General features: G+C 40.4%; 3 protein-coding genes and 2 pseudogenes across 7 annotated transcripts; 4 read left to right on the forward strand and 1 right to left on the reverse strand.

The window, feature by feature from the left end:
- The first annotated feature begins 11,325 nt into the window (after positions 1-11,325).
- LOC110220212 (olfactory receptor 2L3-like) lies at positions 11,326-12,264 on the forward strand. Its single transcript, XM_021004180.1, has one exon. It carries the CDS (start codon positions 11,326-11,328, stop codon positions 12,262-12,264), a length of 939 nt encoding a protein of 312 aa, XP_020859839.1.
- Positions 12,265-39,841: 27,577 nt separating this feature from the next.
- LOC110220208 (immunoglobulin superfamily member 1-like) lies at positions 39,842-61,890 on the forward strand. 3 transcript variants are annotated; one of them, XM_078146024.1, is made up of 6 exons: positions 39,842-40,266; positions 48,216-48,251; positions 50,572-50,871; positions 51,234-51,533; positions 52,764-53,066; positions 60,529-61,890. In XM_078146024.1, exons 2-6 carry the CDS (start codon positions 48,236-48,238, stop codon positions 60,642-60,644), a joined length of 1,035 nt encoding a protein of 344 aa, XP_078002150.1. In that variant the 5' UTR covers positions 39,842-40,266; positions 48,216-48,235; the 3' UTR covers positions 60,645-61,890. The 3 variants fall into 3 exon arrangements, with proteins under 3 accessions (XP_078002150.1, XP_078002151.1, XP_078002149.1); XM_078146023.1 differs by lacking the exon at positions 39,842-40,266 and adding an exon at positions 47,428-48,008; XM_078146025.1 differs by lacking the exon at positions 48,216-48,251.
- A 5,048-nt stretch (positions 61,891-66,938) lies between these two features.
- On the reverse strand, positions 66,939-89,187 carry LOC144454287 (uncharacterized). Of its 3 annotated transcripts, XM_078146029.1 has the most exons (8): positions 89,040-89,165; positions 88,754-88,789; positions 85,790-85,844; positions 68,392-68,418; positions 68,115-68,207; positions 67,703-67,778; positions 67,581-67,614; positions 66,939-67,392 (listed from the first exon to the last, which is right to left on the reverse strand). In XM_078146029.1, the coding sequence occupies exons 3-8, from the start codon at positions 85,842-85,844 to the stop codon at positions 67,264-67,266; spliced, it is 414 nt and encodes a 137-aa protein (XP_078002155.1). In that variant the 5' UTR covers positions 88,754-88,789; positions 89,040-89,165; the 3' UTR covers positions 66,939-67,263. The 3 variants fall into 3 exon arrangements, 2 of the variants coding, with proteins under 2 accessions (XP_078002155.1, XP_078002154.1); XM_078146028.1 differs by lacking the exon at positions 85,790-85,844 and having other exon boundaries at positions 89,040-89,168; XR_013482659.1 differs by lacking the exon at positions 85,790-85,844 and adding an exon at positions 67,926-67,953 and having other exon boundaries at positions 67,270-67,614; positions 89,040-89,187.
- Positions 89,188-91,523: 2,336 nt separating this feature from the next.
- Positions 91,524-92,390, forward strand: LOC110220224 (actin, cytoplasmic 2 pseudogene; annotated as a pseudogene).
- Positions 92,391-95,165: 2,775 nt separating this feature from the next.
- LOC144454410 (glutathione S-transferase P pseudogene) lies at positions 95,166-95,858 on the forward strand (annotated as a pseudogene).
- The last annotated feature ends 28,905 nt before the right edge of the window (positions 95,859-124,763 follow it).

Raw genomic sequence — 124,763 nt, forward strand, 5'->3', positions numbered from 1 at the left:
TCCTTAGCTCTATTTAATTCCAGGCATAAGTAATATCTGATAGCCCATCATGTAGTCACTTGCTGTTAAAAGCAGGGCTCAGGATTAATCACGTGGGGAATTTTCCTTCTCAGAAAGGACATGGCACAATTGGGAAATAGAGTCAGGAAGATCCTACCTAGCCTGTGTCCAAGGTCATCCTCAAAACCCTTCCCAGGCACAGATGCCCACCTTTAGCGGTTCTCAGCCTGCAGCACATGCCATTCTACTATTGGCTTCATGGCAATTCAGACAATTATCCCTGTAATCAAAGCTCAAAACAATAGTAAGTTGCTGTTCTGTAAAATCACATATTCTGGAAAATAAGAATTTAATCTCACATTGGTAATAGTAAGAGACTGATCATAAAAAAATATTACTGCTTTCGTAATTTGTTTAAACAATGGAAACATCTTAAGGTGAGCCTTAAGCAGTTTGCATAAATTTCTGCACATATTCTAATTCCAGGTTAAAAATAATATTAGATTTTCCATTTAAGTAACACAAAAGAGCTCATAAATTACTGCTCTGGAATCTTATTCCTTAAAAAAAACAAAGAAGTTCTGGACTGACCTGACAAGTTGATGGATTTATGTCCTTGTTCACAAGCTTGTTTATTCTTCTCTAATTATACTTGCTCTGGAAGAATGAGACACTTCAGGATTTGAATCTTATACATATAAGTTCAAACACTAATTCAACTCTTGCTTAGGCCGTGGAAGGAATACAGATTCAGATCGAACAGCAAGATGTCTTCTACTTTACAGCTCATTACAATAATTTAGCAATAAATCATCTTGCAAATGAAAATTTAGTAGGGCTTCAAAAAAATCAAAATAAGAGATTTTTTTTTCAAAACATTTCTTCTAAAGGTATTTCACTTCTTTAAAAACAGTTTAAAATTTATCCCGATGTTAAAAAGAATAATCACTAAACTTATCTCTCTTTTCCACCTTTAAGCAAAGATAAACCTTTAAAATTGGAATCCATTAAAACTAAGTTGGCATAGAAGAGCCTTAAGTAACATGAATAAATTCCCAAAGTATTATAAAAAAATAAATTACTAGTTATTACAGAATTCCTAGATATCACAAAGTTCCTTAATCAACAAGTTGTTTATAATGTAGAAGAAATTCAGTTTTTATAAGCCATGAAAAACTTATACCCAATTAAATTAGCCTAATCACAATTACAAATATTAACAAGCCTTTAAAAATGTACTCAGTATTTTTCCTTTGTCTTTAAATATATCACTGGAAATTAGGAAAAACTATTACATTCTGGAATCTCACATAGATAGTGAATGTGGTAGTCCATAAATCTCCAAATTAACATATCCCCAGGATTCTCATTTACTCAGGAATTCTACAACACAGGAAACTTCTACACAGAGTTGATAAGAATTTTTGGTGAAACTTCCTCTTAAAGGTAAATAAAACTTGGAAGTTTATTCTAACTCATTCATTCTTCCTGATTTTTTTTGGGGGGGGGAACAATTCTTGGTCTAACATCTCTAGATTATAAGAGAAATTGCTTTTTCAACAACACAGCTGATACAATTTGTTTATCAGATTACACAATATTAAAAAATTCAGTAATATAACTGTACCATAGCAATTATTATGTATTTAAAACTTGAAATAGAACCCATTAATTACCTGCTTGTAACCAAATGTACCTCATTAAATATTAACAGTTTTCAAATTACCAAATTTTATCACATCCTTTTAAAAGACTAATCCACATACACCATTTCTACCTCACAATGATCTCTCAAATCTTACAATCTAAGAGAGTTTTAGGAATACAATAAAATTTAGAAACATAGTAACAACATAAACAATAAACTTCAGATGAAATCAGTTGCATTTCCAGATGATCATATATAGAGATTATTGATCTTATTACTCTTGGTATTTAAAAACCACTTCAAAGTTATCAGGTATGGAACAATTACATTAAATTAGAGAGATAATAATAATGTTGTCTAACATATGCCAGTCATTATTTTAAGCACTTTACAATCATTATATCATTTTGATCCCATAACAACAACCATTATTATTTTTCCCCTTATAAATCAGGAAACAGAGCAAACAGACATAAAATAACTTGCCATAAATTCCAAAACTGGAACAGAGAGGTATGGGGCTTACCAAGTGTAGAAGTTGGCTTCTCACCTCATAATGCTATTGCCAGGCCTTCCAGGGGTTTGGGTGGCTGATGCCAGGGCCTTCTCAGTGCTGATAATGCCTGGTGGCAAGGCTTAGGGAATCTCACTGTAGGTCTGACCTGTCCACTTCTCCCCTCCCCACAGCTGCAGAATTTACTGAGGCTGGTGCCATCTGCAGCTGCTGGGGCAGAGTGGGCAGAATGTATGGAATCTGGATGTTGCTCTCAGGCCTTGCCTAGAGGGGTAGGCTGCAAGCTCCCCAGGGGCACACAGCTGACAGCAGACTATCAGTGCTAGTCTGTGACAGCTGCCTCTCCCCTCCTTTTGCCACATGGGGAGGGCAGATCTAAGTTTTCCCTACATTTCTCCAGCTTTCTCTTTTCTTTTACAATCCCCATCCTGAGATACTTATCTCTGAGGACAGAGTAGAGAATGCTGAGGAATCAGGATTGGGAGGAGGCATTTTAGCAGAGGATGAGCTTCTGGAATCACCCTCAGAACTTTTCTCCGACAGTCTCAAAAAGATCAATTTCCCAACTTCTTAATGATTAATCTCCAAAACCTCCAGAATTTGCTAAGATGTTTTTTAGCTGTATCTAACTTTTCACTTTAGGCCAGGCCTGGACCCACAAGGAGAGTTTTATAGGTTTGTTGTTTTCCTAGCTGCAGCCTTTAAAAGTCCCTGGCTACCTGCATTTTATATCTTATACGGTATGGACACAGAGACACACACTGACAGACAAATTGACAGGACAAATACAAAACAAACGTAATGATACAGTGGGCACTTAATGACAGAGAGAGAGGGAATTAGATGCTTATTAGACAACCCCAAAACATGAATTGGCTATTTATTAGTATTCCAAGGAAGGGGGGATGGAGAATTTACAAGGATCCAAGGCCTGATAGTGTAACTGGATCTTTCAAGCCTTCCTCAAAGTACCCCTGAGATGGCAGATTTAAAGGGGCCAGTCCCAATGAAGTTAACTTCAGGGGTCTGAGTCCCTGTCAGGACCATAGCCTTTAAAGGAAAAGGGGCTGGGCGAAAGGGATTATTCAGAGGCTGGGAAAGAGTGCTGAAGTGGCTTTGCAAGCCTTAAGGGAAGAGGCTTCTGCCTTTCCTTCTCCCTCAGCCATCTCAGCAACCCAAAGATGAAAATATTCCCACTCCTGGCTAGATGTTTTGTTGTCCTTTAAACTTAATTTGGCTTTAAGATAAAATAACTTTGACTTGTCAAAAGAACCCCATTGTGGCCAGCATTTTTGGGGTTGTCTTTAGTTAACTGATATCAGTGCTAGCGGTACTTGTGATTACCAGATTGGCAATGGCTTAACCAATAAGAGGAGGTGGTCTTGTCAGCCAGATTTCTAGCTTTAGTTTTTGATTGACCCATAGCCAATTTCTCTAGATTGATCCTTACCAGAAGGGAACTAACTGATACAGTAGCCATAGTTTCTGAACTTTGATTTGATCTCCAACCCCAGAGCTAGCTTAAAGGGAATTTTCTTTCAACTTCAACCAAACTAGTGGAAGGTCCATGGAATCTGGGAATAGGGGAAACTTACCCGATCTCATCAAATTTAGGACTCCAGAAAAAAAAAAATGGATCCTGAGCTGCCTGAGCAACTAAAGTGTTTCTGGGGTGGGGTGTTTTCTCCCATTCCTTCAGTTCCATCCAAAGTCTCATGCCACCATTACTGTTGACCTGAAAGTTGGTTAAAGAGACAACAAGCTAGGTGATAAGTAAATCCATATTGCTTTATTCCCTTAAGGTAGCAGTATGTAACATGTTACATGGAGGCAGAGCTTGAACTCTGACTGAATCAAGCAATTTTAGCAGGACATTTAAACCCTGACTCAGGATGTCTGTGTTAATTGACAGGCAAATGTCAGATCCAGGATGTTTGTGTTTCCTTGATGACCAAGATGAGAAAAATCCCATGATTCAAGGTAGTGTCTGGGTTAAAGGCGCCTTAGTGGTCATAAACAGAAGAATGCTTTTGATCAGCTTTAGCTGTTGATACAGGAAGGGGCATTCTCAGTTCACTCAGGACTGAAGTGAAAAGATTAATTCAGGTTTTTTGCCCTTATTAGGGTTCAATTGATCCTAAATGATTATCACCTTGGAGTCAGCCAGTATGCTATCTTCTGAGCCATGCTACCTCTGACCCTGATGCCAGGCACTCCATTCCACACTGGACCTCTGATCCCCAACTTCAAACCTCAAAAGACAGACATTCTGTACCTGATTCCCCATCTCTGTTCCATGACTGTTGGGCAGCTAGGAGCAATTACTGTACCTCAAGATATAAAAACTCCAGAATTCAATCAATTGATTCCTTTATGTGAAAGCAAAGGACAGCCATGATGAAGAGCAAGGTGATATCAGGAAAGGCTTATCTCTTCAAAAGATGCTGAGTTGGAGAAAATATTGCCTTCTCTGTGTATGTATGTGTATGTATTTGTGTATGCATCCACATACCTATATGTGGTGGGGAAGTGGAGACAGAGGGTTTCCTGACTTAATTACTTAATTCAGTCAATCGATTCTATTTCCCAACATTATTTTCAGCAAATAGACCTTTTCTCAGCCCTCAGATATCACTTACTCTTCATTGGAAAGAATTAGTTGTATTTTAGCACCTCAACCTGAGTTTTCATGGGGGGGGGGCAGATTGGATAGATTAGACACCTCCATTCATCCATTTGTGGAATTTGCCAAAATGACCTGATTGGTATTCATCTACATGTAAAGTCTGAGTGACCAAGGTGACCAGGTGTCTTAGCATCACACCGAAGTCCATGTCAAATGAAAAAAAACAAAACCTAACATGTGTAGGGTAATAGGACCCCAGAGACCATCTGAACCAATTTCTTCATTTTACACTTAAGAAAACAGAATGGCAGACAGGTAAACAGTCTTCCTATGGCACACCCAGAGGAAATGAGGGCAGCAAGAGCCAAACCAAAGTCTTCCGATTCCAAAACCATAATCATGGCGGCATCCATACCCACTATTTCATACTTGTGGGGATCTTTCATGTGCAAATTCTCTCCACCAGTGCAAAGTAATGCCTTCTGACCAAATAACTAGGGGCTCTAATGTGCTGGGATATGCAGAATATAACAGATCTTGTCAGATGCAGGACCTAAATCAGGAAACCAAGGCTGTCACTCTCCAAACCTCTCCGTGGTTCAATGCTATGCTACTTAGCAGCAGCAGGAGCATTAGCTCGTGCTTACATAGCACTTTGAAGTTAGCAGAGAAGTTCCTACCCTTTTCTTCTCCCCATGGCTCTAGAACTATTTCCTCCCAATATACTGCTTCACCATGACAAGATTTCTTATGTTTTATTCTTCCTCATTTTTATGTAAGTTGCCTAAAGCCAAGTGCTTACAAGTCAACTAAAAGAATTGCTTTGATAGGGTGGTTTCTGGTTGTAATTGTTAATATTATTACTGGGCTGCTATAAATGAACTACTATATCAAGGGATTCTTTGGTGCAATGGCTAAAGAGATTCCAGAACCTTCTGCAGTCAAACTTTGAATATATTGCTTGGTTCTCTAGACAGATGGGGCCTGGCAAGTGATGCACATTAATAAATGCAGATGTGTTCAACTTATTTGCTTGAGGACCCAAGCAGAAAACAATCCAAACACTCTTCATATCCCTTGCCAAATGCAAAATGAAGATCTTCATACATCCATCCTCAATATGAGATGATGATGATAAAAACACTAACCAGCAATTACAAAATAATAACATGTAAATATGGTGCTTTAAGAATATGAAGTACTTTGAATACATATTATGCCATTTGAACCTGGAACAGCCCCATGAACCACCTTACATGAATGAGAAAACTGAGTATGAGTGAGATGAAAGAATTTGCCCCAGATTGGACAGGTACAGTCCTTCTGACTCTAGGATTACTGCTGTTTCTGAAATCTCCTTTGAGATCATTTTCATGACAGGAGAGCAAAACAGGAAGAAGTGACAGGCCTTGGCTTCCTTCTTCTTTTGCCTCCTTTCTCTTCACTAATGCTCCCTTCCTTCATCCAGATAAGCTTCATTGTAAAAGATGGATATACTTCATCTTTAAAAACTGAATACATTGAACACACCCAAGTATTCTGTCTCATAACCTAAGCCTACATGTCTTTAAACACTTTCCCTGGACAAAAATACTTGAGCTCAGAGTGGGAGTCCAGAAATCCATCCCTTTAGAAAGAAAGAAAGAAAGGTCTGCTCCACTGTGGAAACCTCAAGCAAGGGATGCAGAGGAAATAGCTTCCAGGGCTCAGAAGTACCTGAGGAAGCAAAGAGAGAAGGTATTTTTAATTGCAGGTGGGTGAGGGAAGACAGGGAGGAACAGACAGATAGACACAGACACAGACACAGACACAGACACAGACACAGACACAGACACAGACACAGAGCCAGAGAACAAAAATAAAAACAGGGATGGACAGAGAAGCAGATACAGGCAGAGCCACAGACACAGAAAGAGAAATACAGAGAGAAGAGAGACACAGAGAGACAGATACAGAAAGGTGTAGTGATAGAAAAAAAAATAGAAAGAGACAGACCAAGAGAGAGAACTCTCACCAGAAGGAATTTGCAAAAAAAAAAAAATGCCTTTCTAACTAGCTGTGGGCTTTGGACAATATTAGGTAAGCAAGGAAATTAAAGTAAATGTATTCATGGGTTCAACGATCCCTGAAGATCCACTAGGCAGGAAATCCTCTGATTCTTAGAGTTAATAAGAGTATGGATATAACTCAGCTTGTCACCCTCACAGAGAAAACTATTCATTCATTCAATCAGCAGTTCTTTATCAAGCAGGTAATATCACTGCACATTGAGAGTACTGGTAATGTACTTTCTATGAGTTGGTAGGATTAAAACTGAAGGTGCAAGCAGCCTACAAAGGAATGTGGACCTAATCTAGTTTGTCAAAGATTTGCATCACATCTTAGAGTCTAAGACTTAGACCCATTAACAACTCAATTTAATGGTGGGTTGATATGGTAGCAAGCAGTGACAACAGATGGACAATTTGACAAAGCAGTGGTTTCACCCAGACATTAAGAGAACTTGAAATGAAGGTCTCCAGAATGCTATTTAATTTCCAGTATCTGTGCCAATGAAATCCTGGATGGTTCCAATTAAAAATATCATCCTTAAAGCTCAGAACAGAGAGAGAGAGGGTTGTGGGGTCATGTCTCTTGTTTTTCTTTGCTTGTTATTTTTCTAAAAGATGTTTTCCTCTACTCACATTTTCAAGTTTGGACAGGTTTCAATGCAGAATATGATTTCATTTTCTCTATTTTAATACTTTATTGTTATTTTTGTCTTACCTACATTTTCCAATATAAAAAGATCCATTCATTATAAAAGAATTAAAATGAAGAATAAAAAGTACATTAAGCTTAAACAACATACAGGAAAAAGGCAGACACTATTTGCAGTGTCCTCCACTCAAAGTGCCCCATCTTTGGGACTAAGTTGGGTACTAGTTTCAATTGTTTTGTTGTTCATTTCATTTCTATTGTTGAAATCGTTGTGTGTATTGTTTTCTTCATTCTGCTTACTTCACTTTTCATCCATTTATGTAGCTCTTTCCATGTTTCTCTCTTTCATCACACTCATCATTTCTTACAGAACAATAATATCCCATTATGTTCATGTGTCGGAACTTGTTTATACAAATGTTTACACAGGGATATCATCTGTCCCACAAAAAAATTCTTTGCTATGATAAAACATGCTGCTCTTAATCATTTGGTGTATGTAGGAGCTCTGTTTGTCATTGACCTCCTTGAGGCATGTTCTTACCCATGAAGTCTCTGGTTCACAGAGTACAAACACGTAGTAACTTTCTTTGCATGCCTCCATCTGGCTTTCCAATGGCAGGGTCAATTCACAGCCCTACCAACAATGCATTCATGTGCCCACCTTTCCACAGCCACTGTAACATTGGTAATTCCCACCTTTTGTCATCTTTTCCAATTTTCTGACTATGAGATGAAGCATAGGGACTTTTTTTTGTTTTCTTTCTCTTAGTATTGGCGATTGACAGTATTCATTAATGTGGTTATTCCTAGGCTGAAATACAACTTTTCAAAACTATGTGTTTATATTCTTCGACTACCTATGTATTGGAGAATGGCTTTTGCTCTTGTATGTGCCTGTTAGTTGTCTATTATAGATATCGGTCCATCATAAGAGCTTTTGATACAAGATCTTTTTTCTGTTTGAGAAAAAATGACGTCCTGTCTTAGAATACTTTTCATGATGTTTGTTCAAAAGCTTTTCAATTTCATACAGCTGATGTTATCTTTGTCAATCTCTTCTGCTCTTATTTAGTTAAGAACCACCCCCCAGACACAGCTGTGAATGTAAACTGACCTCGTTCTCTTCAATTTGTTTTTATGGTATGTTGGGTTTTTTCCAATATTGAGAAAGAAATGCAGCCTGTAAACCCCAGATATCTTGCAAGATTTCAACCTAAATCAGTCTGGCTCTCATTGACTGGCCAACAATAAGTCCCAGGCCAAACTCCACTTGGTCAATGTTTGGGCCCAGATTGTGAATATAAATAGCAATTGTTTCTTTTTTTGTCCAGAAACCCTAAAGGCCTTCCTCTCCCAGATGAATTTTTTTTTTTACTAAAGAGGCCATTCTCTGTCTCATTTCTTATTAAGCCTGGATCACTGAATTGGAATTACCTCTGTCAAACTGAGACCTATCTTGTGTCAGTAAAACTCAACTCTTGGGGAAGAAGAAATTGGAAGGTGCAATATCAAATCTGGAATATGTTTTCAGGTCTCAAAACAAGATGCCACCTGACAACAGGAATATCATAATAATTGATATTCAGATAGAATTCTTTGAATTTTATGGGGTTAAAGTGAATTTGGAATTATACAGAAGTGGTTTGATTCCTTAATGGATCTAGAGATTAATCAGTGTTGGTTATAGTTGAGAATATATCTATGTATGTTTGTCAATCTATCTCTATCCTATATCTAGCAGGTACTCTGGTACTTACCAGATGTGTGACCCTGGGAAAGTCATTTAATTGTTTTGTGCCTCAGCTTCCCCATCGATAAAAAGGCCTAATAATACCACCTACCTCCCAGGGCTGTTGTGATGATAAAAATGAGATAATATTTCTACAGCATTTTTCAAACCAAAAAGCACTATGCAAATGCTATATATAAATATTATAAATGAATATAATATATAAATAAATTTCATAAATATATGTTATATATGTATGTACATATATGTGTGTGTATATAAATGTTATGGATATCTATACTTCATAAAATGGTATTATAGGGGCAGGTATGCTGGAGGAGGTTGGAGAAGTGAAAGGATGATTTTATGCCCTCAGGGAAGATACTGTTAACTTTGTATTTAAAGCAATTGGTATTGACTCTAGGTACAGTCTGACCTCAGAATGGCAGAAATCAATGGGAAGCAGGGTAGCTAGACAAACTGCCTAGAGGGACTCGAGCATTGCCTGGCCCCTAAAGGATGAGAAGACTATAAAGATGGCTCAAGGTGTGCTGGAGCCAGCTCCCATTGTGAAGTATTCAGTATGAACATTCATACCTCAGAAATCAGCAGAATCTACACATCAAAGCTCAGTGGATTGCTTTGTTCCATTGTTTGCTTACACTTAAGAAAGTGATAGAGAACATGTCAATAGTGCAGATTAAATGTAAACCAGCCTTATCCTAATTTTCAGAGAACTGGTTGTTACACATTTACAAATACATGGAAGAGCATATACAAAGCATGATTTGAATAGGGGGTGTTCAGCTAATACTCATTGTGCAGGTGCCATAGAATTCAATTCCCTCCTCATGGATGTACAAGATGGCCCCTGGAGTGCTAAAGGGATCTGCCCCATCACAGCTTGCTGGTTATAAAGCAGTAAAAGGATCTACAATCCTCTTCATGCACAGACCAGCGTGATTACTCTAAGTTATGGTGCCGCCTGATATTCTAGAAGTTGATCAAACTGTACTATCTCTTGCTTTTAAAGGGGCTACAAAATCCAAATCTCTCAGTCCAGTGCCCCTTTCACCAAGTCATGTATCTTGGAATCTCAGAGCTTGGTGAGGCCCACATTGGAGAAATCTGATGAGGCCAAATGACCAGGGACTTACAAACTCCGAGTTCTGTGACTCACAAGGGATCAATCACACTGTTCTTTTTCAGCTGGAGAAGCATCATGCTGTTAACAGAGTACCTCACAGCCCAGTCACTATGGTTTCCTATTTATATACCCTTGACCTCTGGGAATGAAAGTCTGCAAAAGAACAGCTTGTGCTATAGCTATAATCCACAGGAAACTGTTGAATCATCACGACAATTTTCTCTTGCCCATAACATCATACATATATAATGATGATGTCAAGTCCCATCTCTATTCTCTTACTGATGCTAATGACAATTATGTAGAATATAGAATAACCTGCGATTGATACGAATACTTAGCTGTTTTTAGTCATGGCCAATGCTGTGTGACCCCATTTCAGGTTTCCTTGGCAAAGATACTGCACTGGTTTGTCATTTGAAACTTAGGCCAACAAAATTAAGTGACTTTCCCAAGGTCGCAGAAATAGTCAGTACCTGAGGCCACATTTAAAGTCTGATCTTCCTAACCTCAGGCCCGAGATTTTCTCCACTGTGCCAACTAGATGCTATCATAATAACAGGAACAACAATGACAATATGCATTTACATAGCATTTTAAGGTTTTCAAAGCACTGCACGTATGTTATCTCAGAAATAATCTTATGGAATAGATGTTATGATTCCTTCCATTTTACAGGTGAGGAAACTGAGGCACAAAGAAGCTGACTGCCAGAGTCACACAGCTACCAAGTGTCTGAGGCCAAATTTGAAGTGAGATCTTCCTGGCTTCAAGTCCAGTGTTCTTGTACAATATACAACCTAGCTGCTGAAAATAAAAGCATCAGAATAGACAATCATTGCTGATGTACATGAATAGGGAGAGTCTAGGGGAAAACAAAGGGAGTTTGGCTCCACAGCAGTTTCTTTCCATTCCCTCCATTTTATCCTACAGGAAAATCATTCCAGAAATACCCTCGATGGAGGGATGGAATCAAACCACCTCTGGTTTCTTCTTACTGGGGCTGTTTCCCACAACAAAAATTGGCCTGCTCCTCTTCCTCCTGGTCATCCTCATCTTCCTAATTGGGTGCTTGGGTAACTCAACCATGATTCTCCTCATCTGGATGGATCACCACCTCCACACCCCCATGTACTTCCTGCTCAGTCAGCTCTCTCTCATGGACCTCATGTACATTTGCAGTACAGTTCCCAAGATGGCTGTCAACTTCCTGTCTGGGGACAATTCCATTTCTTTGGTGGCTTGTGGATTCCAAAGTTTCTGGTTTTTACTCATAGCTGGTGGCAAAGGGTTTCTCCTAGCATCTATGGCCTATGACCGTTATGTGGCCATTTGCCACCCCCTAAATTATCCCATTCTTCTGAACAAGAGAATGTGCTTGCTAATGATTTCTGGGTCCTGGCTCTCTTCATCCATCAATTCCATTTGCCATACAGTGTATATACTCTCTATGCCCTATTGCAAGTCGAGAATCATTAATCATTTCTTTTGTGATATCCCAGCCATGGTGCCTTTGGCCTGCATGGATACCTGGGCCTATGAGTACACCGTGTTCTTCAGCACCTACCTATTTCTTTTGGTCCCTTTCCTTGGCATCATGGCTTCCTATGGTCGGGTCCTCTATGCTATCCAACTCATGCACTCGACACAGGGAAGGAAGAAAGCTTTTACCACTTGTTCAACCCACCTGACAGTGGTGACATTCTATTGTGTCCCATTTATGTATACGTATCTAAGGCCTTCATCTCTGCGTTCCCCAGAAGAGGACAAGAACTTGGCTGTCTTCTATACCATCCTCACTCCTATGTTCAACCCCATCATCTATAGCCTCAGGAATAAGGAGGTGTTGGGGGCTCTCCAGAGAGTCTTTCGGAGATACTTATTCCAAAAAGAGTAGCTTGGGACACAAAGCCACATAAATAAACCAAAGAGAATCTTACCAATCGTGTAGCTGGACTATTTTATTTGACAGACTAGACACAGGCTGTCCATCAGTCCTGAGTAACCATTATTATTAAATTAAATTTTCTTTTCCTGAATTAACATGTGTTTACTCTCTCTCTCTCCCTCTCTCTCTCTGCCATGTTCCTCTGGAAACAAACAAATAAAGGTACAAACCCTTATAACAACTTGGAAAAGTCAATCAAAAGAAACCCCAACATTGACCATCTCTAAAACTGTGTGTCACATTCTGTATAATTGGTTCACACTATTCTGTTAGAAGATAGGTACAATTCTTTATCACCAGTACTGTCAAATGATGTTTATCTGTTAGATACTCAGAGTTCTTAATTGTTTTCAAATTGCTTGTATTAGCAGTGTTGTTGTTATTTTAGAAATTGTTTTGCTAGTTTTGCTTACTTTCCTCTTTATCAGTTTACACATCTTCCTCATTTTCTCTGAAGCTGTCTCCTGTGTTGTTGCAGCACAATCATATTCTATTACATTCACATACCATCATTTCTTCTCCATTTAATGGGAATCCAATTAGTTTACAGTTTTTTGGCCCTAAAAGATATCTGCCACAAGTAACGTTATACCATGTATGTTTCCTCTTTCTTTGTTCTCTTTGTCGGTATTGGACGTGTAATCAAAGAGTATGCACCACTTAATAACTTTGGCAAAAAATTTCTTTCCAAAGAGTTCCACAATTTCAGAGCCACTTTAACAACACGTCAATACACCTACTTTTCCATGCACCTTATAATATGTCATTTTCCTACTTTTCCATTATGGTAGATATTATATGGAATTTTAATTGCTCTAATTTTCATTTCACTAATTATTAGTGATTTAGAACATTTTTCTCATATAACTATCTATTCACAGCTTGGATTTTTTCCCTTGAGAAAAATTCTGTAATCATAAAAGTCTGTGATAAAGAAAAACTGAGACGTGAAATTTTTAGCGTAATCTATTTATTTGCAAGCCTAGAAACTGCCAGCAATAGAAGTCAATGGATCCTTGCAGCACAGACCCCTTACAGTGTAGAGAACAGTCTTTTACACAGTTGGTTACATAAGGTTCAGTGATGCTAAACTAGGATTGTGATTTGTCTATAGTAGAGGAGGAATCAAGATGTGGGGTGGGCTTATATTTGGCATAATCATGCTGACTTGCAAAAAAGGGCTTCCAAAGTCCAAGGCAATGAGAAAAACAAAGTTAGTCAACACCCTCTCAAAAGTCCTATTTTGGGCAACTCTTGCAACAGAATGATCTGGTGCTAGATCTGTGACCAAGCAGAACATTTTATGACCACAGTGACTCAATGAGTCTAGGCTACAGCCCAGAGAAATGGAGAAGTTAACTTCTTATAAAGAATACAAATTATCTTACAGACCCTAATGTCAATAATACATAATAAAGTAGAGTATCAATTTTCAATCTCACAATTCCCCTTTTCCCTTTAACTTCTTAGTTATGGCTTTCATCATTTATCAATTAAGAAATGGTTCTTATTTTTTAGAAATTTGAATTTCTTTATACTTTCTCCTAGAGGCTATCAATCAACCAACATTTATTAAGTGCCTACTATGTTTCTGACATTGCGCAATTTTCTGGGGATACAAATACAAAAGCGAAATAGTCCAAACCTTTGATCAATTTAAAGTCTCCTGGGCATTACAACATGTTCACATATTAGTAAATAAAGTGTTTAGGCAAACTTAATAGAAAAGACATAGAAACATGTATTTATGTAGATACATGCATGTATATACATACACTTAGATACCATGTGTATACATGCGTGTATCTACCAGACTTCCATTCCCAAATCCAACTGAAACAATGACCTTTTGGACATTTCAAATGGATGTCCCAAAGCTATTTCAAATTCAACCTGTGGTGGTACTCGTGAATTTTTCCTCCCATCCCGAATTTCTCCTAAACTTTCCTATTCCTGTTGAAGGTACCACCATTCATATGATCATCCTCAGAGTCATTCTTGAAAACTCATTTGCTTTCACCCACAATATCCAATAAGTTACTGAGTCTCTCAAATCATTGTCTCTCTTTCTTAAATTTTATTAATTTATTTGTTTGTTTTGATTTATCAACAATCACTTCCATGAGTTTTAAATTTTTCTCCCCCTCTCTCCCAGCCTCCCGCCCCAAGACAACATGCAATCTCATATAGGCTATACTTACACATTCCTATTAAACATATTTTCACATGAGTGACATTGTAAGGAAGAATTAGAACCAGTAGGAGGAACCACCAGAAAGAGGAAAGAAAACAAAACAGAAGAAAAAAATAGCAAAAGGTATGCTTTGATCTGCATTTATACTCCATAATTCTTTCTCTGAATGTGGATAGCATGTTCCATCATGAGACCTTTGGAGATGTCTTAGATCATTGCATTGCTGAGAAAGGCTAACTCTACCAATGTTAGTCAACTCACAACATCTCACAACAACAATGTTCTCCTGGTTCTGCCCACTTCATTCAGCATCAGTCCATACATATCTTTCCAGGTTTTTCTGAAGTCTACCTGCTCATAATTTCTTACAGGATAACAGTATTCCATTACATTCTTATACCACAACTTCTTCAGCCAATCCCCAATTGATGGGCATTCCCTCAATTTCGAATTCTTTGCCAACACAAAAAGAACTGCTATAAATATTTTGGTACATATGAGTCTTTCTTCCATTTGCATAATCTCTTTGGGATACAGCCCTAGAAGTGCTATTGCTGCATCAATTTTTATAGCTCTTTGGACATAAGTCCAAATTGCTCTCCAGAATGGTTGGATCATTTCACAACTCCACTAACAATGCATTAGTGTTCCAATTTTCCCATGTCTTCTCCAACATTTATCATTTTCCTGTTTCTTCATGTTGACCAATCTGATAGGTGTGATGTGGTACCTCAGAGTTGTTTTGATTTGCATTTCTCTAATCAATAGTGATTTAGAGCTTTTTTTCACATGACTATAGATGACTTTAATTTCTTCATTTAACAACTTCCTGTTCATATCCTTTGACCATTTATCCATTGGAGAATGACTTGTATTCTTATAAGTTTGACTTAATTTTCTATATATTTTAGAAATGAGGCCCTTATCAGAGACACTGGTTGTAAAAATTCTTTCCCCATTTTCTACTTTCCTTCTAATCTTGGTTGCATTGGCTTTGTTTGTGCTAAAACTTTTCAATTTAATGTAGGCAAAGTTATCGATTTTGCTTTTTGTAATGTTTTCTATCTACTGTTTGGTCATGAATTCCTCTGTTCTCCATAAATCTGATACATAAACTATTCCTTGCTCTCCCAGTTTGCTTATAGTATCAGCCTTTATATCTAAGTCATGAACCAATTTTGACTTTATTTTGTAAATGGTGTGAGATTTTGGCCTACGCTTAGTTTCTGCCACACTCTTTTCCACTTTTTCCCAACAGTTTTTGTCAAATAGTCAGTTCTTATCCCAGAAGCTGGGGTCTTTGGGTTTTTCAAATAGTAGGTTACTGTAGTCATTGACTACTATGTCTTGCACACCTACCCTATTCCACTGATCCACCACTCTATTTTTTAGCCAGTACCAAGCAGTTTTGATGACTGATGCTTTATAATACACTTTAAGATATGGAATGGCTAGGCCACCTTCCTCTGCATTTTTTTCATTAGTTCCCTTGATATTCTGGACCTTTTGTTATTCCAAATGAATCTCATTACTATTTTATCTAGCTCCATAAAATAATTTTGGTAGTTTGATTGTTATGGCACTGTATAAGTAAATTAATTTAGGTAGAATTTTCATTTTTATCATATTGTCTCGGCCTACCCATAAGCAATTGATATTTTTCCAATTATTTAGATCTGACTTTTTTTTGAGTGAAATGTGTTTTGTAATTGTGTTCATATAGTTTCTGGATTTGTTTCAGTAGGTAGACTCCTAAATATTTTATAATGTCTACAATAGCTTTAAATGGAATTTCTCTTTCTATCTCTTGCTTTTGGGCTTTATTGGTAATGTATAGAAATACCAGTGATTTATGGGGGTTTACTTTATACCCTGCAACTTGGCTAAAGTTGTTTATTATTTCAAGTAGCTTTTTATTTGATTCTCTAGGATTCTCTAAGTATGTCATGATACCATCTGCAAAGAATGATACTTTTGTTTCTTCTTTGCCAATTCTAATACCTTCAATTTCTTTTTCTTCTCTTATTGCTAAAGCTAACATTTCCAGTACAATATTGAATAACAGCGGTGATAATGGACATCCTTGTTTCATTCCCATTCTTATTGGAAATGCTTCCAGTTTGTCCCCATTACATAGAATGCTTGCTGAAGGTTTTAGGCAGATGCTATTTATTATTTTAAGGAAGACTCTATTTATTCCTATGCTTTCTAATGTTTTTAATAGGAATAGGTGTTGTATTTTGTCAAAAGGTTTTTCTGCGTCTACTGAGATGATAATGTGGTTTCTGTTAGTTTTGGTGTTGATATGATCAATTATGCTGATAGTTTTCCTAATATTGAACCAGCTCTGCATTCCTGGTATAAATCCTTCCTGGTCATAGTGTATTATTCTTGTGATAAGTTGCTGTAATCTATTTGCTAATATTTTATTTTAAAATTTTGGATCTACACTCATTAGGGAAATTGGTCAATAATTTTCTTTCTGTTTTGTCTCTTCCTAGTTCAGGTATCAGCATTACATTTGTATCATAAAAAGAATATGGTAAGACTCTTTCTTCACCTATTTTCCTAAATAGTCTACATAATATTGGAATTAGTTGTTTTTTTAAATGTTTTATAGAATTTGCTTGCAAATCCATCTGGCCCTGGAGATTTTTTCCTAGGGAGCTCATCAATGGCTTGTTCAATTTCTTTTTCTGAGATGGAGTTATTTAAGTATTTTACTTCCTCTTCTGTTAATCTGGGCAATTTATATTTTTATAAATATTCATCTATTTCAGTAAGATTATCAAATTTATTGACATACAGTTGGGCAAAATAGTTCTTAATTATTGTTTTAATTGCCTCTACCTTGGTGGTAGATTCACAATTTTCATTTTTGATACTGGTAATTTGGTTTTCTTCTGTTCTTAATTAAGTTAGCCAAAGGTTTATTGATTTTATTGTTTTTTTTTTCATAAAACCAGTTCTTGGTTTTATTTATTAGTTCAATAGTTTTCTTAGTTTCAATTTTATTGATTTCTCCTTTGGTTTTCAGTATTTCTAATCTGGTGTTTAATTGAGGATTTTCAATTTGTTCTTTTTCTAGTTCTTTTAGTTGTATGCCCAATTCATTGATCACCTCTTTCTCTATTTTATTAATGTAAGCATTTTGAGATATAAAACTTACCCTAAAAACTGCTTTTGCTGTATCCCATAAGTTTTGGTATGTTGTCTCATTTTTGTCATTCTCTTCAATAAGATTATTGATTGTTTCTATGATTTGTTGTTTGACCCATTCGTTTTTTAGGATTAGATTATTTAATTTCCAATTATTTTTAGTCTACCTTTTCATGGTCCTTTATTACATATAATTTCATTGCATCTGAAAAGATGCATTTAATATTTCTGCCTTTCCTCATTGGATTGTGAGGTTTTTATGCCCTAGTACATGGTCAATTTGTGTGTATGTGCCATGTACCACCAAGAAATAAGTATATTCCTTTCTAACCCCATTCAATTTTTTCCAGAGGTCTACCATACTTAACTTTTCTGATTTTTTTCACCTCCTTAACTTCTTTCTTGTTAATTTTGTGGTTAGATTTATCTAGTTCAGAGAAGGGGAGGTTGAGGTCCCCGACTAGCATAGTTTTGTGATGTCTCTTCCTTCCTGTAACTCCTTGAATTTTTCCTCTAAGAATTTGGATGCTATACCATTTGGTGCATATGTGTTTAGTAATGATATTACTTCATTGTCTATGGTGCCTTTTAGCATGATGTAATTTCCTTCCTTATCTCTTTGATAAGATCTATTTTCACTTTTCCTTTGTCTGAGATCAGGATTGCTACTTCTGCTTTTTTTTTTTTGCTTCAGTTGTAATATAATATATTCTACTCCAGCCTTTTGCCTTTACCCTGTGTGTGTCCCTCTGTTTCAAATGTGTTCCCTGTAAACAACATATTGTAGGATTATGGTTTTTAATCCATTCTGCTATCTGCTTCCATTTTATGGGAGAGTTCATCCCATTCACATTCACAGTTATGATTACTATCTATGTCTTTCTCTCCAACCTATTTCTGTCCTCTTTATGCTTTTCGTTCTCCTTTTCCCTCCTCACTAGGGTTTTGCTTTTGACCACCGCCTCCTTCAATCCTACCTCTCTTCTATTAGCCTAGTCCCTTTTCTTCTCCTTTACCCTTACTGCTTCTTACCTCCCTTCTATTTCCCCTCTCTTTTCTTTCCCCTTTTCCCTCCCACTGCCTATAGAGTACGTTAGATTTCTATATCTAACTAATTAAGTTATTCCCTCCTTGGGCCAAATTTGATAAGAATAAGGCTCAAACAATGCTCATCTCCCTCCCTTCTTTCCTTCTACTGTAATAGATTTTTGTGCCTTTTCCTGTAATATAATTTACCCTTCTCTTTCTCCTCCTTTCCTTTTCTCCCAATACATTCCCTTAGTTAGATCAGATTAATCCACTTATTTAGATCCATTTAACCCAATTGATCAGTTTTTTTTTATCATTACATCAAAGTCAACTTATACCTACCCTCCTGAGTATACCCCTTTAAAATGGTGTAATAACAATACAATTCTCAAGAGTTAAAAGTGTCATCTTCCCTTGTAGAGATGTAAACAGTTTGCCTTTATTCATAACATGTAGTGGCCGGTTTTTTCTGTCCCATTTATGTTTTTATGTCTCTCTTGAGTCTTTTATTTGAAGATCCAATTTTCTGTTGAGCTCTGGTCTTTTTATCAGGAAGTTTTGGAAGTCCTCTATTTCTTTGAATATCCATCTCCTCCCCTGAAAGATTATGCTCATTTTTTGCTGGGTAGTTGATCCTTGGTTGTAATCCAAGCTCCTTTGACTTATGGAATGTTGTATTCCAGGCCCTACGATCTTTTAATGTAGAAGCTGCAAGGTTCTGCATAATCCTGACTGCAGTTCCTTGATATTTAAATTGTTTGTTTCTGGCTGCTTGCAGTATTTTCTCTTTGACCTGGTAATTTTGGAATTTGGCTACTATATTCCTTAGCATTTTCAATTTGGGATCTCTTTCAGGAGGTGATAGGTGCATTCTTTCTATGACTATTTTACTCTCCAGGTCTAGGACCTCAGGGCAGTTTTCCTTAATGATTTCCTGAAAGATGCTGTCCAAGCTCTTTTTTTTATCATGTTTTTCAGGTAGACCAATAATTTTTAAATTGTCCCTCCTGGATCTATTTTCCAGGTCATTTGTTTTACCAGTGAGGTATTTTATATTTTCATCTATTTTTTTTTCATTCTTTTGCTTCTGTTTGACTGATTCTTGCTCTTTTATAGAGTCATTAGCTTTCATCTGCCCAATTCTAATTTTGAACAAATTGTTTTCTTCTATTAGATTTTGAACCTCCTTTTCCATTTGGCCCATTTTATTTTTTAAGGAATTCTTCTTCTCAGTGAGTTTTTGTGTCTCCATTTCTATTTGGCCAATTCTGATTTTTAAGGAGTTGTGTTCTTTAGTTAATTTTTGTCCTTTTTCAAAGATATTGACTCTCTCTTGCATACCTCTCATTTCTTTTCCCAATTTTTCTTCTACCTCTCTTATTTGACTTTTAAAGTCCTTCTTGAGCTCTTCCAACAATGCTTTTTGGGCTTCAGACCAGTTCATATTCTCTTTTGAGGTTCTAGGTGTGGGTTTGTTGACAATGTTGTCCTCTTCAGAATTTCTGCCTTGATCCTCACTGTTTCCATAATAAGAATCTATAGTATGTTTCTTTTTGCTTATGCTGTTTGCTTATTTCCTGGCCTTTAAAAAGATTGAGCTTTCCTGCTAGGGAACGGGGAGCACTAATCCAAGCTTCTTGTGTTGGGAGCCTGGGCCTGGTCACTGGCTTGGTGTGCTGGGGCCTCAGATACTAGCAGTTGGAGGCTGTAGGGTTCTGGCAGTTTATCTGGTTTTGGGCTGGAATCAGCACCACTGGAATTCTAGGAATAGGGTTCAGTAGTTTTGCCCCTGAAGGTTGCTTGCTCACCTGGGCCTTTCCTTTCACTTTCTTCAGCTCCTCTGAGATGGATTTTTCACTGTTTGGGTTATGTTTCTCCACCTATGGCTTTCTCCATAGGAGTGCTTCCCAGAGTTTTGCTGAGGCACTGGGAGACTTGGCTGCTGTAGAACGCCAAGGCACATGGTGGTTTTCTGAGCTAGTTTCCCCTGGTTCCCTATCCATACTGAGGCACTCAGAGGTCCTGGTGTTGGTGCTTGCCTACTCCACCACTTGGGGTTCAGGATCTCCTCCTGGTATGCTGAGGTGGGGTTTTCCACGAGCTTGCTGAGACCCATCCATTCTGTACTGTTCCCTCTCCCCCAGGGCAAGAGGGGCCTTTCCCATTAATCCCACAAGTTACCTGAGCTATGGGTCTTCTGCAACCTATCTTTATGGTAGTTCAGCTGTTTCAGGGTTTTTCCTTGGGCAATATTTTCTTGGGTTTCAGAGATTAATAAGGGACAATGAGAGTGACTTAATTCTTATTCCACCATCTTGGTTCCTGGAAGTGAAACCCAAATTCTCTTTTTTACTCACTAATATAGCCATGACCCAAGTTTAGGTTCTCATCACCTATTGCCTAGATTGTAGAAGTAGCTTCAAATATGGTCTCCTAACAGCTAGTGTATCTTCTCTCTGGTCTATTCTTTGTTCAGTTGTCAAAGTGATTTTCTTTAAACATAAATTCAGATCATGTCAGTCCCTTAGACAGTAAATTCCAATAGCTCCCTGATACCTCTTGGATGAAAACATTTCCATTTAGGATTGAAAACATATCATAAACTGACTCCAACCTATCTTTCCAGACTTATTCTGTTTTATTCCACTCCATATGAAGCCCATCCCACAGGCTTCTAGGGACTGAGATAACTCCCCAAGAAAAGGGAATCAAGATCATGGCTATTCAGAGTTTGAGAGGAGAGATAATAAGATATGAGAAATTAGAAAGTAGAGCAAAAGATTGATGTGACATGAAGGCAGCCCGTATCCATGGAGGTCAGGATGAAATCAATCCAGAAATATTTATTGAGCACTTCCTAGGTGCCAGGTAACAAACTAAGTGTTAGGCATGAAAATGCAAAGAATAAAATAACGTCTACTCATAATATGTTTATATTCTAATGTGCAATATGGACAATACATGTAAAATTACACACCGCAGATAGTTAATATTAGAAATATACACACATATGCATATATGCACATGACAAAACAGGACAATGATAAATGTTGGGAAAAAACCATCAGATTAGTGTCCTTATGACTGCTGGATGTGGCTTGTGGGAACCATCAACTCTACAATTCACACAACTTACACACTGTACCTCCCCTTTTGTGGAACAAGGACCATTGACCACTTTTTCTATGAAACCCTGGCCATGTTGAAACTCTCCTCTGTTGACACATCACACTATGAAGTTCTCTATTCTTCCTCCTAATTCCCTTTTCTATCATTCTTGCCTCTTGTGCTCAGATTGTCCATATTGTGCTTCACATTAAATCCATGGAGGCCCAGAAAAAAGCCTTCTCCACTTATTCCTCCCACCTAACTGTGGCTGTCATGTACTATGGGCCATTTATTTTTACATACATGAGGCCAAAGTGCTATCATATTCCTGGTCAGGACAAGGTCTTAGCCATCTTATGTACCATTCTTATTCCTATACTCAACCTTATTACCTACAGCCTCAGAAATAAAGATGTCTTACGTGCCCTGAACAAGTTTTTATGAAAAGCACTGATGCACAGAAATTAAGATTTATTTAAAATTAGACTCAGTGTTCATGGCTGTTGTCCTTCATTCTGGAAGAGGACCACAATGACATCATTGTGCTAGAGTCAAATTACAGTGTGTCCAACTGTGACTGATCAGACCAAAATGAGCTCCAAATGTTCTACCACAGGTCAGGCACAAATAGTCCAGGTGAACAATTGGGGTCAATTCTCTAAATTTATGCATCTCACATTTCTTTTGAGCTACTTCACTTTTGCTTTGCTCATAGAGCACAGCAACTTCTCTGAAGAGGATATACCATGCTGAGTGGTCTTGTGCCACTGTCTCCAAGGCCACAGAATCAAGCCACAAGTTGTTAACAGGGACATTGTGCATGTCCTCCTATCACTTCTTCTGACCAACATGTAAGCACTTGCCCTATGTGCGCTCTCCATAGGCAAGTAGAAGTTTGCATTAGAACAACATGACCAATCCACTGGAGCTGCACTCTCTGAAGCAGAGTTTGAAATCTTGGCAGTTTAGTTCAAGAAAGGAACTCAGTATCTGGTATCTTATGCTGACAAGTAATCTTCAGAATCTTCCTAAGACAATTCAAATGGAAGTAATTCACTTTCTTGGCATGATGCTGGTAGACTGTCCAGGTTTCAGAGGCATACAACAATGATTTCATCACAAAAGCTCTGTGTCCATGGATGACCTATCAGAACTCTGTAGAAAATATTCTGAATAGCATTCATGCATTTTTTGGGTTGACATCAAAAAATGATGCTTCTTACTATCTTTAAATATACAATGAAATGAACTGAACCAACTCACATATTTGCCTCTCCAAAGAAAATCTATTGGCACTCCTATTTATTTGTTGAATTTAGTTCATGAATTCTGGTTTAATTCATAGCAAGAATGATGTTATTGAACCATGTTTCAATTCCTTCATTAGACAACAATCTCGCATGTAGAGGATAGCAACCAAATGTTAAAATAATATTTATAGATGATTTAAAAGTTCTGTGATTCATAGCAAAAATCTTTAATTCTCATGGCTACCTGAAAGGTACTATCAAACTGCATTATTCTTGGTATGATAAGTTGACATCAGCCTTCAATTCCCTCAGGTTCACAAACTGTAAGTCATCTTAGACACCTCAGTATTTCTCATCCCCCATACCAATCTGTTGCCGAGGCCTATTGATTTTTCCTTTGCAAAAACTCTCAAATATGTTCTCACCTCATGCCTGGACTATTGTAACAATCTACTCATAGGTCTGCCTCCCTCACATCTCTCCCCACTCCAATCTATCATATTTTCAGTCACTAAAGTGATTTTCCTAAAGCACAGAAAACAATTGCTATTTCCATTCATTGCAAGTCATCAAAACCTATGCAATAGACAGAGGCCTGGTAAATTGGAACATCTTTTGTCTCAATTTTTACCTTGCCCTCAGTTATTGAATGGGTATTGCCTCAGACAAACTGAGACCTGGGAAAGTTCTTAATTTTAAAAGGCTAAGGTCAGCCACTGCTTCCTGGCCTCCTTCCACAAATAAAATACTCATTAAGCAAAAAGAATTAAATATTTGGAGAAATACTGATTACTCATGATTAAGTGAGTTAATAGCATAAAATGATATAGCTATCTAAACTAATATGCTTGTATAAATGGTCATTTATAATAACAAAGCACTATCTTAAAGAACTAGAGAAAGTGATAACAAAATTCATCTGCAAGTACAGAAGACAAAAAATACCTAGAAAAATAATGCAAAAAGGAGGGGAAATGAAGCCTACTGAATCTAATTTTAACATAATAATCATCAAAACACTTTGGTGTTAGCTAAGAAATAGAGGAATGAATTAGTGGAACTGATTTCTTACAAACTATATGGAAGTTTTGAGCACACTAGCCTAATGTTTCATAAACACAATGATCCTAGCTTAGTAGATAAGACTCATCATTTGAGAAAAAAAAAAGCCTCTGAGAAAACTGGAAAGCAGTCAAATAGAAACTAGTACAGACCGACATCTTACATCGTATACTAAGATAAGTCTCAAATGGTTTCAGTAGTTAGGTATAAAGGATGACATCACAAACAAATTATAAGAGCAATGATGAAAAAAAGAAGTCTTTCAAATCAGTGGATACATAAAGTGTTCTTAGTCAAAGAAATGACAGGGACAGTCAAAGAAGATTGAATGTATAATTTTTAATAAACTGAATTTTAAACATTCTTGCAGAAACAAAACCAATGTAGTTCAAATTAGAATGGAAGCAGGTAAATGGGGAAAGTATTTGCAAGATTCACTGATAAATGTCCCATTCCTAACATATGTATAAATGAATAAATGAATAAGAATGAGAGATATTCTCCAAGTGATAAATGATCAAGGAAATTTTAAGGAAGAAATTCGTGCTGTCAATAGCCATATAAAAAAATTCTTCAATACTAAAAACCAAAGGAGAGACTAATACAATTGAAATCACAAAAACTATTGAACTAATAAATAAAACTAAAAGCTGATTTTATGGAAAAAAAGCACAATAAAACAGATAAATTTTAGGTTAATTTGATTTAAAAAAAGAAAGAAGAAAACCAAATTACCAGCATCAAAAATGAAAATGGTGAAGTCATCACCAGTGAAGAGGAAATTAAAACAATAATTCAGAGCTATTTTGCTCAACTGTATGCCAATAAATTTGACAATTTTAGTGAAAAGGATAAATATTTACAAAAGTATAAATTGAACAGATAAACAGAAGGTAAATAAAATACTTAAATAGCCCCATTTCAGAAAAAGAAATTGAACAAGCCATCAATGACCTTGATAGGAAAAATCTCCAGAGCCAGATGGATTTACAAGTTAATTCTATCAAACATTTAAAAAGCAATTACTTAGAATACTATATAAACTGTTTGGGAAAAGAGGCAAAGAAGTAGTCCTACCAAATTCTTTCTAGGATACAAATATGGTGCTGAAACCTAAACAAGGAAGAGCCAAACAGAGAAATAAAATTCTAAACCAATTTCCCTAATAAACATATATGCAAAAATTTTAAATAAGATATTAGCAAAAGATTACAGCACTACGACCAGGGAGGATTTCTACCAGGAATGCAAGTCAATATTAGGAAAACTATCAGCATCATTGACCAGATCAACAACCCACGTAACAGAAACCATATAATTAACCTAATAGATACAGAAAAAGCTTTTGACAAAATACAAGACCTATTCCTACTAAAAACACTAGAGAGCATAGAAATAAATGGAGTCTTTCTTAAAATGATAAGTAGCATCTACCTGAAAACTCGGCAAGCATAATATGTAATGGGGATAAGCTAGAAGCATTTCCAGTAAGATCAATAATGGACATATGATGTCCGTTATGATCATTGTTATTCAATATGGCATTAGAAATATTACCTTTAGCAGTAAGTGAAGAAAAAGAAATTGAAGGAATTAGAATACATAAAGAAGAAACTAAGCTATCATTCTTTGCAGATAATATGATGATATCCTTAGAGAATTCTAGAGAATCAAGTAAAGAGCTTTAGCAAATTTTAAGGATATAAAATAAACCAACATAAATCATCAGCATTTCTATATATTACCAACAAAGCCCAACAGCAAGAGACAGAAAGAGAAATGCCAGTTGAAGTTACTGTAGATATTATAAAATATTTGGGAGTCTACCTGACAAAACAAATTCAGACATTATATGAACACAATTACAAAACACTTTTCACACAAATGTAGTCAGATCTAAATGATTGGAAAAACATCAGTTGCTCATGGGGAGGTGGAGCTAATATAATAAAAATGACAATTCTACCTAAATTAATTTAGTTATTCAGTGCCATACCAATCAAACTACCAAAAAATTATTTTCTAGAGCTAGAAAAAATAATAACAAAATTCATCTGGAAGAACAAAATAACAGAATAATAAGGTAATTAACAAAAAGAAATGCTAGGGAAAGTAGCCTAGCTGTTCCAGATCTTAAATTGTATTGTAAAGCAGCAATCATCAAAACTACTTGGTACTGGCCAAAAAATAGAGTGGAGGATCAGTGGAATGGGTTAGGTACACAAGACAAAGTAGTCAATGACTGTAGTAATGTACTGTTTGATAAACCCAAAGTCTCCGGATTCTGGGATAAGAACTCACTGTTTGACAAAAACTGCTGAGAAAACTGGAAGATAGTATGGCAGAAACTAGGCATAGACCAACATCTTATATTGTATACCAAAATAAAATCACAATGGGTAGACAATTTAGATATAAAAGCTGATACCATAAGTAAACTGGGAGAGGAAGAAATAGTTTACCTGTCATATTTATGGAGAAGGGAAGAATTTATGACCAAGAGATAGAGATAGAGAACATTAGGATATACAAAATGGATAATTCTGATTACATTAAATTGAAAAGCATTCATGAAGCTTTTCCTAGGAGCTAGGTACTATGCCAAGCAGTGATGATTCAATTAACAGTGAACAATATAGTCACTGAGCTAGGGAGATTTACAGTCTAATGGAGGAAAGCAAAGCATAAAAAGGAGACAGGAAGAGTAAAGGGGAGGCATGGGTCGAGCTGCACAGAGAGAGAGGAGAAGATGGTCTTTTTATATTCCCAGACTAAATATCTTAGATTGTAGCCCTCATGATGGAAGAATAATAATAACAAAAAAAAATAATTTGACTTCTGGGAACCAAAATGGTGGAGTAAGCAGTAAATTGCCATAACTCTCCCATATTCATCTCCAAACAACCATGAAAGAGTACCCCAAAATAAATCCTAGAACAAAAAAAAAAAAAGCGGAAAGATGGAGTGAAACAATATTTTAGCCCAAGAAACTTGGATGATCAGAAAGAAAGGTCTGTCTCACTCAGGTAAAAGTGGAGTGTAGTACAGGATAGGAAGTGTTCCAGCAAGCCAGTGGCAAGCCCCACCTCAGCAAACCAGCCAGAGATCCTGAGCCCCAGTGCAGTGGAGCAGGCAAATGCCAATACCAGGACCACCTATGTGCCTCAGCATAGCCAGTGAAATAGGCAGATTCCAGTTCTGAGAAGCACCACATGATTAAGCATAACCTGGGCAAATAAGCAGCCTCCAGTGGCCAGATGTCCACATTCTTCAGTGTAGCCCCCAGGAAATGCAAAAACACCCCAACAGCCTCAGCACACACAAGACACCAGCACTGGGATCTACCTAAGCACTAGGTAAGCTGTCAAACACCAACAGCCTCCAGTAGTGCCAGCAGCCCCCCCCCCCACCCTCTCAGTGCAACACCAGACACAAAGGTCCTCCATGGGCCTCAGGGAAACATCAGTGCAATGCCAAGTAAACAGCCAGGGCCTGCAGCCCCTGGCATAAGAAGCCTGAGACTATACTTCTTCCACTCTGGGAGGCAGAGCTCAAATTTAAAAGAAAGGGAAAAGGCCCAAAAAAAGATGAGCAAAAAACAACAAAAACGAATCTGACCATAGAAAGTTATTATGGCGACAGGGAAGATGAAGACACAAATTCAGAAGAGGGTAGCAGTGTCAAAACATCTACAGGCAAAACCCCAAAGTAAAATGGGAAGTGGTCTCAAGCCCAGAAAGAAATCATGGAAGAACTAAAAAAAGAGCTTTAAAATCATATAAGAGAGGTAGAAGAAAAATTAGGGGAAAAAATGAGACTGGTACAAAATAATTATGGAAAAAAGAGTCAACAGCTTGGAAAAAGAAAACAACTGCTTAAAAAGTAGAATTGGCCAAACGGAAAAGGAGGTACAAAATCTAACTGAGGAAAACAACTCCTTAAAAATTAGAATCAGCCAAGTAGAAGCTATGAGACATCAAAAATCCATCAAACAGATTCAAAAGAATGAAAAAATAGAAGAAAACATAAAATATCCCATTGGAAAAACAACTGATCTGGAAAATAGATCTAGGAGAGACAATGTCATAATCATTGGACCACATGAAAGACATAACCAAAAGGAGGACCTGGACAACATCTTTCAAGAAATTATAAAGGAAAACTGCCCTAATATCCTGGAACCAGAGGGCAAAATAGGCAATGAAAGAATCCACCAATCACCTCAGGAAAATCATCCCAAAATAAAAACTCCACGGAACATTGTAGCCAAATTACAGAACTATCAGGCCAAGAAAAAAAAGAAAACACCATGCAAGTGGCCAGAAAGAAACAATTCAAATATTAGGGAATCACAATCAGGATTACACAGGAATTAGCAGCTGCAACATTAAAGGATTGGAGGTCATGGAACATAATATTCTGGAAGACAAATGAGCTAGGACTACAACCAAGAGTCACCTACCCAACAAAATTAAGCATAACACTTCAAGGAAAAATGGTCATTCAATAAAATAGAAGGATTTCAAGCTTTCGTGAGAAGAGCAGAATTGAACAAAAACCTGATCTTTAATATCAAAAACCAAGAGAAGTCTAAAAAGAGGGCAAAGGGAAAATAAAATATAAGGGATTTAATGGATCTGAATTGTTTACATCCCTACATGGGAAGGTGATGCCTGCAATTCTTAAAAATTGTACCACTACTAGTATAGCTAGAAGGAATATACATAAAGGGTACGGATGAATTTGAGGGAATGTCATAAAAATAATTAAGGGTTGAGAAAGAGGAGTACATTGGTTGCAGAAAGAAGGGAAAGGTAGAATAGGGTAAATTATTTCACATGAAAGGGTATGAAAAACCTATTACAGAGGAGAGAAAGATGGGAGGGTGGGTGATGGGCATCATTTGAACCCTTCTCTCATCAATGTTGGCTCAAAGAAGGAATAATATACACAGTCTGAGGAATATAGAAATCTATCTTACCTGACGAGAAAGTATGAGGGGAAGAGATTAAGTAAAGGTGGGGAGGGGGGAACTGACAGAATAGAGGGCAGACCAGAGTAGGCAGTAGACAGAAGCAAAACATTGGTGAGGTGTAAAAGGGTGAAAGGAGAAAGACAAACAGGAGGAAAAATAGGATGGAAGGAAATACGCAGTTAGTAATCATAACTGTGAATGTGAATGGGATGAGCTCTCCCATTAAATGGAAGTAAATAGCAGAATGGATCAAAAACCAGAATCATACAATATGCTGTTTACAAGAAACACATTTGAAGCGGGGGGGGGGGGAGAGAGTAAAGGTAAGGAGCTAGAGCAGAATCTATTATGTTTCAGCTTAAGTAAAAAAGCAATCCGGATCTCAAAGTAAAAGCAAAAATAGATCTAATTCAGAGAGATAAGGAAGGAAACTGCGTCTTGCTAAAAGGTAACAGACAATGAAGAAATATCAATACTAAACATATAAGCACCAAGTAATATAGTATCTCACTTCTTAAAGGAGAAGTTAAGTGAGTTACAGGTTCATGACCAAACAAGAGATAGACAACATTACAAAATGCAAAATAGATCATTTTGATTGCATTAAATTGAAAAGCTTTTGCAAAAACAAAACCAATGCAATGAAGATTAGAAGAAAAGCAGAAAGCTGGGGAAAAATCTTCACATCAAGTGTCCCTGATAATAAGAAATGATGAACAAGCTGACTTCAGAAAAACCTGGAAAGACTTGGATGGTCTGATGCTGAGTGAAATTAGCCGAACCAAGAGAACGTTGTACACAATAACAGCCACATTGTGCGATGACTAATATTGATAAACTTAACCCTTACCAGCAATACTAGGATCTAAGACATCTCCAGAGGCCTTGTGATGGAAAATTCTATCCATATCCAAAGAAATAAGAAAAGGAGAGCATTCAGACTCCAGAGTTCTTTCTCTGGGTGTGAATAGCATTTTCCATCACGAGTCTTTTGGAGTTGTCTTAGATCCTTGCATTGCCAAGAAAAGCTAAGTCTATCAAAGTCAGTCATCACACAATGTTGCTGTTACTGTGTACAATTTCTCCTGGTTCTGCTCATTTCACTCAGCATCAGTTCATTCAAGTCCTTCCAGGTTTTTCTGAAGTCCACCTGCTCATCACTTCTTATAGCACAATAGTATTTCGTTACATTCATATACCACAACTTGTTCAGCCATTCCCCAGTTGATGGGCTTCCCCTCAATTTCCAGTTCTTTGCTACCTCAAAAAGAGCTGCTATCAATATTTTCATACACATGGGGCTTTTTCCTATTTTATGATCTCTTTGGGATACAGCCCTAGAAGAGCTATTGTTGGGTCAAAGGGTATGCACAATTTTATAGCCCTTTGGACATATTTCCAAATTGCTTTCCAGAATGGTTGGATCAGTTCACAACTCCACCAACAAAGCACTAGTGCTCAAATTTTCCCATATCTTTTCCAACATTTATCATTTTCCTGTTTTGTCATGTTAGCCAATTTCATAGGTGTGATGTGGTACCTCAGAGTTGTTTTCATTTGCATTTCTCTAATTAATAGTGATTTACAGCATTTTTTTGCATGACTACAGATAGCTTTAATTTCGTTATCTGAAAACTGCCTGTTCATATCCTTTGACCATTTATCAATTGGAGAATGATTTGTATTCTTATAAATTCAACTCCGTTCTCTATGGAATTTAGAAATGAGGCCCTTATCAGAGACACTGGCTGTAAAAATTCTTTCCCAGTTTTCTGCTTCTCTTCTAATCTTGGTTGCATTGGCTTTGTTTGTGCAAAACCTTTTTCAATTTAATGTAATCAAAATTATCCATTTTGCACTTCATAATGTTCTCTGTCTCTTGTTTGGTCATAAATGCTTCTGTCTCCATAAATCTGACAGGTAAACTACCCCTTTCTCTCCCAGTTTGCTTATAGCATCAGTCTTTATATATAAGTCATGTGCCCATTTGACTGTTGTGTCTTGCATACCTACCCTATTCCACTGATCCATCACTCTATTTCTTAGCCAGTACCAAGTTTCTAGCCACTATACAATGTTGCCTAATAAAAATTAACAGCAACAAATGCAAAACCTTATGTGTGTGTTGAAGAATCAGTTTCACCATTTCAAAGTGGGCTAGACATCGGTCCAGTGGCGAAAGTCCAGGAGGTTTAGTGGACTCCAAGAAGGGAAAAAAGATATTCAATATGTCAGCCAACCAAACTGGTGATATCTTTAATGCCAGTAAGATGGATATAGTCTTGAGGATTCAAGAGGAGGTGATGATACCCTGTACTTTGCTCTTGGCAAATGATATTTGGAGTATTGTGCTAAGTATCAGCAGCATGGGAGGATTGACATTGATATGATGGAAAGCATCTAGAGAAAGGCAATTAGGATGCTGGGACATCTTGGCTTCTGGGCACAGGAAGGCTGGTTTGAGGAACTTAGTATGTTTAGCCCAGAGAAAAGGAGATTGATGGCACATAGAAGTTATCTGCCCACACCTGAGGGGTTATCAAAGCATTAGGCTTATTCTGATCAACCCCAGTAAACAATATTAGGGATGCTGTGTCAAATTTGCAAAGAGACAAATTTAGGCATGATGTCAGGAAAACAACAACTCCTTGTTGATTTTTGTTACTCTTCAGTTATGTCTGAATCTTTGTGACTCCATTTGAGGTTCTCTTAGCAGAGATCCTAGAGTGGTTTTCCATTTCCTTCTCCAGCTCACTTTACAGGTGAGGAAACTGAGGCAAACAGGTTGAAGTGACTTGCCCAGGGTCACACAGCCAGGAAGTGTCTAAAACAAGATGTGAACTCAGCAAGATGCCTTCCTGACTCCAGGTCTGGCATTCTATGCACTATGCTATCTAGCTGCCCCTTTATTGATCAGACCTCTTCAAAAGTGGAAGGAGCTGACGGTGGGCTTTCCACCATGGGAGCTCTTTAAACAAAGAACAGTGGGGCAGCTAGGTGGTGCAGTGGATAGAGCTCCCGCCTTGGAGTTGGGAGGATCTGAGTTCAAATCCAACCTCAGACACTTGACACTTACTAGCTATGTGACCCTGGGCAAGTCACTTAATCCCAATTGCTTCACAAAAAAAGAAAGAAAGAAAGAAAGAAAGAAAGAAAGAAAGAAAGAAAGAAAGAAAGAAAGAAAGAAAGAAAGAAAGAAAGAAAGAAAGAAAAGCAAAAAAAAAAAAAGAGTGGTGACCACCCCTTGGGAGTTAGAAGATAGAGGAGGCTATTGTACAAAGAGGAAGACTGGATGGTCTGCCAGTTTCTTTTTACCTCAAAGATTGTAAGACTCCCTGATTTGAACTACAATTGTGCTCATCAGAAGGATCTGGGTATGGAGAGGGACATGGGAAGCCCAGAACTTCCTTTGAGATCTTTGAGATCCCAGAGATCTTTCCCTCAGACGGAGCCCCTGAATCATTCACGCATTCATTCTTTGATTCCATCAGCCAGCCAATAAATAATCACCATCACATGCCAGGCAGTGTGTTAGACACTGGTGATACAAAGACAAAAAAAAAAAGGAATGTTCCTGACCTACAGCAATGATTGAATACACATTGCATTCCAATTCAATATAATGTTTTACTTGGGGGTATTAAGGCAGTAAGAACTGGGGGAATCAGGAAAGGCTTCTTGTAGCACGTGCTACTGGAGCTGAGCCTGGAAAGGGTGAGGGCTTCCAAGAGTCAGAAGTGAAAGAAAGCATTCAGGGCATGCAGGGCAGCTTGGACAAAGGTGGAGAGGTGGGAGATGGAAACTGTGTGTGAGGAACAGGAAGCAGCATTGGGAAAGTTGAGGTAGAGAGGGGAAGATATGCCAACTCTTCCATGAATTGCAATAGAGACCTAATCAGAATAAAAGAACAAAGGCATTGTCTTGTAACAATAGGACTCAATTGAGAATAATAACGAGGTTACAGTGGATATAGCACCAAGAGAGTAGGGACAGAGAAGACAAAGGGCGGTGACAATCTGATGTTAGGTTTGGCAAGACATGAATGGTAATGGGGCTTACATGAAGGGATTCAGGAGTATATTACAGTGTGTAGAGCAGAGCCACCTCCAGTGGTCCTGATCTATATCTTGCCACTGGACCCAGATGGCTCTGGAGGAGAACATGAGGCTGGTGACTTTGCACAGCCCTGCCTCACTTAAATACAATTCACTTGCAAGTAATGGTATCACCTCCATGATGTCATGGTCTTCTTCAAGAATCAAGGGCAAATGGGGCAACTAGGTGGTGCAGTGGACAGAGCTCTGGCCCTGGAGTCAGGAGGGTCTGCCTTCAAATCCAGTCTCAGACCAGACACTTGACACTTACTGTGTGACCCTGGGTAAGTCATTTAACCCCAATTGCCTAAAAAAAAAGGAATGAAGATTAAACAACAACAGTGTGTAAAGAAGTAGGGAGCAGTAGAATCAAGATTAGGAAGGCAAAGTCAATGGAATAAAATTTAAAATAGCCAAACTTCATACAGACAGCTCTTTGAGGTTTGCAAAGCAGTATGTGTATGTGTGTGCATTCATACATACACACATACATATATGTGTGTGAGGGTAGATCTCAATGTCAATACTGATATAGACTAATAATAATAATCACATTTACATAGTTCCTACTACGTACCAGGCACTGTCCTAAGCACTTTATAAATATCTCATTTGATCTTCACAACAACCCTGAAAGGTAAGTGCTATTATTATTTGGCAGATGAGGAAACTGAGGCAGGCAGTGGTGAAATGATTTTTACAGAGTCTCACAACTAGCAAGTATCCAAAACAAGATTTGAAGTCAGCCTTTCCTGATTCCAAGTCTAGTATGCTTTCCACTATAGCACCTAGCAGCTTCTCCATGGCAAGGGAGATGGCCAGGAAGAGCACAAAAGGATGGAAGACCTGAAGGTCAGAGTAAGGAGGTCTTGGTCAGGTAGAAAGAATTCAAAGTTCTTGAGCTTAAGGATTATGTGGTAGAACACTTATGGGCAATGATGAGAGCATGCATATGACCATCCATGAGTGCCTGAGGTAGAATAAAGGTACAGATCATGAGAACTGAGGAAGCTGGTCAACTAGAAAGTCAAAGTTAAACCTTTGTTGTGGTAGGAACAACTGAGTCCCTGTCGATGGCCCTGACCCCAACAATCTTTCTATACCACTGAGCTCAAGACAAGCCTGATCATCACCTCTCTCTTAGCATCATGCTCTCTTTTAGTGCTCTGAGTGCGTCAGATAAGGGTAGGGTGGGGGAAATATTGAATTAATCAGCCCAGGAAAGGAAGATGTTCCCAAAGCAAGAGGCCTGCAGATGATAGCCTGAGGTCTCAATCAGTGAGATGCCCAGATCTGGAGTACAGAGGTAAATAGGAAGGACTATGGGTTGGAGGGAATTAGGGCCTTTCCTGGAAAGGTAGGAGGGGTGAGTTGTTTGATGGAATGACCTTTCTGAAAGGGCAGAGAGACAGGACACAGAGATGACTAATTTCTCACAAACTCCCCCAACTCTTCTTCCTGGTATCACATTAGGGGAACTGCGGTGAGGGGTGGGGAAGGCTTAGCTGATGAAGGTCAACTTCACTCCCATGGCTTTTAAGGCCCTGGAAGATAGATGATTTGGGGCAATAAAATTTGATTTTTTTAAATATGAATGAATCTATGTGAAGATGCAATTCACCTTATTTTAGTCCTCCACTATTCGAGAAACACACATTGCTAAAGGAAGGTGAAGAAAATCATGCAACCATTCTGATTGGGTCCACTACAAATTTATGTTACATCACCTCAACTGGGCCCTCACTGCTGCTAGGCAATCCTGTTATGCCTCACTTATCAATTCACTAGCCTGCTCTCCAGAGTGGCTCTTCCAAACCTCACCCCTCCTCAAACCTCCCATATCTCCTGTGCCAAACCACTCTGTCAGCTGAGAACCTGGACTTATACTTCACAGAAAAAAAATCAGGCCATTTGCCATGAGCTTCTTCTCCCCACTCTTCTTCATCTCTTATCACTCAGGTGCCTTCTGCTCCTCTCTCTTCCTTTACCCCTGTCTCACATGAAGAAGTGGCTTTACTCCTTACCAAGGCCAACCTTTCTACTTGTTCAAGTGATCTCATTCCATCCCTTCTTCTCCAACACATTGCCTCCTCTGAAATCCTCACTCTTTCACCTTACTTTCTTTTCTTTTTTTTTCCTTTTTTGCTGAGGCAATCAGAGTTAAGTGACTTGCCCAGGGTCATACAACTAGTAAGTGTCAGGAGTCTAAAGCCAGATTTGAACTCAGGTCCTCTTGACTCCAAGGCCATAGCTCTATCCACTTTACCACCGAGCTGCCCCTTCTTTCACCTTATTTTCCATCTCTCCCTCTCTACTGGCTAATTTCCTACTACCTACAAAAAGGTACATGTCTGTCCCCCACCCTCAAAAAGATCCTCAGTTGAGCCTTCTATCCCTGCTAACTGTTGTCCTATTTCTCTTCTGCCCCTTGTGGCTAAACTCCTCAAAAAGAGCACCTGCACTCAGTGCCTCCACTTTCGATCTGCCCCCCTCCTCTATCCCTATTCACTTCATCATTCCACCAAAAATTCTCTTTCCAAGATTACTAGTGATCTCCTAGTTGCCAAATCCAGCGACTTTTTGTCTCTCCTCATTCTCCTTTATCATTCTGCAGCCTTTAACACTGTCGGTCACTCTCTCCTCCTTGACGATATCTTCTCTCTAGGTTTTCAGGACACTCCTCTTTCCTGGTTCTCCTCCTCCCTCTCTGACCATTCCTTCACTATCCACTTTGCTGGCTCTTCATCCAGATCCCACCTTATAACTCTTGGTGCCCCTCAGGATTCTGTTCTAGGTTCTTTTCTCTTCACTTTCCTTACTGCTTCACTTGGGGATCTCATCAACTCCCATGGATTTAATTATTGTCCCTATGCTAATGATTCTCATATCTGTCTATCCTTCCCCAACCTCTCTGCTGATCTCCAGTCTCAGATCCCGAACTGGATGTCCAGTAGTCATCTTAAACTCATTATGTCCAAAACAGCTCATAATTTCCTCCCCTAAACTCTCACCTTCCTACCATCCCTATTACTGTGGGAGGCATTACCCTCCTCCCAGTCCCTCAAGCTCACAATCTAGGAGTCTTCCTGGATTCCTCACTTTCTTTCATACCCCTGATCCATGCTGTTGCCATGGCCTGCCAGTGTTCCCTTTGCAACGTCTTTAAAATATGCTCCCTTCTCTCCTCTGACACGGTCACCACCCTAGTGCAGTCCCTCATCATGCCATGCCTGGACTGTTGCAATAGCCTGTTGGTGGGTCTGCCTGACTCAAGTCTCCCCAGTGTATTCACCATTCAGCCACTAACATGATTTTCCTAAAAGTCTGATTATCCCCACCCCCTCCTACTTAATAAACTTCAATGGCTCCCTATTGCCTTCAGAAGCAAATACAAATTGTTTGGTTTGGCATTCAAAATCCTTTGAGACCTACCCTTCACCCATTCTTCCTTTCAAATATTCTTACAGTTTATTCCCCAATATGTAGTCTTTGATCTAGTGACACTGGGCTCCTCGCTATTCCAGAAGCAAGACACTTCATCTCTCAGCTCTGGGTATTTTCTCTGGCCACTCCCCATTCCAGGAATGCTCTCCTCCCTCTATTCTGACTACTGATCCCCTGGCTTCAAGTCCCAACTAAAATCCCACCTTCTATAGGAAGCTTTCCTTAATCCTTCTTAATCCTTCCCTCTGCTATTTTTGATTATTTAGAAATTTTATTTAGATCTTTATTTAGAAAATTAATAAATAATTATTTCATCTTTCCTGTATATAGCTTGCTTTGTACATATTTGTTTGCATGTTGTCTCCTCCACTAGATTATAACCTCTTTGAGGGCAGGACCTGCCTTTTGCCTCTTTTTGTGTCCCCCGTGCTTAGCACAGTGCCTAGAACAAAGTAGGTACTTAATGGATGTGTTTTGATTGATTGACACTGGCAACAATCTTAGAGCTGAGCCTGGTGACTATGGGTAGCAAGACTCATTGGAATTTTGTATGCTTCCAGAAATACTCCCCAGACTTTCTACTGAAATCCAATTGAATTCTGCTTACTGAGAGAGCAGACATGACTCTGACAGAGTCCTCCTGGAGTTGTAATAACCATCTGGGAAGGTGGGGTGCTCTGAAGACAAGCCATTCCCCAAGGGTATAGAGACACTGAGGACATTGTTTTTACCCTATCAAATCACCATTTGAACCAAATAATTGTTGCTGAGCCAGGGAATACCAGAACCAAGTCAGGTGGAAAGAGGCTGGTGACAACCCCAGGGGTTGTTGTTAAGAAGTAATGGAGAGATCCTCAGTCCCAAGATCTGCCCCTCATCCAATGTCAGAATCTGTCTCCAACCCCCACCACCTATTTCCTACACTAACCTGGCTCCCAAGTCTCAGGATGGAGTCCTTTTTTCTTCCTGTGCCTCAGCTTGGGTGCCAAAATTGAGGAAGGAGTCTCACAGTCCAAGGGCCAGCTAAGTGAGAGTCAAAATATGTTTCCCCCATAACCCTAGCTCTCTTCTTTTCCTAAGATTTTATCCCCCAATCCTTCCTCAGGGCCATGGAAGAAAGGACCTGAGAGTGGGAGGAAGGAAATTATCTTCACTAATAATCAACCTGATCATATTATTCCTTTGTTCAAAGAACTCCAATAATTGCAGCTTGCCTCCAGGATAAAATGCCAACCCTTCAGCTTGGTACCCAACGCTCTTTGCAATCTGGCCCTTCCTCCACTTTATTATGCAGTATTCCTCTTCACCCTCTCCCTGCCCCAGCTAAACTAGTTAGTTTACTATTCCCCAAACTCAGTACTCTATTTCCCAACCCCATGCCTTTGTAGTGGTTATTCTTCATACCTGATACGTCCTTCCTCCTCTCCTCTGATTCTTGCCATCCTTAGCGTCTCTCAAGACTCAACTGTTTCTGTGATCCTTTAACAGTTAAATAACTAGGTACTGGTGTTGATAGAGGGCTAGATTTGGAATCAGGAAGACCTGAGATCAATCCCTGGCTTGTATTAGCTATATGACCCTCAGTAAGTTTCTTAAATGTTCTAAGCCTCAGTTTCTTCATATGTAAGATGAAGATAATAACAGCACCCACATCGTGGGGTTATTTTGAAGGATCAAATAAAATAGTATATGTAAAGCACTTTGTAAGCTTAAAAGGGCTACTAAGGGGGATGGGAAGACATTTCGCATTTGCTCCTGGAGGCAATAGGAAACCCCTGGATTTTATTGAGTGGGGGTGGGGTAATATTTAAGAAAGATCATTTTGACAGCTGAGTGGAGGTTGGATTGGAGTGGGGAGGGACTACAGCAGGCCATTACAGTAATTTCGAAGTGAGGTGATGAGAGTGTTTTCTAGAGTGGTGGCAGGGATACAAGGAAGGAGACAAGACAGTGCATTCAAGAAAAGTTGCCAAGATGCTGCTCAGTGGGTGATCCATAGCTGAACCCAAAAGAAAGGTCCTAAGGAGAAAGGATGTAGACCCTTCTGAGGCACCTTCCAGATTCAACCCTATGGCTCTGGCCTGAGTGGAAGATGGGGAGGAGATGTCAACCCAACCACAGAAGAGGTGGAATTGGGAAATGGTTCATCTAAGGGAGAGATGGAGAGAAAAGATGGGCCAGGAGTAAAGACACCTGCATTTAGTAAATATTATTTCTCTTTGTCATTAAACACTAATACAAACTATTTTTCCATCTGGCATGAAGTTTCACAACATCCTTATATCCCCCAATCCTGATACCAGGAGAGGGTAAGCCTTATAGTAATAGGAACTGTTTCCTGTTTTCTTTTTGTATTCCCAGAACAGTGTTCTCTACACAATAACAGCTTAGCAAATATTTGTTGGATTGGATGGACTTGAATTGTTTCCCCAGTTCATGCACTGTTTCTGTTCCTCCTGCCCACAAAGCTAGGTGGAGACACACAGATTAGACAGTGATACTATCAGAGAAATTCAGATCTGGTTAGACGGCCTGACACAAAGAGTAACACTTCATTTTTCACTCAGTGGAGCTGGTGGTTTCCACTGCATCACCCCCAGACAGTTGGGCTTGGTCATTTGCTGTCTAACCTTTATTTAGTCAAATTGGCTAACGGATTGCACGCTCATCAAATCTGAAGACAGCACAAAGATGAAATAGTAGCTAACACACTGGATTATAGACTCAGGATCTGAATGGGTCTTGACAGGCACACATCATGCAGCCCTCAATACTCTTAAGTATAGCCTGAATCAGATTAACATAAAGTTGGGAAATTTTGAATAAAATAAATTTAAAAAACAATAAAACAGATAACATCAATATGATTTCCAAAGGAAATATGAGCTGAGAGACCCTTTAGGTATGGTTTAGTGGCCTCCCTTTTCTCTTTGAGTTTTAAAGGATATAGGACTGAGCTAATATATAAAATTCATTAGGGATAAATTAAGGCTTTTACTTGAATAACCAAAAAATGAATCAACTTAACAAGATGAGATGGGGTAGACATGGGTAGATAGCAGTTGTTATTTTAAAAATAAAAAGGCTAGAGGTTTTAGTCAGTTAAAATCTCTTTCTGAAGCAGCAGTGTGATGTAGTATCCCCCAAAAGCTCATATGACTTTAGGCTACTTAAGGAGGGTAGCAGCTTTCAGGAATAGGGGAAGTAACAGTCCATCTGTGCTCTGCACACATCAGACCTAATCTGCAGTATCTTGTATTATACTGTTTCATTTTTTTCTGTGTAGCACAGTTTAAGAATGACATTGGTAACCTGGAGACTTTCCAGAGGAGCCAACTAGGATTAGGAGGGACCTTGAGTCCATGTACTATGGCAATCAAATGAAGGACCTGGGAATGTTAGCCTAGAGAAGAGAAGAATGGAAGGAGGTAGGAAATGGAAGCTGTCTGCAAGTATTTGAAGGGACCTTGTGAGGTTGAAGGACTAGAATTCTTCTGTCTGGACCCAGAAGACAGAGCCAGTAGCAATGGGAGGATGTTAAAAAGAGACTAATTTGGGCTTCCCATCAGAAAAGGAAAAAAGATCCTCCTAGCAATAAGAAATACCCCAAAGAGGAATCCACTGCCCAGGGAAGAGGTAAGTTCCTCCTCAGCAGAGGTCTTCAAGGAAAGGATAGATGTTCACTTGTTGGATATGTTATACTGGGGGATTCTTTTTGTGTATGCATTGTTCCTTCCAACTCTTTAATTCTATGCAGCCACACAGTGAAGAAAAGATGAATCTAGTGGGGCATTTTGCTTTACAGGAGGTGGATGTAAGGAAAAAAATAAGGAAACCTTCACTCTCAAATAGAAGGATAAGTTCCCTACAACCGGTGATATCATAGGGCTCACTGATGACTTATGGGTTCCACTCTTATGAGCAGATTAGCCAAATGATCACTCAACAGTCATACTTTTCACTGTTTTCTATGATACTTTTACAGATCATAAAACCTGGTAATGATCTTAGCAATCATAGGATCTAATGTATTCATTTCAAAGAAGAGAGAACTAAGGCATTAAAAGGAATGCCTCGATGCAAAAGTTGAGTTAGAAGACAGATAGCCTCTTCTCACTCACTGCCAGGAAACACAGGCTCCTTGAGTAAGATGGAAGATGGTCATCCCATGAATGCTAAGGCTCATCACAACCTTGTGATCATGTCACATTGGGTGTCCAAACACCAAAATCATATGATATAGGATGGGAACAAACATGGGCCAGCTCTTCTCTGTTAGGAAGAACAGAATGTAATGGGGAGGGGAAAGTGGCACAGTATCTGAGGAAGAATTTTGTTGGAGGGATTGTAAACATACAAGAGGAAGAGGAAGAGCGGAGAACCAATTGATAACTAAACAAAGAGGAACCAGAGACAGGGGGGAGTTGGTCATAAGATCTTTCATGTTGAATTAGTTGCAGACTTTTGTAGACTCCTAGAATATTGGACCTTTCAAGGACCTAGGCATCATTCGGTCCAACTCTTGCATTTTTGCATCTAGAATTATGGGATAACTAAGACCCAGAGAGGTTAAGTCCAAGGTCATACAGCTACCAAAGTGACAGCACTAGCAAGCTACTGCACTGGGTGAATTTTCAACAGGAAGTCATGGGTCTAGATGTTGTGGGCAGCTAAAAAGACCACCTCTTCTCCCACATCCTGTGTTGTCCCCTAGAACTGCTAGCATGCTGCTGTAAGGCAAAAGACTGAGAAAAGGAGCAGGCAGAGAAATAGGAAGAGAAAGAATATTAGATTACCAACTCACACAATTTCAGGAGGACTGAGCCCCACTTTCAAATGAAGAAGATCAAAGATCCTGAAGACTAAGCATGGAAAAGGCCTTTAGATTTCAGGCTAAGGAGGCCAAAAGTACTTCATAAATGCTGCTGATTGGCTGGGACAGTAGCCTGATTACACAGTATGAAGCAAGGGAGACTAATGGGTATAGAAGGTTCTAGAGCAATTTAGCTCTAGAAAGAAAAATATAATGGGTTACTGTGGGTCTGCCAGGATCCAAGTAAACAGAAGTCTGATTTTGTTTTCTTTTCAGAATTAGGGAGATTTGAACATGTCTGTAGGCTGAGGGGAAGGGGCCAGCAGACAATGGGATGACTGAAGGACCTCAAAACAGTCTCTGGAAATGGGACTTTGACAAGAAGGGAATGGGATAACTCCAGCAAAGAGGAGGGAAGATCGTCATCAGCCTCTGATTCTGGAAGGCAGACTTCCACAAATGTGGCAGAACACAGGGATCCTTCCCCAGAACTCCCTTAATTGGTCATATGCTTTGTTGTTGTCTGAAAAATGGAGGTAGAAGGCAGACCCTTTGCCAAGCTCCTTCTTGGTGTTGTGCATGATTCTCCTAACCCAAAGATGAAGTGCAGCCAGCACTTCCCCAGCAGCCAGCAGATATGCTGATATCTAGCAGGATCTGCAAGAATCCTCCAGCTGGCCCCACTGTGCCTGGCTTTCATGCCTTTGAACCTTAGGTCCTGAGAGCTCTAATATTCTTTGAGTCTTCTAAAGTTTCCTGTCTTCTAGGCCTGAAAACTTCCAAAGTGAAGTGTAAAGTTTCTTGTGAATATAGAACTTGAATCAGTGATGAATTAAGGTCAAATTCCTTGAAAAGGCTGCCCAACTTTAGATTTGTTCTCTCATGAAGTCAGTTCCTGTGGGTCAAATTATCATATCTCCATGATAGCCCATCACCTAGCACAGTGCCTGACACAGAGTAGGCACTTAATAAATCTTTATTGACTGACTACACAAATAATTACTAAGTCTATAGTTACAGCTTCTATTTCTCTCCTGAGTTCTGGGTCCACATCACCAATAGCAATTAGCCATTTCTATCTTGATGTCCTGTAGACATCACAGATTCAACGTATCCAAAACTAAGATTATAATCTCTAAGCCTCCTTTAAACTTTCATATTCCTATCAAGCTAGGCTTGAGCGATATGTGAACCAAGAATTACCCAAAGAGCAGGCTGGTTTTGAAGAGGCAGAGGAACTAGAGATCAGATTGCCAACATTCACTAGATTGTGGAGAAAGTGAGGGAGTTCCAGAAGAACTTTACTTCTGCCTCATTGACCACACTAAAGCCTTTGACTGAGTGGATGACAATAAAATGTGGCAAGTCCTCAAAGAAATGGGAGCACCAGATCATCTTAGTCTTCTGAGGAACTTGTATGTGGGTCAAGAAGCAGCAGTTAGAACCAAATTGAACAACTGATTGGCTTAAGATTGGGAAAGGAGTACAAGGCTGCATCTTGTCATTTTATTTATTTAACTTATAGCAGAGTACATTATGTGAAATTTCAAGCTAGATGAATCAAAAGCCAGATTTAAGGCTGCCCAGAGAAAATAATCAGATATGCAGATGATACCATTCTGATGTCAGAAAGTGAAGAAGAATTAAGAAGCCTCTTGATGAGGGTGAAAGAAGAGAATGTAAAAGGTGGCTTGAAGCTTAATGTAAAAAAAAAAAATTAAGATTTTGACAACTGGTCCCATCACTTCCTCACAATTAGAAGGGGAAGAAATGGAAGCAGTGTCAGATTTTATATTCTTGGACTCAAAAATCAGTGTTGACAGACACCGTAGCCATGAAATTAAAAGACACTTGCTCCTTAGGAGGAAAGCTATCGCAAATCTGGACAGTGTACTAAAAAGCAGAGACATCACCTTGACAACAAAGGCCCATATAGTCAAAGCTATGATTTTTCTGGTACCAATGCATGGCTGCGACAGTTAGACTATAAAGAAAGCTGAGTGCTGCAGAATTGACACTTTTGAATTGTGATGCTGGAGAAGACTTTTGAAAAGTCCCTTGGACAACAAGGAGATCAAATCAGTCAGTTTAAAGAAATTAATTCAGACTATTCACTGGAAGGTCAGATACTTTGGCCACATAATGAAAAGAGAAGACTCACTGGAAAAGACCCTGATGTTGGGAAACATTGAAAACAAAAGGAAAAGGAGATGGCAGAGAATGACATGGGTAGAGGGTGTCATGGAAACAATGAACATGAACTTGGGCAGACCCTGGGAGACAGTGGTGGATAAAGGTGCCTGGTGTGTTATGGTCCATGGTGTCATGAAGAGTCAGACACAACTGAATGACTGAGCAACAAAAACAACATCATTGCTATTGAGGACACTGCCAGCCTTACAGTCTTTCAAATTTGTGACCTCAGTATTATTCTTCACTCTTCACTCTCACTCCAGTTATGCATTCAATTGCTTAATAACCTATATCTTGCCTCCAATATCTCTCACATCACTGACCTTCTCTCCACTTACATAGCCACAACTATAGTGTTGGCCGTCATCACTATTGCACTAGCCTCCTAACTGGTTCTCCTGCCAGAACTTCCTCCCTATTCCAATTCTTCCTTCATATAGTTGCCAAACTTATTTTCCCCACTGCAAATTTGTTTACGTTATCCCCCTACTTAATAATCTCCAGTGACTCCCTGTTCTCTGCAAGATCAAATACAAATTTCCTTGTTTGCTATTTATGACCTGTCCCCAAGTTACTTTTCCAACATTTGTATTTACTTTGTTCATTTATGACTCTGGACTCCTTGATGTTCCATGAACAAAATGGAATTCCACCTCTTTACTGAAGACATTTTCTCTGGTTGTCCTTCATACCTAGAATTCTCTCTCCTCATCTCTACCTGCTGCCTTCCCTGACTTTCTGTTAGCCCCAACTAAAAACCCATCTTTTACAGAAAGCCTTTCCCAACATCTCTTCATCGTAGTCCCTCCACTTTATTAATTATTTCCTACTTACCCATATACAATCTATACATATTTGCCCCTTGTCTCCATTCATTAGGTTTTCAGCTTTTAGAGGGCAGACTGTTTTTTGCCTCTTTTTGTATCCCCATAACTTAGCTCAGTGCCTGACACATAGTAGGTTCTTAATGAATGTTTCATTCCTGTTGTTCAGTCACTTCTGACTCTTTGTGATCCTGTTAGGGGTTTTCTTGGCAAATACATGGATTGACTAATAGAAAATTACAAAAAGGAGTGGGTTAGGAGGAATAGTTAACTTTTGGACACATTGATCTTAAGGTTTTATGAGAAAACTAGTTTATGATGTCCAATAAGCAGCTAGAAATGTGAGACTGAAGTTCAGAAGGTAGGTTATGTTTGCATGAACAGATCTGAACACTGTCAGCAGAGATGAATATTGAATCCATGGGAGCTAAGATCATTAAGCAAAGCAAAATGAGAGAGACTAGACAAGAGGCCCAGGTAACTCCCATGGTTGTTTGGTGTGGCCCAGACAAAGATCCAACAAAGGAGACTGAAAAGGAGCAATTACACAGGGAGAAGAAAACAAGGAGAAATCGACATGATGAAAGCCTGGAGAGGAGAGAATGTCAGCAAGTTGGAGAATGTGATTGACCAGATCAGAGGCTACAGAGAGCTCGAGAAGGACGAAGATTGAGAAAATGCCATTAGAATGAACAACTTTAAAATAAAAAAAAGGCAGTAGTAACTTTGGAGAGAGCAGCTGGGTGGCACTGCAGTGGATAAAGTGCAGGGCCTGGAGTGAGGATGGCCTGAGTTCCAATCCAGCCTCAGATCCCAGCTGTATGACCCTGGGCAAGTCACTTCACCCTGTTTGCCTTAGTCCCTCTTCTGTAAAATGAGCTGGAGAAGGAAATGGCAAACCACTCCAGTACCTTTGCCAAGAAAACCCCAAATGGGATCACAGAGAGTCAGACATGACCGAACAATGACTGAACAACTTGGGAGAGAGCAGTTTCAGCTGAATTTTGAGATCACGTGTAATATAGCCATTACTTAAGAGGAAAGGAAGAGGAGGCTCCGATTACATATAACCAGCTCTCAGAGTTTTTCTACAAAAGGAAAGTGAACTATAGGATGATAACTAGTGAGGATGAATGTAAAGTGAGGAAATGTCTTTTTTCTAGTGCATAGGGGAGATGAGGGCAACCAGTTTCTAGGCCATGGAGAAATATTTATATAGAGAGAGGGGTTGTATGTCAGTGAGAATGGAATATTCAGTGCTCATCAATGGACTATGTGAATATAATAAAAATGGCAATACAATAAAATATTACTACTACATAAGGTACAGTTTTAGGATATGCTAATCAAACTACCAAAGGTATAGTTTACAAAATTCAAGAAAATAACAATATTCATTTGGAGAAACAAAAGACATAGCATATTAAGAAAAATAATGAGGGGGAAAACAGGGATAAATTGGGACTTGACATTTCCAGGTCTCAAACTGTATTATTAAGCAGTAGCCATCAGTTTAACAAAATTTTAATTAAAAATATAAAAACAGATAAACCATTGGTTAATATGATTTTAAGAGAGAAGAAAACAAAATCACTAGTATTAAAAATGAAAAGGGTGAATATGCCTCTAAGGAAAATGAAATCAAAGGAATTATAAGGAGTTATTTTGTCCAATTATATACCAACAAATTTAACAGTTAAAGTGAAATAGAAGAATATTTACAAAAAAAATTGACAAAGTAACAAAAGATAAAATTGAATATCTAAATAAAAGTATTTTAGAAAAAAAAGTTGAACTTCCTAAGACAAAAGCATCAGGACCAGATTTACAGGTGAATTCTATGAAATATTTGAAGATCAACTAATTCCAATATTAAATAAATTATTTGGAATAGTAAGCAAAGAAGAAGTCCTACCCAACTCCTTTTTATGAAACAAATATGGTGTTGATACCAAAACCAGGAAGAGCAAAAACAGAGAAAGAAAATTACAGACCAATTCCATTAAATAATATGGAGGTAAAGATTGTAAATAAAATATTAGATAGGAGGGTGTGATAATATATTGCAAATATTATGCATTGTGACCAAGTTAGATTTATATCAGGAATGCAGGGATGGTTTGACATAAGAAAAAAGGCAGTTTTCAGATGAAGAAAACAAAGCTATCAATAGTCATATGAAAAATTCTGTAAATCATTATTGATCAGATAAATACAAATTAAACAACTCTGACCTACCACCCCACACCTACCAGATTGTCTACTTTGGCAGAAAAGGAAATGATAAATGTTAGAGAATATGTGGGAAAATTGGAACACTAATGCATTAGTGAAGTTGTGAACTGATCCAACCATTCTGGAGAGCAATTTGGAACTCTGTCTAAAAGGCTATTACACTATGCATACCCTTTGATCCAGCAATAATATTTCTAGGTCTGTATCCCAAAGAGATCATGAAAGAGGGGAAAGGACTTCCATGCACAAAAATATTTGTGATTGTGATGGAATACTATTATCCTATAAGAAATGATGAGCAGGCTAATTTCAGAAAAACCTAGGAAGACTTTCATGAACTGATGCTGAGTGAAGTGAGTACATTGTACATTGTACACAATGATGGCAACATTGTATGATGATCAATTGGGAATGACTTAGCTATTCTCAAAAATACAATGACCACAGAAAATTACAAAGGACTCATGATGGACAATGCTATCCACACCCAGAGAAAGAAGGGATCGACTCTGAATGCAGATCAAAGCATATTATTTTCACTTCATTTTTTCATGTTTTTTTTTTCCTTTTGAAAACTGTAATCGTTTTTTTGGAAACTGTTTCTTCCTTCACAACATGACTAATATGGAAATAGGTTTTACATGATTGAACATATACAACCCATATCCAATTGCTTACTGCCTTAGGGAGGGGGGAGGGAAAGAAGGGAGGGAAAAAATTCAGAACTCAAAATTTTATTTAAAAAATGAATGTTTAAAATTGTCTTTACATGTAATTAGAAAAACATAAAATATTATTTAAAAAACAATCAGCTTCCTGGAGGAAAAAAAAGGACACAGGACACACTTTTCAGTTTAACCTACATTATCCATATTTTCTCTGTCACTTTCTTTGGTCTAGACAACAAAACGATGATTTCTAGTGTTTACCAACTTCAAAGGTGTAGACGCTCAGAATGAAAATGTAACACTAGAAGCTGCTTTCAGCTTGCTCTAGTACAGCGCTAGCTGGATGGACATCTTCCTGCCTGACCTGCCTTGCGCCAAGTGTATGTTAAACAAACATTTACTAAGGTTAAGGAAGTAAAGAGCATTTGAATTTTGAATGTTTGAAATCTGCAATGAGTCATCCATTTTAGATGGTCAAGCATAGGCCTTAGCCTGTCTGGGTGGAGATAGCACCTCCTTCCACCACATCCTGTATCCAGCCAGCTAGTCTGACCCATCTTTCCTCTCTGCATCAGAGTCCAAGCAGCCTCAGACCCTGCTAAGGGCTTGTCATGTCCCCAGCACTCATGGCCCTCCTCTGCTTTGGTGAGTCCTTGGATGGTCTGGGAGAGGCAGGGAGATTGTGAGAAGGTCTTTGGGCAGTGGGCTTTGGTGAATAGAGAGAGCCCCTGACATTTCCTTTGTCCTGTCATATCCTTCTTCTCATCTAATTGACTTAGTTGAAATGGGGAGAAGAAAGGTGCTTGACAGGGTGTGGGGGGCAGCCACCTATAATCAGAATCTCTCTAACAGGGCTATGTCTGGTCAAGAAGATGGAGTCAAAGACAGGTGAGTCCTTCTTTCCAACTCTTCACCCCCTTCACTCCTCCTTCTGGCCAAATAGGAAGGAAGAATAGGACATTTAATATAGGTCTATGGGTTCTACCTTGGAGAGAGACATTGAAAGCAATTCTTTCCCAAATTCCAGGATCTGGGTTCTTCAAAAAGCATTCCCCAGCCTCTCTCTTTCTCTATGAACTGTGTCCAGCTCTGAGGTCTCTTGATGCTGGGAGCCACAGGAGACTGAGAGTTCTAGCTCTTGAAGAAAGAAAAGTTCAGAGACCAGAATAAGATATATTCCCACTCAAGATTACGAGACCCAAAGATTCAGGGAGGTCTAGTTGCCGGTGTGAGAGGAACACCTTCCGGTCAGAGTTTGGGGTACCCTTGCAGGAGCTAGTGGTGATTTCTGAGGTGGTTTGGGGGAAGGGCCCTTGACCTCTCTCCTGATTGCCCTTTGTCCCCAAGGACCCCTTGTCCTGATTGGGGATTCCTCAGTATTTGCTGCCATTAGGCCCTTCCTGGATGCTAAGGGTTACATGTCCCCCAGCTATTCTAACCTTGGTGGGAGAGTCTCATTTCTCTTAGGACTACTAGGAGAACTCCTATCTGCAGTATTGCTGTATCAGTCTGTCTCCTGAGTCAGGAGGGAGGACTGTCGGGAGGCTATTGCCAGAGAGTTCAACAGCAGCAGCAGCAGCAGCAATGCTCTGACAACAGCCAAGGGCTTTGGGGACTGAGCTCAGCAACTTGTGGAGGGAGGGAGGGGCTGGGAGAGGCTTGCCTTCTCTCCCCAGCCACCTCCTCCCTTCCAACGCAGTGCTCTCCCAAAGCCTCCCAGCACCTCACGTGGCCTCCCTCCATCTCTCAGCCCTGGTGTCCCCCAGGCCTGGAATGCTCTCCCTCCTCATCTCTGCCTCCTGGTTGTATCTTAAAACCAAAAAGAACAAAACAGAATTCAGCATCTTTTTTGCTAAACACCCTCTCTTCCAGATGTTATTCCTTATGTTGAAGGCTCCATCATCCTTCCAGGCTCCTGGGTTCATAAGCTATGCCTTCTCTTGGCCTCCCCACTCGCTCTCACTCCAGATGTCAATCAGTCCCCCAGTCCTGCTGCTTCTACCATAACAATATCTCTTAATCTGACCTCTTTTTTCCACTCAAGCAGCTACTTACCACCTCACTTCAGGCCCTCAGCATTTCTTACCTTGATTATATCAATACTCTCCTCACTGGCCTTCCTCCCTCAGGACTTTCCCACTTCAGCACTTCCTAATCACTGCTGCCAAATTAATGTTTCTTTTTTTCTGGGGGGTGGGGCTAGGCTATGGGGTTAAGTGACTTGCCCAGGGTCACACAGCTAGTGTCATGTGTCTGAGGCCAGACTTGAACTCAGGTCCTCCTGAATCCAGGGCCGGTGCAATATCCACTGCGCCACCTAGCTGTCCCTAAATTAATGTTTCTTAAATCTAGCTCTGACCATGTAACTTCCCCTACTGCACAAATGGCTCCCCCATTGTCTCTAGCATAAAAGTAGACACTCCTCTGTCCAGCTGCGAATGCTCTACACAGCCTGGCCCCAGGTAATCACTTCAGGCATCACTCCCTGGCCTGTGCTCTGCGATGCAGCCAAACCCTCACCCATGACATTCAATATCCTACCTCCAATTCTTTGGCCTGGCCATCCCCCACGTCCTCTTGACCTCTGCCTCACAGGGTCCCTGCTTCCCTTTAAAACTCAGTTCAAGCACCATTTTTCACATGAAACCTTGCTGGATTTCCCAAAAGGTGAGGACCACGGTGTCCCAAGAATCTTAGTGAACATTTAAGCTTTCATAGCTTAACACTCTGTATGAACATTGATTACCATTAATGTTTACTCACTGGATAGTCATGATCTATACTTGTCTCCCCTATTAGAAGATCCCCTCCTTTCAAGCACACTTTTCCATTCTTTGTACTTATATTCCCAGCACCCTAGCCCAAGGCCAGGCACTTAGGAGGTGCTTAAATCTTTGTTGATAGATCGATACCTTGTGGCTCAGTTTGCTTTTTGTTTTTCTTTTTTAATCTCCAAAGTGGTGAAGTGGATAGAAAGTGGGACTTGGAGCAGGAAGGATTGAGTTCAAGCCCTGCCTTATCTACCTGTAACTGCGTGACCCTGGACAAGTCACTTACCTCTTTATTTCAGTTTCCTCATCTGTAAAATGAGGCATCTGGGTTCAGGGGCCTCTGAGCTTCCTCTCCGTCCTAAGTCGATGAGCTGATGATCCTTTGAGAGACCTCTGCTCCTCTACCCCTCTAATTCTCAATCTCCCTTCCCTCCAAGAGTTCTTCCCCAAACCATTGCTATGTGCCTTGCCCAGAGCCATGGTGCTCCCGGGGTGGAATGTGACATTGCGGTGCTGGCAGCCTGCCCAGTCTTCCCTCCAGGGGCTGAGATTTGCTCTGATGAAAGTGGGGACCACAGAGCCCATACAAAGCCAAAGTCTTGGGGGGACTCAGGCTGACTTCTCTCTGCCATCTGTGACTGCTGAGAACACAGGGAGTTACAACTGCCTTTACTATGAAATGAATGCCCCCCACAGGATGTCAGAGCCCAGTGAGATCCTGGACCTGTTGGTGACAGGTGAGGAGGCAAGACCCAAGGCCACTCTGTATCTTCCCCACAGAGATGGGGGGGTGGAAGGAGTGGTCACCTGGGAGGAGACTCTACCTTGGAAAGCTGCAGGACCCCCCAAGGCTTGGTTTCACCTAGTCTCCCCAATAAAGGGAAAGAGGGAGAGAGGATTCTCCCCAGCCCCCTGCAGGACCTAGGGGTGGGGGCAGGGAGATAGGACAGACCCTGAGCTGCTGCTATTTCTCCTCTTCTCAGACGATTGTGTGGACTTCTCAGAAGTTCTTCTCAGAACTACACTGAGTGCCACTGAAGGGCTAGGGATGGGGCCAGCGGCATCCCCCTTTGATCTCTGGTTCTTCCTTCTTTCCCAGGGTATCTCCCCAAACCCTCTCTCTTGGCCCGGCCAAGTCCTATGATGTCCCCTGGAGGGAATGTGACCCTCTGGTGCTGGCGGCCTCCCCAGGCAGACCTCCAGGAAGTGAAATTTACCTTGCTTAAGGCTGGGACCCTAAAGCCCTTACAACACCAGATCCCAGCAGAGATCCAGGCTGCCTTTTCCCTCCTGTCCGTCAGGGCTGAGGATGCTGGAAGCTACACATGCACCTACTCTGAGACAGAGCCCCCTGGCATGATGTCAAAGCCCAGTGATGCCCTGGAGCTGTTGGTTACAGGTGAGAGGAGATGTGGCCAAGAGTAACTGTAGGTCAGACACATCCCTCTCTCCAACACAAAGGACCTGTAGGGCCAAAGGGAACTGTGTCCCTGAAGACATCTTTGCTCTGAGAACCTGTGAAACTCAGGGGTCCCAGAGGAGAAGAGGCCTTTATAGTCAAAGCTAACCCAGCTGGGAGGGAGAGAAATGGAGGGGAGAGAGGAGTCAGGAGTAGAATTGGCAAGCATCAGAGTTGCAAAGGGGCTGCCCCTTGCACCAACAATAAAGGAGTCTGAGTTCAGATTAGGGGAAGTTATTTACCCAAGGTGATGCAGAAAGTAGAGCTAGAACCCAGACCATGTTGTGACCTTTGCAATTAGCCTAGGTACTGAGCCTGCCTGAGGCTTCCACTGACCAGGTGAGAGATGAAGTGGCACATCAGAGATCAAAGTAGATCTTCCTGCAGTCAAATATCCCAGTCGAAAAGGGAGAAGCAAAAACATGTATTAAGCACTTCCTATGTGGTAGTCCCTCTGCTAAACTCTGGGGCTACAGATGGAGAAGCAAGACAATGTCTGCTGTCAAGGATCTAATAGTTGAATGGAGGGCACAACCCAGAAAAGAAAGGTCAGCTCTGAGGCATCTGGAAGGGCCTGCAAGGACTAAGGGCTCCACAGAGGGTTCCCTAGTTGACATCAATAAGTCAGCTAACACAGCCAGGGGACTGAAGAGCAGCAAGGACCAGTCGTCCTCCATCTCACCTGAGGAACTACATTGGTGACTCCCATCTCACCTAAGTCCTATGAGCAGTAAAGCCCACGTGGGTTTAGGGCTGCCCCGAGACCAGGTAAACGAGGAAGGCCAGGAGAAAAGGGGAAGGGAGCTCAGAATGGTAATAGGTTGGCCAGTCATCCTGGATGGGTTTGGGGATGGCCTGGGGCTGGGGAGAAGGCAAGGGAGGGAAAGTGAAGGAAGACAGGATCCCTCCATGGAGATGGGGACTGGAAGGTGGGGGATCCTCCTTTAATATGAAAGTCTCCTTCTGGAATCATTGGTTAGTTGGAAGGGACTTAGAGAACATCATGTATCATCCCTGATGGAACCAAAAGGAAACCGAAGAGAAGGACGGATCAGAAAACCATTGCCCTGGAAGGGGGAAGAATATGTCCAGGGAGCACAGTTGGTTAGCAGCGTGGCTGGGCCATGAACCCAGCTGTCCTGATTTAGTTTCATCATCTTTCTCTCACAGGTTCTCTCCCCAAGCCCTTGCTCTCAGCCCTTCCAGGTCCTGTGATAGCCCCGGGGTGGCACGTCACACTCCAGTGTCAGCAGCCAACCTGGTCCTCCCTCTGGGGATTGACATTTGCACTGTTTAAAGCTGGTGTCCCTGAGCCCATACAGCAACAGAGACCAGTGGGGGCCCAGGCTTTCTTCCCCATCCTGGCTGTGAGGGCCCAGGATTCAGGGAACTACAGCTGTGTTTACTACCATTCGATGGCACTTCAGCACAAAGCGTCAGAGCCCAGTGATCCCCTGGAAATCCGGGTGACTGGTGAGTGAGGGAAGGGAGGGAGACTGGGATGTGCATTACTTCCTCAGGGTGGGGGCACTCGGAGCCAGGTTGGAGAGGAAGGTGGGGAATTTAGGAAGGCCTATCATGAGTAAATTCAGTAGGTAAACTGAAGTGCATGTGCTGAGCAAAACCAATTGACCAACAGGGATGTGTGTAACTATGAACAAATCAGTCCGACTGACCAGCTCGGTAGGGTTAGCAACCCAACAAGGGGGGGGGGATGGGGGGAGCTTTTTATTGTCATGCAGAAAAGGGAGTCTGAAGAGTAGGGAACATGCCACCTGCCTCCACTAAGAAAAGTAGGTTGGCATTCAGGCGTGGATAATCACACCCCTCCCTGACAATAAAGGAGCATTAATTCTTTTATGGGACTCATCTGCCTCAGGCAATCTTTGCTAGGGAATCAGTACCACCTGCCTCAATGTCCCATTGAAGGAGATCAAATCTCCACATGCAGAAGGAGAGGCAAGGATGGAGATGTATCTTTTGGGAGAAGGCACCAGGGTAAGCTGTCTGGGGCTTACAAAAAGCAAAGGATATCCCAGGAGTTAATGGGGTGAGTTGATAGCATCCCCTTTCAACCACACCTTAAATTAACACAAAGGAAAAACTGAATTCCTGAGCTTAACTCAAGAATAGAGAAACATGGCTTGACAAAATGTGTCAGTAGTGCATGATAGAGTCAATAACTGAATAGAATCAATTATTAAATTATACAAAATAATTTTAATACCCTCAAGCCTCAGTGTGAGAGGAGCGGGGGGACCATCAAGGTAAGGGCTAGAATGGCATCAGAGAAAGTATCTTTACTGTCTTGCATCATTTATCAATTAGAGAACAATTTGTATTCTTATAAATTTGACTCAGTTCTCTATATATTTGAAAAATGAGGCTGTTAGAGATTCTTGCTGTAAATTTTCCCCCAGTTTTCTGCTTTCCTTCTAATTTTGGTTACATCAGTTCTGTTTGTGCAAAAACTTTTCAATTTTATATAATTAAAATTATGTGTTTTACATTTTGTAATGCTCTCTTTATCTTGTTTCTCTAAATTCATCCCTTATCCATAGATCTAACACATAAACTATTCCATTCTTTCCTAATTTGTTTGTGGTGTCACCCTTTATAAATAAATCATGTGTCCATTTGGAACTTGTCTTGGTACGTGGTGTGAGATGTTGATCTATACCTAGTTTCTGCCATCCTGCTTTCACTTTCTAGCAGTTTTTGTTACATAGTGATTTTTTTGTCCCAAAATCTTGGATCCATCAAACACAAAATTGCTATTGTCATTTACTACAATGTGCCTAATCTATTCATCTGACTCACCACTCTATTTCTCAGCCAGTACTGCTTTGATGATTACCACTTTATAATATAGTTTGAGATCTGGTATGGCTAGAGTAGCATCCTTCACATTTATTTTCTTTGATTCCCTTGATATTCTTGACCTTTTGTTCTTCCAGATGAATTTTGTATTATTTTTTCTAGCTCTATAAAATAGTTTGATTGGTATGGCACTGAATAAGTAGATTAATTTGGGTAGAATTGCCATTTTTGTCATTTTCATTATATTGACTTGGCCTACTCATGAACAATTCAAATTGTTTAGATCTGAATTTATTTGTGTGAGAAGTGTGCTGTAATCGTGTTCATACAGATCCTGGGTTTGTCTTGGCAGGTGGACTCCCAAGTATTTTATATTGTCTACAGTTATTTTAAATGGAATTTCTCTTTCTATCTCTTACTGCTGGACTTTGTTGGTAAAATATAGAAACACTGATTATTTGTGTTGTTTTATATTCTGCGACTTTGCTAAAGTCGCTAATTATTTCCACTACTTTTTTTAGTTGATTCTTTAGAATTCTCTAAGTGTACCATTATATCTTCAAAGAGTGATAGTTTTGTGTCCTCATTGCCTATTGTAATTCTTTAATTTCTTTTTCTTCTCTTATTGCTAAAACTAGCATCTCTGGTATAATATTGAATAATAGTGGTAATGAGCATCCTTGATTCCCCCTTGATCTTATTGGGAAGGCTTCTAGCTTATCCCATTGTAAATAATGTTTGCTGATGGTTTTAGATAGATGCTACTTATTTTAAAGAAAGCTCTATTTATTCCCATGGTCTTTAATGTTTTTCCTAGTAGTGGTAGGAATGGGTGTTGTATTTTGTCAAGAGCTTTTTCTGCATCTATTGAGATAATCATGTGATTTTTTGTTGAGTTTGTTATTGATACGGTCAATTATGCTGATAGTTTTCTTAATATTGAACTAACATAGTAAAAATCTCATCTGGTCATAGTGTGATATACTGCTATAATCTCCTGGCTCATATTTTATTTAAAATTTTTGCATCAATATTCATTAGTGAAATTGGTCTGTAGTTTTCTTTCTCTGTTTTTGCTTTTCTGGGTTTAGGTATTAACACCATATTTCTGTTGTAAAAGGAATTTGATAGGACTCCTTCTTTGCCCATTTTTCCAATAGGTAATATAGTATTGGAATTAATTATTCTGCAAATGCTTGGTAGAATTCACTTGTGAGTCTATCTGTCCCTGGGGACTTTTTTCTTAAGGAGTTAATTGATGGCTTGTTCAATTTCTTTTTCTAAGATGAGATTGTTTAAGTATTCTATTTCCCCTTTTGCTAATCTGGGCAACTGCATTTTTGTAAATATTCATCCATTTCACTTAGACTGTCAGATTTATTGGCATACAAACAGGACAAAATAGTTTCTAATAATTGCTTTAATTTCCTCTTCATTGGTGGCAAACTCATCCCCTTTCATTTTTGATACTAGAAATTTGGTTTTTTCTTTCATTTTTTAATCAAATTAACCAATGGTTTATCTATTTTATTGGATTTTTCATAAAACCAGCTTCTAGTTTTATTTATTATTTCAATGGCTTTCTTGCTTTCAGTTTTATTAATCTCTCCTTTGATTTTCAGGATTTTCAATTTGGTGTTTAATTATTTTTAATTTGGTTTTTTTCTAGTGTTTTTTTAAGTTGCATGCCCAATTTTTTGATTTCCTCTTTCTCTGTTTTGTTGGAGTGAGTATTTAGAGATATAAATTTTCCTGTAAATACTGCTTTGACTGTATGCCATAAATCTCATTGTGTTGTCTCATTGTTATTAAAATTATTGATTGTTTCTATGATTTGTTCTTTGACCCACTTATGCTTTAAAATTAGAATTAGTTTCCAATTAGATTTTAAGCCATCCTTCCACTGCCAATTATTTAATGTTATTTTATTGCATTATGGTCTGGAAATGATTCATTTAATATTTCTGTTTTTGATTGTGAGGCTTTTGTGCCCTCTAATGCATGGCCAGTTTCTGTGTAAGTGCCATGTACCACTGAGAAAAAGGTATATTGCTTTCTATTCCCATTCAGTTTTCTCCAGAGGTCTATCATATCTAACTTTTCTAAAATTCTGTTCACCTCCTTAACTTCTTTCTTGTTCATTTTGTGGTTAGATTTATCTGGTTCTGAGAGGAGAAATTTAAGGTCCCCCACTAATATAGTTTTGCTGTCTATTTCCCCCTGTAACTCAATTAACTTCACCTTTAAAAATTTAAACATTATACCATTTGGTGCATGTGTGTTTAGCATGGATATTACTTCATTTTCTGTGGTACCTTTTAGCAAAATATAATTTCCTTCCTTATCTCTTTTAATTAGATCTAGTTTTACTGTTGCTTTGTCTGAGATCATGATTGCTACCTCTGCTTTTTTTAATTCAGCTGAAGTATAACAGATTCTTCTCCAGCCCCTTACCATTGCTCAGTATCTGTCTTTGTGGCAAAAGTGTTTCTTGTAAACAGCATATTGTAGGATTCTTATTTTTAATCCACTCTATTATCCACTTCTGTTTTATGGGTTAGTTTATCCCATTCACATTTACAGTTATGATACCTAACTGTGTATTTCCCTCCATCCTATTTGTCCCTTGTTTATCTTTCTCTGTCATCTTGGCACCAGAAGTCTCTTTAGCCTCATTTCACGGAAGAGTAAACTGAGTCCCCAAGAATCAATCAACAAATATTTATTAAGTACCTACTATGTGCCAGGCACTGTACTAGGCACTGGGCATACAAATACAAAGAATAAAGCAATCCCTACGTCCAAGGAACTCACATTCTGTTGTAAATGCAGAAACATGTACACCGCAACTACAAAATGAATAAATGCAAATTAATGGAAAGTCATTATCAACAAGGTAGTTTGACAGGGAGAGCACCAGACATTGGGAGGGATTAGCAAAGGCTTTTCACAGATGATCTGTGGCTTAAATGAAGGTAGAGATACTATGAGAATGTAGGGAAATGTTTTATTTTTTATTGTTCAGAAAACGTTAATGTTTGAAGCTAGCATTATATGGCTAGAAATCATCTAACCCAAAAGCTTACTGTAGAGGTCAAGCTAACCTCAGAGGTCACAGGGGAAGCAGGATGGCTACAGAGAGTGTTTAGAACTCACCCAGATCTTGTTCTGGGTCCATCCAAAGCTTCTCCCCAAATTTAAATGCTTCTACTTACCTGCTAATATACATCTCAAACCGCCTACTGGAAACTACCTACTGCCTACCTGTGGTCAATCTGGCAAATCTTTATGCCCACATCTGAACTCTATGTAATGTAAACCTCTCAGAGACTTGACAGGAGCCACACCTACTTCTAGCACTTTTTTGCCAAATAACATAACAAAATTATTTTTTACGCTTTCAGATTTGGGGGTACATTCTCATGCCTATCAAGAGCAAGGTAAGAAGAGGATGAATTCCTGCTAAAGGGATCATCCAATGGAGAAGTACCAGGCTAGGAGAAAGAGTGTCACGTGGAAAAACTAGAGAGAGAAGGCCAGTGTGAATGGCTCTCAGAGCATAGGCAGTGGAGCAATCAATGTCCAATGAGGGTAGAAAGATTCCCTTCAGGCCATATTGTTAAAGGCTTTAGAAGCTTAACAGAGGACTTTATATTTTATTTTAAAGGCAAAAGAAATATACTAGAGTTGATTAAGTTAAGGAGTCATGTGGTCAGATCTGTGATTTAAGAGAATTCCTTTGGAGTCAATGTGTAAGACAGACAAGAGTGATGAAAAATTAGAATTAGGGAGACAAATTTATTGTTGTTGTTCAGTCATTTCAGTCATATCTGATTCTTCATGACCTCATTTGAGATTTTCTTGGCAAAAATCCTGGAGTGGTTTTCCATTGCCATCTCCAGCTCATTTTACAGATGAGGAAACTGAGGCAAACAGGGTTAAATGATTGCCTAGGGTCATTAATATGTAACTGAGGCCAGATTTTAACTTGGGAAGATGAGTCTTGAAGTGGTTCTGGAGATAACACAGCTGGAATCTTTCTATAGAAGTTAAGTGAGAAATAGGAGCCCAGGTTTTAAATAACTGTATGCAGAAGGGCTATCACTTTTATCCCCTCCATTCTTCAGACTCCTGAAGGTATGGAGACTTGGGCAAGAAGTCATTGATGGGGTTTCAGCCTATCTAGGAACGAGATAGTAACTTCACTTCTTGAGGTCAGCTCCATTCTTCAGACTCCTGAAGGCATGGAGACTTGGGCAAGAAGTCATTGATGGGGTTTCAGCCTACCTACAAACAAGATAGTAACTTCACTGCTTGAGGTCAGCTCTCTGGTCTCTACTATGTGATTGTTGGGGAAACTAAAATAAGTCATCACTGGATCAGGACTGGGCTCAGGGTGTCAGCGGCCTCATCATGATCTAAGTTCTCACTGAAGGCTGAGATGGGAAAGGATACACAGTTTAGACAGAATATCAAAGTAAGGACAGATCACAGGATGACTGCAAAACGGTAACATAGTACTTACTGTTAGAATAGTGGCAAAAATGATAATGCTCAGAATGAATTAAGGCTAGTGAAGACAGTGAAGTGCAACAGAAATGTTATGTGGGAGTGGTGTTACTGTGATGGGAAAAGTGGAGGATGAAAAAAAAGCCCTAAAGGTGCACAGGGTGGAGAGAATGAAGACAACTGACAGAAAAAAAAAGAAGACTGCTCATCTCTCATTGTTGCTATTTTCTCAGCCAAGGAGAATGACATTCTCAGTGGCAATGATAAATGCAAAAAAAAAAAAACCTACAGGAAGTTAATAGCCAAGTTAATGAGTGGATGGATGAAGAGATGGACGGACTTATTAAGTGTTTACTATGTGTCAGGCTGTGTGCTAAATGTCTGGAGTAGCCATTCAAAAGCAAGACAGTTTATGTTCCCAAGGAGCTTACATGCTAATGACTGAGGCAATACAGAGATATCAGTGTTAACTAGAGAAAAGTGATTTGGTCTGAAAAGTCATGAGGGTGGTGACTAAAACCAAAGGGCATTTGATTACCCCAGGTAGTGTAGATTTTTTCTATTCCTATATCTAAAAATTTTCTATTTTTCTATTTCCATAATTTTTCCATTTTTTCTATTTTTATATTTCTATAAAATTTCTATTTTTCTATATTCTATTTTCTATAAAATTTTCCATTCCTAAATCAAAGTTAACTGGGACAATGAATTCTGAATTATTACGAGGTATAGAAGTCAAAAACCAGACAAACAGGGACAGCTAGGTGGCACAGTAGATAGAGCTCCAGCCTTGGAGTCAAGAGGACCTGAGTTCAAATCCCACCTCAGGCACTTAACAATTACTAGCTATGTGACCCTGGGCAAGTCACTTAACCCCAATCACCTCTCAGGAAAAAAAAAAACAGACGAACAAACCATTCTTAGCCTACAGCATGTTCCCTGTCTTTTCTGGGCTGTTCAAGGTAAAGTGTGGCTCATAGCTCATGTGGAAAGATGTAGGAACTGATCAGCCTGTCCTTGTCAGCTAGAGACTTTCTGGCCACTACAACTTAGTGGATGTGAGTGAAGAGCCGGAAATGCCCAGAAAGAGCTAAACTCCTTCAGCAGAGAGGAGCTGAGCATTATGCCAAGTGAATGACAGAGCCTTGTAGACCTAGTAAGGATGTGATGCCTAGAGGGTCACAAATACACTCACAGAATTTCAGTGTTCAAAGAGTCCCCAAGAGGAGGACTCCCAACTGCTGAGTAACTGTCTAAGAAGGAACTATGTTTAGTCTGAGATGACTTGTCCTTTTTCTTTTTCTTTCTTTTTTTTTTTTTTGGTTAGGCAATGGGGTTAAGTGACTTGCCCAGAGTCACACAGCTAGTGAGTGTTATGTGTCTGAGGCCAGATTTGAACTTGGGTCCTCCTGAATGCAGGGCTGGCGCTCTATCCACTGTGCCACATAGCTGCCCCTGGGATGACCTGTACTTGATGAAGCCATGTTTTGGACCAGGCTAGGGACAGGTTCCAAGGAGCCTGCTGGGAGATGGGTGACCTCCTGTTTCTAAGGCTCCTGGAAATATTCTTACGTCAGTGACAGCCTCACTTCCTCTTCTCCCTCAGACTCAACCCAACCAGGTTATACTGTGCACAATCTCTTTCACATCAGCCTGGTCGGGCTGGTCCTTGTTGTCATCGGTGTACTTTTGGGCAGTGACTGGAACAGCCTGAGGAGTTGAGAAGAAGCCAGAGGATCTCTGCCTACAGCATCAAGGCTGGATAGACAGGAAGCACATCTTGAGATCTGAGGATTATACAGATGTCAAACTGACCAGCAAGTGTTGTGGGAGAGAGATCAGCCAACTCTGGACAGCTTAAGGGGGACTGGACTCAAACCAACCTAAGGTCCAGAGTTCACTCACTGTAGGAAGCCTTCTGTCCCATTCCACAGGCCGAATAGCACCTGCTTCCTGCCCTCTGCCCTGTCTTCTCTCCATGCTGAATCACCAGGTCCTCTCCTCCCTAGCTTCCCTTCATACTTTTGCCATAAATGGGTATCCATAGACTCTACTAATAAATAAAGTGGAAAGGTAAGATGTATTTCCCAAATAACAAAGGTCCAGAAAGTTATGAAATTACTGGAGTAACAACAGTTCTCAGCTCTGACCCACCTTACATGTTACAAAGCACTTTTTTTACCCACTACTAGGTGATTCAGTGGATAGAGTGCTGTGAGTCACAAAGACCTGAGTTCAAAACCTCCTTCAGACCTTTATTAGCTGTGGGAGCCTGGGTAATTCATGTAACACTTTCTCTTAGCCTTAGTTCCTGTATTTGTAAATAATAACAGCACGAATTTCAAAGGGCTGTTAGGAATGTAAAATGAGATATATTTGAAAGTGCTTTGTAAATTAGATGGACATAGATATATAAACATATACCTATAAGCACGTGCTATGTAAGTAGTGTGTGTGTGTGTGTATATATATATATATATATATACACACACACACACACACACACACATACACATATTTACACGCACTTCATAAATTCTGGCTATTAACACTGTGCAATGATCAACTATGATCGACTTAGCTCTTCCCAGCAATGCAATGATCCAAGTCAATTCCGAAAGACTCATTATAGAAAATGCTATCCACATCCAGAGGAAGAACTATGGACACTGAATGCAGATTGAAGCATACTATTTTCACTTTTTTGTTTGTTTTTCATGGTTTTTCCCTTTTGTTCTGATTGTTCTTTCACAACATGACTAATGTGGAAATATGTTTAACGTGATTACACATGTATAGCCTATATCACATTGATTGCCAGTCTTGGAGGGAAAGGAGGAAGGGAGAAAAATTTGGAACTCAAAATATTATAAAAAATGAATGTTGAAAACTATCTCTACATTTAATTGGAAAAAGTAAAGTGCTATTTACAAAAATTAATAAATAAACTTTTGAGTTAAAAAATAAATGCTGGCTATTAGTAATGTTGTTGTCACAGTTTGTCACAGTAAATCAGTGGATGTAATTATCTCCATCTGGCAGATGAGAAATTTGAAGCTCTGGTCATGAGCTTTCCCTGGTCACTCAGTGACTGGTGAGCCCACGTGTTCTAAGTCCAAGTTTAGGCCTATTTCCCCTACCCCAAAAAAGCCTCTCTGATCCAAGACCCCCCTCCTTTCTGATCCATAAATGTCTGCTACAACCTCATCACTAAAATCTGCTCCACTCCCAAGCTGTTTGTGCCTTCTTTCACCTATGGTTCCAGGAGCATGGGAGCTCACTCTAGCCTGTACCAGCACATTCATCCTTAACATCCCTCTTCCTCCACCTTCCTCTCCATAAGACCTTGTCTCTGGGGCTGGTTCTCTCTACTACTTGAAGTTTTGGTTAAGATTCATTCACCTAATGAATTCATCCATTGCTGGGACTTGAGAGGCTTTACAGAAGAAGTGGATTTGTCAGGATGCTTTTGTTTCAGACATCTTATAACCTTACACAAAGGAACATTTGTGTCCTAAGGGAAGACGTAGATGTCCAGGAAGGATACAGAATCATTGAATGTCTTCAGATCTCCATAGTAGGAGGAAGGTATAGTTCATAGTGATCCTGTTGAGAGCTGCTCCTAGCCTCAATTCTTCAGTTAGGATTCCTGGTTGTTGGAGGGAGGTGTAGAGGCAATGATGTCGATTACAGAGTAGGGACATCTCCATGTATAAATCTCTACTTCATCACTTGTTAGCAAAACCTCTTTAATAATGGGTCTCTTATGTTTATAATCTTTCCACCTTCTTTTATTTCTTGACTCCTAGTGGCTTGCATATCAAGTATATTCTTGACTCCCTTTCCTTGCATTCAAGGCCCTCCAAAGTCTGGGATCTCTCAACCTGTTCAGATTTTATTCCCATCATTCCTGTCTTCACTATAATCCTGTCCACCTGGACAGCTAGACCATCTCTTATGGTCTACTCACACTGGTTTGGGCACATCTGACCTCTCTGCCCATTCAATTTTTCCCTTGCCTTGCCAGAAGAATTGTGGGAGGCACTTTGTCAAATGACTCCCTGGAATCAAGGCAAATGAGATTCCCAGATTCCCTTGAGCAGGCAATAGAAAAAGCCTGCAAAGGAGGGAATAAGATTAGTGGCTAGTAAATAGGCAGGCTCTTAGTGATAGACACTTTCTTTTCTTTCTCTGTCTCTACACCTGCCCTCCTCTTCAATATGTAATCTACTTTAATGTCCATTGAGAAGTTGTTCAGTCATTTTTCAATTATGTCCCATTCTTCATGACCCCATTTGGGATTTTCTTGGCAAGGATATTGAAATGATTTGTCATTTCCTTCTCCAGCTCATTTTACAGATGAAGGAACTGAGGCAAAGAGTTAAGTGACTTGCTCGAGGATGCACAGCTAGTAAGTGTCTGAAGCCAGATTTGAACTCAATAAGATGTCTTCCTACCTCCAGGCCCAGAACTCTATGCACTGCACCACCTAGTTTCCCTGCCATTGAGATGGACAGATCTTAAAATCCACAAAATGAATCCCATCTGAATTTTTAAAAAAAGAAAAAATGAGCATATAAACTAAAACTAACAAATGAAGCCCGTTGGTCAAAGAGCCTGGGTTCAAATCCAGCTCTTGTTACTAGTTACCTGGGGGGTCTCTGAGACTCAGTTTCCTCACCTAGAAAGTGGAGTAGAAATGGGGTAGATTGGCCCTTAGCTCCTTCTAGTTCTAAATCCAATAATCAGGTGACCGTTTGCCTGTAAGTGATGAGGGATCGGGAAGAGTGGAAGATGACTCTGAAGCCAGGAACTTAAGAGAGTAGTGGAAACATGGTGGCCCCCAAAAGAAATAGGGACTTTAGAAAGAGCAAAGGGTTTGGGGGGCAGGAAAGTAGTAACTTTTGCTTTGCACATGGTCAGTTTGACATGCCTATGTGACACTTAGTTGGAGATGGTCAACAGTTAGGGAGTGATGAGGAAACTAGTAATAAATTCCTTTTAAAGATTACTTAAAAAAATAAAAAGTACTTAATAAGTGCTTGTTACCTGCCTCTGTCTTCTTTACAGAATCTTCATCCCACATGAACCTGCTAATCCTGGGTGTCCCTAAGGTGCTCTATGGGCCACTGTTTCACATTGCTCCACTTAGTGACCTCATTAGCTCCCATGAATTCAATTGTCATCTTTATGCTAATGATTCTCAGATCTATTTGTCCAGTCAAAACCTCTCTCCTCACCTCCAATCTCCAATCTCCAACCACCTATTGGACATCTCAAATTGAATGTTCAATTTTAAATTCAAGATGTCCAAAACTGAATTCATAATCTTTCCTCCTAAGCCCTCCACTATTCCTAACTTTGCTATTACTGTTGAGGTACCATCCTCCCAGTGACCCAGGCTCACAACCTACGTGTCAGCCCTAGACCGTTCACCTTTTCTCAATCACCAATATTCAATCAGTTGCCAAATCCTGTTGACTCTCCCTTTATATCCCTCATATACACCCTGTCCTCTCCTCTGCCACTGCTCCCCCAGTGGAAACCTTCATCACTTCACACATAGACTATTGCAATAGCCCTCTAGCTGATCTCTCTGCCACAAGTCTCTCCCTATTCCAGTGGGTCCTAAGTTGTCAAACATTGTCCAGTACTAAGATGTCCAATTGATCTTCCTAAAGCACAGACTGACCATATCATCTCCTTATTCAATAAACTCCAGCAACTCCCTACTGATTCCAGGATCAACTCTAGAATCCTCTGGCTTTTAAAGTCCTTCATAACCTGGCCTCTTCCCATCTTTCCACTCTTCTTACACATTCTTTCCTCCTGGTACTCCACAGTCCAGTGACACTGGTCTCCTTGCTGTTCTTTGAACAAAACACTCCCACCTTCAGACTCTGGGCACCTTCTCTGGCTGTCCTCCATACCTGGAATACTCTGCCTCTTGGCCTCCCCAGATTGTTTCATGTCCCAACTAAAACCCTACTTTTCTGTAGAAGAAGCTTTTCCTCATCTCCCTTAATGCTAGTGCCTTCTATTGGATGATTTTGTCCAATTTATACTGGATATAGTTTGCTCATATATGGTGATTTGCTTGTCTCCTCCATTAGACTGTGAGCAACCTGAGAACAGGAACTGTCTTTTACCTCTTTTTGTATCCTCTGTGTTTACTTATCCCAGTGCATAGAACATAGTAGGTGCCTAATACATGATTATTGATTCAAAAAGAAAACAAAAGGAAAGAACAGAACACATAGTGGAGAAAGAAACTGATCAGCACAGGCAGTGGGAAGGAGAGAAGCTTGTGGAAGCCAAGAGGCAAGTTCTGCTTAGATACTGGAACCATTAGACAAGACCTTTTTCTTCAGCTTGTTACCTCAGCTAAGAAAGAATCTGAGAGGGGCTGCCTCTCCCAAACCAGATTCCCTCTGCCAGTATGGAGACCAGGTCACCACAGTCCTCTGTGGATCACAGGTAGTGGGGAGAGAAAAAGTCAAGAGCACAAATGCTGGCACGTTCTCTGTCTGCCTGTCTGTCTTTCTCTGTCTCTGTCTGTCTGTCTGTCTGTCTGTCTGTCTCTCTCTCTCTCTCTCTCTCTCTCTCTCTCTCTCTCTCTCTCCCCCTCCCCCCTCACTGCCTCTATCAAACTGTGCGCATCTCTTTATCTCCCACCTTCCTCTCCTCAGGATTTCCCTCCAAATACCTGGTGCTATGCATCTGGGGAATTTTATGTCTTCAAAGCAGGGCCATATTTTAAATGGGAGGACAAGGTCAGTAAGAGCCCAGTTTCTGAGAACCCAGATATTCCCTGCCTAGGTTAGGTCTTGAACCATGGGCAGATCTCTTCTGCCTGGTGCCAATCCAACAGATGAAATCAGTTCTGGACAGGATGACTCAGGGTTACTGCCATGTAGTGCTGAAATGACTTCAAATTTGGCACCAGAAGGGAGAAGAACTGTCCTCAGAACAAGCTGGGCCTGAAATGAATGTGCATACCAAGGGTTCAAGTGGGCAAATTCTCAGGTTCTTTTCTGGTGGCATTTGAGGGAAGAGGAATTCTGGCTGGCTCTGTTTCTTTTCTAAACCGAGGTAAATGTGAATTCTGATAAGGAAGTAGCCAAGATGAGTTCATGAAAGAGGTAAGATATCCTAAGGTCCTACTGGCCACCAGAATAAGTAGCTAAAGTCACCTATAACAGCAGCAGCAGCTGGTGAATCTGATGAGGAGACAGCCCAGCAGCCAAACAACTTCCCTGACCCAGCCCAATGGTGCATTGCCTCGATATCTGGGACATTGTGCCCTGCCTGGATTAAGGGGTAACCAGTGTCTCATCCATCAACAATTCTGGGCTCAGAAACAAAGTCAGTGAGGACTCCAAGAAGGTAGAAAGAAATCCCAGAATCAGGAGCCACTGGGTAGCCCTTCATCCCAAAAGTTCCCCAAAACTACACTCAATACTTTGAGCCCACTCCCCCCAGGCACCTTGTATGTTCAGCATGTCCCTGAATTAGAGGATCTTTATGTAACTTCTGTCCTCATTAACACTAACTAATAGCTAATTGATATCAATGGTTGGTTAATTATGGGTAACTGATGGGGGCTCAGGGGCTGCAATGTTCAAACCACAGATCCTTGGGTACCCCTGCTAGGGGGTAAAGTAACATTCTCCTGGAGACCTAACATGCCAGTCTAAGTGCAAGTAGACACAGAGGATGTTACACATGCTTGCAGATATAAAGATAATAAATAGAAAATAAAAGATATAAAATATGTGAGGAATGTCAGAGAAGGCAGAAAATACTAAAAGGTTAGGGTCAGGTGGTGCTCTAGGGAAAGCTACATGGAGGAATTGGCCCCTGATCTGAGGACTGAGGGAAGATGAGGAATCTAAAATGTTCTTATGAATTTGAGTACATTCCATGCATTTCTCCCAGCCTCCCTCCTTTTCAAACACTCTTGAGATGCAAACAATTCCATAATTTACTTTGCCCATAGAAAGAGAACAGAAAAGATGCTATTGCACAAAGTAATATCCTAGTTTATGGGTCCATTGGAACTTGACACTACATGACAAAAATCAATTGTAATTTTGTAATTCTAACACCAAATGCTTTTTTTAAATGTTTTTGCAGTTGTTATTGTTGCTAAATCAGGGATAAGAGTGGACAGTTATGTATTGGTAGATGGCATACCATCGGCCCGATGAAAGAAAGTTGATAGACAGTTGTTCCCTCTCCACCAGGTGTTCCACACCTTCTTGTACATTGGATTCCCAGCCTTCTGTTTGAGGTTCATGCTTTGCACTTTTCCAAATGACCCATCTGTCTCTTCTTGCCCTTAGTGCCAAGCTAGAGTGCTATATATAGTCTGTTTGCGTGTTTCGTAGGCGGTTGTCTTCCCCTTACCCTGGGTCTCAATGTTCAACTGGCTGTAGATCACTCCTTCTTGGTCTTCAGCCCCTGAATTCTGCAGGGAAAATGCAAAGGTGAAGAAGGATCGATGAATATCACTTAGGGTTGTGAGCAAGAAATTATAATGGGTCTATGATGAATGAACAGATGATACCAGGGACTAGATCATATGTTGGGAAGTTGGGGCCAATAAGTTATTTCTGAATTATTTCCCAGGAGAAGGATGGAATCGGGATTACTCACTGATGGGTCAATCTCTTCTTGGCCATGTCTATACCTGGCATGGAGAAGAGACTCTGTCAGTTCCTGAGGTTCCCAGTCATGTATCATATATCCCTTCCCCCTTTTCTTTCCAGAATACTTACTCATGATCTCCTCCTCCAGTACTACATGTTTGAGGGGAGCCAGACACATTAAGGAAGATGCCATCAGCTGGGGATGCTATCAGACAAGCAAAGGGCAAGGGTGAGAAGGTCAATCTCATCATCCTTTCTTCACCATGGTTGCTTTCTGGTGGGTAGAATCTAGGGTCACATGGATGGGTGTAGATAATTCAAGAGATTGGGGAGGTGAGCCAAGTGTCCCTACCTCCTAAGTAACTTCTCCTTGTGGGCCCCTGGTGAGAATGATGACAGGAACACAGATTCTATCAGGATTACAGATGCAATGGACTTTAGAGATTGATAGCTCTTCATTTCACAGATGAGGAAACTGAGACTCCAGCCCTCAGCCCACTGCTGATTTTCTCATGCTTTCACAACCTCCTCTGAAACTCACCAATACAAGGGTGTTGATGACAGAAGAAGGCCAGTAAAAAGAGGAAGAACAGAATGATGATACAGCCAAGGGTGATGAGAGTGGTTCTTGATACTGAGGCAAGGAAGAAAACCAATTGTCAGGCTCCGTTATCCTGAAGGAGTTATCACCTTTGATCACTTTCCCATCCTTCCACTCATTATCAACCCTCTAGAATAAGTGTTAGGCTTGAACCCAGGCTGCTGAGGAGACATGGCCCCCTTTCTCTGGAAACCCTAATTCCTCCCCTAAGTCTTACCTATTCTTAGAGGTATATCCAGTTCACCTGGAAAACAGAATGGAGAAAACAGAATGGGTCATAAGGAAGGGATAAGATATCTCATAAGTATATATGTACAAGGACCCACTCTGGTTCCCTATGACCGTGGTGTAGCGGGGAGAGGAAAAGTCTATGCTGTCACTAATTCTCCACATTCTCAATGTTAGAGTGAAGTTCTTGGTGTTAATTCTGTTTTATTGGGGAAGTGGGAGGATATCCACCCCCAGGGTTGACGTTCCTTCAGTAATACCCCTCTCATCTTTCACTGCAATCTCCAAGGGATCACTAGGCTCTGCCATGACTAAGCTGAGAGCAGCTGAGTGATGGCAACTGTAATTCCCAGTGTGGTTAGTGGTCAAGAGAAATTGAGCCCCAGCCTGGATGGGATTGTGGGTCCCCATTGGTTTCTCATCTCCTTCCTTATACAGAGCAAACCTCATGTTCCAAGATGACCCCTGACATAGGATGATCATATTCCCATCTGGGGCCATGACTCTATGTGGCCAGGCTGAGGAGGTGGGGGGTTGAGGATCATGACTGAAAGTTAAACCAAAAAGCAATAGTAACAAGAATATTTTTTGAAAGGCTGTGGTTCTCCATTGTCCCCCTGGAGGAGTAAAGTATGACTCTCCCAGAGAAGGAACACCTCTACCTTTCACCAGTATCTCTGATGTCTTTGTCCTGTCATGAGCCTTACCATAGAAGGGACATGTGAAGAAGCTTCTCTCCTCACTTGTGCCTCTCTGAGAAGAAGAAATCCTCCTTCTCTCTCCAGTTCCCTAGATCATGGGGCATTGCCCTTTCCAAGCTCTTCCTCTACCATCATCACTTGGCCATCTCTCTCAGTCAGATACACGCTATCCAAAATGATAACCAAATTCAGAGCTGGGTAGCTGTTCTCTACCAATCCCCAGAACCTTCCTAGCTGAAGCAGAAAGATACCCTGAGGAGGAAATAGGAGGAAGCATATGCCAAGGAAGACAAACCATGACTACCACTGCCTTAACCAACATCTCCCCTAAGAGACAGCCTAAGCCACTGAACCCAAGAGCCTTGGGAATAGAAAACCACCAGTTCAGCTTCCAGTTCAACCCCCAAAGACATGACTGAGGGCAGAAATCATTGTAGATAATACCTTCCTTCTCACCACAGGCAGCAATTGCTGACCAGTTGCCACCAACAGACAGATGAGTATTGGAGTCCTGGAATGGTGCCAGTCCCATCCCCAACCTTCACAGCTCTACCCATTGTGACGCCTGGATGTTGTTCAGTCATATCTAACTTTTCATAACCCTATTTTGGGTTTTCTTGGCAAAGATACTGGAGGGATTTGCCATTTCCTTCTCCAGCTCATTTTACAGATGAGGAAACTGAGGCAAACTGTGACTCACCCAGGGCCACACAGTCAGTAAGTGTCCGAGGCCAGATCTGAACTCACAAAGATGAGTTCCTGACTCCAGGCTCAGTGCTCTATGTGCCGTGGCACCACCTGGCTGCCCTTCATTTAATTCCTAGCTTCTCTTCTTTCTCTCCACCTCCACTCCTGCTAGCATCCTGGGGGCTCCAACATACACACAAATGTTCCTTCAAATAGCCCAACTTCCCAGTTCCTCAGTTTACTCAACTTTCATAACCTATCTCCTCTCTCCATCTCATGAACACACAGAAATGGCCATAGCTTCAATCTTGGCATCACCCACAAGTATTCCATTTCCATTTTCATGAACTCTGAAATTCTGTTATGTGATCATGATCTTATATCATCTTACTTTCCCTCCACATTACAGCCCTAATTTCGTCATCACATCAACCTCCATAGCCTTTCCCCCTCAATTCTTTCCCAGGAGCAGCAAAGGCAGTATCCTAACTCCTCCCCTCATGCAGATTAGGCCAGTTGTTTCTTAAAAGGTATAGAAACGTTCCTCCATATTAGATGGGCTCAGGACTAAGGGCTTAATCAGTGGGTGACACTTCCTCAAAGCCTGAGTACAAAGCAGCCACAAAGGTCTTGGGGGCTGGGGAGAAGGGGTTCCAAATGCTTGGCTGGTGAACCTCGATGGGAGCTTCGCTTACCTGAATCTACTCTACTCAAGGGATTTTCATGGCTTATCCTTGTCAAAAACCCTCCTGCTTTGGCCAAGTAAATATTGTTTTGTTAACTGTTAAGTGACTTAGGAGTGTCTGATTTTGTTCCAGTATCCATCTAACCTACCAGACACCTTGCCTGAGTCAGGCCAAGCCCTGAACAATTGGTATAGTCTTGTAGGAAGACTTGAAACATGATGAGAGCATCGAAGTGGGATGGCAGTGCAGAGGAAGGGGAGCCAAGACTGGCCTTCATGTTCCCTGTGGCCATTCAACAAGAAGATGAGATAATTGCTGCAAACCATTTTATGGAGTGATCCAGCCTGTAAGCTAGGCCTCCTCCAAGTTGTAATAATAGTAACAGCTTCACGTTTGTACAGGGCTTTAAGATTTGAAAAGTACTTTGCAAATATTATCTTTACAACGACTCTGGAAAGGAGCTGTTAAGTTATGGAGGTTAAGAGACTTGCCCCAAGTCACACAGCTGGCTAATGTCCTAGGCAGGCTTGAACCCAGGTTTTCATGACTACAAGTCCAGCACTCTATTTCCTCTGCCAACTAGCTGTCTTCTGCTAGGGGATTTCTTCAGAATTTAATTTATCTTAAAAGCAGCATGGAGAGACTATATTTTGAGACAGGGAAAGGAAATTTTTCTGTAGTACAAAAATACTAATTCTGAAGAACTAATTATGTCTGTATCCCAAAGAGATCAAAGAAAAAGAAAAAGGACGTATACATGTAAAAATATCTATAGCAGCTCTTTTTGTGCCGGCAAAGAGTTAGAAATTGAAGGGATGCCCATCAATTGGGGAATGGCTCAACAAGTGCAATATCTGATTGTGATTGAATATTATTGTGCTATAGGAAATGTTGAAGTGGATGGTTTCAGAAAAACCTGGGAAGACCATAATGCAAAGTGAAGTAAACAGCACCAGAAGATCCTTGTACATAGTTCACTGCAACACAGTAATGATGAGCAATTGTGAAAGATGTAGCTACTCTGATTGAGACAATGATCCAAGACAATTCATGATGACTCATGAAAATTTCTATCCACCTCCAGAAAGAGAACAGATGAACTCTGAGTACATAACTGAAGTATAATTTTCTCACCTTATTTTTCTTGCATTTCTATGACATGGCTAATACAGAAATCTGTTGAGAGGATTCTGGTAAGTTGGCAGAGTAGGTCAAAAAATTCCAAGCTCTCCAGATTCCCCCCACAAATGAGATGAAATAGCACCTCAGGGTGAACATAGAGTGGTAAAAATAAATAAGAGTAGGGGCAGAACAGTGGTCCTTCTGGGACAATCAGATAAGATCTGAAGAAAAATCCCAGGATAGATTTATTCCCTATGAAGAGTAAACACATACAGGATAGGTCTACTTAAATAACAAGTGGCAAGCTCTGGGGTTAGCTGGGTTGGGAGGCTGGCCTTGGCCCCAGCCACAGAAACTTTTACCCCTAGCACAGTGAGGAGAGTTGGGCATCTGAGCCAGGGGAAGACTGGGGGAATCTCTGCTGATAAAGAATGCCAGACTCAGCTGTACTGTGTGGAGATATGGCCCTGGGCAAGAAGGAACCAGCACATGCCCGGTGAAGGCAGAAGCAGTGAGGCAGGGATGCTGCTGGCTGTGGGCACTTACAGGAGGCTGGAGGTCTTGGTTTCTGTTCCAGGCCAGAGGGGAGAACTGAGGGAGGATCTGAAGCCAGAAGCACCATCCCCTATACCCCATGACTAAAAGGCGATTACAAAAAACTAAGCTGCCGCAACTAAAAAAATAAATAAATAAACAGGCAAGAGTCAGAGAAAGACTCCAACCATAGAGAGTTACTATAGGAATAGAGAAGATCGGGGTTTATCTTCAGAGGAGAGTACTGAAGCAAAGAAACCCCATTCTACCCCAAAGACTAACATCGAATGGTCACATCCTCAAAAATAATTAATAGAACACAAAAAAAAGATTTTAAAAATCAAATGAGAGAGATTGAAGAAAAAGTAAAAATAAAAATAAGAACAATCCAAGAAAAATGAGAAGATTATGAAAAGAAAGTCAACCAATTAGAAAAGGAGATCCAGAATCTTAAGGAAGAAAATGACTCCTTGAAAATCAGAAAAGGGCAAGTGGAAGTCAGCAAAGTTATGAAAGAATAAGAAATAACAAACCAAAATATTAAAAATGAAAAAATAGAAGAGAATGTGAAACATCTCATGAGAAAAACAACTTATATGGAGAACAAATCAAGAAGAGAAAACCTAAGAATAATCAGACTACCTGAAAACTATGATCAAAAAAAGAATCTTGGTACAATAATACAAAAAATAATTAAAGACAACTGTCTAAAGGCATTAGAACAAGAGAAAGTAGAAATAGAAAAAATCTACCGATCACCACCTGAAAGAGATCCTCTGAGGAAAACCCACAGAAATATCATAGTCAAACTCTGAAACCCCCAGCTCAAGGATAAATCATAATGAGCAATAAGGAAAAAAAAATTTAAATATGATGGTGCCACAATTAGAATCACACAAGAGCTAGTAGTGGTGACACTAAAAGACCACAGATCTTGGAACACTATATATTGAAAAGTAAAAAGACCTGGAGTTTTGGCCAAAAATATCATACCCAGCAAAGTTAAGCATAATTCTGAATGAAAAAAAAAATAGACATTTAATGAAATGTCAGATTTTCAGTGTCTTGTTAAAAAAAAAAAAACCTGAACTTAATAGATTTGCTATACAAAAGCCAAGAGAAATATAAGGTCCATACCAAAGACTAATCACAAGGGACTCAATAAGGACAGACTGTCCACCTTTTGTGTCTGTAAAATGTATCTCTAAGATTGTTATTAATAATTGGTTAGTTTGTAAGAAATATTGGGATAGACCTGAGTATGATATAACTTTAAAAATGAAAACCATTTAGGAACAGCATAAAAAGAGTAATTATCTCATACAAATGAGGTGTAAGAAGAAGAACCAACATACAGGAATTAGATGGGGGAAGAAGGCTGGTAGTTCTGGAAACCTACTTTCATCAGGAATGGATTCAAGAGGGAATAATACACATATATCTAGAAGGGTATAAAAGTCTTCTAAATTCAGAAGGAAATAAAATGCTAAGGTGGGACAGAACAAGGGTGGAATCTCTAGAAGGGAGGGTGAGGGAATAGGTTAACAGGGGGTATAGAAGAATATTTAGATTACTGGGGATGGGAGGATAAGGGAGGGATCCTGAGGTGGGGGGGATAGATTAAGTAATAGGAGGGTAAGGTAATGGGTAGAAGTAAAGTGGAGGAGTCAGGAGGGATAGGAAATAAGAGATACTCACAAAAAGAAAATAAAGATCAGCAGTTTGTTAAGGAAAAAAGAGCAGGGGTGGTAATCATGATCTCAGACAAAGTTAAGGCCACAATAGATTCAATCAAAAGAGAAAAGTAGAGAAACTATGCTATGTATCAGCCCTATTTATCAACATTGTTTCAGATTATTTTAAACAACTACTACACAGCATAAGGTGGGAATGTTGCTGTGGTATAGGAAATGACAAGTTGGTGGACTTGGAAAAATATGACTTGGACTTATGAAGGAAGAGGCTAGCCACCCTCAGAGAAATTGAGGACAAATAATTATAGTATGGTCTCACATAGATGCATATCAATGTATATATCTCTATATGACTTTGATTATCAATATGTAAGTATATGTATGCATAAGTAAGTGTGTGTATGTACAGGTATGTATCTGCACTTAGTTACAGCCTTCTGGGGCAAAAGGGAAGAACAAAGTAAAACCAGACCTTAAATTGTATTATAAAGCAGCAATCATCAAAACTGCTTGGTAATGGCTAAGAAATAGAGTGATGGATCAGTGGAATAGGTTAAATATTCAAGACACAGTAGTCAATGACTATAGTAATATATTATTTGATAAACTCACAGACCTCAGCTTCTGAGATAAAAACCCACTCTTTGAAAAAATTGCTGGGAAAACTGGAAAAGAATATGGCAGAAACTAAGCATAGACCCAAATCTCACACCATATATCAAAATAAAATCAAAATGGGTTTCTTGATTTAGATATAAAAGCTGATACTATAAGCAAACTGGGAGAGCAAGGAATAGTTTACCTATTGGATCTATGGAGAACAGAAGAATTCATGACCAAACAGGAGATAGAAAATATTACAAAAAGCAAAATGGATAATTATGATTACATTAAATTGAAAAGTTTTTGCACAAACAAAGCCAATGCAACTAAGATTAGAAGGAAGGTAGAAAATTGGAAAAGAATTTTTACAACCAGTCTCTCTGATAATGGCCTCATTTCTAAAATATGTAGAGAATTAAGTCAAATTTATAAGAACACAAGCCATTCCCCAATTGATAAATGGTCAAAGGATATGAGCAGACAGTTCTCAGATGAAGAAATTAAAGCCATCTATAGTCATATGAAAAAATGCTCTAAATCACTATTGATTAGAGAAATGCAAATCAAAACAACTCTGAGCTACCAAATCACACCTATCAGATTGGCCAACGTGACAAAACAGGAAAATGATAAATGTTGGAGAACGTGTGGGGAAATTGGAACACTAATGCATTATTGGTAGAGTTGTGAAATGATCCAACCATTTGGAGAACAATTTGGAACTATGCCCAAAGGGCTACAAAAATGTGCATACCCTTTGATCCAGCAACAGCAATTCTAGGGCTATATCCCAAAGAGATCAAACAAATGGGAAAAGGACCCACATGTACAAAAATATCCATAGCAGCCCTTTTTGTGGTGGCAAAAAATTGGAAATTCAGAGGATGTCCATCAATTGGGGAATGGCTGAGCAAGTTGTGGTATATGAATGTAATGGAATACTATTGTACTATAAGAAATGATGAACAGGCTGACTTCAGAAAAACCTGGAAAGACTTGTATGGTCTGATGCTGAGTGAAGTGAGCAGAGCCAAGGGAACATTGTACACAATAACAGCCACATTATGTGATGACTAATATTGATAAACTTAATCCTTCCTAGCAATACAAGGATCTAAGGCATCTCCAAAGGCTTCATGATGGAAAATGCTATCCACATGCAAAGAAAGAACTATGGAAGTTGAATTGTTATTTTTTTTTCTCTTCTGCTGAGTTTTGTTTCCTCTTTCTGATCGTTCCTCCTGTTGGTTCTAATTTTTACTTCACTAATTTGAAAATACGTTTCATAAGAATGTATATGTATAGCCTGTATCAGATTGTGTGCTGTCTTGGGGAGGGTGGTGAGGGGGAGAAAAATTTTAAACTCAAAAGCATATGGAAGTGATTATTGATAAATCAAAGTAAATTAATAAAAAAAATTTTAGAGTGCACAGCAGAGAGCGAAAGAAAACTTACAAGGAGGCAAAGAAAAGATGCATAACTTTCAACACAATGCATTCTATTTATTAAATAGGCTCTCTTGAAATGGACATTTATTGCTGTATATTTTGAATCCTCTGTCACATTCTGCTGTGCACATGGCAATGCTTTATTTTCTTTTCTTATTTTGTATTATTTCAGTTTTAGAATTTGTTTCTTTCTTATTTTGCATTTGCTTAAAACTTAAAAATACAAATAAAAAATACGGAAATGTTTCACATGATTTCACATGCATAATGGGTATCATATTACTTGCCTTCTCAGTGGGTGGAAGAGGAACTGGAGGGAGGAAGTAAATTTGGAACTCAACATTTTTTTAAATGTTAAAAATAAATAGTAATTTTTTACATTAAAAATAAAATCAGTTATCATAATTTTTAAAAAAGTACTAATTGTTCTCAGCTTCAGTGAGAATGCTTGACTTTGTATTACTAATGGTCATTATGCCTAGTTTACTCGGGGGAGGCCTCCTAAGAAAAAAAAAAGACCCCTCCCAGCTGTTAGGGAGTTGGGTTTGAGAAACTTGGTTTTGAATGGTTTTTTAGTAAAGATAATGCATCTGCACCAACAGACTTCATCCTGTCATTGTACATGGACCTAGCTTACTTTTAAGGTGTGGCATGAGGGACCCTGGAAGAGCACACACCTCAATGCTGATCTTTGGAATTTTAGGATTGTCTCACAGCTATGCAGAAAAAACTCTTTCAGTTTTGTTTTCTTGTTTGTTTCTTATTTGTTTTAGAATTTGGAGTCTGAGAGAAGAACCACAGTTTTGCTACATGGATCTTTTGTTTACGGTGGCATAGATGATGCTAAATGCTCCCTAAGAACCCAGAAACATTTCTGGGATTGGGGATATGGACAATTGTCAATTGCGTCCCAATTTGATTTTCTGACGACAGACAGGGGTACTGCAATTGACTATTTCTGCTTTCACCTCCCAACTGTGAACTTTGACACCAGTGATCCTCTGCTTCCAGTGAGGGGCCCTAAAGAGCACATAATTCAAGCCCCAGGAGCTCCCCCAACCCCAGTGGCAATAGCTCCCATCAGAGAGGGTTAGTTATTGTTTCAGTTACTTTATGTCTTTCTTCCAGCACAGGAGGGCAAAGTGAGGATCTGGCAGTAGCAACACCCACAACTCTACCTGAATACAGGAGGACAGTGGCATCCCAGGGCCTCAGCATCCTTCTACAGAGAGGGGCAGAGTGGGACCTACCATTCCAAGAAAGAGATATTCTAGATAAGGGTCTTAACTCATCCATGAGGGGATGAGAGTCAAGACCTGTTTAAGGAAGTATTGGATCTTGATCAGAGTGCCAGAGGTCCCTTTGATTATTTCAAGTCATCCGTGCCTAGCTGAACGGGGTGGTCCAGAGTGGTTTTAGGAAATCAATTCTCCAGGAGTGTTCCTGAGAAACTACACGACTACTGTTCTTTTAAAAGAAGTCAACCATAAAGTATTTGTGTTTTCTCATACTGTGATATTTCCTGTTCAATATTCCTATAAACGTTTCTTCAAAATGCTTTCTGTTAGTTCTGGGAGCCAAGATGGCAGAGTGAATAGGTAGTCTCTCTCACTCTCCCCTATTAACCTCTGAAAACCCAGATAATATCACCCCAGAAAAAAAACCCCTGGAACACCTGAACTAGAAGAAAGACGGGGAGCAGCAGTGCAGCAGCCCAGCACACGGATCTCCCAGTGCCTCAACAAAAACAAGGGAGTCAGAACTACAAGGGGCCCCAGGTGGATAAGTACCCTGCGGCATTTATCTGAAAGGAGGTGAAGAAAACAAGCCAAAGGCTTCCTAAAGCCCGCCTTGCTGATTCCAACCCAACACCAGGTGAACTATCGGGGCCCTGCAGCCTCCAATTGTGAAGAAATCCTGAAGCCCAGGTGGTAGAGCAGGCGAACACCAACACCTGGACCTCTGAGTGCCTCAGTGAGGGCAGGGAGAACCAGTGGAAACAGCTCAAAAAACCACCAGGTCGCACTCCACATCTCCCGGTGCATTAGCACAAACCAGGGAGACAACACTGCAGGGGGTCCCAGGCAGATAAACAACCTGCAGCATCCATCTAAAAGGAGCTGAAGAAAGCTAAAGGAAAGGAAAAGCAGGCAACCTAGAACTGCCTGAAAGTTCCAGCCTTGCTGATTCCAGCCCAACACGAGGTAAGCTGCCAGAAACCTACAGCCTCCAATTGCCAGCATAAGAGGCCCCAGCACACAAAGCCAGTGACCAAGACCTAGGCTCCCAACACAAGAAGCTTGGGTCAGTACCCTCTGTTCCCCAGCAGGAGAGCTCAATCTCTTTAAAGGCCAGGGAATAAAGAAACACCATGAGTAAAAAGAAATACCATAGATTCATATTATGAGAAGAGTGAAGATCAAGACAGAAATTCTGAAGAGGACAACATTGTCAACAAACCCACATCTGCAACAACAAAAGGGAATATGAACTGGTCTGAAGCCCAAAAAGCCTTCTTAGAAGAGCTCAAGAAGGATTTTAATAGTCAAATGAGAGAGGTAGAAGAGTCCTTCAAAAATACAATTGGCCAATTGGAAAAAAAATACACTGAAGAAAACAAGTCCCTAAAAAACAATTGGCCAATTGAAGAAGGAAGTACAAAAACTAACAGAAGAAAACAATCTGTTAAAAACTAGAATTGGACAAATGGAAACTAATGTCTCTATGAGAGAGCAAGAATCAGTCAAACAGAAACAAAAAAATGAAAAAATAGATGAAAAGTAAAATACCTCATCAGTAAAACAACCACCTGGAAAATCGACTCAGGAGAGACAATTTAAAAATTATTGGACTACCTGAAAATCATGATGAAAAAAAGAGCCTGGACAGTATCTTTCAGGAAATCATAAAGGAAAACTGCCCGAAGTCCTAGAACCAGAAGGGAAAATAACCATAGAAAGAATCCACCGATCACCACCTGAAAGAGATCCCAAATTGACAGCCAAGGAATATAATAGCAAAATTCCAAAATTACCAGATGAAAGAGAAGGTGCTGCAAGCAGCCAGAAAGAAACAATTTAAATATCATGGAACCACAGTCAGGATTACACAGGACCTTGCAGCTTCTACATTAAAAGACCGCAGGGCATGGAACATGATATGCCCTAAGGCAAAGGAGCTTGGAATGCAGCCAAGGATCAATTACCCAGCAAAAATGAGCATCATTTTTCAAGGGAGGAGGTGGATATTCAATGAAATAGGAGACTTCCAAACTTTCCTGATAAAAAGACCAGAGCTCAACAAAAAATTTGATCTTCAAGTACAGGACTCAAGAAGGACTTAAAAAGGTAAATGGGACAGAAAGATACAATATGTTGTTAATAAGGGGGGGGCTGTTTAAACCCCTACAAGGGAATATGAGACTTGCAACCCTTGAGAACTGTATTTGTTATTACACCTTGTTAAAGGAGTATACATAAAGAGGGTGGATATTAGTTGACTTTGATGTAATGGTAAAAAAAAAAATCTAATCAAGTGGGTTAAATGGATCCAAATAAGTGGATCAATCTGATCTTAGAAAATGTACTGAGAAAGGAGGAGGCAGACAAGGGTAAATTACATTACAGGAAAAGACACAAAATCCTATTACAGCAGAGGGAAAGGGAGGGGGAGCATTGTTTGAACCTTACTCTCATCAGATTAGGCTCAAGAAGGGCATAATATAATCAGTTAAGTATAGAAATCTAACTTGCCCCATAGGTAGTGGGAGGGAAAAGGGGAAAAGAAAAGGGGGGGAAAGAAGGGAGGGAAGAAGCAGTAAGACTAAAGGGGAAGAAAAGGGAAGGGGATAATAAAAGGGGAAGGGACTGAAGGAGGCGGTGGTCAAAAGCAAAACACTAGTGAAGGGGGAAAGGAAAAAGGAGAAAGAAAAGCATAAATGGGGGAAAGGATGGAGAAAAAGACACAGATAGTAATCATAACTGTGAATGTGAAGGGGATGAACTCTCCCATAAAACGGAAAAGATTGCAGAATGGATTAAAAACCATAATCCTACAATATGTTGTTTACAGGAAACACATTTGAAAAAGAGTGACACATACAGGGTAAAGGTAAAAGGCTGGAGCAGAATATATTATGCTCAGCTGAAGAAAAAAGCAGGGGTAGCAATCCTGATCTCAGACAAAGCAAAAGCAAAAATAGATCTAATCAAAAGAGATAAGGAAGGAAACTACATCCTGCTAAAAGGCACCATAGACAATGAAGTAATATCATTACTAAACATATATGCACCAAATGGTATAGCATCCAAATTCTTACAGGAGAAGTTCAGGGAGTTACAGGAAGAAATAGACAGCAAAACTATACTAGTGGGGGACCTGAACCTCCCCCTCTCGCACTAGATAAGTCTAACCACAAAATAAACAAGAAAGAAGTTAAGGAGGTGAATAGAACATTAGAAAAGTTAGGTATGATAGACCTCTGGAGAAAACTGAATGGGGATAGAAAGGAATATACTTTTTTCTCAGCAGTACATGGCACATACACAAAAATTGACCATGTACTAGGGCATAAAAACCTCACAATCCAATGCAGAAAGGCAGAAATATTAAATGCATCCTTTTCAGATCATGATGCAATAAAAATTATATGTAATAAAGGGCCATGGAAAGATAGACTAAAAAATAATTGGAAACTAAATAATCTAATCCTAAAAAATGATTGGGTCAAACAACAAATCATAGAAACAATCAATAATTTCATTCAAGAGAATGACAATAATGAGACAACATACCAAAACCTATGGGATGCAGCAAAGCAGTTCTTAGGGGAAGTTTTATATCTCTAAATGCTTACATAAATAAAATAGAAAAAGAGGAGATTAATGAATTGGGCATACAACTAAAAAAACTAGAAAAAGAACAAATTAAAAATCCTCAACTAAACACCAAATTAGAAATATTGAAAACCAAAGGAAAAATTAATAAAATTGAAATTAAGAAAACTATTGAACTAATAAATAAAACTAAGAGCTGGTTTTATGAAAAAACCAATAAAATAGATAAGCCTTTGGTTAATTTAATTAAAAAAAGAAAGAAGAAAACCAAATTACTAGTATCAAGAATGAAAAGGGTGAAGCTACCACCAAGGAAGAGGAAATTAAAACAATAATTAGGAATTATTTTGCCCAACTATATGCCAACAAATTTGACAATCTTAGTGAAATGGATACATATTTACAAAAATATAAATTGCCCAGATTAACAAAGAGGAAGTAAAATACTTAAATAACCCCATCTCAGAAAAAGAAATTGAACAAGCCATTGATGAACTCCCTAGGAAAAAATCTCCAGGGCCAGATGGATTTACATGCGAATTCTATCAAACATTTAAAGAACAATTAATTCCAATACTATATAGACTATTTGGGAAAATAGGTGAAGAAGGAGTCTTACCAAATTCTTTTTATGATACAAATATGGTGTTGATACCTAAACCAGGAAGAGTCAAAATAGAGAAAGAAAATTATAGACCAATTTCTCTAATGAATATAGATGCAAAAATTTTAAACAAAATACTAGCAAGTAGATTGCAGCAACTTATCACAAGAATAATACACTATGACCAGGTAGGATTTATACCAGGAATGCAGGGTTGGTTCAATATTAGGAAAACTATCAGCATCATTGAGCATATCAACAACAAAACCAACAGAAACCACATGATCATCTCAATAGATGCAGAAAAAGCTTTTGATAAAATACAACACCCATTCCTATTAAAAACACTAGAAAGCATAGGTATAAATGGAGTCTTCCTTAAAATAATAAATAGCATTATCTAAAACCTTCAGCAAGCATTATATGTAATGGGGACAGGCTAGAAGCATTTCCAATAAGATCGGGGTGAACCAAGGATGTCCATTATCACCCCTGTTATTCAATATTGTACTGGAAACCTTAGCTTTAGCAATAAGAAAAGAAAAAGAAATTGAAGGCATTAGAATAGGCAAAGAAGAAACAAAGCTATCACTCTTTGCAGATGACATGATGATATACTTAGAGAATCCTAGAAAATCAAGTAAAAAACTACTTGAAATAATAAACAACTTTAGCAAAGTTGCAGGCTAAAAATAAACCCACATAAATCATCAGCATTTCTATATATTACCAACAAAGCCCAACAGCAAAGCAGAGAAAAGAGATAGTAGAATCCATTTAAACTTACTGTAGACATTATAAAATATTTAGGAGTCTACCTCCCGAAACAAACCCAGGAACTCTATGAACACAATTACAAAACACTTTTCACACAAATAAAATCAGATCTAAATAATTGGAAAAAACAGCAGTTGCTCATGGTAGGCGAGCTAATATAATAAAAATGACAATCCTACCTAAGCTAATTTATTTATTCAGTGCCATACCAATCAAACTACCAAGAAATTATTTTATAGGGTTAGAAAAAATAATAACGAGATTCATTTGGAAAAACAAAAGGTCCAGAATATCAAAGGAACTAATGAAAAGAAATGCAGGGGAAGGTGGCATAGCAATTCCAGATCTTAAATTGTAATATAAAGCAGCAGTCATCAAAATTGCCTGGTACTGGCTAAGGAATAGGGAGGTGGATCAATGGAATAGGTTAAATATGCAAGACACAGTAGTCAATGACTATAGTAATCTATTATTTGATAAACCCAAAGACCCCAGCTTCTGGGATAAGGACCCACTGTTTGAAAAAAACTGCTGGGAAAACTGAAAAGAATATGGCAGAAACTAGGCATAGACCCAAATCTCACACCATATACCAAAATAAAGTCACAATGGGTTCATGACTTAGATATAAAGGCTGATACCATAAGTAAACTGGGAGAACAAGGAATAGTTTACCTATCAGATCTATGGAGAACAGAAGAATTCATGTTCAAACAGGAGATAGAAAACATTATGAAAAGCAAAATGGATAATTTTGACGACATTAAATTGAAAGGTTTTTGTACAAACAAAGCCAATGCAACTAAGATTAGAAGGAGGGTTGAAAATTGGGAAAGAATTTTTACAACCAGTCTCTCTGATAAAGGCCTCATTTCTAAAGTATATAGAGAATTAAGACAAATTTATAAGAACAAAAGCCATCCCCCAATTTATAAATGGTCAAAGGATATGAACAGACAGTTCTCAGATGAAGAAATTAAAGCCATCTATAGTCATATGAAAAAATGCTCTAAATTGTTATTGATTAGAGAAATGCAAATCAGCACAACTCTGGGGTATCACATCACACCTATTAGATTGGCCAACATGACAAAACAGGAAAATGATAAATGTTGGAGAAGATGTAGGAAAATTGGAATGCTAATACATTGTTGATGGAGTTGTGAAATGATCCAACCATTTTGGAGAACAATTTGGAACTATGCCCAAAGGGCTACAAAAATGTGCATACCCTTTGATCCAGCAATAGCACTTCTAGGGCTATATTCCAAAGAGATCAAACAAATGGGAAAAAGACCCATATGTACAAAAATATTCATAGCAGCTCTTTTTGTGGTGGCAAAGAATTGGAAATTCAGAGGATGCCCATCAATTGGGGAATGGCTGAGTAAGTTGTGGTATATGATTGTAATGGAATACTATTGTGCTATAAGAAATGATGAACAGGCTGACTTCAGAAAAACCTAGAAAGACTTATATGGTCTGATGCTGAGTGAAGTGAGCAGAACCAAGAGGACTTTGTACACAATAACAACCACGTTATGCAATGACTAAGATTGTTAAACTGAACCCCTTCTCAGCTTTATGAGGATCTAAGATATCTCCAGAGGCCTCGGGATGGAAAATGCTGTCCACATCCAAAGAAAGAACTATGGAAATCAAATTATTTTTACCTTCTGTTGAGTTTTGTTTTATCTTTCTGATGGTTCCTCCTATTGGTTTTAATTTTTACTTACAACTTCACTAATGTGAAAATATGTTTAATGGGTATGTAAATGTAAAGCCTATATCAGATTGTGTGCTGTCTTGGGGAGGGTGGGGGGGGAGGAAGGGGGAGAAAAATTTCCAACTCAAAAGCATATGTAAGTGATTGTTGATAAATCAAAATAAACTAATAAAATTTTAAAAAATGCTTTCTGTTAGAGATATGCCAAAGGGCATGAAAGGGGCTCTGCCAGTTTGGTCATTTCTCTCTTTAAACTAGAAATATTCAGATAGAGACTAATGATGAATTGACTTTAAAAATTATTTCCAGCAGACTAGTGCCCAAATTGAAGAGCTTAGTAAATCTATTTTTAATTTGGTATGCCATCGGCCATGGATGTCTTCCAAAGCTTTGACCTCCTCTTCTTTTTTCCCTCTATTTCAACATCTCACTTGGTAAAGCCATTGGTTCCCAAAGATTGAACTATTAACTCTATGTAAATAGTTCCTAGGTCTATTTTTCCAGCCTTGTTCTATCTTTCCTAAATTACTGTCCCATATCACCAACTCTCTCGGTAGCTAGGGAATTCAGTAGGTAGAGTGCTGCACTTGGAGTCAGGATGGTGAGTTCAAATCCTGCCTTGAACACCTACTAGCTAAGAGGCTCTGGGCAAGTCACTTAACCTATAGGCCTCAGTTTTCTCTTCTGCAAAATAGGGAGAATATTTTGTCATGAGGATCAAATGAAATAATTTCTAAAGCATTTTGCAAACCTGAAGGTGCTATAGAAATTGTGTGACCCTTCTCGGCACTGTTCTAAGAATTGAGATACCAAAAACAAAGAAAGAAACAAAACTTAAGTGAGTAGGGTTTTCACTGTGCCACCCAGTGCACAGAACATGGTAAGCACTAAGTAAAAGCTTACCAAGTGGCTGATATACTGAGATGCACACCCTCCATACCCTCCCTGTCCTCTGTAGGAGGCCCCAGCACAGGGGTTCTTCAACTGCAGTCCTTGAACTTGTGAGGTTCTTTTAACATTTTGATAATCTTATCACAATATATTGGGTTTCCTTTGCAATCCTTTGTATTACATTTTATGCATTTAAAAACATTATTCTGAGAAAGGATGCGTGGGTTTAATTAGCTTGCCAAAGAGGCCCATAATACCAATAAGGGGAAGTATCCCTATCTAAGAACCAGTGCTGACCCTGTCTGAGGGGCTCCTCTCAACTCTCAAGACACCCCTCTACCTCTTGGTCTTCTCTCCTGCACAATGGAGCCAGATCCACCTTCTCATCTGTCCCAGAGATCTACATGGCAGTGCTGGCCTCTGACTCTCTGCAGATTCAGAGATCCAAAATACTTGTAGATATAGTTCTTAAGATCCTGGGTTGTCTCAAACAGTAGGTTGGATTCATCCCAGGATGCAAGTGTAGTCGTATTGTGTAAGAGCTCTGAGTTCTCCTCCTTGAGCAAAATGTAAATCTATATCAGGGTAGTTAAAGTGATGTCTGACTTCTTGCAATTGAGGGTCACATTGCCCCCTGGGGCCGTGATAAATGTCTTTGTGGACTGAGAGGCTGGGCTTGAGGAGAGAGCCTAGAAGAGAGAGCACACTTTACTAGGAGTCAGAATACTTGGGTTCAGATCCCAGCTCTGCTTGGTCTGGGTGGCCATGGACAACTTGCATTTCCTCCATTCCCAATTATGTCATCCATACAATGAGGCAATCTCACCTAATAATCTCTGGTCCCCTTCCAGAGTTTCTTTCTAATCTATGAATCCAAAATGGAAACCTCCCCAATGAAGCCCAACCTACACCTTCCTTTCTCCTAACTATGATGACTCACAGTGGGGAAAATTGATGTAAGTCCCCCTTTCCTTTTAACCCTTGTGAACTACAGAAAGATCAATTCCTAAGCCAAGCCCTTGGTTCAGAATGCGATCAATAAGTCTCAAGTCCCAAGTTCTAGAACAATCTCCACTTACTTGTTGCATGGTCTAGGCAAAGCCTCTTGCCTTCTCTGAGACTCATTTTCCCCATCTGTAACAAGAGACCCCAAGATTTCAAACCGGGAGAACTGGAAGGATGCTGGTGTTCCTAATAGAAATAGGAAGTTAGGAATGGGGCTTTTTCTCTCTGAGAGAGGAGAGTTCAGACTTGGAACTTGCCAATTTTGAGATGACTAGAGTTATTTGTTGCCCTTTATTCTCAAAAAGGACCAAAGTGACATCACTACGTTGGGGTCAAAGTACTATGTGTCTGACTGTGGCTGACCAGACCAGTATGAACTCAGGAGATTCTAGCACAGGTCAGGCACAAATAGTCCATATGAATATTTGGAGTGGAGACATCCTCTAACTTTGCACAGATCACATTTCTAGATGACTAGAGGACATAAAGTTCAGAAGGTCCAGTACCAAGAAATGGTAGGGCTGTATAGTGACCTGGAAGTCACCTGAGTAGAGATGATGATTTAATCAAAAGAGATGATGAAATGGCTGAGTATATAGAGAGAAGGCAAGGGGACCAGTGACAGAGGCATGAGGAATAGATTCATGTGAGGTCATGTTATAAATGATGATCCGACAAAGGAGACTGAGAAGCAATGAGGTAGGAGAAGAGCAGTCACCAAAATCTGGGAGGAGAGAGCATTAAAGGAGAAAAGATATTCACCACTATCAGAAACTGGAGAGAGTCCAAGAAGGATTAGGGATGAGAAAAGTCCATCGGATTTGGCACTTAAGGGAAAAGTGGTCATTTTAGAGAGGGTACTTTTGAGTGATGAGGTCCAAAGTCAGATTGAAAAGTGAGAGGTAAGAGGAAATTGAAGCAAGAAGTATAAACAACATTTGTTAAGCATTTAGCTGTGACTTGGAGAAAAAAAAGATCATAAGTCAGAGGAACATTTTTGTTCATTTTCATACGGGGAGGGTTGTGATTTTTGATTTTTAGACAGCAGGAAAGGAGCAAAGTGATGGGGAGAGATTGAAGGTTGGAAGGTGGGGAAGAGGATGATCATGAGGGTGAATTTCTCGGAGAGGGCAGGATGGATTGGTCAAGACAAGCAGAAGGACCACTAGGAGGAAAGAATGTCTCTCCTGTATGGATCACAAATGGGCACACAATCTGGTCAGGGAAAGAGCATTAAAGTAGAGGTCAAAGGAAACAGCTTCCAAGATTACTGCTATGTGGTGCCTAGGAAAGGGCACTAAATTTGAAAGCAGATAGCATCAGTCCAAATTCCAAGACTTCCACTTATGATCAGTGTGGCCACTTAAACCTCTGGGTCTTCTGATCTTCATCTTTAAAATGAAAGATTAGACAAGTGGAGCTGTGAAGTCCACTCTAAGATATAAATCTATGCACCCCTTATATTGGATAGCTAGGGGAATTTACGGAACTCTTGCTTTCCTTGCCTGGAAAATAAGACGATTGACCTAGATCGATGTATCAATCCATCAACAAACATTTATTAAACACCTACTATATAGAGGGCACTAAGCATTTATTAAGCACCTACCATGTGCCAGGACCTGGCTAGGTACTTGGACTACAAAGACAAAAGCATAATAGTCTTTGCCCTTAAGGGGCTTACGTGCTAGCAAGGTAGACTAGAGGCACACAGATAAGTCTACATAAAACAAATGAAAAAATACAAACTAAACTTGGAAAGGAACACATTGGAGGGGGTGGTGTAGAATGTGGTCCTCTAGCTGAGTCTTGGAAGAAAACAGGGATTCCAGAAGGCAGAGACATGGAGGATAGCCAGTACAAAGTCATGGAGGTGGGAAATCAAGTGCCATGTGTGAGGAAATAGCAAGAGAATTTCTATTTGATGGGGCCATTGGAGATTTTTGAGTGTGTAGGAGTTCCATCAGATCATTGATTTACAGCAGGAAGGAACATCAGAAGTCATTTCACTCAACACCCTCATCTTAAAGCTGAGGAAATGGGCTGAGATAGGTGTGATGGGCCCCAGGTCATAGAGCTAGCAAGTGTCAGAAGCTTGTTTGAACCTAGGTCTTTCTGAATCCAAGCCCAGCATTTGAGCCATGTGGAGAAAAGATAAGTGAGAGTTTTCCTTACTCATTGAACATGAACATATAGTGTTAAAGAGCAGAAGAGATATCTTGGGCCTCAGTGGGACAAAGGCAAGCAGTACTTCTCAGAATCTGAGCCAGGTGAACTGGAAGACATGGGGAGGGGATGACAGCAGCAGGGCTCATGGGGGGCACCACGCCAACACTGGAGCCTTGGTAATTATCACCTCCCAGTGAGGCTTCTGGGACTGAGCTGCCAGGACCACCCTTCTTCCTCCCAAGCCTTAGGTGTTTTATCTCAGTTCCTTCTTCCCTGGCATCCCCAGCTGCCATGCGATGCCCTACCCACCATTCAGGGACATTGGGAGAAACACACTGTACCAAGCTTAAAGCACTATGTGAATGCAAGTTTTATTGTAACACTCTATTGATATTACCAGCATCATTAGCTTCAGGTTTCACTGAACCATTATTAGGTGGTCCTCTGATCATCATACAGGCCAGAACTCTGAATTAGGAGTCCCATACTCCTGAAAGGAAACTCATTCTCTAGGCTGGGATATAACTATCTTCTCTATAAATTTTCTGATGAGATACTGAATCCAACATTGCTGGAACCCTTGGTACCAGAGGGTGTCACATTTGTGTCCAGGAAGGCCACAGACCTGTTCACAGCACAGGGAGAGCATCTATGGAGGGGAGCTACAGTCTGGGCAGGCCCTGCCCCTCCCTCTCATTGCCCTAACTCCTGCAGCCTTTACCCTTGCATTCCTCTGGGAGTGACTCTTGGCAGCTCACTACAGACACCCCCTCAATCCTCTTTCTTCTGGGGTGATGACTACTCCTGGAAAGGACTGTCTACACTAAGGCAGGAGAAGGGGTAGGGAGTGCTCGGGGGAAAAGACTCACCCTCCTGTGCTCGGATCCTCTGGCTCAGACATAGCACTATGAAAGAGACACTCTTGTGAGACACTGCCCAAAATGGTGCTCACCCTCTCACCCCACATCTTTTCCCCATGTCACTAACGATACCTGGGTTCTATTTTTCTGGGATGCCAAAAATTTTTACACCAATGACACTCAAAAGCCTGAACAGCCTGCTCTTTCCTCCACAACTCACTGTCCATGGGCCTTACTGGAATCATCCCATCATCCCCTACCTCATCCACCTCTATCCCTGGCCCCTTGTACTCACCAAGACAGAGCAAGGAGGAGAGGGTAGAAGCCATGGTGCAGCCCAAGCCCTGTCCTTAGTTGAATGATCTCAGCTGCCCAGAGGAAAGGAGGAGGGACCAGGGCTGAAGCTTGGGTCCAGGATGTAGTGGCAGAGGCTTCTGTCTCCACCCCCTAAAACCGGTTCCAATTGTTTCCCCTCTGAAATGGGTGAAATGGGAGTATCTCTCTCACACAGCCCTTCTCTTCAGCCTTCCCTGATCTCCTAAGAGGCTTCCATGCCCACCTGGCCATCTGTCATTGTTTTCTATCCTTCATTCTTCCACACTCCACTCCACCTCAGGCCACCTCTTAGGTATCATGGAGGTTAGTGAATCAAGACCTGGATTTCAAGCCAGAATACCTGAATTGGAATTCTGCTCCTACCCCTTACTAATTGTGTGAGCTGGGCAAAAACACTTCAATGCCCGAATATAATAATATTGTCATACTTAGCTCAGCAAGTTGGTGCTAGGGACAAATAATCTCTTCCCAGTCCTTTCCAAAACTGGAGAAAGATCATCTCTCTTTAGTATTAGGGGAAGGAGCAGTGCTGGAGGCAGTAAAGAAGGTAGGACAACACCCCTGTGCAATGCAATCAAAGGGATTCTCAGGCAGACACACTTGCACCTAGATTGACCCAAAGACTCCTTCTGGCTTGATGAAATGAGTCCCAGGCTAAGTTGTTAATGGCCATCAACATGGAAGCGGAGCAGCTGCAAAGAGAAATTTTGCATACAGAGGATTGATGTGTTGCTTCATCTAATTCAAATTCAAAACAAAACATTTAATAAGTGCCTATCATTTTCAAGGTCTTATATCTTGGGGAGGTGGAGGGAAGGAATGAGCATTTATTAAGCACCTACTATGTGCCAGGCATTGTGCTAAGCTCTTTACAAATATTGTTCATTTGATCCTTACAACAGCCCCAGGAGGTAGGTGCTATTATGACCTCAATTTTACAGTTGAGGAAACTGAGGCAAACAGAGATTAAGTATCTTTCCCAAAGCCATACAGTTGATAAGTGTGTGAGGACACATTTGAACACAGGTCCAGTGCTCAATCCACTATGCCACCAGCTGTTTCAGGACCATTTTGACATTACCAGATGATTTCCCTATAGGAACCATAGACATTAATGGCAGAGAGGTAGGTTGGTGCTAGATTTTGGAGAGTCTTGAATGCGAGTCTAGTGAACTGTGTTATTTAGGAATGAGAGAATATTCATGGAATGGGTAGAAGAGCAAGTAATGGCTAGCCTGAGGTCAGTGGGACCTAGGCCTGTTTCTCCCCCAGTTTCTCTGAGAAAACAAACAAAAACAATAACCCCTACCCTCAAGATGCTGAGATTCCTTTATTTTAAATATATTGAGACTTTATTTTTATATCATTTTTATTTCTAAATCTATCCCTTCCTCACCCCACCCCAAGAGCCATCCTAGGTAACAAAGAAAAGAAAGGAAACTCTGGAGGGGAGCAGCAAACTAACCAACTGTCAAGCAGAGATGACAATACATTCGATGGTCCATACCTGCAGGCTCCCGCTTCTGAAACAAAGAAGAGGCATGTTTGTTCATCTCTGCTTTGGGGCTCCCCACTTTCCAGTATTTTCATTCATTCCATTGACATCGTTGTCATCATTGGGCATCTTGTGCTCCTGGCCCTGCTCCTTTTATTGGCGCCCACTGAGATAGATGCCCCCATGTTTCTCTGAATTCCGCATTTTCATGTCTTTGATATACAGAAGGAAACAAGAAGAGAAGGTCCAGTAACAAATAGGGCAACTGTGTTACTACTTTGTTAAACTGAATAGATATATGCTTGCTAAAAGAAATTCAATATCTTATGTAATCCTATTTCTTGTTCTTCGTAGAGTGAAATGTTTGGGATTGTTAATGATTTCTAGGTTAAAAAAAAAAGAATTGGGGCAGCTAGGTGGTGCGGTGGATAGAGCACTGGCCTTGAAGTCAGGAGGACCTGAGTTCAAATCCGGCCTGAGACCAAACACTTGATACTTACTAGCTGTGTGACCCTGGGCAAGTCACTTAACCCCAATTACCCAAAAATAATAATAATAAAAATTTTAAAAATAAAAAGAATCTATACACATGGCTTCTTACAGACACTCATGCACCATGATTTATTTAGCCTTTACCTCAACCGATGGGCATCTATCTGCTTTATTCCCAGCTCTTTACTACCACAAAAGAGTACTTTTTTGATATGAGTTCTTCCACCCAGCTTGCACTTGCTTCCCGCGGCCTCCAGGTGTTGCACCACCTCCTCTCTCTCTGTCTCTCTCTCTGAAGGGTTTAAGCTCGCCACTTTGAAGTTCACCGTGGATGATAGCATTGCTGTTCTCTTTGTGGACAGTGGCTCTGGAATGTGCAAAGCTGGCTTTGCAGGAGACGATGCCCCTCGGGCTGTCTTCCCCTCCATTTTTGGGCATCCCAGACATCAGGGTGTGATGGTGGGTTTGGGCCAGAAAGACAGCTATATGGGGGATGAGGCCCAGAGCAAGAGAAGTCTTCTGACCCTGAAGTGCCCTATTGAACATGGGAGAAGACTTGGAGAAGACCTGGCAGCGTACTTTCTGAAATGAGCTCTGTGTGGCCCTTCAAGAGCACTCTGTGCTACTTACAGAAACCACCCTGAACCTCAAAGCCAACAGAGAAAAGAGGACTCAGATTACATTTGAGACCTTCCACACCCCTAGCCATGTACATGGCTATCCAGGCTGTGCTGTCCCTGTATGCCTCTGGCTGTACCACTGGTATTGTGATGGACTCTGGTGATGGTGTGACCCACACTGTGCCCATCTATGAAGATTCTGCCCTTCCCCAAGCCATTCTCCATCTGGATCTGGCTGGCTGTGATCTGACAGACTACCTCAGGGAGATCCTGACCCAGAGAGAGTACAGTTTCACTACCACAGCTGAGAGGGAAATCGTGTGTGACATCAAGGAGAAGCTGTGTTATGCTGCCCTAGACTGAGCAGGAGATGGCGACTGCTGCTTCTAGCTCCTCTCTGGAAAAGAGCTATGAACTCCCTGATGGTCAGATTATCACCATTGGCAGCAAGACATTCCAATGCCCAGTAGCTCTCTTCCAACTATCTTTCTTAGGTATGGAATCCTGTGGAATCCATGAAACTACCTTCAACTCAATCATGAAGTGTGATGTTAACATCTATAAGGATTTGCATGCCAATACCGTATTGTCTGGTGCTACCACCACACACGGAGGCATTGCCAACAGGACGCAGAAGGAGGTTACAGCCCTAGTTCCCAGCACAATGAAAATCAAGAACATTGCCCCACCTAAGCACAAATAATCTGTCTGCATTGGAGGCTCCATCCTGGCTGCTCTTTCCGCTTTCTAGCAGAGGCGAATCAGCAAGCAGGGATATGATGAATCTAGGCTGTCCATTGTCTACTGCAAATGCTTCTAAAGAGACTGTGTGGGGTTTTTGGTTTTGTTGGGGTTTTTTTGGTCAAAGGGTGTGATGTGATAATTGTCCCCTCCCCCCCAAAAAAGTGAGATGAGATGGCATGGCTTTATTTGGGTTTGGGGGGGGGTTGGGGGGGTTGGCACTTGACTCAGTATTTAAAAACTGGAACAGTGAATGTGATGAGCAGTCTAAGTATGTTGGAGGCAAATATCCCCAAAGTTCTACAGTGCATCTTCAGGACTCTGATTGTACATTTGTTTGGGTTTTTTTTTTTAATAATCATTCCAAATATTGTATAATGCATTGTTACAGAGTTACAAGCCTCTATGAAGGCTGTCCTCTGCTAAAGCAAAGGAGCTAGGTAACAAAAATGCAGATGGGGAGGGGGAGGGAGGGAGGTACTAGTATTGCTTTACAGGTAAATTATGTAATCCTTTAAAAAAAAACTTTTTTATCTTCTGCCTTAATACTTGGGTTTTTTGTCAGCCAAAATGAATGGCCCCCTAAAGTCCTTCCCTGCCCCCAATACTGATGTGAATGAAGACTTTACAATTTCCATGTGAGTTTTATGAGATTGGTGCCAGTACTTGGGGGAGAGGAGGAGATTTACCTGCAAATTGACTGAAGACCAGTTCAAACAAAAGTGCACATGTTAAAGAAATACATACATACATACATACATACATACATACATACATACATAGGTATATGTATGTATGTATGTATGTATGTATATATGTATATATATTGCCTTTGTCATCCATGGGCTATATATGCCTAACAGTGAGATCTCTAGATCAGAATACTAACACTTTATTCACTTCATTAGCAAAACTCCAAATTGCTTTCCAGGCTGTTTGGATGAGTGCAACTCCATGAACAAAGTATTACGTATATGTCTTTACGTAGAACACCAGAATTCCCATACTTTTTCATTTTTCCCAATTTCCTGGGTGTCAGGGGAAAACAGAGTTGTTTTAATTTTCAATTTTCTTATTATTAGTGATTTGGAGCATTTCATATAGTTGTTTAGAGTTTGCAATTCTTCTTTTCATAATGATATGTTCATATCCTTTTGACACTTATTAATTGAACGTATTGATGAATGTGTTTTGATCACATATGTGTGTGTTAGTTCCCTTCATGTTTTGGAAATCAAACACTTTGCAGAAATATATGATGTACAGACTTATTTTTTCCATTCAATAGCCCTTCTACATATTCAAGTTATGCTGAGTTTAAGTCAAAAGAGTTACAGTTTCTTGACATTAAAATGTTTTATTTTATCTTTCATGATTACCCCTCTCATTTGTTAGTTAATAACTCTCCCCTTAACTACAGCTATAGAAGGTACTGATATGATTCTCCACTATTTTTTTAAAATGATGTAACCTATAATATTCAAGCCATGTATCAATTTTGAGTTTATCGTGGTATGTGGTATAAAATGTTGATCTAAACCAATTTTTTACTAAACTGCTTTCCAATGCTCCCAGAATTCTATCAAATAAGTGGCTCTGCCCTAAAGGATTTGTGGAAGTAAATAAGTAAGTAAGTAAATCTCAGGTTTATTGAAGACTGGATTTTGGAGTTCAAATGATTCTGATAATCCATAGTTGGGTTTGTTTCACTGATCTACTATTTTTCCCATTTATAACCATTACCAAACACTTTTGATAATTTCTGCTTTGTAGGAGAATATTAGACAGGAAAATTCTATCCCTCTATTTCTTACTGCTTTGAACTTATCTTCCATAATATTCTAAACCTTTTGTGTGGAAATCAAATGATATGTTAAATAAATTTTGTAAGACTTTCTAATTTATACCACTGGTAATTTAATTGATACAGTTATAAATTAATATGTTATCATCATTTTTATTCTATTGGAGCATTCCAACCCTGATCAATGAATAGCCTTGCTATTATTTAAGATTTTATTTTAAAATCTTTTAGAATGGTTATACATGTGATTATTATATGCAAAATTAATTCTTATAATTATGTGTGTGTATATATGTGTGTGTGTGTGTGTGTGTGTGTGTGTGTACAAGTATGTATATATTTTAGAATATTTTGTGTATATATTTTTGGAAGTGTTTTTCCTGCTGGGGAAAATCTATTTAGACTTAGATGCAGAAACACAGCATAATGTTTACTACATGGAGTGATAATCTTCTAATAATCTGCAATTCAGGATGTCACCCTGTGAAGGAAAATCTGATTTAAAAAGCCTTTTAGGCAGAGAGGATATGCACTGGTGACTGGAACACATTAGCATTGCAATCCCAGGTTGGTGGAAGAAGTTGGGAAGGATGCCCATTAAAGCTTAAACCTGCACCAGGACTCTGGAATGCCACCTGTAAGACTGGAACGGGTCATGAGAAATTGACTCCCAGACACTTTATGTATTTTGCATTCTTGTTGCAATTTTTTTTAATTTTACACTTAAATACAAAATGAGAAAAGAAAAAAAGCCATTGCCTTGTACACAACAGACCATGAGAGAGGATTCATTTTGTATTTATTAAGAATGAAACTTTTCTTTCTGTTATTTCCTCGTGATTTTTGTCATTAACATATGTGATGGGTGAAAGATGAAATAACTAAGGAAACAAAGGTCCAAGCTTCTAAGCACACCTGTCCATTAAGCAATGAATGCCAATTGCATAACAAATCAGGGCCAGGCCTCTTCAGAGTGGCACCGGACCCCGGTTAGAAGGGAGACGGTGGCTTCCTGCTCACACTTGTTCCTGTGTGCCACTCTCTCCAGAGATGGCTTCCTGCTCCATCACCTATGTCCCTGTCCAAGGGCGATGCAAGGTTATCCGGATGCTCCTGGCTGACCAAGACCATATGAGGAAAGAGGACACAATGACCAAAGACATGTGGATGAAGGGGGACCTCAAGGCCAGCTGTCTCTGTGGCCAGCTCCTCAAATTCACAGATGGAGACTCAGCGTAATGCCACCCTGAGATCTATGGGAGGGACACTGAAGAAGCTGCTGTCTTGGACATGGCTAATGCTGGGGTGGAGGACCCCCCAGCTCACGTACCTTTTCCTCATCTACCAGAATTACGAGAAGGACAGGACAGGTATTGAAGGATCTGCACATCCAGCTGAATCCTTTTGAGACCCTGCTGAACCAGAACCAGGGAAGCTAGGCCTTTCTCGTGGGGGACAAGACCTCTTTTGCAGATCACAACCTGCTGGACCTGCTGTTGATTTCACCAGACACTGGCTCCCTGCTGACTGGGCACCTTCCCCTTGCTGTCTGCCCACGTAGCTCGAGTTCTTCCTGGCCTCAACCCAGCTGCTGGTCTCCTCATCAACAGCAACGGTAAACAGTGAGGGCTCAGCCTGACCCTTGTCTTGCAAGAACGGCTTTCAAACACACAAAAAAGGGGGGGGGGGTGACAGATTTTTTATGCATTAAAAGAAAATAATTGACAAGATATAAACCAGGATATAATATTAGGTAATCTGATTTCTAATTCAATGAAAGATTAGGGATGTTCCAAGTTGGAAGGGGATGAGTGAACAGGTGCAATTCTCTGAAATCAAGAAAGGAGGTGTCCCACTCCCTCCCCCAAGTGTCTGTAAAGAATCAAAGGAACAAATAGTAACTGATTGACTAGCATGGGGCCAGTTTTCAGATAAGACATATAGGTTGCTTGAGATATATGATGGTGAAAAAGAAAACTCCTTTTATCAGTCTTTGGATCTGACTGAGTTTCTGGTCAGTATAACCTAGGTCCTTAGTTAATGGTCTCTAAGCAACAGGTAGAGGTGGCCCAGCTTCCCAGCCATGTAAGAAATTCCCAACAATGCAATACATTTTCTCACAATTCCTGTAATTGAATAAAATTTTACCACGAAACAAACTGGCCTAGACCCATAATTGAATACGAAGGGAACTAAGGTCACTCCAGAATTGAGTCACAAGATGGAGTCATGCGGTTCACTCAATTCTCATCATTCTCTCAGTTCTCACATGGGTAACGCCCTTACTCTCTGATGAGGGAATATGACCCGAAGGAGGCAGAGGAGAGATGAGCCTAAGTGCTCTAGGGATATGAGTTGAAGTGGACCCTAAAAGTTGAAAGGATCAAGGAGATGAACCTTACAGGAAGATGGAGAATCTAAAAGGAAGAGCTGAAGAGAGAGTGCATTCCAGGCATCCTTCCCACCTCTCTCCACCAATCTGGAATTGGAATCTTAATGTGTTCCACTCATCATTGCATATTCTCTGTGCCTGAAGGATTTTTAAAATATGATTTTCTTTCATGGGGTCGCATTCTGAATTGCGGATTATTAGAAGATCACCACTCCACATGGTAAATATGGCACTGTGTTTCTGCTTCCAGGTTTAAATGGATTTTCCCCAACAGACCACAGTTCCAAAAGTACGTGTACTTGTAGGACCAGATAAGTTGAATTCTCACAAACCATATCTAGGCTCTTCTGGTCCCTTTTTCCATTAGTCTCTTATATTCGGTCTCTGCTTGTGGAGTTCCAAATAGTGAGACAGGCATAGGAAGCACAGAAAGCCATGGGGGGAAATAGAACTGGTGTGATAAGATCCCTCTGGGAGACATACTCACCATCATCTTGAAGCCAGAGTGCCCAGTCAGTGTAAAATGTTTCCGAGTTATACTGACTATGGGGTGGGGGATGGGGGTAGATCAAAGGAGTCGAAGAAGGTTAGCTGACCTCCTTGACACTGTCTTCATTCAAAATCCCTGAAGAAAGTAACAGTGGGAAGTCAAACCAATCTGGAGCACAGGATTTAAAGTTGGAAGGGACTTTAGACATCCTCTAATTGTAGACTGTCATTTGTAGATGAGGAAACTGAAACCCCATTCCTCAGCCCATTATTTATTTGCTCAATCATCATGGGCTTTCACATCTTCCTGTGAAGAGGAGTGAAGAAGAATAAAGGAGGAGAAGGAATATAATAGAGATTCAGCCAGGGGTTGTGATGAGGGTGGCCCTAGATACTGAGAAAAGGAATGGTTGTAATCAGTCTTTGGGCTCCATTGCCCTGAAAAGAACTTCCTCTTGCCCCTCCACTCCTTATGGTCCCACTCTCCCACCCATCACATCTGTCCTCCAGCATTCTGGAGTGTCTAATGGCCTTGACTCAGGTGGGTGAGGTTACGTGGCTCTGGGGAGCAGAACTCTTCCTTCTTAGTCTTACCTACTTCCAAAGAAGAGTCATCTTTTTAATCCAGAAAAGATAATGGGGAAGAATGGCTCACTAGGGAGGAATGAGGGATCTTACTTAGGATCATATAGCTAGAAGGGACCTGAGAGGTCAATCCTCTCATTTTAGAGATGAGGAAACTAAGGTCCAGTAATTTGCCCAGCGTCATACCAGGAAGAAGTAGCAAAATCAGCATTTAAACCTAGGCTTTTCTGCTTTAAATCCAGCACCCTTTCCACCTTACCAGACCACCTCCCTCTGAGAGTGAGTCTTCACATACATTCTCTACTCACAGTTCCCATTTCCAGGGAATAGAGTGTGAATGGGAAATGTTTCCACTGTCTCTGATCCTGTAGATTACCCAGATTAGAGCTCATTCCTTGGGATTAATTCCCTGGACTGAGGTGAAGCAGTGTGGAATGCCACCTTCCAGGAACCTTCCCCCTACCCTCACCATTTACTATGAGCACCAGAGAGTCACTGGGCTGTGCCCAGACAGGCTATTAACACCAGAGTGATGGGGGCAGCTGCAATTCTCTGTGTGGCTAGAGTTCACTTTGGTCAAAGGAACTCAGCTCCATCCTGGGTGGGCTCAAGCTTCTCCTCTCCTTCCTCATACAGAGCAAACCTTGTGGCCCATGATGGTCCCTGACACAGAAAGAACAGGTTCTGGCCTGGATCCATAAATCTTCCAGGCCAAGCCCAAAGGGAGAGGTTGGGGAGAGCATATGTAAGATAAAGCAAAAACCAAAGGCTACTATTCCCCATGGTCCCTGCTCTAGAATGAAGGTCCAGACAGCTCTAGAGAAGGATGATCCAAACCATTCTCTCAGTTTCTGCCTTTATCCCCTCTGAACCATGTTGTCATTGACCCTCATAGGCCATACCCTAGAGGAGGCATGCAGAAAAAAAAAAAAAGCTCTTTTCTTTCTGTGGTATCCCTATGAGCAGGAAGTACAGCTCTCTCTCTGTTCTTACCACAGAAGGACTCCAGGTCATGAGACATTCACTGACTTGGCATTTCCACATATCCCCATTCTCCTCCTGATCAGTCCCTAGAGCCACACCGGGCTCCTCAAGAACCAGGTCCCGAAGCAATGCCCTGCCAAAGTCTCTCCTTCCAGCTCCAGGGGGTGTTGTATGGCCCTGTACCGTACCAGCAGATTCCCCTTTTCACCGTATGTCAAGACCTCCAGGGCAGAGCTGGCTTCTGCCTCTCTTTGTGGGGGCAGGGAACCAAAGCACATGCAGCTTCCTGGGCTGTCACAAATGGAGGGAAATCACCCCAGGACCCACTTGTGCTGTAAGGGCTCTGAATGACCTTTCTTGAGCAGACTATATGTCCACATCTGGGGAGTTCAATCATTGCTGTCTGGCTGCTTGCAGGGGTCACATTACCCCCTGGAGATAGGATGGGGCTTTCTGAGATAAGAAACTGGGCTTTGGGAGAGAGCCTATAAGAGAGAAGATACTGTACTAGGAGTCAGAACACCAGGGTTCAGATCCCAGCTCTGCTTAGAACTGTCCGAGTGATGTTTCCTCAAATTTTGCATACGTGTTCAGTCATTTCAGTCAACTCTTCGGTCAGTGTCAGTTGGCTCTTCATGACCCCCATTTTGGGGTTTTCTTGTCAAAGATACTGGAATGTATCATTTCCTTCTCCAGCCCATTTTACAGATAAAGAACCTGAGGCAAATAGAGTTAGGTGGCTTGCCCAGGGTCATACAGCTAATAAGTGTCTGAGGCCAGATTTGATCTCACAAAGATGAGTCTTCCTGACTTCAGGGCCAGCACTCTATGCACTGAGCCACCTAGATGCCATATGTAAAAATAACTTTACCATATGTAAAATAAAAGGATTAGACCTGATCTCTAATACTTTTCTAGTTTAAATATATGCAAAATATAAACTGTCATCTAAACAGGACTTCCCTCACCTCCTTTTCCCCTGAGCATGAGGTGTCAAAGTAGGGTGATTGTCTGAGGATCTAGCCTAATCTCTTCGCACTAGTTGTGCCTGTGGGAACCAAGCAATTCAAAGCCTATACTAAGACCACAGTTGTGAGCATGGCCCAGAATAATGAGTATTGAGGCCTAGACCTGTCTCTGCCATTTGCTTTCTCTGTGGTCTGGGCAGAAGTCTTCTCGCTGTGGCTCCTTTTTCTCATTTCCAATATGAGGGGTTAAATTCCAAGGTTGTGGATGTGGGTGAGTGGAAGGATGGTGGTGCCCTGAAATGAAATAGGGAGATAAGGAAGAGGCTGAGTTTGAGGAAGGTAGTGATTTCTGGTTTGACCACACTGAATTTGAGATTTCTCTAGGACATTCAGCTTGAAATGGTCAAGAGTCAGTTGGTGATATGAGAATCAGAGCTGAAAAGAGATGGTGGGGACGAATGATAATGATCTCAGCCTGGGTTGAGATGGTAACTGAACCCTTGGGTATTGATGTAGTCACCAAGAGAGAGTGTGTAAGAGAGAGTGCCCAGCTATAAAACCATGCATGCCCTTTGACCAAGCAATACCACCACTAGGTCTCTATCCCAGAGATAAAAAGCAAAAAGGAAAAGGACCTATGTGAACACAAATATTTAGAGCAGCTCTCTGTGGTGACAAGTTGGAATTGGAAATTGAGGGGATGTCTATCAACTGGGGAATGCTGAACAAATTGTTGTGTATTGTTGTGATGGAATACTATTGTGCTTTAAGAAATGATGAGCAGGATGCTCTCAGAAAAACATGGAAACTTACATGAACTGAAGCAAGGTGGAATGAGCAGAGCCAGGAGAACACTGTACACAGTAACAGCAATATTGTACGATGACCCACTATGACTAACTTAGTCATTCTCAGCAATACAACGATGCCAGACAATTCTGTAGGACTTACGATGAGGGGTGCTGGCCATCTCCACAGAAAGAACTGGTAGAGGCTGAGACACTTTTTCCATACTTTATTTTTCTTGGGGATTTTTGTCTGTGTTTGCTTTAACAGAATGACTTACATGGAAATGTGTTTTGTATGACTACACATGTATAACCTATGTCAAATTGTTCGCCTTCTCAATGAGCAGGCCAGAGGAGAAAGAATTTGGGACTCAAAATTTGAAGAAAAAAAGAATGTTAAAATTGTTTTTTACATGTAATTGGAAAAAAATAAAATATTAAATGAAAAAAGAGAATGCCCAGGTGGGAACAGAACCAAGAAAACACTGCCACAGTAACCTAGAGAAGAAGAGAGCGTATCCAAGAGGAAATGGTGCTAACGGTATGAAATGCTGCAGAGAGGCCAGGACCAATAAGAGCTGGGGGGGGGGGAGGTCATTTGACTTGGTAATTATAGATCACTAGGAAATTTAGAGATAGTGCTTTCAGTTGAGATACGGGCAAGAAGCCATATCTCATATATGGGCTTGAGAAGTATGTGAAAGGGGAGGAAGTGGAAGCAATGAGCACTGATTGCTTTTATAGGCATTTATCTGTGCGAGGAAGGAGACATTTCAAGTGAAGGTTTTGGTAAATGTAGAATAGAATTGGACATGTTTAAAGGAAACAGGACCAAGTAGATGGGACAGAGTGAAGATTAGTGGGAAGTGATGACAGCCTGCTGGGGGAGATAAGCAGCCATTGGATCAAAGGTATCAGAAGAGAGGCAAGGCCTAGCATGCAGAGTCACCTCTTCTTTCTTCTCACTGCGCCATGTACTAAGCACTTAACAAATGCCTGAAGTCAGAAAGACTTGAATTCAAATCTAGATTTGGGTGTTTACTAGCTGTGTTACACTGGGCAAGTTACAGAATCATTCCCTGCCTCAGTTTTCTTCATCTGTAGAATGGGGATAATAATAGCATCTACCTCCCAGGTGAGGGTAAAATGAGATGATATCTGTGGAGCACTTTGCAAACCTCCAAGAACTATCTACAAAGCACTATATAAGCCATTGTTATTGTGAAGATTAGCTAAGGAAGCTCCCAGTGAGGGCTTTGGGGCTCAGTCACCTTCCTCCTCCAGTGCCACAACTGCTTTATCTGGCCCCCTTCTTCCCTTCACCCCCAGCTGCCTCTCAGGAAGGTCTTGAGGAATGCACCCTGTCACCCAGAAAGCACCAGAGAAGCATGACTTCCTCTTGTGACTTTTATTCTTCTTGTTACATGAGTTGCAGGCTTCCCTGAGCCCTGCCCAGGCACCTGGTCCATTGGCCACAATGACAGCTCTAACTCCTTGTCAACAGCTCCCACATTCCTGAATGTGAATTCATTATCCAGCCTGGAAACAGATACCTTGTCTCTGAATTTCTTATCCTTGAAGATGTAGAGGAAATGAGTGTTTTTCTGGAGCCCCTGGCACAAAAGGCTTACATGTGATTCCCTGCTCTTTCCCTGCCATACAGAGCACAGAGCACAGTGCTGAGGGAGGTTCTACAGAAAGCAATTACAACCTGCAACAGTGGGCAGCTCCTGCCCCACCCCACTACCTGCTCTCTTCCCATTTGGGCCCCTCCCAGAGCAGCCCTTCCCAGCCCAGCAGAGATTCCTCTTCCATCCTGCTCCACAGCTATCCTGAAAGGGGGTCTCAATGCAGAACCATGAGGAAGAAGGGCAGAGGGGGAGGGTAGAGGAGGACTGACCTTCTTCTCCCTGATGCCCTGACCCAGACATAGTCTTGTGAGAGAGGCCTTCAAGAGAGACAGGGCCCAGACCATCACCCACTACCAACTGCCTATTAAAAGAAGCCTAGATTCTGCACTATCTGGGCATCCTGCCAGCAATGCTCAATAGCCTCCTCTTTCCCCCAGAACTCACACTTGCAGGCCATCTGTAAGCTCCTCCCCACACTAGCTCTAACCCTGGTCCCTCACACTCATCAAAGTAAAGGAAAAAAGTGAGTGTGAGAAGTATGACTTACCATTAGCCATTTCCTCTGTTGATTGGTCTCAGCTACATTGAAGGAAGGGTCAACCATAGTTGGGGGCTGGGCCCAGGATGTGGTGGACAGATATGCTGTTACCTCCCCTGAAAAGAGGCCACACCATTTCCCATATGAAATTAGTGATATAGGGAACAGCTCCTTCCTATGACCTCCAGCCATTCCTGACACCCTACCACCACCACCACCACCACCATAGCAGGGCACATCCTTCCTTGGTCTTACCTCCCTCTCTCAGTCTCCTTTCCCACCTCAGGGGCATGCTCACATTCCTCTTAAGACCATTTGTTTTAGTGGACAGGGCTACAAGATTCTAACCCTAGTAGTTGGGAAGATCTGGATTTAAATCCAGGCATTACCATTTTCTAGCTGTTCAAGCTTGATCAAGTTCCCTTATCTTTGTTCATGTCCTGTGAAAGGCCAGCTTGGTAGGATTTCATGTGGAAACACTGGTAAATCCCCTACAAGGAAAAAATGTTGCATCAGTACTTTTTCACCCAGCCATTGTTTAATATAAAATTTTCTGCTCTGTTGGGGGGAGGGGGGGATGATGGTGGTGGTGGTGGTGGTGATGGTCTGGTAGGGAGGCTCAAGTAACTCAGTACTTTAGGTGGTGGTACCAACTGACCGGAGATGGTCAAACTCTTAACCTTGTCATCACCCACAAGTCTTCCACATGCATGTTCATGAATTCTGAAATTACTTTCTCTGATCATAATCCATTGTCATTACACTTCTCCTGTCTTCTAACCCCCAAACCCTGTTCTTTGTCCACATTTGTCCTCTAGTCCCTTGGCTTCCCAGTGCTTTCCCAAGCCATTGCTGCTCCACTGGCTATTGTCTGTCTCCCTCCTCATCTTGACCCCTCAGTGAACCAGTTTAATTATATATACTGTCCTCTTCTCTCAAGCACTTTGCCCCTTATGTTTGACTATCCATGTTTGTAATAGCAGTTTCATTTTTATTTCTTTCTCAGTTGGGAGAAGGAAATAGAGTAGAAAGGGCAGAGAAGACTTTTTTTGCTGATTGAAAAGTAAAATAAAACATAATAAAATAATTATAAGTGATTCAGGACATAGTTTAATATGGCTGTTGATAAATTGAATTTCTTCCTTCAAAAACTGCATGTTCAAAATTCCATTCCAAATAGGTCAGTATAGAATCAGTTCATTTATCATTGAGGAATGGTTGTTGTTCTTATAAATTCTTATAAATGGTTCTTATAACCAATTCATTATATATCTTGAAAATAAGAACTTGATCAGAGAAACTTGCTGAAAACATTTTCCCAGTTTACCGTTTCCCTTTCAATTTTAGCTGCCTTAGTTTTGTTTCTATAGAAGTGTTTAATTTTATGTAATAAAAATGACTAATTTGATCTTCTGCACTCTCTCCCTATGACACATTTTCTCCCTTTTCTGGTAATAACTCTCCCTAACCATACATCGCAAAGGAAATATCTTCTTTCTCTTCTAATCCAAGTAGGAGATGACCTTTGCTATCTCAGTCATGTGTCCATTTGGATCTCATCTTGGTATCTGGAGGTACTGCATGTTCACTGATGCACTGGGTAGCTCACAGAAGTTATTGCCTGCCAAGAAAAAAAAAATCAAAAGAGCTAAAGAAGAGGGTGTGGATCAAAGACTAAAACAAACTTTGTGCAGTACAAACTCTTGAGTTGTTTGTCCTTCATTTTTGAAAAGGACCCATGACATCACAGAGTGATGTCTTGACTAGCACATGAATTGGATTTAAGCAAGGCAGAGTTGCACAAAGTTGTCAGCCTCACTCTCTCTTTCATAGTCATCGAAGTCCAGTGGCAGAACGAAAGTCAAGATGAGTGATGATGGCTCAAGATGCAGTAGATGACCTCGGCATCTTTGATGTCTGATCAAGCCCCATGTGCTCCACAGTACCTGCTTCAACTGCCTTCGTAGCTGTTGGAACAAATTGTTCTCATCCACCCATTCTGCTGGGAAAAGTCTTCACGTTCTTGGGTAAACTCCTGAGTAGGTCCCTCCTGAATCTCCAGTCTTACCAGCTCTGAGTTCAATTAGACAGGATTCTTTACCTCAGAGTAATGATACCTGTGCCATCTTAGATGCATCAGACTTTCAAAATCCCATTTGTTTGATTGCCAGTGCATGGAGACATCTGGGCATGTTTTGAGGTTTTGTCCTTGTCAATAAGTTCCACCACTAAATCTCATCAGGTGATTGGGTAGATTCTAGTGTAGAAATTTTGTGGGATCCAAAATGAATATTTCAAAATGAACATATTCTCAGAAAATGGGAGAATTTTGATGTTCTATGACTGTCTATATAATCCCAATGACAACTTTTCAAAACCTGTAATTAGAAGATCATAGATTTAAAGCTGGAAAGGACATTAGTTTCATTGAATCCAGACCCCTCATTTCACAGTGGAGGAAATTGAAACCTGGCTTGAAGAGGTCATACAAGGCAGTGCCATTATTTGAATCCAAGTCCTCAGACCCCAAATCTAGAGCTCTTTCCACTGCAAGAAACTGCCTCTCTTTTGAAGGAATTCAATTCCACAAGTACTTATCAATTACATACTATATATAAGGCACTATGAGAATGTTCAGTGGGGAATAAGGCCAAATGGGACAGTCCCTGCCTTCAAGGAAAACAAAAATCAACATGAACCAGAAGAAGTTTGTGTTGATTTTGTTGATACAGACTGACCCACTGATATCACTACTAGGCCTATGCCCCAAAGGGATCAAAGAAAGAGGAAAAAGACCAATATATATAGAAACAAATCTTTATAGCAAATCTTTTTTGTAATAGCAAAGAACTAGAAACCAGAGTGCCTATCAATTGGGGAAAAGATGAGCAAATTATAGGATACGAATGTAATAAAATCCTATGTACTGTTAGAAATGATGCCAAGGATGAATCTAGAAAAACTTGGAAAGACTTCTATGCATTACTCCAAAGCAAAGTGAACAGATCCAGGAGAACAATATAAAATAATATATTCAAAAACAATAGACAATCAATTGATCTATAAACATTTTTAAGAACCATCTACACACCTGGCACTGTGCTAAGTGCTGAGGATATAAAAAATGCAAAAGATAGTCCCTGCCTTCAGGGAGCTTACAATCTAATGAGGGAGACAATATACAAACAAATATATACAAAGCAAGCTATATAAAACAGCGTGAAAGACTTACAAATTGATCAATGCAGTAGTGACAGCTGATAATGGAGCATGCTACCCACAGTGAGACAGAAAAGTGATGAACTAAAAAGATGGAGATTGAAAAAAAAGTAATCTTTTGGAATTCATTTTATTTGATTATGCATATTGGTCAGAAGATTTTTGTTTATTTCTGTTTTTCAATTTGGGGAGAGGCAAGTATGAGGGAAAGAAGTAAATGCTTACTAATTTTAAAAAATAAAATAAAAGTCATCTTTTTAAATTTTGGAGTTACAAGGACATTCCAATCCTAAATTGTAAAGAGAATACTGATAAAGATTCTGCTGTTGGTGAAAAGCAAAAATCAGTTCTGTTTTGTTTTTTAATAACTTGAGCTTGAAGGCACTAATTTTCTGGGATTTTTTGTTATTCAGAGAGCCTGACTTCCTAGAGAGAAGGTATTTTTTTTGGAAAGCAAATGCCAGTGACAGCCAAGGCTCTTAGAGCTGAATTACTCTGCAAAGGGGAAAAAATTGCTAGGTATTTTTTTTTCCCATCAGTCCAATGAATGGATATGAGAGAACTCTTCCTTTGTTTAAAAAAAAAATCTGGGGCTCAAATCTGACCTCAGACACTTAGCTGTGTGACCCTGGGCAAGTCAGTTAACCCTGTTTGCCTCAGTCTCCTCATCTGAAAAATGAGCTGGACAAGAAAATGGCAAACCATTCCAGCATCTCCACCAAGAAAACCCCAAATGGGGTCACTGAGAGTCAGGCCCAACCATGGTTGACAGAGCAACAACAAAGTTAGAAGTGAAATGGCAGAGCCCATTCTTCCTCTCAGTGGGAAGAATCATCACCTCGTCTGAGGACTCCACTTGAAGCTAGAAGCTCCACATCCTTGTCTCCAAAGGAGCTATGTCTGCCCAGGGCAAGCAGCAACCATGAAATCAGCTGAACAGTACCAGGCAGCAGCCAGGTTAGACCAAAAAGGGGGAGGGGGCAAAACTGGTGAGGGAAGTACGAATTTCACCTTCCAAAAAAAGAGTGTTTCCTGACAGAGCTTCCTGACCTGGGGACCTCTATGCCTGTGCTTTGACTACGTGTGTTTCCTGTGTGTATGTCCTAATCACACACAGACTCAATATTAATCCACTCGGGCACATATTTGTGTTAGAGTATGCACCAAATTTACTGGAGAAACACTTTATTGATACCATTTTTTACTGTGTTCTATAACTAACTGCTTTTACTTTGAATTAATAGTGTTCTCTGACTGGTGAATAAAAGTAGAAACTTTAGTGGAGGCTCTTCAGTTACTGATTTCGAGTATGTGTGCATTCATAGTGCTCTTGGAATCGGGGGTAGCTTCCCTGAGTGACCTGCTATCTGAGCTGGGAATCACCTCAGTTGTTACAGTGCTATGTAAAAACTCTGCTGAGAAGAGAGTGCTTGTTCCTCAGGCCATGAGGTTGGAAAGTCACCATGCGGAAGGTCCCCAAGAGGACCAATGGCATACTGAGGGTGAGGCTTTGACTTGCATCTCACCTCTGCTTTGAAGGAAGGTCAGAATTCTGCCAGGTGGAAGTGAAGATGAATCCATTCTGGAAACAGGGGACCACTTGGGACACCTCACAAGCCATGGACCCCAGATACAGAAGTGTCATTCAATAGTCAATACAACTTGAGTTCCCAAGATCCTAGTAAGTCACAGGCAGGAAGGGGAAGTCAACCTCATAGTCTGCTCATCCCTGCTGACATAAGGAATTAGCAAGGCTTTCCCAAGTTTCAGCCACCTAAACTTCAGGGTTATGCTCTCTCCTGGAGGCCAGGCCATATTGAAAAGAACAATTTGTGGTACAGACCTGCAAAAGTAGAACACAGAAGCAGTTAAGGGTAGGTGTTTCCCAGTCATCTCCCAAAAGCTTAACTTGGAATGGGAATGAGCAGAGCTGAGGATCCGTTTCATTCTTCTCTTCCTTTTTTGGATTCAAAGGGCAAAGAACAGTGTCTTTAAGGTTTATAAACCACTTCCCTCACCAAAACCTCAAGTTATAGCTAGGGTAAATATTATTATCCTCACTTACAAAAAAAAGAAACAAATGAGCTCTAGCTATAGCCACACACAGAAGAGGCACTGTAGCTGAGGTTGGTATTTAAAAAACCAACAGATTTTGACTATCTACTGCTTCTTCATGAGTGCACTGAATATTCAAAACCCACTAGAGTTTTCAGTCTCCCTCTCTACCCCATCCCTTATCTCAGAGGCTGAAATTTCAATCCCTTACTTTTTTTACCCTAACTCCTCTATTCCATCCCATTCTATTACCTCAGTAAGAATTTATCATATGGTTGGGATGTACCAGGTACCACATATGCTAAATAGTAGAGACACAGATGAAAATATCCCTGCATTCAAAAAACTTAGAATGCAGCAACATAAGTGTAAGACATAGTACCTGGAACACAGTAAACACTTCATAAAGGCTAATTGATTTCCTTCCTCATTGACTATGTAAAACAAAATTGTGTTAGTAACAAAAGCTCTCTGAAAATCACTTAAATTATCAATAAGGTGCAGTATGGTATCTTTGGACAATTACACCTGAAAAAAGGTTAGGATCTTTCTAAAAGAAGGCTATCTGTATCAGAGAGTGGATGAATCTCTGACAGTTGCTATGGCAACAATTGAGTGTTGGTTTTGTTTTTTATTATGCTTTTCTGAGTTATAAATAAAAAGACAGGCAGAAGCCAGAAATTCTAATCAAAAAAGGCACCAAAAAAAAAACCACAACAACAACCATGTAAGACTTAGCTGCCAAACAATGATAATCACAACAATTGATAATCAGGACCAAAAATAAATGCCCCTGAAATACCTTTTAATGGGATGATATTATAGGGTGATCACAGCACCATCTAATCGTTTTGTCTTCCTAATTTTCCACAAACAAGAAAGGACACAAAGGAGTCAAGATCAGGGAGGAGCCTGGGGGAATCCTAGCTGGACAAATACTAGGAAGTTCAGCCAAGGTCGTCCTTATTAGCTCTATCTATTCAAGGACAATAAATGGATTCTTTGTGGACATCATGATGGATTTTAGATTCACATCCAGTGCAATAAGACGGTCACACTATGAGAGGTCCCTGGGAACTGAGACTGAGGAGTGGAAAGTTTACATCTCCTGTCTCATGCCTATTCCACAACAAACACGTACTGAATAAAATGGTGGCTGGAAGGGAAGTGTTCACACTATTGAAATTATTTTGTCTGTCTCTCTCAGTCTCTGTTTCTGTCTCTTTCTCTGTCTCTCTATATTTCTCAGTCTCTATGTCTCTATCTTTCTGTCTCTGTATCTCTCTGTCCCTGTCTGTCTTTATCTCTTTATTTCTGCCTCTCTCTGTGTCTTCATTTGTGTCTTTTTGTCTCCCTGTCTTTATCACTCTTTGTTTCTGTCTCTCTGTCCCTCTCTGTATTTATCTCTCTGAATTTCTGTCTATCCCTCTCTGTGTCTCTCTTTATGTTTGTCTCCTTCTCTACCTTTCTATCCTGTCTCTCTGTCTGCCTCTGTCTGTCTCTCTGTGTGTTTTTGTCCCTCTCTGTCTCTGTCTCTATGTCTGTCTATCTATCTCCTCTCTCTGTCTCTGTTTCTCTCTGTCTCTCTGCCTCTTCTGACTCTGTTTCTCTCTGTCTCTGTCTCTCTCTATCTCTGTCTCTCTCTCTCTTTTTTCCCTCCCTTCCTCCTTCTCTCTCTCCTCCACCTTTTTTTCTCTCCCTAAGATGAATCTATACAAGTTTGATGCATCTAGGATGTGACCCCAATGTATATTCTACAGGAAGAGCAGAGAAAACCTCAGGTGCACAAAGACTTCTGATACTCCAATGTACCTGTGATCTCACCCAGGTCAGTTTTCCTGCTAAAAATGTAGGTTAATTGCTTATCCTGTTAGAATTATACCTATGTCCCCCTACAAATTCAACCAGTCAGTCATACAGGCAAGCGGTCAATAAACATTTATTAAGCACCTGCTGTGTTCCAGAAACTGTGCTAAGTGCTGTGGATACAAAGAAAGGCAAAAGACAGTCTCTATCCTCAAGGAGCTCCCAGTCAAATAGGGAGAGAACATGTAAACAACCACATACAAACAAGCTGTAGACAGAACAGAATGGAGATAGTTAAGAGATGGAAGACACTACAACTAAAGGAAGATTAATAAACAATAAGAGGAAATCGATTATAAAGAATCTATTAAATGAAAATTTATACAAATAAGAGCCATTCCTCTATTGATAAATGGTCAAAGGATATGGACAGGCAGTTTTCAGACAGAGTAATCAAAGCTATCTATAGTCATATTTAAAAAAATACTCTAAATCATTATTGATGAGAGAAATGCAAATTAAAACAGTTCTGAACTACAGCCTCATACCTGTCAAATTGGCTAATATGACAGAAAAGGAAAATGACAAGTGTTGGAGGAGATGTGGGAAAATCAAAACACTAATGTATTATTGGTGAAGTTGTATGCTGATTTAACCATTCTGGAGAGCAATTTGAAACTATGTCAAAAAGGCTATAAAACCATGCTTACCCTTTGACCTATCAATGCCTCTAATAGGTCTGTATCTCAAAGAGATAAAAAAAACAAAAAGGAAGAGGATTTATATGTACAATATACATATACAGTATATATATGTATATATATATATATATGTTTATATATGTTTATAGCACCTCTTTTAGTGGGGACAAAGAATTGGAAATTGAGGGGATGTCCATCAATTGGTGAATGGCTGAACAAGTTGTTGTATATGATTGTGACTGAATGCTATTGCGCTATAAGAAATAACAAGCAGGATACTCTCAGAAAAAAATATGAAAAGATTTACATGAACTGATGCAAAGTGAAATGAGCAGAACCAGTGGAGCACTGTACACAGTAACAGCAATATTGTATGATGATCTACTATGAACAACTTAGCTATTCTTAACAATACAATGATCCAAGACAATTCTACCGGACTTGTGATGAGAGATGCTTTCCATCCCCAGCAAAGGACTGGTAGAGGCTGAATGCAAATCAAAGATACTTGTTCTTTATTTTTCTTGAGGTTTTTTGTCTGTGTTTTCTTTAACAGAATGACTTACATGGAAATGTGTTTTGTGTGACTGCACATGTATAACCTATGTCAAATTGCTTGCTTTCTCGATGAAGGGGGAGAAGAGGGAGGGAGAGAAGTAGAAAAAAATTGAAAAAAATGAAAAAATGGGGAGGGGAGATGTTAAAATTATTTTTACATATAATTGGGAAATATAAAATACTAAATAAGATTTTTAAAAATCTACTAAATGCCTGACAAGACAGAAGTAAAACAGTCCTTGTCCTCAAGTTTACATTCTATCAGGGTTGACAACATGTCCAAATATAGATATAAAGGAAAAAGTATTTAGTACATCTCCAACTCAGTTAATGAAGTCAAGGAAGAAACAAAATGTGTAATCAAGACATGTTAATGAAGTGTTAAAGGAAGAATGACCCAAGTTTCTCACCTCTGTTTTACACACATACTTCCCTCCTGCCTGCTACCCAGCATCTTGCCATGGGACCCTCTGAGCTCAAAACCATGTGCCTGTCCCAAGGTGATTTGGGGTGGGGGAAGAATGGCTTCTTCATGTCATTGTTTCCTAAAGCAGCTAGGTCTAGGCTGCAGACTCCCCACCCCTATGTCCCACACACAGTCACCAAGTGGCCCCTCTCCCCACATCTTTGAGCCCTAAAATAAACACCTCTCACACACTCTCTCAGGAGATGAAAGAGCCCAACCTCTCTGCTCCTATACCACAGCTAAGCACTGGCTCATGGACTCCCTCCCCATCAGGGTCATTTTAGACTTGCTTGGCAACACCTGGGCTTCCAGTCATGCCAGGTTGGCTATGAGTATGGTCATGCTCTGTGGGTTAAATCTGCACTGTGGGAGACTCTCTGGCAGTTTTGGACAGGATAAGAATTGCCTCCGGGTTCAATTCTCCTGCCCTGTAATAAAACACATAGTCTTTTAAATATTCTGTGACAGAATTATTGGAGAAAAAAAGACAATGGAGGCCAGGAGGCAAATTAGGAGACTATTATAATATTACTCCAGGCTTGAGGTGACAGAAGGTCTGAACTCTAGGGGTAACAATATGAAAGAAAGAAAAGGATAGGAGGCATGTTACAGAGATAGAGACAAGGTGCATGGGGAGAAGGAGAAAAAGTGCAAGGGAGTGAGAGGAGGGCTTGCAAACTCATGCTACTGGAGGAAATTCATTTTTTCCCATACCTCTCATACTATCCTCTGCAGTGTTCTGGGCCAAGAAGCTGTCTCAGCAAAGGGGAAATTGGATGGACCAAAAAAAGAAGACAATGAGGGGCATATTCCTTTGATGCCTCTGTGTTTTGGGGAGTCCCCCTCTCTGCGACCGAGGCAGGCTAGCAGAGTCCCTCTTTTTCTCTGCAGGGATAGAAAGGACCCAGTGCACTCTGGTCATTTCGTCTGTTCTGCTGGAGGGAGGTGGGAAGGAGGATGCTGAGCTTTAGACATGCTGGACAGCAACCTCTATGGAGGGAGCTCTCGTGTCTGCGGTTGCCAGGCTCGCTTTAATACGGATCTCCAGCGCCTAAGGAACTGAGTTTTATGAAGCTGTTATGATCTCGCTTTCTGTGTGGGTGGGTCGGGCTTATTTTAAAGCTCAGAGATGTGGGGAAAGAGGCCGGATATGGTGAGATTATGGGGGTGAAAGTGGGATGGGCAGTTCCTGTCCTGACCTAATCGCCTTAGAGAACCATGACGAGACGAACCCTTCCTTCCACACACCCAAAATCTCCCTGGGACATGCCTGCGGTTTTCAGCTCGGATGGTCATGTGGCAAGATGTAGCGGAAGGTTGAGAACCACGGAGAGGTAGAGAAAGGGCCGTGGGGCCCGCAGCCTGGCTCCCTCCTCCGAAGCACCCGCCTACCAAGCCATCTGTGGCCGAGCCGGCTCACCCTAGGACCCCAGAAGTGTCGGAGTCATGGCCATTCCGGGTAGGCCAAGGCCTATGAGAGGGGATCTGGGACCCGAAATAGGCGCCCCACCCCCCACCACCCCACCATGCGCACACACACACACAAACCTACCTGCCTGCTTGCCTGCGTGAAGTGGGCCTGAGTCAGGAAGACAAGTTCAAATGCAACCTCAGTCACTGCCTAGCTGTGTCACCCTGAGCAAATCCCTTCACCTCTGCCTCGGTTTCCTCATCTATAAAATAAGGATAATGCAAGCACCTGCTTCCGAGGGTTGTTGTGAGACCCGAATGAGATATAAAGCTTTTTGGTCTGAGATGAAATGACTGGCTTAAAGCTCTACAGCTCATACATGGCAAAGCTGGAATGAGCAAGATGCTGAGGATGGTGACGGTAATAAAAATAATTGTTTGCCAGGAAAGAGGACCGTGGGGAGGGGAGGGGCCTCTGGGCTCTCCAGATCCCAGGTCGGCTTTAAGCCTGGCCATGCTGCAGCCCACCCCATTCCCTTAAACAGTCGCCACCTGTATTCTTTCAAACCGATTTTGTACACACTTACATGTGCCCTAGCGAATGTGAACAAGATTTTTTTTCCCTGCATCCTCAGCACCTATTCCAGTACTTAGTATACACAGTAGGTGCTTAATCAATGCTTATCAGTTCACTGATGGATTTGGGGAACTCCTCATAACCTAGGTATTTTCATTGCTCTCTATGGAACTGCCCATTGGAGCCCTGGCTCTGCGCTATCCCCATGTTCATTAACCTTTCTGGAACTGATACTTTGGGAAGCTGGCATGAGGATCCCACATTCCACAAGTGTGTGTATCTGCTAGAGTCAATTATGTGACCTAGACATCTGTCTCTGCTCTGTTGTAATGAAACAGGAGCCCTTACCCTGCCTTCCCCTTTCCCACTATGGCTCCATCCTTCCCTTGTAGACGTTACAGATCACTGAGTGGTGGGCTAGGTGGCAATGTCCCTAAGCGTGCTGGACTTGGAGTCAGGAACATTTGACTTCATCATCCTGCCTCAAACATCTACTAACTGTATAACCTTGGGCAAGTCACTGAACCACAGCCAGCCTCAGTTTCCCCATGTGGAAAAAAATTAAGATAATGACAGCACCTATCTCCCAGGGCTGTTATGAGAATCAAATGAAAATATACATATATGCACATATACATATATGTACATATGTGCAAACTTATGTACATAAAATCTCAATTATATAAGATTTGCATACCTTAAAATGCTCTATGAATGATTATTATGATTTTGTTCCTATTTGAGTAGTCTCCGCTCCAGTCAAATTGGCTTACTTGTGTTGCTTCCAATGCCCTCTCTCCATGTTTTTGCATAGGCAGGTTCTCCTATCTGGAGTGCCCTCCCTCCTCAGCTCTGCCTCCTAGAATCCCTGGGTCTCTGTAAATCTCAGTTCAAAAGCATCTTCTTCGTGAAGTCCTTCCTCCTAATATTTCCTGCCACCTCTCTCCCCTTTTACTGTGCTTTTACCTTGCAAGTGTGGTTTCCATACTTACATGTGAACATTGCTGATTTCCACTTCCTGCTCAAGGCACTAGTTAATCTTGATTAAAAGAACACCAGGCAACCTCCCTCTTCAGGGATTGAAGAGGTTTCTGGCTTAGCGTGGTTGCAGAATTTGATCACTGCCTAAGTGAAAGCAAACTTGTTATTTGGTCACGTCCAACTCTTTGTGACCGTATCGATCATATCCATTCACATGGTTTTCTTTACAATGATACAGTTCCTTCTAACTTCTAACAGATCCTTTTTTCGGGCAATTGGGTTAAGTGATTTGGCCAGGGTCCCACAGCTAGGAAGATTCTGACACTGGACTTGAACTCAGGTCTTCCTCACTCCAGGCCCAGTGTTCTATCTACTGACCCCCCCAGCTGCATCTAGAGTGAGCTTATCTATTATATTAGCTTAGTTGCAAGAGCAGAGGCAAAAAGGCTTTTTAGAATACAAAGAAATGTGAGGAGTATGTATCTCTGCTTTGGATTAAATGGTGGACAGTTTCCAAAATGGTGTCACTAAATGACAAATGATAAATTGGAACACATGCATTGTTGGTGGAGTTATGCACTGATCCAACCATTCTGGAGAGCAATTTTGAACTATGTCCAAAGGGCTATACAATGCTGCACACTTTTTGACCCAGCAATACCACTATTAGGTCTGTATCCCAAAGAGATCATAAAAATGGGGAAAAGACCCACATGTACCAAAATATTTATAGCAGCTCTTTTTGTGGTGGCAAAGAACTGGAAATTGAGGGGATGTTCATCAATTGGGGAATGGCTGAACAAGTTGTGCTATAATGGAATATTATTGTTCTGTAAGAAACGATGAGCAGGTGGACTACAGAAAAACCTGAAAAGTCTTGAATGAATTGATGCTGAGTGAACTGAGCAGAGCCAGGAGAACATTGTACACAGTAACAACAACATTGTGCGATGACTAACTTTGATGCACTTAACTCTTCTCAGCAATGCAACGATCTAAGACAATTCCAAAAGACTCATGATCGAAAGTGCTATCCACATCCAGAGAAAGAACTATGGAGTCTGAATGCAGACTGAAGGAGACTATTTTATCTTTTGTTGTTGTTGCTGTTTTCCTTTCTCATGGTTTTCCCCTTTGGTTCTAATTCTTCTTTACATGACTAAGGTGGAAATATGTTTAATATGATTGTACATGTATGGCCTGTAACAGATTGCATGCCATCTTGGGGAGGGGGGGAAGGAAAGCAGGGGGGAGAAATTTTAAAACTCAAAATCCTATAAAAGTGAATGTTAAAAAGTAAAAATAAATACTTAAAAATAAAAATAAAATGGTGTCACTCCTGTCAAAAGATGGAAAATACATGGCCCCTCACTCTTTACCATTACCTTCCAATGGCATGTCAATTCCTTAAGAGAAGGGGCTCTGACACCTACACAGTGCCTGCCAGTTATCCATCCATCCCACTTCCTATGCAGGACTTGTGTTAGGCCACATTTGGCCCCTTTCTTGCACTTCATCCCTCCCTATGCAGCTCCCCATGACCCTCTGGAGCACCTACCATCTTGGTTCTTCACTGAGAGAGTACTTCATGATTTGTAATCATATAACAGGGCCAAGACAATTAAGAAAGATGGTGAGTAGGGAGTAGCTTGGGTTCACTGAAGTTGATGGGCAACTCCCCCACTAAAAGGGAGCTTCCTCTCTCCAGTGCTATTTTTTACTTTTGAATTTTGAATTTTGTATCCTTTTTACTATTGAATTTGGGGTCTTGCTGAGAGTTAGGTAACTACTAATAAATGACAAGCCCTCTGAGCCTAAATTTGTAGTCTTTCAAACAAAGATAAGAATTCCTACACAACATACCTGACAGGGGTTTCATGTGAATAAACCCTACAGTGCTAAAGAAATAGGAATTATTGTTATTCCATCAAGTCCTAGAAAGAGTAGGGGGCTGAGGAATGTGAAAACAACAAGTTGGAGAAGATGTATCATGTTTGAGCCAGTCTTCTAGTCTAACACCTTCATTTTACAGAAGAAACTGAAGGCCAAAGAGAGGCAGCACCTTGTGGGGCTGGAATCCAAGTGTGAGTCAGGAATCCTAGCCCTGAGTCCCAGCTCAGCAAGGTGTCATCCTCTTCTTCCTTCAAAGATCAGTACAGATTCCCCTTTTCCAGGTATTCCAAGAAAGGAGTTGGATATATGATACCAACAGTACTGAGCTGTCAAACCACCTTCAGGGCTGATGGGAAGATATCCTGACAAGGGCTGTACCAGCTAACTCACTACTAGCAGGAAGAATACCAGCTGTGTCCATTGTAGGATGAGACACACATGGGGATGGGGAAAAAGACACAGAACTGGTTCTCCTGACCATCTTAGGTATCATCTGCCTCAAGAAACAAGCAATGGAGTCCTGAGGGAGATACACAGTAACATACAGAGAGATGGTGGAGGGGGCCAAGAAATCTCAGCAACACAGCCAAAGCATTCCTAAACCTAGAAGCTCATCTGGACTTGTTGATCCCCTAAAAGTTTCCAGACTATTGTGATGGCAGACAATTGAGAACTCTGCCATCATAAGCTGAGTGAGGCCTCTTGTTCCTTCTCCTAAAGTCCTCCACTAAAAGTTGCCGTGTATGTAGTCTAGTTCCTCGTAATGGGATTCTGACAGTTCCCTGGTCTAAGCCTCCACACTGCCTCTGTCCATGGTGCTTACTTCTTGATCCAAGAGCAAGCCTAATTTCTTTTCCCTGTACCTGCCTTTCAGATGCTTATAGCTATTCATTATTACCCTCCCCTACATCATCTTCATAGGGTAAGGAGGTTCCAAAGCCATAACTTTCCCCACTCTGTACAACAGAGATGGAAAGCAACCTATGCAGAAACCTGAAGGACCCTTTCAATTTCCCGGGGCTCCACGGGTAGGAGTATACAAATACATGTGGCCTTTGAGGCTAGTCTCAGAAATCTTTACTTCTGATGCTCCGCTCACTATTTCTTTGATACCCCCTCTAGTGTCTTCCCCTTGGAACGTTTTCTGCTCTTTGTCTTTAGACTTTACATACATACTATAAGGGCATGTATGCATGGAAGCAGGAAGGGATCAAAAAGACATTCAATCCATCAATAGCCAAACAATTCACTACTATGCACCAGGCACTTTGCAATTTAAGTGGAATGAAAAGACAAAAATTGAATGACCCTTGCCCTCAAGGAGCACACATTTTGTCAAGGTAGAAACTTGTTGACTGAAAGTGACTGTTTTCATAGATACAGAAACTGAAGCAAAGAAAGGAAAAGTGCCTTGCCCAAGAAAAACAGGGAGTTAACAGCAGTGCCAAGGATAGGGTATAAATCTCCTACTTCTCATTCTAGGGCTCTCTTTTGGTTGGAGAGTGTGTTCAAGCTCAGGCCCTCTGACTAAGGAGCTATGGTTTGGTATATGGCCTGCAGAGACCATTGTCTGAGGATAAAGGACAGGATATGTGGGGGTGGGAGGGGGATGGCAAACAGCCGTGCTGGGGACCCTGAGAGGCCTGAGAGTTCTTGTTGTCCTGAGTTGTTCCCTATAGGTAGAATACCTGATCACACGCTGGGCCTGAGCCACAATAGCACTACGAGTTCTCACCACATCCTGAGTCTCTGAGTCATGTCCCAATTCACTCTTTCCCTTCAGGCTACTGATCTAACAGCACGTACACAGAGACCCCTGCCTTCCTTATTCAGCGTCATGTCCTGACTCTGTGTGTTCCAAGGGATATTAGATGCAGATGTGGAGAGGAAAAGCTTTGAGGAAGAGGAATGGACCCTGAGGACGATGCCAGGAAGTTTCACACACAGAGATGAATGGATACCAAGTAGAAACATGACAGAGGCATTCCCAGAGATGGAGGAAACACAGGACTAGGAGAAGGGTAATGTGATGTGGGGAGAGGATGATCTGTCTTTCACAGGAAGTTCTCTGACATGGTATGCCCATGCCAAAAGAAGAGGGAAAATACATTATGTTGAGTCCTCTTTCAAAACCCCACTTATCCCTTCTTTGAGCTCATCATAAGCCTCCACACATAGGGCACTCAGGAGAGATGGACAGGTGAGTCTGTGGAAGGCTGAAGAGTATTGAGATCACTCTTAGGAATCAGAGGTAGAAGAATAGTAGGGATGGGGTGGAGGCTCCAGAAATTCCAGTCTCTGATTGCCTTTCAGATATATGTCAAAGAACATCCTTTTGAGTTTAGCTGGGCTCTGTAATCCTTGATGGAACAAATGTGACTGGGGTATTAAGGGTCTTCTGAATGGTACTGACTATCATAAATACCCAAATTTACTACAAAGGATATATGAAGGAAGATGCTATCTGCATCCAGTGAAAGAATTTAAAAATAGAAGCATGTATAGAATGACTTTACTTATATATGCGTATTTGTATCTAATGGTAGCCATCTCTAGAGTGGGGCAGGAAAGGAAAAAGTCCTTAAAAAGTTTTTTAAAAAAATAAATGCACATGATAACTTTATTATATATTTAAAAGGAATAGGAAGTTGTACATAATAGATTTGTAGCTTCATGTGCTATCATTTTTTCCTATTATACTATGCTATGGAAATGCTTATTATATTCCATAAATTAAAAATTAAGCAAAAAATTTTTAAATGTGAAGGGTATTGAAGGGGTACTGAAGTGACCGTCTGTCAGTTCTGCTGACAAAATGTCTTAGGAGAACTAGAGCCTATCCCTTGACTAATTTCTCAGGCCTTCATTTTCCTCTGAGGAAAAATTGGGATAAGTTTCTCAGTCCCTGTCCTGCCTCCCAAGGGCACACTGATGATTGAAGAGATTGTGTCTGAAAGAGCAGCACTGTAGTAGACTGAGTCTATAGACCCCAGAATGACACATCTAGGATGACTCCAGTGTGCCCACCATAATGCATCCCAAGGGAGGCCAGAAACACCACAGTGACTCACCTAGAGGACCCTAAATGAACCTGAAATAGGAAAGTGGCCAGGATTCAAAGACGGCAGAATCTAGGGTCACTTAAAAACCCCACCCATCAAAGTCCCCTGCAGGATCCTTCCATCTTGGGATCTGTTCCTTGGCACGGAATCTGTCAACTGATCACTCCTCTCCTCCTCCTCTCTCTGCAACTCTAACTGAAACTTCCCAGTGAACACAGGAAAGGAGGTAGACTAGAGTCTGGTCACCTTCCACTTGAAAACTGACTGACAATGATGCAATGGAACCTGAAGCCAGATGATTGGCTAATCTGATCCTAAGGATAAACTCTTTCAACCCATGGGTTGAGCTCCTATTATGTTTCATAATGACAAGCTGGAAGGCACCTTAGAATGACCAGTCCAATGCTTTCATTTTACAATAAGTGATCTGCCAATCTGAGAAGGGAAGTGGTCAGTCCAAGTTCACATAACTAATTGGTAGAAGATCCAGGACTCACATCCATCTGCAAAGTGCTTCCATAGTATTCCTTCCACTAGGTGACCTTGGGGAGCCCTTACATTTCTTGCTGGGCCTTTCTTTGAAGAAAGTGCAAGATAATGGGTTGTTCTCCACACCTCCAATCCCACAGCTACTCCTGGTCTCATGATCAGAAGTCAGCCCTCCACAAAAACTGTAAAGGATAGAATGGCAGGGAAGCATATTAGAGAAATCTCTTAGTTAGAAAAAAACTGTGAAATTATTAATATGTTGGCATATTCTTATGGGAAAAGTAAAGTGTGGGGTGGTGGAGGGTGTATGTCCCAGAGGAAGAAGATGACTGGGGGGAGGAAGGCTAAGACCATAAAGAGGAAAATGTCATGAGAGAATAGGCTCACAATCTTTCAGGGTAAGTGAAAGTCTGAGTGACTCATAGAATGTTAGCATTCAAAAGGACTGAAACATTATCTGGACTAATCCCCTTACTTTACAGAAGGAGAAATGAAGTCCTAGAAAGGGGGAATGATATGGCTATGGTTATATAGTTAGTCAAGTGAAAGAGATGGCTTATTAGCCCCATCATGTTTCCAACAGGAAGTTGTGTTTTAAGATCATGTGGCCAATCAAAAGGCCGTTCCCCTACCATATCCTGTGTCCCTGACCTAGCATGTTGCTGTAGACTATAAACAAAGAATGAAGAACTAGTGAAGGAGACCACAAAGGTTTAGTCATGGAAGCAGGATAAGCTCCATGAGAGTAGAGGGTTATGGAAGCCAATGAATAGGAAAGAATGGATCATCGACACAAATGCCACAGAGAGACCAAGGAGGGAATGCAAGAAAGGGAAAGGCTACTGATTCAGAAATAGGGAGGCCATTCAGGATCCTGGCATGAACTGCTTCAGAAGGCTGTTGAGGACAAGAGCAAGGTTGCAAGGGCTTATCAAGTGAATGAGTGGGGAGGAAACTGAGACAGAAAATGTGCAGACCTCTTTAAAGGTGTTTGGATATGGAGGGGAGGAGAGATGTGCAAAAATGAAACTGACCATAATGACCATTCTTGGCCACAGAGAGAAAAAGAGGCAGCTTGTGCTGTGGACAGCCTAATGGGAAAGCTGTTGTTTATCAGTTTGTGCATTTCCTCTAGGACAGAAGACTTGAACCAGTCCATGAGGTGAGTTTAAAGATGCCTGAGACTATAGGGATGAATGATGGAACTGAATCCCAAGGGAGACAGGAAAAGACAAAACTGGTGTCATTGATGAAGGTGGAAGTGTTAGGTCTGCTAGCTTTCCTCTAAAGGAGAAATGAGAGCACAGAGGAGACACTACTGTTCTAGGCCACTTACCACACTGGCTGCCAGCACTAGGCTCCCAGAGATATGCTAGGAGGACAGAAGCTTGCTATCATTAGTGCCACCTCCCCTTGTATCTAGGCTTCAAAGCTCCTACTCTCCCTTTCCCATCACCACACACACACACACACACACACACACACACACATACACGCTCATTCACTTTTACTCCATGAGAGAACTTTGACTTGACTCTAGTCAGGGACACAGGATGACCAAAGGGCCTGCCTACACTCTGGGGGCTGTCATGGTCTTGGCCCTAAGCTCATCCTACACACTTCCAAGACAGCATTTGAAGAAATCTCCCACCATTCTGAGTTTACTTGTCTCTCACAGCCATTAGACCTGACTATACTGGCACCAGCTTCCCACATAAATTCAAAGACCTGAGCCAAACACATGTGTTGGAATAACCTCATGGAAAGAACCAAAGATGATACAACACTTTCTCCAAAATTTCAGGAGAACTGAACGGCAGAACCCAGTGATCCTATCCAAGGACTGACTCTCTAACTGATCTCATAGTACCAACACTAAACCCCGCCCTACACACATCTCAGAGTCACTGACCAAGCATTTGCATGAGGATATTTGCTAGTGTTTGCCTTGGAGAGATCACATCTAAAATGGTATGTTCAGTTCTGAGAATGTTTCTGCATGAGGGTTAAAGTTGACCAGATCTTGGGAGAGGAAACATCTTTGTGTCTTCTGGTTTCTGGATTTGAGAGACAAATGGTTCCAGATTCTCCTCATGGTGAGCTTCTTGAGAGAGATAAAAGACTGAGAAGCAATATCACTACTTAATCTATTTCTGAAGATAATTAAGGAAAAAGGAAAAGAATCTATATGTTCTAAAATGTCTATAGAATCTCTCTTTATGGTGGCAAAGAACTAGAAATTGCAGAGATGCCCATCAATTGGGGAATGGTTGTGGTATATGATTGTGATGGAATACTACTGTGCTGCAAGAAATGAGCTCAATGATTTTAGAAAAATATGGACAGATTTGCATGAAATAAGGAAGAGCAAAGTGAGCAGAACCAAGAGAACATTGTATACAGTAACAGCAATATTGTTTTAAGAATGACTCTAAATGAATAAATTATTTTGACTATTATAAATACCCAAATTAACTGTAAAGGACATATGAAGAAAGTTGCTATCTTCATCCAGAAAAAGAACTGAGAGATAGAATAATTTTACATATATACTTATTCATGTCTAATGATAGCCATCTCTAGGGTGGGAGGGAAGAAATTTACATGCTAATTTTGTTGTACATTTGAAAGCAATAGCAAGTTGTGCATAGCAAATCTGTAGTTTCAAGTTCAATCATCTTTTTTATTGTATTATGTTATGGAAAGGCTTGTTTCATTCCATAAATTAAAAATAAATTTTTCAAAAAGACGGAGAAGAAGTTAATATATAGAAAATATGTTCCTATCCTTGGTGTGCTCTCTCTCTCTCTTTCTCTCTCAACAAATGAGATAGAGAATGAATAGTCAAACAAGGACAAAGAAAACCAGGAGGAAGTAGTAAAATAAAAACAGAGAAGAAGGTATCCAACAGTATAAAATTTAACAGATATGTTGAAGATGAGGACTTAAAAAATATCATCATATCTAGCAATTAAGAGAAGTGTATATGGGGACTTTCTTGTCATCAATGACCTCCTTGCCATATAAGCCTAGGAATGAAATCTCTTTGTCAAAAGGTATGGACATTTTCATCATTTTATTTGAACGCTTCCAAATTATTTTTCAAAATGGTTATGTCAAGTTGCAGCTCCACCAACAATGCACCAGCATACCTATCTTCCAATAACCCCTCCAACATTAATTATTTCCATCTTTTATCACCTTTGCCAATTTGCTTGATGTTAGGTGAAACCTCAGGGTTGTCTTTATTTACGTTTTTCTTTTTATTGGTAACTTAAAACATTCTTTCATGTGATAGTAGTTTGTAATTCTTTTGAGAATTATTTTTCATATCTTTTTAACATTTCTTTATTGGGGAATGGCTTTTGTTTTTGTTTTTAGCTAGTTTCCTATAGCTCTTGGATACCAAACTCTTATAAAGATATAGGACACAAAAGATTTTTTTTTCCCACTTGGTCACTTCTCTTTTTTATCTCAGATGTCTTTATTTTGTTTGTGTAAAAGGTTTTCAATTTCACTTAATCAAGTTTCCTATTTTATCATTTGCAATTGCCTCTCCTGTTTGGTTAAAAATTCATCCCCCACCTGAAGCTATAAAAGATACATAATCTTGGTGGGTGGGGTTATTTTTGAATGTTATGACATTTGATATTCAAGTCACATGTTCATTTTGAATTCACGATGGAATGTGGTGTAAGATGATGGTATAAGCCTAATTTCCAAGAAACTGCTTCCCAATTTTCACAGTGTTTCTTATAAAATAGGAAATTCTTTCCTTGATAATCTATATTTTCAGGTTGATCAAACACGGGGCTATTGAATTCAGTTGACTTAATTCTTCTTTATCTGACTCTTCATGCGACCACTTGAGGTTTTCTTGGCAAAGATACCGGAGAGATTTGCCATTTCCTTCTCCAACTTCTCCATAAAGAAGTGGGGTTATATACTGGGACATTAAGAAGTTTACATGGCTGCCCTTTATATTTTCTTAAAATGGCAGTTCAAAGAAGTAACCTATTTTTTTCAAGGAGAAGGGGCCACAAGGTGAAGGAGTCTTCTAGAGTGAGAAAAGGCTGCTGGACATGGTGATGGTATAGTCATTTCAATTCTACTTGCAAGTTCCAGATAATATCAATATATTTAACTATTCAGTTATTATTTTTTAAGGAGCATGTTGTAATTGAATACCAATTAACACTGATTAGTTTTTTAAAAGGGATATTAACTTTAAAGATAGTGCAAGAGCATAGGTATAAACATCTCTTCCCAATACTTGGGGAATATATACTCTCCACTATACCACCTTGTGCCTAGACAGAATGGACTCAGATTTACATAGTTACTAGACAGCATTATTATCACTCAGTTCACAACCAAATGCTGCACAGTCAACCGAATGAAACTATTCCTTGGCCACCATGGCAATAACTATGATGATTGGTATGTACTGCTTGGGAACTCACAGTTGGATTGCCTGACTATCAAGCCTAGTATAGACTCAACTCCCTGGACCTCCTGGTGGCTCACTTTCAAAGCTCACAAGGTCAGAAAAATGTTTAATGTCCTTTGCCTAGAAAGAGCAACAGAAGAAACAGCAAGGCCAAGCACTTGTGGACTACATTTTGATGGCCTAGATTGCAAAATAATGGTGTCTCTGTGCTCCAGATATTTGTTTTTGCCTTCTGCCTTGAATACTCCAAGCAGGAAAAAGCCAAAATAAGGAAGACTGGGCATACTATGGTGCCTTTTGAATGCACACTAGTACTCCTTTTCACCACATGGTTAGTGGACTAGAATGTGTTATAGAATGTCTGCACATGTTTCTAAGTCTACATGGGATCACAAGCTATTTGATATAGGTTATACAAATTCAGTTATGCAAAACGTATTTCTACATTGGTCATGTTATAAAAGAAAACTGACCCTCAAAAAAATGAAG

Source organism: Phascolarctos cinereus, unplaced genomic scaffold, assembly GCF_003287225.1.
Source record: "Phascolarctos cinereus isolate Bilbo 61053 unplaced genomic scaffold, phaCin_HiC Scaffold_726;HRSCAF=1367, whole genome shotgun sequence".
In the NCBI taxonomy this organism is placed as follows: Eukaryota; Metazoa; Chordata; class Mammalia; order Diprotodontia; family Phascolarctidae; genus Phascolarctos; species Phascolarctos cinereus.

Excerpts from the sequence above, each read along its gene's own strand:
- LOC110220208 (XM_078146023.1), top strand. The coding sequence starts at position 47,975 with ATGTCCCCAGCACTCATGGCCCTCCTCTGCTTTG. Across the intron at positions 48,009-48,215 it reads CATGGCCCTCCTCTGCTTTG|GGCTATGTCTGGTCAAGAAG; the intron begins GTGAGTCCTTGG and ends TCTCTCTAACAG. Across the intron at positions 51,534-52,763 it reads CCTGGAGCTGTTGGTTACAG|GTTCTCTCCCCAAGCCCTTG; the intron begins GTGAGAGGAGAT and ends TTTCTCTCACAG.
- LOC144454287 (XM_078146028.1), bottom strand. The coding sequence starts at position 89,073 with ATGGCTTCTACCCTCTCCTCCTTGCTCTGTCTTG. Across the intron at positions 67,779-68,114 it reads TCATCAACACCCTTGTATTG|CATCCCCAGCTGATGGCATC; the intron begins GTGAGTTTCAGA and ends CTTGTCTGATAG. Across the intron at positions 67,393-67,580 it reads AAGAAGAGATTGACCCATCA|AATTCAGGGGCTGAAGACCA; the intron begins GTGAGTAATCCC and ends TTTTCCCTGCAG.
- LOC110220212 (XM_021004180.1), top strand. The coding sequence starts at position 11,326 with ATGGAGGGATGGAATCAAACCACCTCTGGTTTCTTCTTACTGGGGCTG.